The sequence below is a fragment of the Elephas maximus genome, chromosome 15, assembly GCF_024166365.1.
Source record: "Elephas maximus indicus isolate mEleMax1 chromosome 15, mEleMax1 primary haplotype, whole genome shotgun sequence".
Classification (NCBI taxonomy): domain Eukaryota; kingdom Metazoa; phylum Chordata; class Mammalia; order Proboscidea; family Elephantidae; genus Elephas; species Elephas maximus.
In genome coordinates, this window is record NC_064833.1 from 41,803,684 (window position 1) to 41,944,140 (window position 140,457).

At 39.1% G+C, this 140,457-nt stretch overlaps 3 protein-coding genes across 6 annotated transcripts; 1 reads left to right on the top strand and 2 right to left on the bottom strand.

Moving 5' to 3' along the window:
- Nucleotides 1-17,374: 17,374 nt before the first annotated feature.
- SPAG1 (sperm associated antigen 1) lies at nucleotides 17,375-106,161 on the bottom strand. 4 transcript variants are annotated; one of them, XM_049853788.1, is made up of 19 exons: nucleotides 105,832-106,161; nucleotides 93,331-93,472; nucleotides 90,609-90,768; nucleotides 87,534-87,659; nucleotides 82,067-82,131; nucleotides 80,451-80,557; nucleotides 77,390-77,495; nucleotides 74,421-74,551; nucleotides 71,348-71,454; nucleotides 60,831-60,990; nucleotides 46,089-46,475; nucleotides 45,613-45,712; nucleotides 39,976-40,128; nucleotides 35,396-35,562; nucleotides 32,360-32,492; nucleotides 30,092-30,218; nucleotides 20,582-20,746; nucleotides 19,124-19,501; nucleotides 17,375-19,015 (listed from the first exon to the last, which is right to left on the bottom strand). In XM_049853788.1, the coding sequence occupies exons 1-19, from the start codon at nucleotides 105,851-105,853 to the stop codon at nucleotides 18,884-18,886; spliced, it is 2,868 nt and encodes a 955-aa protein (XP_049709745.1). In that variant the 5' UTR covers nucleotides 105,854-106,161; the 3' UTR covers nucleotides 17,375-18,883. The 4 variants fall into 4 exon arrangements, with proteins under 4 accessions (XP_049709745.1, XP_049709746.1, XP_049709748.1 ...); XM_049853789.1 differs by lacking the exon at nucleotides 105,832-106,161 and adding an exon at nucleotides 98,801-98,891; XM_049853790.1 differs by lacking the exon at nucleotides 105,832-106,161 and adding an exon at nucleotides 101,470-102,047 and having other exon boundaries at nucleotides 17,376-19,015.
- Nucleotides 106,162-106,233: 72 nt separating this feature from the next.
- Nucleotides 106,234-108,431, bottom strand: POLR2K (RNA polymerase II, I and III subunit K). Its single transcript, XM_049853792.1, has 4 exons — nucleotides 108,343-108,431; nucleotides 107,506-107,575; nucleotides 107,080-107,172; nucleotides 106,234-106,451 (listed from the first exon to the last, which is right to left on the bottom strand). Exons 2-4 carry the CDS (start codon nucleotides 107,564-107,566, stop codon nucleotides 106,429-106,431), a joined length of 177 nt encoding a protein of 58 aa, XP_049709749.1. The 5' UTR covers nucleotides 107,567-107,575; nucleotides 108,343-108,431; the 3' UTR covers nucleotides 106,234-106,428.
- A 4,735-nt stretch (nucleotides 108,432-113,166) lies between these two features.
- On the top strand, nucleotides 113,167-128,034 carry FBXO43 (F-box protein 43). Its single transcript, XM_049853896.1, is given in 8 exon segments — nucleotides 113,167-113,189; nucleotides 113,462-113,497; nucleotides 113,499-113,530; nucleotides 114,310-114,314; nucleotides 116,956-118,436; nucleotides 123,519-123,621; nucleotides 127,477-127,680; nucleotides 127,786-128,034. Coding segments are annotated over 8 exon segments (2,133 nt in total).
- The last annotated feature ends 12,423 nt before the right edge of the window (nucleotides 128,035-140,457 follow it).

Consider the following 140,457-nt stretch of genomic DNA (forward strand, 5'->3'; position numbering starts at 1 on the left):
CAAAGTCAAAGGCACTGTTCCAGGTGCTGGGGATATAGCAGAGTACCAAATAAACCAGAGACTCTGGCTTCAAGAAGTTTATATTATGGTTGAAGGGAGAGAGACAAAAGTAATGAACATATATACACACAGCTGTAGAATAATGTCAGATGATAACTGCTATGAAAAGTACAGGGGAGATAATGATTGAGAGTGTTGGGAAGTGCTGTTTTATACAGGGCAAACAGGGAGGTTCTCTGATTAGATGATATTTGTGCTAAGATCTAAAGGAAGTGAGGGAGGAACCATGCAGACCTATCTGGTAGGTGAGCATTTCAAAAAGAGATCTCCAAAATTAGTTAATGGATAATTTAGACATCAATTTTAGGATTTGAGGTTAGTATCTAGTAGAGCAAGTATGCAGTCTTGTTTTTCTTTCAAGAGTGTCTTGGCTGTTCTTGGCACTTTATATATTTCCATAGACATTTTAGAATAACCTAGTTGACTGCCACCGATTTTGATTTGGGATTGCATTGACTATAATTATCCCTATAAAGGTCTTTTGCATGTTTTGTTAAATTCATTTCCCAGGTACTTGATATTTTTTATGCTATTATATCTTTTAAAAGTCATTTTCTGTTTGTTGCTAGCAGTATGTAGAAATACAATTGATTTTTGTATCATGATTTTGTATCTGAGGAATTTTACTCTTTAGCTTCAATAGTTAGATTCTTTGGGATTTCTGTGTTGATAATCCTCATCTGTGAATAATTTGTTTTTATTTAACAAAAACTTTTACAGTGCTTTACAGTATCGGACACTTTCTGAGCACTTCTAAAATATTATTTATTCAGAACAACCTTGTGGAGGAGGTACTTTTATTATCCCTCTTTTACAAATGTGGAAACTGAGGCACACAAGTGTTAAGTAACTTGCCCAGCGTTGCATAGCTGGTAAGTAGCAGTGCTGGAATTAAAATTTTGTTTTTTCCTCTTGGATCTTTACACCATTTCTTTCTTTTTCTTGCCCAGATGTACTAGCTAGGACTTCCAGTGTAGAGTGCTAAATAGCAATGGTTATTGTTTATTTGTTAATCTCAAAGAGAAAACTTCCAAAGTTGTACCATTCATTATATTTCCTGCATGTATATTTGTAGATACCCTTTGTCAAGTTTAGGAAACTGCTTTCTAACTCCTAGTTTGCTAAACATTTTTACCTTGGAAGATACGTTGAAGTTTTTTTGGCTGCTTTTGGGGGGGCATCTATCATATGATTTTTCCATTTAATGTGTTAGTATGGTAAATTTGATTTTTCATATGTTTAACTTCCTGGGATAAACTTCAATTATCAGTGTGTGTGAGACTGGAATTATGTTTTCCTTGAATGTTTGGTAGAAATTGCTGTTGAGGCTGTCTGGCCTGAATAAAGCTCTCTCCTTTATAAGAGTTTTCTAATCCTAGAATGTGTAGGCTTTGCTGGCTGTCAGGTGACAACACAATTCTGCTGTTAAAACATCTTTTTTCCTTTTCTTTCTAGCCTTTTGCCTAATAGCATTGGAGTGCCCATTTCTGCTACATTTGCAAAAGGAGATATGACTTAGATATTACAACGTACCATGTGTACCAGGAGCCTCCAGATTGATTCTTAGAAACTGTAGGCTTCTTGAGGGCAGAGACCTTGTCTTTCCCTTTATTTTTCCTATAAGTATATACTTAAATACTTTGTATATGAAGAGGGAATTGAGGATAAGCTTGCTATGATGGGGCAGAAGCATAATTGAGCAAAGGGAATGAGAGTATTTGTGGACTTAGACTTCAGATTTGGTGACTGGAAAATAAGTTGTTTGAAATAATATCCCTCCCATTGCCTTCGAGTTGATTCTGACTCATAGCTACCCTACAGGACAGAGTAGAACTTCCCTCTAGGGTTTCCTGGGCTGTAATCTTCAGGGAATTAGACTGCACATCTTTTTCCCATGGAGCAGTTAGTGGGTTCAAACTGCTAATCTTTTGGCTAGATGAGCGCTAGGGCTCCTTTTAAAATAATTTAGTGGCTGAAAAACCAATCACTTTTAGCAAAGTGTTATACCAAATATGTTAATTTTTAAATATTCTAAGAGATATGACACTCATTAGAATGCAGGTTTTTTTTCTTTTTTAATAATAATTTAATAATTTTTATTGTGCTTTAAGTGAATGTTTACAAGTCAGTCTCCATATACACCTTGCTACACACTCCCAATTACTCTCCCCCTAATGAGACGGCCCGCTCTCCCTCCACTCTCTCTTTTCATGTCCATTTCGCCAGCTTCTAACCTCCTCCACCCTCTCATCTCCCCTCCAGGCAGGAGATGCCAACATAGTCTTAAGTGTCCACCTGATCCAAGAAGCTCACTCCTCACCAGCATCCCTCTCCAACCCATTTGTCCAGTCCAATCCATGTCTGAAGAGTTGGCTTCGGGAATGGTTCCTGTCCTGGGCCAACAGAAGGTCTGGGGCCATGACCACCAGAGTCCTTCTAGTCCCAGACCATTAAGTCTGGTCTCAGGAGAATTTGGGGTCTGGATCCCACTGCTTTCCTGCTCCCTCAGGGGCTCTCTGTTGTGTTCCCTGTCAGGGCAGTCATCGGTTGTAGCCAGGCACCATCTAGTTCTTCTGGTCTCAGGATGATGTAGTCTCTGGTTCATGTGGCCCTTTCTGTCTCTTGGGCTCGTGATCGCCTTGTGTCCTTGGTGTTCTTCTTCTCCTTTGATGCAGGTGGGTTGAGACCAATTGATGCATCTTAGATGGCTGCTTGCTAGCGTTTAAGACCCCAGATGCCACTCTTCAAAGTGGGATGCAGAATGTTTTCTTAATAGATTTTATTATGCCAGTTGACTTAGATGTCCCCTGAAACCATGGTCCCCAGACCCCTGCCCCTGCTACGCTGGCCTTCGAAGCATTCAGTTTATTCAGGAAACTTCTTTGCTTTTGGTTTAGTCCAATTGTGCTGACCTCCCCTGTATTGTGTGCTGTCTTTCCCTTCACCTAAAGTAGTTCTTACCTACTATCTAGTTAGTGAATGCCCCTCTCCCACTCTCCCTCCCTCCCCCATCTCATAACCACGAAAGAATGTTTTCTTCTCAGTTTAAACTGTTTCTCAATTCTTACAATAGTGGTCTTATACAATATTTGACCTTTTGCAGCTGACTAATTTCACTCAGCATAATGCCTTCCAGGTTCCTCCACGTTATGAAATGTTTCACAGATTCCTCACTGTTCTTTATCGATGCGTAGTATTCCATTGTGTGAATATACCATAATTTATCCATTCATCCGTTGATGGGCACCTTGGTTGCTTCCATCTTTTTGTTATTGTAAACAGTACTGCAATGAACATGGTTGTGCATATTTCTGTTCGTGTAAAGGCTCTTATCTCTCTAGGATATATTCCAAGGAATGGGATTGCTGGATCGTATGGTAGTTCTATTTCTAGCTTTTTAAGGAAGCGCCAAATCTATTTCCAAAGTGGTTGTGCCGTTTGACATTCCCACCAGCGGTGTATAAGTGTTCCAGTCTCTCCACAGCCTCTCCAACATTTATTATTTCGTGTTTTTTTGGATGAATGCCAGCCTTGTTGGAGTGAGATGAAATCTCATTGTAGTTTTGATCTGCATTTCTCTAACGGCTAATGATCATGAACGAATTTCCTCATGTATCTGTTGGCTACCTGAATGTCTTCTTTAGTGAAGTGTCTATTCATATCTTTTCCCCATTTTTTAATTGGGTTATTTGTCTTTTTGCAGTTGAGTTTTAGCAGTATCATGTAGATTTTAGAGATCAGGCGCTGATCAGAAATGTCATAGCTAAAAACTTTTTCCCAGTCTGTAGGTAGTCTTTTTACTCTTTTGGTGAAATCTTCGGATGAGCATAGGTGTTTGATTTTTAGGAGCTCCCAGTTATGTAGTTTTTCTTCTACATTCTTTATAATGTTTTGTATACTGTTTTATGCATGTATTAGGGTTCCTAACGTTGTCCCTATTTTTTCTTCCATGGTCTTTATCGTAGAACGCAAGTTTTGAAGGGTGGAATAGCCAGGACATTTTAATTTTGCTTTTTATGTTGTTTTGGGTATTTCTGTTTGTTTAAAGAAAATGTAATACTTTCAGCTAAATAAAGGAAGAAATCATTGTTGCCTTAGAGGTAACTTGTGAACTAAAGTTCAGAGGCAATTACTATCAAAAGTTTAAATAAAATGTGCAAAGAATTTGTTAAATGCACACACCCTTTTTTTCTTTCTTTGCTTTTTACTTAGCTCTGCCTTCCTCTTCTCTGCCCCTTTTCCCTCATAACCAAAGTAAATGACCGAGTATATATAATGCCACAGCTTTCTTCATGTTCACATAGGCACACATAATGTATATACATATGTATTTTCTGTCATTATTTTCTTTATTTTTCAATAATACCTTGTTGCAATCTGTCCAAATAAACAGGCATAGCTCTAATTTCATTCTTTCTAATGAATGTTGTTGTTAGGTGCCGTCAATAAGGGTTCTGACTCACAGTGACCCCATCTACAGCAGAGACACTGCTCGCTCCTGTGCCATCCTCATGATCATTCTAATGAATAGCTGAATAAAACTTTTATGACATAGATGTGCTGTAATTTATTCAGACATTTTCGTATTGATTGACATTTACTCATTTTCATGTCAGGTTTTTGCTTTTTGCTTTTGGTCACTATAAAACGTTGCAAGAAATCACCCTTATACACAAATTCTTATTTTCTCGTACTTTTAATTATGGAACATAGATGCATGGAAATCTGATTGCTAGTTTGAAAAATGTATGTATTTTTTACTTTAGTAAGTTTCCAGATTGCCTTTCAAAAAAAAAAGGCTGTCACGTTTGCAGGTCCACTAACAATACATGAATACCCGTTACCCTGAATTCCACCAACAATAGGTGTTAGAGCTCTTCATAATTTTTGCAAGACTGTTCAGTATGAAGTGATAACCTCTCTATTACCTGATTGTACATTTCCTTGACTGCTAGTGAGCCTAATCATCTTTGTGTGTGTTTTGGGGCTACTTGAATTTACTGTGCTCTAAATTGCCTTTTAAATACTTGGCCATTTCTTGGGGGGGTTGTTTTCCTTGTCAGTTTGAAAGCGATCTTTGTATATTATAGCTATCAATGCCTTGACTTGTGTTATATTTTCTCCAAATCTGTTATTTGACTGTTAATTTTTCTATTTATTTTTTCTTAGTGTGCATTTTAATTCTTAAATAAACTTTTTATTTTGATATTTTGGAATTTACAGAAAAGTTGCCAAGATTGTTCAGAGTTCCTACATAATCTTTGTGTGTTTCGCCATATGAAAGCTACAGAGTTAAATGCGTCTTATTTTAATACTTTTGTTGGTTCTAGTCATGGTTAAGGTCTCCCCTGCTCCTAAATTGTAGTCTCCTTATATTTTTATTTAAATTTTTACATTTGCTTTAATCCATCTTGAATTTATCTCAGCATTTAGTGTAATATAGAGGTTGTTTTATTTTCTTCCAGAGGAAATGCCATTTGTGTTGGCACCGTTTGTTATACAATTTATCCTTTTCCCACCGATTTGAGTACCACCTTTATACTGGAATCCATTTCTAGGTTCTGGGCTCTACATTCTCTATTCTGTTTCACAGATCAATTTAGCTACTCGTGTACCAATTTCATTGTATTATTGTGGCTTTATATTGTGTTCTGATATCTGGTAAGATATTTTCCATCCCCTTACTACTCTTTTTTATACTTGTCTTAGCTATTCTTGGGAATTTATTTTTCCTTCCTCCGATCTTTAAAATTACTTTAACTAATTTTAGAAAGCCCCCTTGAGATGTTAACTGGAACTGTATTAAATGTACATATTTTTATTATATTGTCTTCCCATCACTAAACATGGTATATCTTTCCATTTGTTCAGATTTTGTTGGTAGTCACAATTTTTAACTGCCTTCACTCAAACCCATGTTTCACAAAACATACTGTGTTTTTTGGGATGTTAATAGTTAAAAAAAGTTACTTGGTTAAGTTTGGGAACCACTATCAACGTTAAATAGGTTTCTTCACTGGATTTTTTTTTTTTTTTTTTTCCCCTTTGGCTCTGTAGTACACTAGTATCCACTGATAACCTACTAAAAACTGTGGTGTACTGTGTTCTCCAAACTTCCTTGGCCAGGGAACTGTCTTTGTGGAGCATCAGATGTAACTAGTATTCTAAATGTTACTCAGGAAACACTAACTCTAATAGTTTATAGTTCTGGTTTTGTTTAACTCATTTTCTATAAATAAAATGGACACTAAGAAAACTTACTAACAAGCTGTTTCTTTTTAAGCTAGTAACAATATGATTACTATTTTGAATTAAAGGCACTTTGGTGTGCTAGAGGTTTGTTCCATCTTTAAAAAACATTGAGGACTTACAATGTCCCAGGCAGTGTGCTCAGATTAGGGATAAGGAGATACATTTCTTGAAGGAAAAGGCTGTGTCATCCACTTTGTGTAACTGCTGGCAGAGAGAAGCTTTCCATTCTGAGAGAAAACCTCATTTACTTACTAGCAAGAAGGTTCTTCTACAGATGCATTGTGCCTGGTATTGCTTTGAGTTTCCTACCTCCTCCTTAGTGGACTTTGGTTAGAGCCCTTCTAACATCTAGCTTCTCTGTCTAGTCTTCCAGGTGAAATTAGCAAAACTACATTAGCCCAAGAGCTGGCACATGACCTGTACAGGACTATGGATTGTCAGGGAGGTGCTACAAGCCTTCTCAAGACTGCACAGTCTTAATAGGACACCTGAAATAACAGCTACCCAAAATGGTACATCTTCAGATACATCTTCCAAAACAAAACCCTTTGCCGTTGAGTGGATTCCGACTCATAGCGACATCTTAGGGTCCTGGTATTTGTTGCCTGCGTGTTTATCACCTACTCTTGCCTCCCACCTAGGTACAAACAACCCAAGAACGACTCACTACCACCATTTCCCAAGGAGAATGGAGGGAAAAATTCCTACAGGTCTTAGATCTAAAACTAATTTGGCCCACAGGAGAGCTGCTGTTCGCTTAACCTGAGTTTGAGAAAGAATCTCTTATTTGTATTCTTTAGCTTGTAACAAAAGAACTATTAAATAACACTTAAATTGTCTATTACCTAGCTGAAGTTAGTTGCAGGAGAGATTTGCAGAGCACTAGTGGAAATAGGGTGAAAGGAAGAGTAAATCCTTTGCCCTCCTCCCTTTTTTTAATCTTCTACAGCTTTATTGTATTACTGACAGACAACAAACTGCATACACTAGAAGTGTCCATTTTCATAAGTTTTGACATATGCATATACCCATGAAATCACAAGAAAATGGACATATTCAATGAAAAAATTTATCTGCTTTCTGTTACTATCGTTAACATTTTCAATAATTTTATATTAATGGAACCTTAACAGTACATACTCTTTGACGGTGGGGGTCTGACTTCTTTCACTCAACATAATTACTTTGTTATTCATCCATATTCTATTGATAGTTCATTCCTTTTTATTGCTGAGTAGTATTCCATTGTGTGGATGTACCATAATTTGTATACCTGTTCATCTGTTGATAGACATTTGGGTTGTTTCCAGCATTTGGCTATTAAAAATAAAGCTATTATGAACATACGTGTTAGAAATGTTTGTGTGGGCATATGCTTTCATGTCTCTTTGGTAAATACCTGGGAATGGAAGGAAACTGCCAAACTTCGAAAATGGTTGTACCATTTTACATTCCCACGAGCAGTGTTTGAGAGTCAATATTACATCTTTAGCAGTAGGTGGTATGGTTCAGTCTCTCTAATTTTGGCCACTCTATTTTTAGTTGGTGAGTCGTTGAGTAGTACTCTTTCATTGTGGTTTTAAATTGCATTTTCCTAATGACTAATGATGTTGAGCATCTTTTTTTATTGTGCTTTAGATGAAGGTTCACAGCAAATTAGCTTCTCATTAAACAATACACATGCTGTTTTATGACATTGGTTGCCAACCCCAGCATGTGTCAACACGTATCCCTTCTTGACCTTGGGATCCCCATTACCAGCTTTCCTGTTCCCTCTGCCTTCTCATCCTTGCCCCTGGGCTGGGGTGCCCATTTAGTTTCATTTGTTTTATGGGCCTGTCTAATCTTTGGCTGAAGGGTGAACCTCAGGAGTGACTTCAGTACTAAGTTAAAAGTGTGCCCATATACTCAGCATTTCTCCAGTCTGTCTCAGACCAGTAAGTCTGGTCTTTTTTGTGTGTGTGTGAATTCGAATTTTGTTCTACATTTTTCTCCAGCTCTGCCTGGGACTCTCTGTTGTGTTCCCTGTCAGAGCAGTCGGTGGTGGTGGCCAGGCACCATCTAGTTGTGCTGGACTCAGTTGGGTGGAGGCTGTGGTACTTGTGGTTCATTAGTCCTTTGGACTAATCTTTTCCTTGTGTCTTTGGTTTTCTTCATTCTTCTTTGCTCCAGATGGAGTGGGACGAGTGGAGTATCTTAGATGGCTGCTCACAAGCTTTTAAGACCACAGACGCTACTCGCTAAAGTAGGATGTAGAACATTTTCTTTATAATCCATGTTATGCCAGTGGAGCTAGATGTCCCCCAAGACCATGGTCCCCAGCCCTCAGCCCAGTAATTTGGTCGCTCAGACATGTTGAGCGTGTTTTCGTGTGCTTATTTGTTTTCCATAGTTCTTTGGTGAAGTGTCTGATCAAATTTTTTCTCCATTTTAAAAACTGGTTTCTCTAGGTACAAATCCTTTGAAAATAAATATGTTGCAAGTACCTTTTCATTTTCTTAGCTATTATCTTTTGAAGAACAAAAGTTTCTAATTTTGATGCAGTCCAATTTATTCTTTATAATTTTTGCTTCTTGTGTCATATTTAAGAAATCTTTGCCAGATCCAAAGTCACTAAGATTTTCTCCTGTTTTATTCTAGAAGTTTTGTAGTTTTAGCTCTTATATTTAGGCATATGTTTTGGCTATCTTACAGAAACAGGATGGACCCCCACCCAAAATTTGGTTCATCTTGAGACTAATGATCACACACACATCCCTCAAGAGGGTATGAAAAGTACTCACATGAGGCTTTTTGAGAAAAGCAGAGCAAGGTTCCCAAGCTGGTTCAAGAATGGTTTGAGAAAGCAAGGAAAGGTGACTAGATTGGGTTTTTATTGTCATTAAGGGGTGGGGCAAGGGTGAGTGTTCCTGTGCACAGGGAGGGGCTTGCAAGGTTGGAGCCTCCTGCTGACACCAAAGGAGGAATCACCTAGGCATTTCTATCAGCTGTCCCAGATGTAGAGCACAAGGGGAGAGAGAGAGAGATGAGGCTTAAAAGCTGTCAGTAACCAAACATCAGAAAATGGAGTCAAACTCTATTTTGTATATAGTGCAAGGTATGGATCCAAGTTTATTATTTATTTTTGCATATGGGTATCAAATTGTTCAGCACCATTTGTTGAAAAGTTATCCTTTATCCATTGAATTGGCGGCCACAGCACTTATGTCAAAAATCAATTGCCCATTTTTGTGTGGGTCTGTTTTTGGACTCTATTCTTTCCTATTGATCTATTTGTCTATCTTTACACCAGTGTCATACTGTCTTGATTACTGGAGCCTTATAGTAAGATGTAAAGTCAGATAGACCAAGTCTTTCAGTTTTGTTCTTTTTCAAAGTTATTTTGATAGTCTAGGTCCTTAATGTTTCCATAGAAATTTAGAATCAGTTTGTCAATTTCTATCAAAAAGCCTGCTGGGATTTTTATTAGGATTCTATTGAAGCTATAGATCAATTTGGGGAAAATTAGCATCTTAACAATATTAAGTCTTCTGATCCATGGACATGGTACCTCTTTCCATTTATTCTTTAATTTCAGCAATGTGTTTTAGTTTTGAATATACAGCTATTATACGTCACTGGTCATATTTATCCCTAAAATTTTCATACTTACTCATGCTATGGTAAATTTATATATTTTTCCATTTCTGATTATTTGCTACTAGTATATAGAAATACAGCTGGTTCTGTATATTGATCTTTTAAGTCACTTATTAATTCTAGTAACTTTTTTACAGATTCTATAGGATTTTTTATGTAGACAGTCATGTTGTCTACAAATGAAGACAGTTTTACCTCTTCCTTTCCAATCCAGATGCCTCGTATGTCTTTTTGGGGTTTTTTTGGTCTCATCACACTGGTTCTAGTTCCCAGTAAGCACGATGTTATTTAGAAATAGTAAGGGTGGACATCCTTACTTTGTTTCCAGTCATAACGTGGAGGTCTTTAGTCCTTCACTCACCCTTAGCTTTTCTTCCTCCTAGTAAATTCTCCACTAACTCAAATGGGTGGCCTTTCAGGACTAATGGGAGGGCAACTGGAGTTTGTCTCTAACTTACTCTCTGCATTGGGTGGTTTGCTCTCCCCCCGCCCCTCCATTCATTTATACATTCATTCTATGCCAAGAAATTTGGAAGACAGCTACCTGGCCAACCTACTGGAAGAGATCCACATTTACGCCTATTCCTAAGAAAGGTGATCCCACCGAATGAGGAGATCATCAAACAATATCATTAATATCACATGCAGTAAAATTTTGCTGAAGATAATTCAAATGATATTAATGATATTGTTCGATACTTTCTGTGTTCTATTGGATCACCTTTCTTTGGAGTGGGCACAAATATGGATGTGCATCAAAGCTGTATCCTTTCACCGTACCTATTCAATCTGTATGCTGAGCAAATAATCTGAGAAGCTGGACAATACAAGAACGGGGCATCAGGATAGGAAAAAGACTCATTAATACCCTGCATTATGCTGGTTGACACAACCTTGCTTGCTGAGAGTGAAGAGGACTTGAAGCACTTACTGATGAAGATCAAAGACTACCACGTTCAGTATGGATTACACCTCAATATAAAACAAAAATCTTCACAACTGGACCAATAAGCAACATCATGATAAATGGAGAAAAGATTGAAGTTACCAAGGATTTCATTTTACTTAGATCCACAATCAAAACCCATGGAAGCAGCAGTCAGGAAATCAAAAGACGCATTGTATAGGGCAAATCTGCAAAAGATCTCCTTAAAGTGTTGAAAAGCAAAGATGTCACCTGGAAGACTAAGGTGTGCCTGACCCAAGCCATGGTGTTTTCAGTCACCTCATATGCATGTGAAAGTTGGAGAATGAAAAAGGAAGACCAAAGAAGAACTGACATCTTTGAATCGTGGTGTTGGAGAAGGATCTTTAATATAGCATGGACTGCCAAAAGAACGAACAAATCTGTCTCGGAAGAAATGGGACCAGAAAGCTCCTTAGAAGCAAGGATGGCGAGACTGTGTCTCACATACTTTGGACATGTTGTCAGGAGGGATCAGTCCCTCTAGAAGGATATCATGCTTGGTAGAGAGTCAGTGAAAAAGAGGAAGACCCTCAACGAGATGGATATATACAACGGCTGCAACAATGGGCTTAAATATAACAGCGATCGTGAGGATGGTGCAGGACCTGGCAGTGTTTTGTTCTGTTATACGTAGGGTCGCTAGGAGTCAGAACCAACTCAACGGGACTTAACAACAACGTTCATTTTAAAAATTGAGATAAAGTTTACATATATATATCCAAATACACTTTTTTCCCCCAGTGGTTTTTAGTATGTTCACAGAGTTGCATAATCATCATCACTATCTAATTCCAGAACATTTTCATCACCCCAAAAAGAAACCCTGTACCCATAAGTAGTCACTCCCCATTTCCTCCTCCCACCAGCCCTTGTCAACCACTAATCTTTCTGTCTCTATGGGTTTGCCTAGTCTGGATAGTTCATGTAAATGGATTCGTACAATATGTGGTCTTTTTGTGTCTGGGTTCTTTCACTTAGCATAATCTTTTCAATGTTCATCCATGTTATAACATGCAACAACAATAGCAGCTGTGTGCCTTTGAGTCGATTCTGACTCATAGCGTCCCTATAGGACAGGTTAAGAACTGCCCCATAGGGTTTCCAAGGAGTGGCTGGTGCATTCAAACTGCTGGGCTCTTTGCCACCAGTGTGAAATCTTTGCCCTTGTTTGAACACAAATATGAACTAGGTAGGATGAAAATTGTGTTTGTTGAAAACGATACTGTATGATCCCACTTATATGAAATAATCTAGAATAGGCCAAGGCATAGACACAAAGTTTATCAGTGGTTACTAGAAGCCGGGGGAGGAGCAAATGGGGAGTTACTGCTGAAGGGTATTGAGTTGCTGCTTGGGTTGGCGAAAAACATGTGGAAAAAGTGGCGATGGCAGCACAACATGGTGAATGTGATTACCGTCATTGAATTCTACACTTAAAAATGGTTAAAATGGCAAAAAAAAAAAAAAAAAGCAATTAAAAAATATAGTCTCCCCACCCCACTGTTTAATTATAGCAGCAAGTACTCGGTCCTATCTTATAGGTGGGAAACGGGCATAAAAGAGGTCAAATGGCAGCTAGTCAGTTTAAATTTTTGGCTCTTTTTGGATTTGATTTAGTCCCCATTAAAACCCTTGCCTCGTTTCTGCCCTGCTGCACAGTGAAGCGTGCCTGCCTGCAATGGCAGAGTTTTAGATTGTTTCTAGTGCCTGTGATACTGGAAATTCTACAGTAGAGTAATTCAGTCATACTGAGCTCTTCCTTCTCGTTGACCCGTGTCGGTTTCAAAACCTGGCTTAGATTTACCCTCTTCCTCTGAAAACCTTCATTGACTGTACTTGGCCCTTTGACACTTGTACATTTAATTGATTTTTTTTTAAAACTTTAACTAGGTTTTATTGCTTATTTATTCCAACTTAAGCTTTAAAAAAAAAAAAAAAAACCCTTTGCCGTCGAGTCCATTACTTCCCACTCATAGCGACCCTATAGGACAAAGCAGAACTGCCCCCATAGAGTTTCTCAGGAGCGCCTGCCTGGTGGATTCGAACTGCAGACCTTTTGGTTAGCAGCCACAGCACTTAACCACTACGCCACCAGGCTTTGCAAATTAAGCATAAGCTCTCTAAAATAGGAACTGTCTGTTTTATTTATCGGCCACAGTACTTGGTTGAGACGGTAATAAATACGTTAGTTCACTTACAGTGCCCATGCAACTCAGATGTTAGTGACTGTGCATTCACCTTTTAGACTAGTGGGCCACATACTCCAACGTGCATAAGAACCTTACAGGATGTACTTTTAAAGCCAGATTCTCAATTCCCTGGACTCTAAGATTCCCAGGTGATTCTGATGCAAATATCCCAAGTACCAGTCTTTGAGAAATATTTAAAGTGTCATTCTCAATAACAGGAATTCCTTTAAACTTTGGAAACCAAAGGACCTTTTAGGGCAGTATCCTTTACTTTCATTCATTCAACAAAACATTTACTAAGCACCGACCAGCCTGGACCAGACTCTTTGAACGTTCACCCGTTTGCATGTTGCCACAACCTGTGGAGGCATCTCTTAGCTATTGTAACATGACCAACTCCCAGGAGATGGCACCAGAGATCCAAGGCCAGCCACTTCTCTGGCTATACTATTTCTATTGGAGGGGTCTTAATGAGTATCTCTTATTCAGTAGGTAAAAAATGAAGGTGTCCATAGTATTTAAAGGAACTTTCTTAATCTTTTTTAAACATAGATGAGATAAATGTAATTATGGGAAGAAAGCAATTATACAAATGGGAAGAAAAGGTGTTACATCTTATTAAGTACCACCAGGCATTTTACATGAACTACATAATACAACAACTCTGAATGGTAGGAAGGTATCCCCATTTTGCAGATGAGGAACCTGAAGTCTGCAAGGTCATACAGCTCATAAGTAGAGCTGGGAGTTGATTCCAAGTTTATCTGATGCTCTTAAGCAGTCTCCTAGAGAAAAGGAGAGAAAGGCAGTTGTGCGAGTTTCATACTCTGTCCCTTGCTTGTTTTTCATTGATTTTTCTACCATCAATTAACCTTCAACTATCTCTTTTACATGATTTTTAGCAAAAGGCATCAAAACCTATAAACTTTGATGGAATTCATTGTATTCCCGAGACAGGGGATCTCTGCTAACACTTAGCTATTCCTGTATAGAGAACTCAGAGAAGGCAGGATTCTGTGACTTCACATCATTTTCTAGGCATGCTTCTGGTCAGGGTAGCGCTTGTAAGCTAAAAGGAAAGTAAAACAAATTCCAAAGGAACATCCTTTGCTCCTGCCTGTTCCTAGAAAGCAAAGCCCGTAATGTATTAGAAAAACAAGTATAAGAAAATACATTTGAAATAACGTTAATGTAATGTTCTACACTAACTCCTGATTAATCTCTGCACATAACACAGAATCAACCCTGTCTGCTTCCTCCTGAGAAGATCTCTAGAAAAGTGTAAGAAGTACACTGTTTCTATCAGTGAGGCACCACAAATTGGGAGGATGAAGGGCATTTTCCCCGAGATCCATCAAGAAGAGAAAATGAAAAGGTTAAACCAGCATCGCCATGTCTTTGAAGCTTTCCTGACAGATAATCAAATTTTCAACATATCCATCACTTTACACTGTCAATATGTAGAGCCCTTTGCACTTTGAGATCTTGCTAATGCAACAAGTACTCTCCGAGTTTGTCTAAAGTATATTATGGTGCCTTCTGAGCAGTTCAGAAATACAACGGCCTTTTTGGACTCAATGTTGTACCTGCACATAAGGCTTGCCTCTTCACTTTTCAAATTTCATCTCCTTTGCCCACAAATAAATCTTAGCAAAAGGGGGAAACCAGTATAGTTACAGTTTCTCTGCATTTCAAAATAGGCAGTATTCTCAGTTGTATTCTTATTTAGGCTTTAGTATAAATAAAGGGATTAAATTTAGATAAGATGATCTCTAAAAGAAATGTCTTCAGGCTATAACGTAACCTAATTCTACAACTGAGAAAAAGCTGCTGGATTTGAACATGGTTGTTGAGAACAGTTTAACTAGTGAAGGGAGTCCGAAGCCAAATTTCCTTTTAAAAAGGAGTAAATGGGAAGTGGGGAAAATGGCCAAAGTTATTTTTAAAACATGACTATAGGAAAGGATGGAAGCTTGAGGCTGAAAGGACTTTTCTTTATGTGAAAAGTTGAATAGGTTTGTAGGCTGAGAGGAAGAAGGCAGTGGCAAGAGATTGCGGATGTAAGAAGGCATTACTCTTGGAGGCGAGTCCTGGAAGAAGAGGAGATGGGGTCAAGAGCACAGATGAGGGGTGAGCATTAAAAGGAAGAATACTCTCTGCGGGGGGGGGGGGAAGAATTGGTGAAAAGGGAAGAAAGCTGATTGGAGCAGTCACGTGGGATAGCCTGTTATTTTAGTCAAGGTCCTGAGGCTGAGGGAGACATGGGTAATGGGCCATGGGAACATGTGCTAACAACTACAGAAGCCAATGATGGTCCATAGTTAGGAGACAAAGGAGTCCTGGTGGCACAATGGTTAAGTGTTTGGTTGCTAACCTACCAGCAGCTCCGTGGGAGAAAAGACCTGGCAAATCTGCTCCTGTTAATAAGATTACAGCCTAGGAAACCCTATGGGACAGTTGTACTCTGTCATATAGGGTTGCTGAGTTGGAATTGACGGCACACAACAAGAAGTAGTCAGGAAATGTGGAACTCTAGATTCAAGCTCCATACGGGGTTGGGGGGGACCTTTCGTTCGTCTGTGAACCAGCAATAGTATACCGCTTAGAAAGCATTTTCATACATGAGCTTTGTAACACATGAAATGTCAGCCCAGATAACATTTTACAAAAAAAAGCAGTTATGCCTACAGCAATTGTGATCTGCTCAGGATTAAAAAAAAACCAAACCCACTGCCATCAAGTCAATTCCAACTCACAGTGACCCTATACATACCTAGTAAATAATTTTCATGTCTAGTTTTCACTGAAGAGCCTTTGCCTTTTTCCTTCCTTTTCACCTGTGCCTTGGAACTTTGCTTATAAGGTCTTTGAGGCATGAGTTAAGCTTCTATGATGAATAACGCGCACTCTCTAGACTTACTGTATTTGAGACTTTTCTAACTTCCAGATGCATGATTCACAGCAATTAGAGGTAACGAGTGCTGACATTCCAGTGGAGCACTTTAATGTGTGTGTACCAAGAATAAGGTGATACAGTTAGTAATGCTTCTCATTCATTCAGTGAGGGTGTATTGAGTGTTGTGCCAGGCATCCTGCTGAGCAAGACGGGGGAGCGAATGAATCAGACTTTGCTGTTACAGGCAGGTAAATGCAAAAATACCAATGTGGTAAGTGCTATGACAGTGCACATGATGGCTTAATACAAAGTTTATGTTTTATACCTGCCATGTGTCCTTTGCAAATTGGTGGGACTCTGCTTCAAACCAAGCTGGGAGGTACCATCACCTTGTAACTGCACTGGAACATGAGGCCTTCTTGGTCTCTGTAGCAAGGAGAAGGTCAGCCAGAGGGCTTTGCCAGCTCTTGTATACTTTGGCCCAGGAAGTGACACACATGTCACTTCTACCCACACCCACTGCTAGAATTGGTTACATGATGCAGCCAATCACAAAGAGGCTGAGAAGTATAGTCTTGTGTATACCCAGATGGGGAAGAAAGGTATTGGCTAAGAGTAGTAATGCCTGACCCACAAAGGAACTACTTGTATATTTAAAACTCTGAGACTTCCTGCCATCTTACATGTAGCATACAACTCTCTATTCTATCCAGGTATTACCACCTTCACACAAACCTTATGCTCCATTAATATTAAACTCTCAGTCCCCTGAACATACCAAGGTATTTCACAACTTCCGTTCAAGCTGTTGAGCACCTTGATGTCTTTGCATCTCTGCTCCTCTGCCTGACATGTCCTTGTTTCTCCACCATGTGACAAACTCAGGCTGGTAGATTACTTCCTCCTTGAAACCTTCCCCCCCACCCCCCACAAGCAGGACTGAGTGCTCCTCTTGCTCTGTGTCATCACTATAAATACCTCTATTAGTTTACCAAAATTGGTCGTTTACATATTCCTTGCCTCCACTAAGCTGTAACTCTTGAAGGCCAGGCAGTTTATTCATTATTCCATCATATATTTAATAAATAGTTTTCATCACACAGCACAGTGTTGATGAGTTCAAAAGACAGACTGCCCAGGTTTGAATCTGGGACCTATCACTTTTGTGACCCTTTTGTAACACTTTGGTGTTAATCTATACAACCTTCTCTATACCGTGCTTTCCTCATCTGTAACAGAATTGTTAGGAGGTTAAATTAGATAATGTGGGATAAGCTTTATGAGCAGTGCCTGGCACAAACTAAAGATGAAGAACTATCAGTTATAAATATCGACATGACTGTATTAGGCACTGTGCTAGGTGCTGGATATGTAATTGTCAACAGAAAAGAAAGTTTTCTTTTTATTGTGTCTTTACTATGAAGTTACTCTAAATCTCCTGTTGCTATGTAAAGGAAAAGAGGGGTCCCGTTTCCATAAGTAAACTCCATACACAGGGTACAATCTTAACACAATCCGTCATTTACTATTATAAAAATTTAATAGTATTACAAAGGGCAGGACCAGGTAGTGTTGTGCTCTGTTGTACATTGGGTCGCTATGAGTCCAAACTGACTCAACATCACCTAACAACAACAACAAAAAGGGAAAACCTGTTATATTTGTTTGCATTAAGGTTGGAATTAAGTACCTATTATAGCAGATTTTCATGAATGAACAAAAGAAAGAAAAGGAAAATGGCACACAGTTTGAAAGTTACCGTTTACCCAAGATGATTTTTGATATAGTCTGTAATTATAAAAGATTAAATAGTAAATGGATATGGAAATAATGAACGTGATATTTTATCTTTCATCTTTACTAAGAAAATGAACAAGAAAATTCTCCAGAAAAAGGGAACTGACTACAGACTACAGGAATAAATGACAGTATACTGATAGAGCCCTGAATGCTTTATTACAAGAAATACCTTTACTCTGACCCAGTGAACAATCAGGAGGAGCTTCACTGTGATAAGAGTTCTTGATTTTCCCTTTTACAGTAAGGGAATAAATACGGTCACGTTTAAAGCAGAAAACAAAAAGGGGATGGGGATACATTGAAATGTCTGGGGAAAATGAGGGGATGACAATTCAAATAGAAATACAGGCTTAGTTTGCTTTTATATAGTAGTTCCTTTGGTTTAGGCAATATAAAAGGGAAACTAACTTCTTAAAATCTAATAAAAAGTGTTAGAAATTTTTAGCAAATTTTGGTCTTAAATTATAAGGCAATGTTTCCATATTAGAAAAAATAAGTTCCTCTTATAGCTGTAAATTAATAAACACAATTTATTTAATAATCATATGGTTTTATCATAGCATAGACTTGAATTGGGATTTCATCTTAACTGACTGTATCCATAAGCAGTATAAAATGGGATTTATTTATAGATCTTAACAGGAAATAAAGATAATATAATAATCACTGTTAATGACTTTCTTTTAAAAATAATTGCAAATACATTTCTGCTAAACCGAAGAGGACTCTGTCATAGCCCAAAGAAATGCAATTTAACTCAAATTTTTAACGAGTTATTAAAAGAAAATGTGTAGTATAACTTAAAATGCATTTTGAACAAGTTCCAAATATACTTATTATACTTATTGTTAAATATAAAGACGCTAGGCTCTCTGGTACATAAGAGAATATTTACAACTAGTAAAAGGCAGATTAGAGAATATACATGTTCTGTATATAAAAATAAGTAAAATATATTATGGTCCAGACCAAGGGATCTTTTCTCAGTCGGGCTTTATCCACGTAATTCTGTCCCACCACCACCTCATTAGCATCACTGAACACACACATGCCTGGAAGAGACCTAACAGGAATCTTGACTTAAAGCTCATACTGCCTTTTGAGGGCCTGTAAATCTTCTAAAGTAAACTGGTTGGTTGATGTGTTTAAAAGGTCATCAAATAGCTGTTCGATTTGCTCCTTTTGGCCCTTGCTAATTAGTGTCAACATCATCTGCAAAAAGGAGAAAAATTGTATTAGCATAAATCATTAACATTTTAAAGTTATGGCAATCCTAAAAAAATTATTCAATCTCTATTCATAAAACATTTTGCCACTTACCTTAAACCTTTCCACTTTACTCAGATATAAAAGATGCTGATACACCAAAGAGGGATCTTTATCAATAAGATTATTTTTCAGAGACTGAATGAAGAGGAGAAACATGTCCCCTTCAAGTTTGTTACTCAACAACATTGGCAAGTCTTTCGGTTCAGTGATGGCTAAAAGCTCTGCACAAGCGTCTTTATCTTTCCTAGTATTTATAGCATTTACAACTTGACCAAATTCATAGGCATTATTAGGCTTGCAGATCTGTAGTTTCTCACAGGGTTCTGGTGGCCCATTGCTTTCATTTCCCTTTTCAGAAGCAAGGCTGTCAATGGAGACATCTGGTGAGGTCCTCCCAGTCGTCTCTCCAGTCGTCTCTCTTTCACTCACCTTCACAAGGAAAGGACTAACACTGTGACACAGAGCAACACTCACCGTCCACATCATAAATTATAGTCATCACAGTGGGAATTTAAAACATAAGATACATCGTATTTTAGTCAAGTTCTAAGTGAAAAAGCTATAATTTGTAATTAACTGTAAAATCTATAATTTTTACATAAATTTTATGGTATTATATAAGAATTCAATTCAGAAAAGTATTCTTTTTTAAGGTTTAAAAAAAAAACTTGGATATTAAAAATATGATAAAATTTTACTTTTATAATTTCCAAGAACAAAAGCTATTGTATAAAATAAAAAAGATCTATGCAACTTTATCTCTTTTTCATGATACATTTTACATTTACTTATTTCCTTACCTTTAACAGAGAAGTGAGTTTACATTCTTCAATTCTCTTAAAGCAGTTTGCTTCCCTCTTCAGAGAGAGAAAAAAAAACTTCCTAGCTTTTCTTCACATATTAGCCTTGTACTCTTAGTGGGAATGTCAAACTATAAATGGGATGATACTGGCATTCATGAATATTCATGTATTCATGAGTTGGCATTAAGTGATAGCAAAGTAAAAAGCTACAGCATAAGACATTTGAGTTATCTGAAATCACATAGGTAGGTTTGTTTCTGAGATAGACCACAATCTCTGATGAATCCAGTGTTGTTTCAGAATGCTAAAAAGGTCTGAGTCAATCTGGAAAATGTCATGGGGTATGGCTTATAAGGCCACTGAAACAGACCAGATTCTCCAGGTCTACCCTGACGCAAAGCTCATGGAGTGGAAGCAATACAAGTCACAGGCAAGATGGTGGGTGGGGAGGGTGGGGCACAGATAGGAAGAACTTCAGTAATGAGGAAACTCCCAATACCATTCATGGGCCCAAGTTGAGAAATACATTGGCTAATTACCACTGGGAAGAAGTTCTGTCTTTGTAATTGGTTAAACCTTTCTCGTTGATCATCAGAATAAACACACAAAGTTAAAAAAACTTTTGCAGAACTCATAGGCATATGACCTTAGAATCTAGTATAAGATCCCCAAAAGAGTACTTTCAAAGGTAATCAAATACAAATACCTCTTGAATCTCAATTTTCCTTCTCTCCTTTTCTTTCCTGAATGATGCTGTATTATCCTTAATATTAAGGAATCTGGTTACCTCTTCCAGTTCCATCTTTGCCTCAACAATACTTGGGTCTAATAGGAGAACTTTATTGAGATCATTTAAACTTTTCTGATAATCCTGAAAGTAGACAGAGAAAACAATTAGAAATTAAATGAGACATGGCAGATAACCCCCGTGGGTTCGAAGTGAAGCTAAGCCAAGCAGAGTGGTGTCTTCAGTGGGTCCCCACTATCACCACTAAACACAGGCCTAGGGAGTGAGTGTGGAGCCAAAACATTATAGCCCATAACTCAGCGAACATCCATTCTAGAAGAAAAAGCACAGATTCTGGGGCTAGAAGACTCAAGTTCAATTCTGTATCACCATGGCCTTCACAGTCCCTCACACATAATAGGCACGTGTTAACTGTTTGCTGATTAAATAAGCGAAAGAATGAACATGTTCATATTAGCACTTACTAGGGGTGAAACTTAACCAAGATCTACTTAAACTTTCTCAACTTCAGTTTTCTCATTTTTAAAATAAGGATAATAAAAGCTTCCTATTTTTTTTTTTTATTCTAGCTTTCACAAGGCTATTCCACGAAGTAAATTAATAATAATATGTAAGTGGTTTTAAACCTGTACAGAGCTACACAAATGTTAGTTTTCACTATAGTCCTCTTTTTCCATAAAACCCTCCGAAGTCGCATACTGTTCAAAACAGGATAAATTCAATGTTTATCCTTCCATTTAAGAGTCAGACAAGGCACTAAAGAGGAAAAAGAAGGGGAGTCTAAGACCAACAAGACATGGCTAGTGAATCTGGTGGCAGACAAATGCCACAAAAGCATCGTCCACTGTAATAGGTCTTACTCTAGAACTACAGTTTAGATTTATGTTTTGGTTAAGCCAAAAATGATTTGGTGAGGAGGCAAGGAGTCCTAATGATGTCTAACCTCTCCAAGTATTCCTGACACATCAGTAACACCATGTGCTGGAGACTGGACCACAGATTAAGCTATGCTAGTGGTTATGCGGAAACCTTGGTGGCGTAGTGGTTAAGTGCTACGGCTGCTAACCAAAAGGTCGGCAGTTCGAATCCACCAGGCGCTCCTTGGAAACTCTGTGGGGCAGCTCTACTCTGTTCTATAGGGACTATGAGTTGGCAGTGGATTTTTGGTTTTGTGGTTATGTGACATTCCTGAGGGGCCAGCTGTAACTCCACGCCCCCTCCCCCACCCGAGCAACACACCAGAGTAACATGTTAAAGGGATAATCTTGAACCCATTCTAATGTATAAAAAAAAAAATTATTTACAAATTATAGTTTATTATTTACTATTAGTACCACTTGTGTCACAACAGCACAGTTGGAACCTGGTAGGAAAAAATGACATTTTATTTATGTCTTATGTGTTCTAAGCAAGGAACCACATGTGAAAGACAAGGGAATGGGGCAGTAGGGCACGATGAGGAAGTAACAACAGCTAACCCTTACTGTTCTAAGCATTTTATAAGTAGTATCATTTTATGCTCACAATAACCTAATAAAGACTAACTTTTACTGTCCCCATTTTAAAGTGGGACACTAAGGAAATTGAAAGGTTATCTTTGGGATGATCAAGGTAGCAATGACCAGAAGGTAGATGACAATAGTGTGGAGCTCAAGTGAGAAGACTGCAAGTAGAGGTTTGTGAGCTACAGCCTTGGGCATGGAGGTCTGACACCAAAAGAGAGGATCGATTTCTCCATTCCTTCAGTAGAAGTCCCTGCTACAGAGCAATCTGTCTGGCTGGGGGAGACAGGAGAAAGCTGGTAATACAGTTTGATAAATGTTAAAACAGAGGCAAGTATGAAGAGAGGGGTGGGAAGCAGGAAGGGTGGAGATGGCATCAAGCAAGGAGGCAGGATAAGAGGAGGTGGTCCAGCCTGTCAGACCTCAGAGAGTGGCTGGGTACATTCACTGAACAAATATTCACTGAACACAGCCATGTGCTAGGAGCTGGGAGTGAAATCAAAACCAAACCTGTTGCCATCGAGTCAATTTCAACTCACAGCAAATCTATAGGACAGGGCAGAACTTCCCCATAAGGTTTCCAAAAGCTGTAATCTTTACGGAAGAAGATTGTCACATCTTTCTCCCATGGAGTAGCTGGTGGGTTCAAACTGTTGACCTTTCAGTTAGCAGCTGAGCACTTAACCACTGTGCCACTAGGGCTCCTTGGAACTGGAAATAGCGTGGCAAAAAAGACACAGTCCCTGTCCTCATGGAAGCTTACAACTATTGGGGGAGAGGGTGGAGAGACTATAAAAAGACAAGTAAACAAATGAATAAATCAAATATAGACTGACATTAGAACAATTAAGAAAACCAAGGATTGAGATGGATACTAATGAGGGGGAAAGGTCTCCTTTTGACACAGTTGTCAGAGACACCAAGACCTGAAGGAAAACCAGCCACGCAGAGGCCAAGGAAGAGCAGAGCTACTATATAGAGAAATGTGTGGATCTGGCAAAAAGGAGAACATTGAAAGTTGCTAAGAGCCTCATTAGGCCTTTAAAAAAAAATAGTATAATCACAGACATTTGTGACATTATTTACTATTAATAGATTTGCTTAAACTATAATAGCAACAATTATAAGATACTACTTCTTGATATTTTTTGCCTTGCAGCATCCCCAAATGACCAAGTTCCTTAAGGAAGGCACCATGTCTTATTCACCTCTGTGCTCCCAACGCTAAGCACATAATTATTGTTGTTGGGTGCCACTGAGTAGGTTCTGACTCATAGCAGCCCTATGTACAACAGAACAAAACACTGCCTGGTCTTGCACCATCCTCACAATCGTTACGCTTGAGCCCACTGTTGCAGCCACTGCATCTATCCATCTCCTTGAGGGTCTTCCTCTTTTTTGCTGTCCCTCTACTTTACCAAACATAATGTCCTTCCCCAGAGACTGATCCCTCCTGATAGCACGTCCTAAGTATGTGAGATGAAGTCTCGCCATCCTTGCTTCTAAGAAGCACTCTAGCCACACTTCTTCCAAGACAGATTTATTTGTTCTTTTGGCAGTCTGTAGTATATTCAATATTCTTCACCAGCACCACAATTCAAAGGCATCAATTCTTTGGTCTTCCTTATTCATTGTCCAGCTTTCACACACATATGAAGCGATTGAAAACACCATGGCTTGACTCAGGTGCACCTTAGTAATCCAGGTGACATCTTTGCTTCTTAAAGCTTCTTTAAAGATATCTGTTGCAGTAGATTTGCCCAAACCAATGCATCTTTTGATTTCTTGACTGCTGCTTCCGTGGCTGATGACTGTGATCCAAGTAAAATGAAATCCTTTAGAACTTCAATCTCTTCTCTGTTTATCATGATGTTGCTTCTTGGTCCAGTTGCTATTCATAAGGTTTTCACTGGCTAATTCTTTGGAGAAGTAGACCGCTGGGTTCTTCTTCCTAGTCTGTCTTAGTCTGAAAGCTCAGCTGAAACCGTCCACCATGGGTGACCTTGCTGGTATCTGAGTACCCATGGCATAGCTTCCAGCATCACAGCAACATGCAAGTCCCCACAGTACGACAAACTGACAGATGCATGAGGGACCACATAACTGGCACTTGATAAAAGACATAAATTGTAAATAAAGGCAAATGCTCAGCTGTCTTTTCTTGTGAAGAACAGCTGCATGTTAAGGAAAGCCCCTGTTTTTCAAAACTGGCAAAATAAACTATTAAAGGCATCTAGGAAAAACATAAAACCCTGAGAAAGCAAAGTGTTCCCCTGAGAGCTATGGCAGGTCCACTTCCTCATCATGTTCACTCTTGAAGGACCAAGGCGTGAGTTCTGACGCATTTTAAAAGCAGTGGTAGCCTTTAAAGATCCTGAAATTAAATTCATTTGGCACATAACTCGAACACGTAAATCAAGCTGTTTAAGAAGTCTGACTGGAAAAACAAGCTACCAGACTCATAATCTAGTGGGACCGGATTACTCAAATTTGGGATTATCTTTCTGCCTCATAATACAATTTCTAGAATTCATTTGAAGGAAGTATAAAATTCCAGTCTTTCATTAGGGACAGCTTTTGACTTTTAATCAGGTAAACAGGTTCAAAGAGACAGACAGCCAGGAGTTTGAGCTTATTCTAAACTTATGAGTCACGCAGATCTATGCCTCATTTACCCAAATCCATTAGGCTCAAAAGAAGTTAAGAGTGAATTCCAAAGAAGGCTCCTTTTAAAAAAGTATTCTTGGAGCCACACACCAGCTAGAAGTCTTTACATAAAGTTTACAAATATGTACATTACTAACACAACCCCCCACCCCCAAAAATCACTGCCGTGGAGTCGATTCCAACTCATAGCAACCCTACTGGACAGAATAGAACGGCCCCATTAAGTTTTCGAGGACCGCCTGGTGGATTCAAACTGCCGACCTTTTGGCTAGCGGACGTAGCTCTTAACCACTACACCACCAGGGTGTCCACTAACACATAAGAAGTGGGTAAAGTCACATGCCACCACTGTCAGTTTGTTTGTTGTACTGTGGTAGCTTGAGTGTTGCTGTGATGCTGGAAGCTATGCCACCACTATTTCAAATACCAACTGGGTCACCCATGGTGGAGAGGTTTCAGCTGAGCTTCCAGACTATGACAGACTAGTAAGAAGGACTTGGAGATTTACTTCTGAAAAAAAAAACTGGCTGGTGAAAACATTACAGATAGCAGCTGAACATTGTCTGATAAACTGCCAGAAGACGAGTCCCTCAGATTGGAAGGCACTCAAAATACAACTGGGTAAGAACTGCCTCCTCGAAGTAAAATCAACATTAATGACGTGGATGGAGTCAAGCTTTTGGGACCTTCATTTGCTGATGTGACACAACTCAAAATGAGAAGAAACAGCTTCAAACATCCATTGGTAATGGGAACATGGAATGTATGAAGTATGAATCAAGGAAAATTGGAAGCTATCAAAAACGAAATGGAATGCTTAAAGATCAGTATTCTAGGCATTAGTGAGCTGAAATGGACTGGTACTGGCCGTTTTGTGTCAGACAATCGTATGGTCTGCTATGCTGGGAATGACAAATTGAAGAGGAACAGCAACACATTCATTGCCAAAAAGAACATTTCAAGATCTATCCTGAAGTACAACACTGTCACTGACAGGATAATATCCATATGCCTACAAGGAAGACCAGTTAATACTATTATTCAAATTTATGCACCAACCACTAACACCAAAGTTGAATAAACTGAAGATATTTACCAACTTCTGCAGTCTGAAATTGATCAAACATGCAATTAGGATGCATAGATAACTACTGGTAATTGAAATGTGAATGTCAGAAACGAGGAAGAAAGATCAGTAGTTGGAAAATATGGTTTTGGTGATAGAAATGACACTGGAGACCCCATAATGGAATTTGGCAAAATCAATGACTTACTCATTGGAAATACATTTTTTCAACAAAATAAACAGTGACTATAATCTCACCGGATGGAATACACAAGAATCAAATTGACTACATCTGTTGAAAGAGATGATGGAGAAGCTCAGTATCATCAGAACAAGGCCATATGCAAGTTCAAATTGAAGCTGAAAAAAATTAAAACAAGTCTGTGAGAGTCAAAGTACAACCCTGAATATATCCAACCTGAATTTAGAGACCATCTCAAGAATAGATTTGACCCACTGAACACGAAATGACCGAATGACTGAAGACCAGATGAGTTGTGGGATGACGTCACACATGAAGAAAGCAAAAGCTCATTAAAAAGAAAAAAAGACCCAAATGGATGTCAGAAGAGACTCTGAAACTTGCTGTTGAACAGAGTAGCTAAAGTGAAAGGAAGAAATGACGAAGTAAAAGAGCTGAACCCAGGATTTCAAAGGGTGGCTTGAGAAGACAAGGTAATATGTTACAATGAAATGTGCAAAGACCTGGAGTTAGAAAACCAAAAGGGAAGAACACACTCGGCATTTCTCAGCTGAAAGAACTGAAAAAAAAAATTCAATCCTCGAGTTGCAATTTTGAAGGACTCTATGGGCAAAACATTAAACAATGCGGGAAGCATCAAAAGATGGAGGGAACATACAAAGTCACTGATCCAGAAAGAATCTGTTGATGTTCAATCATTTCAAGAGGTAGCATATGATCAAGAACCAATGGTACTGAAGGAAAAAGTCCAAGCTGCACTGAAGGCACTGGTGAAAAACAAGGCTCCAGGAATTGATGGAATACCAATTGAGACATTTCAACAACCGGATGCAACACTGGAAGCACTCACTTGTCTATGCCAAGAAATTTGGAAGACAGCTACCTGGCCAACTGACTGGAAGAGATCCATATTTGTGCCCACTCCAAAGAAAGGAACGCAGAAATTATTGAATAATATCATTAATAGCACATGTAAGTCAAATTTTGCTGAAGATCATTCAAAAGCGGTTGCAGCAGTACATTGACAGGAAACTGCCAGAAATTCAAGCCAGATTCAGAAGAAGACGCAGAATGAGGGATATCATTGCTGATGTGAGACGGATCTTGGCTGAAAGGCAGAGAATACCAGAAAGATGTTTACCTGTGTTGGACCGACCATGCAAAAGCATTCGACTGTGTGGATCATAACAAATTATGGATAACATTGTGAAGAATGGGAATTCCAGAACAGTTAACTGTACTCATGCACCTGTACATAGACCAAGAAGCAATCATTCAAGCAGAACAAGGGGATACTCCTTGGTTTAAAATCAGGAAAGGTGTGTGTCAGGATTGTATCCTTTCACCATATTTATTCCATCTGTATGCTGAGCAAATAATCCGAGAAGCTGGACTATATGAAGAACGCAGCATCAGGATTAGAGGAAGACTCATTAATAACCTGCAATATGCAGGTGACACAACCTTGCTTGCTGAAAGTGAAGAGGACTTGAAGCACTTGCTGATGAAGATGGATGGATTACACCTCAACATAAAGAAAACAAAAATCCTCACAGCTGGACCAATAAGCAATATCATGATAAAGAAGACAAGACTAAAGTTGTCAAGGATTTCATTTTACTTGGACCCACAATCAATGCCCAGGGAAGCAGCCATCAAGAAATCAAATGACATATTGAATTTGGCAAACCTACTGCAAAAGACCTCTTTAAAGTGCTGAAAAACAAAGATGTCACCTTGAGGGCTAAGGTATGCTTGACCCAAGCCATGGCGTTTTCAATCGCCTCATTCATACACCAAAGCTGGGCAATGAATAAGGAAGTCTGAAGAAGAACTGATGCATTTGAATTATGGTGTTGGTGAAGACCACTGAATATTCTGTAGGTTGCCAGAAGAATGAACAATGTGTCTTGGAAGAAACACAGTCATAATGCTCCTTAGAAGCAAAGCTGGCAAGACTTCGTCTCACTTACTTTGGACATGTTATCAGGAGGGACCAATCCCTGGAATAGGACTTCATTTCTGGTAGAGGGTCAGTGTAAAAGAGGAAGATCCTTAACAAGATGGACTGACACGACAACAGGCTCAAACACAGCAATGACTTTGAGGAAAGTGCAAGACCAGGCAGTGTTTCATTCTGTTGTATATACAGTTGCTATGAGTCAGAACCAACTCAACAGCACCAAATAACAACAAGGTCAGGTGGACACTGTAAACGCAGTGTAGCCATATGACTACAGGGACTATCCGAAGGCATTTGTGTCCTGTTAAGAAGCATGGGTATCACTCAGCTCTCCACGGAGCCTGAGTGGATCTATGGTCTGGAATAGCATGCATAGAGATTGTCCTCACTTGATTTGCCATGCAAAAACATGACTGCTCCCTCCAACAAAACTTAGCTTTACGGTAGAATAAACTTTTAGATGTTTCCCTGTCAGTGACAGGGTGGAATTAAAAGAACCCTGTCAGACTCAATAAGCTAAAAGCTGAACTATCCCCTTCGCTCCTCAAACCTGTCCTTCCTCTTGCACGCCCTCCGTTATTGGCCGCTCCAACCAGAAATTTGGGTGGTAGCCCTGTCCTTCCTTCCCCAACACACATTCTACGGCTCACGATGTCCTATCAACTCTACCTTCAAACAAGTTCACCCCTGAAGGAACAAGTGAATCAATCCCTTCCCTTCTCTCTTCCCTCTGCCAGTACCTTCCCTCAGGCATTTCTCACCTTGGTGGCCTCTCACTTTTCTCCCTACTGCATGCTGGCTCCCCTTCTGATCCACCTTCCATGCTGCCCCAGATCTGATCCGTCATGACACTATTTACCACCCTTCAGGGGCTCCCATCACCTTCAGAATCAAGTGCATGCCCTTCATGACATGACTCTCTCCCCAGCCCCACCCACACCTGGGCTCCGGCTGTGCCGTTTGTGAACAAGTCCATAGAAACACGTGCAAAGGTCAGAGCAGTTTCATTCCTAACAGCCTCAAACTGGAAACAATCCAAATGCCATCCACCACTGAATGTTCAAACAGTGTGGTGTATTCATACAACTCCACAATAAAGGGAACAAATTCCTGACACACACAAAATGTGGATAATCTCACATGGTACGCTGAGCAAAAGAGGTCAAAGAGTATACTGTATATAATTATATTTATGTTAACATCAAGAAGAGGCAAAACTAATCTACAGTGATAGGAATTAGATCACTCATTGCCTGGGATGGGGGTGAAGGGAGGGAGATTGATTGCAAGCGATATAGGGAATTTTCTGGAAAGGTGGAAATGAGCTTTATCTTGACTGGGGGGTGGCTACATGAGGATTTACATTTATCAAAAGTCAATGACCTGCACACTTACAAATGTATGAATTTCATGTATCAGACCTTAATAAAAGTGACAGTTTAAAGATATCATTTGAGGAAATGCCATTTCCCAATATGTTCCTGGTATTTCCTTGTGGTATTATTTTCTACACAGATGAGTATTTGCTCATCAGGATTTTTATGCAGAAGAATCAGCATAAAGAAAAGTGCAATTATAAAATATTATTTTTCTTCTAAACTAATGGTGTGGTTTTCTTAGAGAAGAATGCCTTGCTACAGGCTCACACTGGCTAGCAGCCAGCTGAAGGCCCAGCTTACCACAAACTTCCAAATCTCTCATTTTTCTCTACCAACTTCCACTGGGTGGTCCATTCTAATGCCCCCTCCAACTTGTAACTCCAATCCTTGCTGGAGGAACTTGGTGGCATTTCTGGTAGCCTTCAGTAACTGAATTTTCTGTCCTTTAAAGCGAACCTATTACTTACAAAATTAGAAAATCCTAAATTTTGAGCTGGATGGAACCACGTTATAGTTAGGGCTAAACTCTGAGGCCTATTCCAGGGTTTCAGGACTGGTCAGTATAGAACTAGGATTAAATCCCAGGATAAGCGCATTCCCCCCGCTCTGTGACCCCCAGGCCTATGTTTGTGAAAAGTACTTGATTTGTTCAGAGCTGAAACTTATATGTTAAGATGAAGATCTCTCACCTTGAGTCCTTTATTAGCCAGAGCTCGTCTATAGCAAGCTTTCACGTTCCCATCATCTATCTGAAGCGCCTCATCACAGTCCTGCTTTGCCTCTTCAAACTGGCATAGCTTCAAGTAACAGAGAGCTCTAGCATAATACAACAGAACTCAGGATTATGAAAGGTAAAGATGGCATATCTATAAATTTAGGCAGCTAATAAAAATCAGAAAATAATAACTCGATAAGTCTGCTTTTATACCACAACAGTTCCAACTGAAACGTAATATTTTACTCCAATTATGGCACTTTCTTGCAATACATGAAATTATGGCACTGGGGATACAATTACATATAAAATACACTCCTAGCCATCAAAGAGGAGACAGTATAGTGGAGCAGACAATTAAAACAAGCAAACACAATCAAATCTGTACAGGGTGCTCTGGGAGTCAACAGCTGACAACCTAATCAGATCTGGAGGGATGGACGTGGAGGATGGAGTAGTTATGGAAGCCTTCCTGGAAGAAGTGACAGTTTAAGTTGAATCCAAAAGTATGAAGTAAGAAGTATCCAATGTAATGGCACTGCGTTGAGGGGGTTAAGATGGAGAGATGGAAAGTGGAGGCCAAGGGTATAGCCTGAGCAAACGCCTATGGTGGGAGAGAACATGGTACTCTCGATGAGCTGAGAAACGTTCCACAGCCAAAGTGCAGGAATGAGGCTGCAAGCGTCGCCAGGCCAGATCGTGAAAGGGCCTTGTAAATCATGGCTAGGAGGTTGAGCTTCAGAGATGCACTGAAGGGTTTCTAAATAGGGACTGACATGTTTGCCATGTTTCAGAAAGATCACGTGAGCTGCAATTTGGAGAATGAGACCAGAGGGAACAAGGCTGTTCAGAGTCATTGTAGGGGATGTTGCAGGCATCAGGAAGAGAAAATAGTGGCCCAGAGCCAGGGAGTGATGGTGAAGGTGGGAAGGGTCACACTGAAGAGGTATTTAGAAGGTAGGACCACCGGGGTTTGCTCACTGACAAGAGAAGGGAGATCAGGGAGAGGGAGGCATCAGCCAGGGTGAAAACCAGTAGTGAGTGCAGAAGGCAGGTGAGGGTACAGCCCTGGAGCTCAGAAGAGAGAGATCTGGGAGAGGATGAAATGGTCAGAGAGTATGTAAGCAAGAAAAGAACCCAGACCTTCAGAAAGCTGAGAATACCAGGGAAAGAAAAGCCCGCAGAGGGAGCAGTCTGCCACTGCTGCCGGGGCAGAGGGGGCTCCAGGAAAACCAGGCAGGTAATAATGTCCGGTGCTGCACAGGTTAAACAGAGGCCAAACCAAAAAACCAAACCACTGCCCTCAAGTTAATTCTGAGTCATAGCGACACTATATAGAACAGAGCAGAACTGCTCCATAGGGTTTCCAAGGCTGTAAATCTTTACAGAAGCAGACTGCCCCATCTTTCTCCTGCACAGCAGCTGGGTGGGTTCGAACTGCTGACCTTTCTGTTAGCAGTTGAGCACTTAACCACTGCACCACCAGGAGCAAGAGGAGCAAAAAATATCTGTAGGATTTAGTGACAATAAAAGTTTTTTGGCAAAAAGATTGCCAATTGCCAATGGAGGAGAACATGTACAAAAACAAAGTGGTGAGAGCTTGAGTTAAAAAGCATTTATCTGAAATGGCTAGAAAAACTCATGTTGTGAGTTCCTGTAAGAACTTGTTAACCCATACTCTATCCACTCTCTAAAAACCCCCAAATCACGACATTCTAAATAGGGATCTTTTACCATATATGGTAAACATGGCACCTGAGCAGCATTCTAGAACAATCTGCCCACTCCCACTGCACACTATAAAAGATGCTGGTCCCTGCCCTCAGTGCTTCAGAAGGAAAAGGGCATTGCTCCCTAAGACACTCCTTTGAAAGGGAACCGATTCCTCCTCCCACCACGCTGGGCAATGTCCTGGCCCAGCTAGCTGCAAATGCAGACAAAACACAGAGAAATGCCAAAATACTTGAAATGCCAAGTCAGAGCAGGACCAGGCAAAGCAGCAACACTGACTTGCAGGAAACCGGTAACACACAGAGTACGTCAGAGCTACGGTCCCTCCCTCACCTCATTTTTTCCATCTCTTCAGATTTCCTATGGTCCCACCCCTTTGAAAAACACTCATTTCGGACAATTTGCTATAACATTCCCAGTACCATGAAAAGCAAACTTTGGCAATTAATATTTCTTTTTTTAAAATAAAAATTATTAACATAAGAAATGCATCAAGTTATAAAGAACTTGCCTGTTGGTATATATGGCACATTCCTGGTCGTTAATCTTTAAACATTCACTGTATTTACTAAGGGCAGCTTTATAATTTTTGTCCTTTACACATTGATTTCCTTCTTCCTTAAGGGTTCTAAACAGTTTTTCATCTATGGGGCCAAAATAAAAAAGACAGTTTTCATATAAGCACTTCCACAGAATCTTAACTACATCTCTAAGTAAATCCTCTACTGCAAATTGACTTGAACTACACACCACGCAGAGCTAAAGCCAAGACATTTTACATGAGTTAAAAATATAAACTGGCTATAAGTAAAAATGATTATAAAATTATGACATTATTATTTTCAATTTAGAAAATAAAATGCAAGTAACTTCTATCATTTTAGCCAGACTGGCATGCCTTCTTTTCTCTACTGGGATTCTGGAGGCAGTAACAGAGGTCAGAAAAGGCTCTGAGCTGGGAATCCAGCCAGGCCTGCAGCTATTCTACCTCTGGACTCTTCCACAATAAATGCCAATAAAATGCCCTTATGTGCTTAAGCCATTAAGGGTTGGGTTTTCTGTTATCTGCAACTAAGAGTCCCAACTGTTCGTTTCTAGATCTACGAACTATTCCAGTTACTTTACAGTGAGCCTGGCTGGCTTTCTGCTCAGAATCATATTCCTCTTTCCACGTGTGTGTTCAGGAGAAACTGACCCCTCAGATCAGGAACTCAGGCCTAAGCCAATCAGCACATGGCATTTGTTCATCAAAGGGACGGACTGGCTCAGGAAACTAGCACATGACCCAGTTCAGCCCAATTCAGGCAACAGAATAACAGGACAAAAAAAATTAAGGCTTTTGGGCAGCATACTTCCTCATTCTTAAATTAATGCAACCAAAAACCGTGGTGTCTCTCTCCCTTCGACACTGATATGTATAGCTGTAAAGTTTAGGGCTGCTACAGTTCCATCATTTCTGGCCAGAGCCTGGACTCTGATGAGCCAGGTCTGACTTTAGAGCCTGCCCCTCTTCCAGTTACATGAGCCAGTATCTTCCCTTACAGTTTAAGTCAATGGACTTTCTGTTACTTGCAACCAAAGTTTTCTAACACACATAATATGAAGTATTAAAATTTAAAGTTTTAAACCTAGGCGCTGGCTTTACCCTATGGAGTAACTTGATATGTAATAAAAATCCATAACTTAAAATTTAAAATGAGCCTTTAAATTGTACAATCTAAGAAATCTTCTAACAGATATACTAAATTTATAGTAGTATAAACCTGGAATGGAAATGATAATTTTCTTTCTCCCTCTGTACAAAGTTATGTAAAATGTTACTCAGTTAATTCTTCATCTTTTATTTCAAATCACAGAACATTTCTGCCTCATGTTTCACATTTCAAAAGATTTCACACAATGGTTGTCAAATGACACATCTCTAAGTGTCCTAGTATGTACACCCTAAAATAGAATATCACAGAGGATTTTTCCCAGAATTTGCTGTAAAGCTTTGCTCAAACTTTTCTTCCTCTATTTTTTTTTAAACCTCTGGTATTCACTCAGTAATAATTCGTAAACAAATATGAACAGAAAATTTCAGATACAGCTGATTATACTTGTGCTTATGATTTTTCTATTAGATATCTACAGTATGGATGGTATGTGCATTTTGTTAATAATAAATAGCTACCCTTTATTGTGCAAATACTTTTTGCCAAGCCCCATTATTTAATAATGGACTCTGGAAAACTAGAGATCTCCAAGATGTTCCTAGGAGTGCTGAATTGTCTAAAAGCATTGGAAGATGCTCCTTGCCTCCTTTTTCTAAGGAATGAAGAGGATGAGGGCCTAACATTAGCCATTCAGACAGCATGGTTCAGGAACCTCAGAGGCTCTTCCAAATGAAGCCCAACCTGGGATGCACCTGGAGTTCCTAAGCGGACAAGAGAAATGCGGCCTCAACTGGCTTTAAAGCTCAGAAAACACGAGTTAAGTCACATTTCTTAAACACTTACTATATGTAAAGTAATAAGGTAGGCACTATGGGAATCCAGATAAGTTAACAACTATGCCATAAGGCAGAGAAAAAAAAAACAAAACCCATTGCTGTTGAGTCAATTCCAACTCATAGGGACTCTATATGACAGAGTAGAACTGGTCCATGGGTTTCCAAGGAGCAGCTGGTGGAGTCGAGCTGCCAATCTTTTGGTTAGCAGCTGAGCTCCTAACCACTGCACCACCAGGGCTCCATAAGCCAAAAGGTACCTGCTATATATTTATGTTGTGATGTGTTTTTTTATTCTTATTTTAAGCACATCAATTCTATTACCATATTTTTATGCAAATTAAGGTGCACCTTCTATGTTAGTTTGCCAATAGCACCCTCCCCGCCCCCCGTGAAGTATTTTCTCAAGTACCACTATGCCAGTTTTTTTTTTACATGTTGCTGTTAGCATAGCATGCTTATAAAAATATCTTGTGGGGGCAGGGCATGGTGGGCAAATAAACATGGAAGGTGTGTTATTTGTGTAAAAATATGGTACTGTAGTCTTGCCACATAGCTGGTCTACTAAAGAGTTACATGATGCTTTTTTTTTCTTATTATTAACAACACTGCTAACTTAGGTTGGCGGTTCAAGTCCACCCTGAGGTGCCTCAGAAGAAAGGCCTGGTGCTCTACTTCCAAAAAATCAGCCACTGAAAACCCTATGGAGCACAGTTCTACTCTGACACACGTGGGATTGCCAGGAGTTGGAGCTGATTTGATGGAAACTGGTATGGGAGTCACAAAGTCAGCAAATATGCTAAGTACTTTACATGCTTACCTCCATTTATTCCTGACAACAACCCCATGAGATAGTTATTAACATTCTCTCCCTGTCATATGCGTTAGGCTACTCGAGATGTGAAGCAACTTCTTAAGACTACATACTAAAAGAAGGCAAACGGGGAGTTGAACCCAGGTCTGATGCCAGGCTTCATGCTTTAATCCCCTTGCTTTACTGTGAAAATACACGCACATGCTCAAGAGAACCTCCAGAAGAGAGGAGCGCAGACTCCACACCTGGAATGCCTGGTTGCTGACGGCTGCTGGAATCTCCCGCTTGGGCCGACCTGGTCACTGCTGCAGGATGCCACGCTCGCAGTTGCGCAGAAGTGGGCACAGATGGGACGGGTGACAGCTTCTCCCGCCAGTTTGGTCCATCCAGATCCATTAAAACTCTTGCTATTCTAAAAAATAAGTTTTTGCTATTGATCATGCAGTTTGCTTTTTATATCACTGAAGGTCATATCAAGATAAGATTTACAAATGCTATCCAAATGTGTACTTCCTTATAGAAAACATACAGTCTTGAGCAATTTTCTGTCCACATAAATTAAAATGGCTTCAAAAGAACTTTTAGAAGTTGCCACAAACTATATAACTTTAGGCCATTCTTTAGTTCAAAGAAAAAATACATTTCTCTTTTGTTAAAAGAAAATGTAATGTGCATATCATGTCCCCTCAGTAATTAATGTAAGTATTAAATTGATAATGTGTTACTCTTGAGAATAATCAGAAGTACTTTAGGATTTCTGTATCCAAACTGAAATACTGAAGTGGTTAAAAACAAGACTACAAGACTGATTGCTGTAACTGCAGAGGCTTAGCTGTCACGTGGCACGCTGCTTTTTGTTAAACATTTACAATACGGTGGAGGAGTCTTACCTGATGTTTTTTTCACCTCTAAAATAATCCTATTCTGTTTTCATATAAACAAGGTGAAAGAATGGGATGTTGGAGTCTACTACAAGGGACCCCTGCATTATTGACATTTACTAATGGCCATCATGTGATTCAGAGTAACATCGCTGATTGCAACATTCTCTTTACTTTAAACATAAAATATCATACTTAGATTTAAAAACAAAACTGAATTATGTCTTTGGGATGAATCTGGTGGGGAAAAAAAAAAAAAAAGGTATTTCCCAAGACTGAGAAAGTTCACTGGTAGTTAGTACAATGCATTGAAGTAAGTTACCTTAGGAGTTTCCTATATTCTCTGTGGGAAACATTTTTATATTTATACATGGACTAATACAATACATATACTTTCCTCACAGTTTCTTAGAGTGAAATTTCAATATCTGATCTTTGGTTATGATAGCCAAATCCCAACTGTTTTAGTGTAAAAAGGCAAATCTGAAAATTAATGTATAACCATCCATAGTTGTAGAAGATAAAGAAGCTTTAGGAAGAGAATTTCGAAGCAAAACTTGATTACCAGCAGAGAGGAAGGAAGAAGCTGCTGAAAAGAGATGATGTGTTGCCAGGGAGTAAATAAGTATGTGCAGGGGAATTTAACAAGTAAGATTCCTGGAGAGGAAGAAAGGAACATGGTTAATGGAAGACAGGTACAAAATAAGCACAGATGTTTAAATAAAATAATAATAAGCTGCTGTTTAATTTTCCATAATGAACTAGAATAGATGGAAAAGCAAGCATAAATATGAGACTCACAAAAAGGAATAGTGAACTTTTAAAAGCGGGTATTTTATATAAAAGTATATATGGCAAAACTGGAGTAAGCCTCCGCATCTTCTTATATAATGATATATCGACAAGAACCATTCAGTTAAAAAATGAGTATTAAAAGTCAATTGGTCTAAAAGAGCCAGCTTGTGTAACATATAAAAAGCACAATATAGAAGTTTCAGATGTGAATATTCGTGGTCTTTTAGTTACAATATTTCTCCCTTCAAGCTATCCAGCCTATCACCATTAAGCTACATTTCCTAAAATACCTTTGTATCAGGTCTCCCTATGTCACATATGCTTCAGGTGTCTTCCAACTTTATTTCATGAGAATCTGTGTGTGAAGACCCTACTTTACCCAAATATCCTGGGAACTACCAGGCAGAGAAAGGCGCAAATTAAAAGCAAAACCTCTAAGTATAGGAGGGAACTAAGCTTCAGGACCTTGTTTTTTGTAATGGATTCTTAGATATGACACCAAAAACGTGTGCAATAAATGATAAAATAAAATGGACCGCATCAAAATTAAAAGCTTTTGTGCATCAAAGGACACTATCAAAAAAATGAAAAGGCAACCTAAAGAATGGGAAAAATATTTAGAAACCATATATCTGATAAAGGTTTAATATCTCAAATATGTAAAGAACTCCTACAACTCAACAACAAAAAGACTAACAAGCCAATTAAAAAATGGGCAAAGGACTTGAATAGACATTTCTCCAAAGAATATATACAAATAACCAATAAGCACATGAAAAGGTGATCAACATCACTAACCATTAACCTGTTGCCATTGAGTTGATTCTAGCTCATAGCGACCCTATAGGACAGAGTAGAACTGCCCCATAGGGTTTCCAAGGAGCAGCTGGTGGATTTGAACTGCTGACCTTTTGGTTAGCTGCCCAGCTCTTAACCACTATGGCACCCGGGCTCCTCGCTAGCTGTTAGGGAAATAGAAATCAAAACCACAGTGAGATATTACTTCACACCCACTGAGATGACCACGATCAGAAAAATGGAAAATAACAAATGCAGGATGTTGAGAAATTAGAACCCTCATCCATTGCTGGTGGGAATGCAAAATGGTGGAGCTGATGTGGAAAACACTTTGGCAGTTCCTCAAAAAGTGAAACATAGAATTACCATATCAACCAGCAATCCCACTTCTAGGTGGGTATATACCCAAGAAGCTTGAGAGCTGGTACTCAAACTGGTACTTATACACCAATGTTTATTGCAGCACTATTCACAACAGTCAAATGGTGGGAACAACCCAAGTATCCATCAATAAATGAGAGGATAAACAAAATGTGGTATTACATACTATGTTACTCAGCTATCAGGAGAAATGAAGTTCTGATACATGCTATGACACGGGTAGACCTTGAAAACATTGTTAAGTGAAATAAGCCAGACACAAAAGGACAAATATTATATGCTTTCACTTATATAAAGTATCTAGAATAGGCAAACACAGAGAGACAAAAGTATATTAGGGGCTACCCAAGGCTATGGGGAAGGATGCAGGAAGTTACTGCTTAAGGGGTACTGAGTTTCTGCCTGGGGTGAAACACAGACACATATGATGCCAAACAGATGCACATGTGAGCAAGGAGCAGATCACATGCGGTAACAAGGCTGTGCAGTAGGGCAAATGGCTGGGAGAGCTACCAGCTGAGATGGCCTCCTTTCATAAGCTAGAGAGATCAAGGAAGCTGTGAATGTCTGAGGTTTGATCCAGTCTACGCTGCCACATATAACGAGTATATATCCCTCTCTTCTGGTGAGGCTGGGACTACACAGGTTCCGTGTGACCACAAAGTGAATGCCCCAGGGAATGGCTGTTGCCTCTGTTTTCTCCAAAACAGGCTGGGACCAGTTGAGGAAGTAAGGCATCATTTTAAAAAATGATTCATCCAAAATATGCCAAAATTCTCATTTTCTGTAATTTTGCTCAAGGTCTCCTCATGTTCTCTATCAGTGCCCTTCAAAAGACTATCTCAAGTGCTCTCCATTAAGGCTTCCCAAACAACTATAACCACAAAATATAACACACAGACTTTCCCTACAGTTTCTTAAACTGAGACGTCAATATCCAGTCTTTGGTGATGACAAGTTATAGACAAAGGTGGCCTGATCTCTCTGTAAGCCCCCACCACCCTTATCATCTAACATCTTCTTGCACTTGGGGAAAATTCGTCTTATATTAAGTTTTCCCTCCTAGCTAGATTTTAGTTAGCTTAAAGACAGAGACCATGCCATTTTATCTTTTTGTCTTTTCTGGGGAAAATGCAACACTGTATACTAGACTAGTACCAGCACAGTGTAGCATAGCAATAAATACTGGAGGCTATGCTCTGGGCAAAATAGGATGAGACAGTATTGTACATAACTACAAATGTTATCCAACTAGTACCTTCCAAATTTCACCTGAAAGCAACTTACGAAGTTTGGAAATTCTTACCTTCCCATTCTCACTCAAGGGATAAATGGGTCATTATATAAATCAGACCCAAATTCCTTGCTATTTCACCATTATAAATTAACACTCATCCTAGATGAGCATCTATGTACAAGGGCATACAAAACAAATGTCTAGGAGGCTCATGAAGACATCTGTTCTCCTGAGGAAAAACAACAGATACGCTTCCACTGACAGATGTGGTGCCAGTGAACATCTGCAAAGCCTGTAGGAGGAGAAGATTCAAAATGGCAGTTTTCACTGCATTTTTGGATCCATAATCAATGCTGATTTATGACATCAGTGAAAACACCTTCCTAACCCCACAGATATTTACAAATACTAAAGTTAAATCTGTACATTTTGAGTACCAGACATGAGTTCAACCCATGTTATTAAAAAAACAAAATGAATATGAATGGTAATCAACGGACCAGAGAGCAACAATGTAAAGCAGTGAGAGAACAGCTCAAAATATATTAAGGGATAGTCAGCCATTAAGTGAGAGAGAGAGAACCATTTGGTTTTAACGGAGAAGAAGGCCATCGTTCACATAAATACAGAACTGGCAACACATCTACACTTAGACATCTTTCATGAAGTAGAGGAAAATCTAACTCCGTTACAGAACAAGCAGCCCTTCAGTAGCTACCTCGGGTGAGATTACCTGTTGATACCGTCATTTGCTACCTGGATTCCACAGTCTATTTGCAACACTGTTTTATAATCCACGTAAGCTTTCCGATACTGCTCTAAAGCTTCATAGGCCATTGCTCGTCGCAGAAGAGGTTTGACTGAGAATGGATGAAGTTCCAGGGCTCTAAAGAAAACAAAGATACTGAAAATTATTTATTCTGCAAATTACTCTTTAGTGTATACTTAACCGAATGTATATTGCAGTACTGTCGTTGTTATTTAGTTGCTGTGGAGTCGATTTCGACCCATGGTGACTGCCTGTGTGCAGAGCAGAACTGCTCCACAGGGTGTTCAACCCTGTGACCTTTCAGAAGCAGATTGCCAGGTCTCTCTCCTGAGGTTCCTCTTAATGGGTCTGAACTGCCAACCCTTCCTCCAATAGTCAATGTTTAACCATTTGTGCCACCTAGGGACTCTCAAATATGTACATGTCTGATATTCTATCTCCAGCAGCTGGTACATACCAGAGAGGCAAGCCAGCACTAACACTCTGGAGATTCCTCCTTCCCCACTGAGCTCCCTGGTGGCAGGCAGTGTGCCTCTCACACTCCTCTGTGCCCCAAAAGAGCCCAGCATAGTACCAGGTACAGAGTAGACTTTCAACAGATGCTTGTTATTGACGAATTAAGAAGAAAGTTCTTGTTTGAACCTATGCATTTAATAAAGCACCTTAGCACAGAACCATAAAAATGTGAATTACTTTTTAAAAATAATCTCCCTAAAACTTAATAAAGTTTACTATGATTTACTTGCTGAAAAAGGGCTCACAGGGAAGAAAGGAATTAGACATACAATGGTTTCTTATAAGTCATGGATTTTCACCTTGCATTTTTTTAGTCTATGAAGTGTTTCCAATATCACTGAAGATGTAGTTCAAGGTTATGTTCTTTGGTTTTGTTTGAAGCAACTGTTTAAAACTACTTCCCACTAAATGTACTTCATTATATTCTGAAATAAAGCATACAATCAAAACATTGTATTTATGAAAGAAGCCCACTGTACTCTCGGTTTTAACAAAATTCACTGAAGCTGTGAACAAGTACCCCATCAGAGATCCTATGAAGCATATACTTTCTATATAACCTACTAACCAACATCCACACCAGACTGTTTGCACTGGGGGACTGCGGGTTCACTCTTTTTAACTCTTATGCTACAGGTAGAGACTTGGTGGCACAGTGGTTAAGGTCTCGGCTGCCAACCAAAAGGTCAGCACTTTGAATCCACCAGCAGGAACTTGGAAACTCTATGGGGCAGTTCTACTCTGTCCTACAGGGTTGCTATGGGTTGGAATCAACTAGACGGCAATGGGTTTGGTTTGGTGTGCTACGGGGAATTTATGTGTCAAATATTTAACTTGCTTTGGGGAAAGCAAGAGCAAGTGCTGCTTTGCTTAACTTGTTTTTTCAACAGTCTTAGCAACCCGCTGTCTACTCCAGTCTACAATGATTTGGCAAGGATGAAGACGTGATGGAGTGTCCGCTTATGCTGGTCATTGGAGACTTTCTCATCTAATCTCACAACAAACCTAAAAGATAAACATTACTATGCTCACTTTGCAGGTGAGGAAACTGAGAGACACATAGAGCGATTTACTCACATGTCAGTTCTTCTGAATTAAAGCTTCAATGAAGGCAAGTCTGTCCTGAGTACCGCTATATTCCCAGTGCCTAGATCAACACCTCAGCCATAAGATGCGCTCAGCAAGCCTGTTGAATGAACCTTCAGAGCCTACGTTCTTTCTACCACAACCACACAGATAACACTGCAAATGAAGGAGGTGTGAGTCATTTGCCACTGACTCATTCACTCACAACTCGCTATTTCACACCCGTTAGCCCGTTGCCATCAGTCGACTCTGACTCATAGCAACCCTAAGGATACTCGACTGCACACATGAGTGCGCATCTCAACTCTGTACTGTGGAAGTTATTCTAGAAACGCTGATAAACCTATCAGCATCATTTCTCTGAAAAATAACCACTTTGGCTCTGCCCAGCTGTTAGATTATGAGTGGCTTTAATTATCTTCTTTGTGCTGTACTAGATTTTAAAATTTCTCTATGATGAGTACGTCTTACTTTTATAATCAGTAAAAGTTATTTTAAAAAGTAAAATTAAAATCAAGTAAAAATATTTAAATATCAAAAAATAGATTCCTGAGTGTCAGGATCCATCACCTGTACCTCTGCCTTAAATTCAGCTTAGCCTAATTTTTAGCGGAGAAGTCCTGGTGGTACAATGGTTAAGCACTGGGCTGCTAACCAAAAGTTGGCGATTTGAATCTACCCAATGGCTCCAGGGGAGAAAGACCTGGTGATCTGCTTCCATAACGATTATAGCCTAGGAAGCCCTATGTTCTACTCTGTCACGTGGGGTCACTGTGAGTCGAAAATTGACTCAACAACACGTAACAACAATGTTTAGGAGATATTCACATTAACAGAGATGATAAAGACATGTCCCTCTCACAATCACTTGGCCACCTCTATTTCACAGCAGACTTCCAACACCCAAGGTGCCATTTATCCAATCAAGATGGACCTGAGCCAGTCTTAGAATCTAAATTGAGGAAGATGATGCATTTAATTTTTAGCACCTCCTAGCCAGAAAATGTAAGGCTTTCTTTTTTTTTCTTTATTTAACCACAATCCTGAAAATGATATGAGCTTATGGAAACTCCATTAAGGAAAATGAGTGTCTATTCATAAAGACAAATACAGGACAATTTTAAACCAGGGTTTACAGAGCGGGCTGTCTATTCAAGTTAACATGGTTAAGACTTTAAAAGGTCTTCTAATTTCAAGTCGTCCTGAGTCAAAATCGACTCCATGGCAACTAGCAACAACAACAACAACAATTTCAAGTGTGCCAAAGAATAGCAAAGATAAGCAAAAGCAGACAAATTCTAGGCAACATACAGTTACAGTCTCTCCAAATACTGTCAGTAGAAAGTCACTGAGAAAATTCTGGTGTGGTTTTGATGCCCTAAAAAGGCTCTTCAACAGAATGGGAAAACCAAGTATTTTTTAGCTGGTAAGAATAACGAAAATAAAAAGTAATTTCTAAAATAACGGTTTTCATGCTTATATTTAGGCATCATAACCCTTTTTCATGTTTCATCTGGAAGTTTAAGATAGAAACGTGGAGATGCTGCAGTGAGGAGGGGGACAGGGCCTGGAGCCCCTGGAGCATCTTCCAAGAACATCCTCTACACACTCTACACTCTGAACAGTGATTCTCCAAATGTGAAACACCAGGAAATAGCAATGTGCCTAACGGTGCCTCCCAGGAGTTTATACATTTAAAATCACATAGTAGTTTTCCCCAAATCGCATAAAAAGTTATTTTAATAGGTAAGATTCCACTCCCCCTTACTTTAAGTTTTGCTCTCATGAGTTTTTCCTTTTAGATGTTTGACTCCTGCTATCACTTGCCTGGTAATAAGGGCTCATGGAACACAAAACAACTCTTTAAGGAGCAAACAGAATTAACTAAAAACCTCAAAAAATAAGCTTCCTTTAAAATGTATGCAATCTTTTTGAGATGAAGATATGGTCATATCTTAATAAGTAGAAGACACACAGATGTAGAAAATAGTCATTTCTGCTATTATTCCTAGTTCATGCAGGCTTGAATATATCCAATTTTCAACATGTTCTCAAAAGTACACCATGGCTTCTCTGGCATTAAAACAAGTTTGAGAACCACTACTAGGGAGTAAAATCACCCCTTACTGGCACCAGCTCCATGCCCTTTATACTGGGACTCATATGCCAGGTGTCAAAGAACACATCTAAGTAGGTCGGTCTCTCGGAAGGCCAGCACTGACCAGCAGAGCCAGATTCCTTGGCCCAGAACACAGTTCTTATCTAAGGACACCTTACCTAAATCTCCCCTGCAGGCCCTCTCCCACTCCTCCCCAGGGCAAGCCCCCATTCCGGGCTCCCCGGACATCATGGCTAGTGTCTATCTTGGACTCCCTCCTGGATCTACACTGAAATGTAAGGAATTTTAGCTAGCAAACATCTGCTCCTTAAGAGTTCTCATTTAAGGACCAAGTGAGTCCACTGTTCTACAGCAGCCCTAACTTGAAGGGCCCCAAGTTTTAACTAAAGAGTTCTGAATTCGCTTACTGTAAAAAGGCATAAGACAAAGCTCTAGGGTAATATATTACAGACACTTGAGCCAAAAGGTTCTCAGATACATATCACAAACTGCCTAGTGTCTTGCAAATACACATGGTCTTTTTTTTTTTTGTTGGCTAGTTCTGGGCAGGAGTAAATCTCTAACAACTGTCTCTTCAGGGAAAGAAAAAAGAAAAAAAGCTCAGGCTTCGGTGTTGTCAATCTTCATGGTATTTGTACTCCCACTATTGCCGACTTAAAGCTACCAACTCGACATCCAATGGCTCAAAAAATCCTGAAAATGTGATGAGCTAGTACGAGCTCACACAATGGATGAGGTCGAAAGTTGGTCCAAAGTGAATATAAACATTGTCTATTTTTAATTGGAATATGTAAAACTGGCAAACATCCAAGGGTCTCCCAAGGCCTTTTTATACCATAAGCACAGATGCTAGCAAGATTTCACCCATATCAGTAAACTGATACTGCCAATAGAAAAACGATAAATTGTTCACCTTATAAACAAGGTGTCCACAGAATTTATTGTCCAAACTAGGGCTTCTGAGAGTGAAAGGGGGTGATATTAATAATTATACCACACAACCAGACTAAACCATAACTTTATCAGTCAAATCAGAATATAACTTATTTTTACATGCATTACCAATTGCTTCTTGCCAAAGGGTTCCTATAGCGGACTTATTGTTTAATGGTAAAACAATACTTTTATTCATGTAAACATATTCACCCATTCCAGTGTGTAACTTATTGAGTACCATCAGCAGGTATTGTGTTTTGAGGGGTACAAAGCTATAGAAGACAGGATTTCTGACCTTAAGAAGTTAAAATCCAGTGCAGTGGATGACACAGTACCTGTAAGTGTGACAGAGTGACAGTGCATGCATTAGAGATGTGCACAAGACCGGGACCTTCCTCTGGATAGGGTGGCCAGGGAGGCAAACAGGGTGTGGCAGCTGAGCAGAAATTGCAAAAGCAAAGATGTGCAGAGTACATTCCAGGAAGCAGGACAACATGGGCAAAGGCTTGGAGCCTGGGGCGGGTGAGTGTAAGAAACTGGTACAGTGGACCAAATGGGAGCTTGTTTTGGAGGTAGTGTGGTGACAATTATGCTTATCTGGAAGACAATACTAAATGCCTGTTCGAAATAGGAAAAGTTATTCTGATGCCACGGTGGACTGGAGGAGGCAGAGAAACTAGGCAGAAGGCTTTTCCAGTAGTCTAGGAGTGATGTGTAAACCACATGAGTTAAGGTGGTAACAGCGAAAATGAAAAGAAAAAAAAAAACGCTTTTATAACTGTCTTCATATATGTGAAAGGAGAATCTATGATAGTATGTATTAAGATGACTTAAAACTATATAAGAAATCAGACCCTTGTGCAGAAATTGAGGATATTAAATATTGCATTCATCCTATTGAAATCATAGTAATTTCTTGGCAAACCTGAAAACGTGCAGTTTACCTGTTACAATCTTGAATGCAGCCACTGCAGTTTCCTTCTTTTAGGTAACATGCTGCTCTATTTGAATATAAGATACTTAGATCACCTGCACTTTCATTTCCTGAAATCACATTGAATTAAATACAGTTAAAATCCACTAGCAAAATCACAGTTCCCCAGATTATAAGGTCTCCGACGGCACTGCAGTCCCACAGGCTGTTGACAATGCAGCTCTCCAAGGAGCTGGCTCTATCCCCCCCGCAATCGCCACAGAGAAGGGAAGCCCGTAAGGGACAGGTGCAAACGTGCTTCGCCCGGGCACATGCTACACATTCCAATGTATGGCTCACAATGGATCAGGTCACACAGAGCCCTCGGTCGCGGGAAGGAAATGCAAGCCCCTGTCACTGGGGGCGGCCTGCGCCTCTCCTGGGGTAGCTCTGAGATCCCGTGAACCGCAGCCCGGGGGTCTCGGTAAATCCCAAGGCGCAGCTCACCTGCAGACTCCAGCTGCGCTATCGCCGCCGAGTACTTGAGGGCCGCCTCCGCGAACTGCCCGTTTTTAAACAGCTCGTTGCCCTCGCTCTTCAGGCCCGCTGGGGCGGGCGGCGCGCCGGGCCCCGGGGACGCGTCGGGCGCAGCGGGGTCACCGGCATCCTGCCCGCCGCCCGGGTGCCCGTTGGCGCCGCCCCCCGTCGCCGTCGCCAGGGCCCGCGGCCGGCGCTGCTTGTCGGTGCCCGGTGCCGGCGCCTTTGCCGGCCCCCGCCGCGGCGCGCCCCTCTCCGGCCGCTTGCCGCCTTCGCCTCTGCGGGTGAGCTTCTTCTGGATGTTGCCCATGGCGCGCGGCTCGCCAGCACGGCCGGCTCCCGCCGACTCCGCGGCCTCTGTGGGGAAGTGGATGCGGGAAGTCAGTGTTTGCATCATCAGAAGAAACTACCGCGGAAGCCGCGGGGGTGCCGGGCGCAGAGGCGCGGCCGCGCCGCTCGCAGGGGCAGTTTCGCGGGGGAAGCCGGGCTGGGTGCCGCCCCCTCGGGCGGAGCCCTGCGCTCCCCGGGCCTCCTGGGCGGACGTCCGTAGAGAAGGTTCCACGGCGGAGTCGGTGTCCTCCGGGCCCCTGGCTTCCCGAGGACACAGCTCTTTAGTTACGGACTGACGCCAAGCCCTGATTTAAGTCTTTACACGCTGAACAGCTTGTGACGTGAAAACCGGCATTTCGAAATCATTCCCTAGGGTTCTACCTCGTCATCAAATCTTAACTATCAAGGTAGAGCTAACAAAACTTTTAGATTTAAAATCTAATATGTGCTTTTCCTTCTTCTCACAAGTTATGAATGAATGAATGAATAGCAAAAGGAAAGAAAAGAAAGTCACTAGAACTTGATGAGTACAATAACTGTGCCGAAGATTAGGGTAACCTTTCCTCATTGTAAAGGCTGGGAGAAAGGGATCATTTGAAAGAAAAGTAATGTCGAAGTGACCTTTAAGTCATTTAAAAATGAATATAGCAAAGAAGTCCATCTAAAATAGGCATCTAATTTTTAAGCTTACAGTGAACCTTAAACACGTAGTAAATTTTCCATTTCAATGCCTTATTCAAACCTAAAAACTTCTTTTATCTTGATTGAAGGATTTCAGTATTAACCATGGCTTTAGTAACTGATTATTGTATCTACTGTTTTTAAATATGAAAATTATGTATAAATATTTCATTGATGGGTATCTTAATTTTTACAAGAAGGCAATTAAGCATGTCACTGCACTGTTAAAAGGAACTTAAATACAGAGACTGCCAGACCTACTCTTTTAACAAATTCTAATCTCGTTTCTAACGGATGTATTTTTCCATTGTGTTTCAAGATTGGTAAAGGAAGGATTTGAAGCACGAAGACAAAGGGAATAGAATATCCTAATTGTTTTTTTTTTTAATTATCTAAATGAAAATCAGTGAATCATTAAGACAAGCACCGAGTATAAAAACACACTAATTACTACAGTGTTCTACACAGTAGAATTGCCTCTATGAAACATCTAATTTGGATCACCAACTGTTAGGGACTGAATTGTGTCCTCCCCAAATATGTTTTTATCATACAAAAACAAATTTATTATATATCTCTATTCTCTGGGGTAAATTCTTAGAAATCGAATCACTTAGCTAAATGTTAAGAGCATTTTTAAGTGTAAACTACTGACTTGGATTGGAAAGCTTACTATCATTAATATAGCAATACTCCCCCAAATGATCTATAGACTCAATGTAATCCCAGTTGGCTTTTTCCAGAAACTGACAAACTAATCCTAAAATTCATATGGAAAGGGACCCAGCATAGCCGAAACAATCTTGAAAAAGAAAAACAAAGTTGGAAGAGTAACTCTCAGTTTTAAAACTACGAAGCTATAGTAATCAAGACAACGCGGTACTGGACTAAGGGTAGAGAAGTAGATCAATGGAATACAATTGGGTCTAGAAGGAAACCAGCACATTTATAGGCACCTGATTTTTGATGAGGGTATGAAGACAATTCAATGGTGGAAAGAGCAATCTTTTCAACAAGTGCTGCTCAGAAAACTGGATAGCCACATGCAAAAGAATGATGGTGGGCCCTTATCTAATACCCCTCGCCCCCCAAAAAAACCAAACCCAGAGCCGTCGAGTCAATTCTGACTCGTAACAACCCTATAGGACAGAGTAGAACTGCCCCACAGAGTTTCCAAGGAGCGCCTGGTGGATTCGAACTGCTGACCCTTTGGTTAGAAGCCGTAGCACTTAACCACTATGCCACCAGGATTCCCTTATCTAATACAAAAAAAAATGTATACAAAAATGTACTCAAACCCCCCAAATTGGGATTGCATTGTATTTATCTTTTTGTTGTAGAGGTGTTGGATTTTCCTATAGATTTTAGAGATTAGACCCTTGTGGGACATGTTGCAGCCAAAAATTTTTTCTCAGTGTGTAGGTTCCGTTTTTACTTTTTGGTGAAGTCTTTTTATAAGCATAATTGTTTAATTTTAGGAGCTGCCAGTTATCTAGTTTCTCTTCTGGTGTTTGTACATTGTTAGTTATGGTTTGTATTATATTTATGCCATGTATATTTTTGGTTTATTAGGGCCCCTAGTATTTTCCCTATTTTTTCCTCCATGATCTTTATAGTTTTTGGTTTTATATTTAGGTCTTTGATCCATTTTGAGTTAGTTTTTGTATATGGTGTGAAGTATGGATCCTGTTTCTTTTTTTTTTTTTTTTACAGATGGACATCCAGTTTTGCCAGCACCATTTGTTAAAAAGACTGCCTTTTCTCCATTTAATGGATTTTGGCCCTTTGTCAAAGCTCAGTTGACCATAGGTGGATGGATTTACATCTGGGTTCTCAATTTTGTTCCGTTGGTCTATGTGTCTGTTGTTGTACCAGTACCAGGCTGTTCTGACTACCATGCCTGTATAGTAGGTTCTGAGGTTAGGTAGTGTGAGGCCTCCTACTTTGTTCTTTTTCTTCAATATTGCTTTGCTTATCCAGGGCCTCTTTCCTTTCCATGTAAAGTTGGTGATTAGTTTTTCCATCTCGTTAAAGAATGCTGTTGGTATTTAGATCGGGATTACAATACACCTGTAGATTGCTTTGGGTAGAATTGACATTTTCACAATGTTAAGTCTTCCTATCCACGGGCATGGTATGTTTTTCCATTTATGTAGTTCTCTTTTGGTTTCTTACAGTAGTGTTTTGTACTGTTCTTTTTATAGGTCTTTTACATCCATGGTTAGATTTATTCCTAAGTTTTTTTTTTTTTTAAGGGCTATTATAAATGGTATTCTTTCCTGATTTCCTTTTCAAAGTTCTCTTTGTTAGTGTATAGGAATCCAACTGATTTTTTTAGGTTGACCTTACATACTGCTACTCTGCTGAATCTTTCTGTTAGTTCCAGTAGTTTTCTTGTGGAGTCTTTTAGGTTCTCTTTTTTATGTATAGTATCATATCATCTGTGAATAGGGATAGCTTTATTTCTTCCTTACCAATTTGGATGCCCTTTATTTCTTTTTCTTGCCTTATTGCTCTAGCTAGCCCTTCCAGCACAATGTTAAATAGGAGTGGCGATAAAGGGCATCCTTGTCTTGTTCCTGTTCTCAGTACAAATGTTTTCAGCCTCTCTTCACTGATAATGATGGTGGCTGTTGGTTTTCTATAGAGGCTCTTTATTATTCTGAGGAATTTTTCTTGGGAGTTTTTTATCATGAATTGGTGTTGGACTTTATTGAATGTCTTTCTGTGTCAACTGAGATGATCGAATGATTCTTTTCTTTGTTTTGTTTATGTGGTGGATTACATTGATTGGTTTTCTAATGTTGAACCATCCTTGCATACCTGGCATGAATCCCACTTGGTTGTTATATATATATATTTTTATATGATGCTGAGTTCTATTAGCTAGAATTTTGTTGAGAATTTTTGCACCTATATTCATGAGAGATATTGGTTTGTAATTTTTTTTTGTGGTGTCTTTGCCTAGTTTTGGTATCAGGGTTATGCTGGTTTCATAGAATGAATCTGTTAGTATCCCATCCTTCTCTATACTCTGAAATAGTTTGAGTAGTACTGGTGTAAGCTCTTTTCTGAATGTTTGGTAGAATTCTCCAGTGAAGCCATCTGGCCCAGGACTTTTTTTTGTTGGGAGTTTATTACCTTTTCAACTTCTTCTCTTGTTATGGGTCTGTTCAGATTTTTGACCTCAGTTTGTGTTAGCTCAGGTAGGTAGCGTGTTTATAGACCTTGTCCATTTCCTCTAGGTTTTCAAATTTGTTGGAGTACAATTTTTCATGTTCTCTGTTACTTCAGTTGGGTCAGTTGTAATGTCCCCCATTTCATTTCTTATTTGGGTTATTTGCTTCTTTTCCTGAGTTTCTTTTGTCAGTATCCCCAGTGGTTTGTTGATTCTTTCAAAGAACCAACTTTTGGTTTTGTTGATTTTTTTCTATCGTTTTTCTATTCTCTATTTTATTTATTTCTGCTCTGACCTTTAGTATTTCCTTTCTTCTTGTGGCTGTGGGCTTATTTTGCTGTTCTCTATTTGTTCAAGTTGTATTGCTAATGTTTTGATTTTATCCCTTCTTTTTTGATATGTGCATCTGCTGCTATAAATTGACCTTTGAGCACTGCCTTTGCTGTGTCCCAAAGGTTTTGGTACTATGTGTTTTCATTCTTGTTTGATTCTAGGAATTTTTTATTCCATCTTTGATTTCTTCTATTTCCCAGTGGTTTTTAAGCAAGGCGTTGTTCAGTTTCCATGTATCTGATTTTTTTCCCCTTGCTCTTCTTGTTATTAATTTCTACTTTTATGGCATTCTGATCAGAGAAGATGATTTGTATTATCTCAGTCTTTTGGATTTTGTTGAGGGTTGCTTTGTGGCCTAAGATGTGGTCTATTTTGGAGAATGTTCCATATGTGTTGGAAAAGAATATATACTTTGTTGCTGTTGGGTAGAGTATTCTCTATGTCTGTGAGATCAAGTTGGTTGATTGTGGCCTTTAGATCTTTTGTATCTTTGTTGAGTTTCTTTCTAGATGTTCTGTATTTTACTGAAAGTGGTGTGTTGAAGTCTCCTATTATTATTGTGAAACTGTCAATTTCTCTTTTCAGTGCTGTTAGAGTTTCTTCTATGTATTTTGGAAGCCTGTCTTCATGATGGATTGTCCCTTTAATCATTATACAATGTTCTCCCTTGTCTTTTATGGTGAATTTTGTTTTAAAGTCTATTTTATCTGAGATCAGTATTGCCACTCCTCTTTTTTGGTAGCTGTTTGCTTGATATATTTTTTTGCATCCTTGGATTTTTAATATATTTATATCTTTGTTTCTAAGGTGTGCCTCTTGTAGACAGTATATTGATGGGTCCTTTTTTTTTTTTTTTTTAATCCATTCTGTCACTCTTTGTCTCTTTATGGGTGCACTTAAGCCATTTACCTTCAGTGTGATTATTGATAGGCGTGAGTTTATTGTTTTCATTTTGTCGAGATTTGTTTGTTTTTTGTGGTACTGATGTTTTCTTTGTTCTTCTTGCTTTCCTGTGCTGAATTCCTTTAGTTTGTGCATTTTCATTTCTTTTGTTTTTGAAGATTTTGCATTTACTGAGACTTTATGTTTTTCTTCTTTATTTTGATGAGTAGGTTTGTTAACTTTCTATGTGGTTACCTTGAAATTTACCCCCATCTTCCTAAGTTTGAACCAGTCTTTTATTACTTGATATCACCGTGACTTCCTCTCCATTTTAAAGTTCTATACCTACACCATTTATTGTTGTTTTATTGTTCTGATGTTGCCATTTACAGATTGACGTCTCTGGTTCCCTGTTGTAGGTGTTTTAGTTTTGTTTTATCCTTGAGAGTTCATTACCTATGTTGGTATCTGGCTGATACTGTCCTGTGTCCTAAATTCAGGTTGCTATCTGATGTTGTTTGTTCTCTAACAGAACAACTCTTTTTAATAATTCTTGTAAGTCTGGTTTGGTTTTTACATAGTCCCTAAATTTCTGTTTATCTGGAAATGTTCTAATTTCTCAGTCATATCTGAGCGAGTATTTTCCAGGATATATTATTCTTGGTTGGCAATTCCTGTCTTTCAAGGTTTTATACATATCATCCCATTGCTGTCATTCCTGCATGGTTTCTGCCAAGTAATCAGAGCTTAGTCTTATCGTTCCCTGTTTGTATGTGACTTTTCTTTTTTTCTCAGGCTGTTCTCAGGATTCTTTCTTTGTTTTTGGTTTTGGCGAGTATGATTATGATATGTCTTGGTGATTTTCTTTTGGGGTCTATCCTATATGGGGTTTGATGAACTTCTTGGATGGTTAGCTTTTCATCTTTGATGATATTAAGGAAGTTTGCTGTCAGCAAATCTTCAATGATCCTCTCTGTTTTTTCCATTTTTCTCTCCTTGTTCAGGAACTCCGATCATGCACAAATTTTTCTCTTGTTTGTATCCCACACAATTTTCAGGTTCTCTTCATTCTTTTCTCTGATTTTTCCTCAAGCAAAATGGTATTAAAGGACTTGTCATCAATTGTTTCAGATTTGCTTCTAAAACCTCTTGCATTGTCCATTTCTGAAATCTTGTTCATCTTTTGGATTTCTAATTGCTGTTTTTGTATGATTTCTAATTGTTTATTTATTTTTACATTTTGTTCTCTTATTATTTTCCTGAATTCTTCCATTGCTTTGTCTGTGTTTTCCCTGATTTTATCTGTATTTTCCATGATTTTGTCTATTTTTTTCCTTAGTTTTGTCTGTTTTCCTTCATCTCTTTCCTAACCTCTTGGACAGCCCTGAATATTAGACTTTTGATTTCCCTAACAGGTAGTTCCAGTGCCTTTTCTTCTACTGGAAGATGATTTGGTGTTTTACTTTGGTCACTTACTGGAGCCATCCTGTGCTGTTTTTTGTTTTTGTTTTTTTCCTATGTTTTTATATTTTCTGTTCACTCCGGGACATTCAGGAATTATTTTCTTCGTTCATTGATTGTAAGTTTGTTTGTTGTGTCCTGATTTTTTGTTTCATTTGGTTATGTCTGGGCAAGTGGGCTGGGTGTGTTTTGTTGCTTGCTTGTTGGAGCACAATACTGCTCACTACCTTGTAAAGGTGGACTGGGTCTGTTGTTCAACTATGGTGGAGCAGGGCAGGTCCAGTGGTAGGGGAGGGATGGGTCGTTGTGGCATGAACTGGGGCCGGCAGGGCAGGACCAAGGGGCAGTGCAGAGTGGGGTCCAGTGGGTCTCGCTGTTGCCGTTCAGGGGTTTGTCATTCAGCGCATGGTGGAGATACAGCAGGGAAGGGAGAGTATATGATGTGTGGATTTAAGTGGAAAAGAGGAAGAAGAGAGAAACAAAAACAAAAAAAATAAGGGAAAAAACTAAATAAAATGGCAGTATGGTGGGAGTTGGCAGGTGGGGTGGGGCAGACCTGGAGAGGCAGTGTGCCAGTGGCTCTCTAGTGAAGTGGTGCAGCTCAGCTTGTCAAGAAAGGGCGTGGGTGGTGCATGGGGCTAGATAGGTGAGAGAAAGGAAAGATGGGAAAGAGAAAGAAGAAAAAAACAACAAAAATATGGTGTTGAAGGAACCAGCCATTGGTGTCAGGTGGAACCGGGGTGGTGGCAAGCTGGTGTCTCTCTCACCAGGCAGTGCAGTACCACTCATCAGGAAGGAGCCAAGGCAGTGCAGGAACTAGGTAGGAGGGAGAAGGAAAGGGAAAAAAGGGAAAGATAAAGGAAAATAAAAAAAATATGGCACTGAGGGACTAGGCCTGTAGGGGCAGCACCAACCCAGGGAGCCTGTGTGCCAGTCGCACTCTAGCCGAGCAGTGCAGCATGGCCCGTTGAGAAGTGACAGGGGTGGGGCACAGAGCTAGGTGGGCAGAAGGAAGGAAAGGAGAGAGAGAAGAACAAAACAAACAAAAAAAAAATGGCACTGAGAGAGCTGACCAGTGGGGGCAGCGCAGACCCAAGGAGGCCATGTGTTTGTGGCTCTCTAGCCAAGCGGTATAGCATGGCCTGTCAAGAAGGGGCGGAGATGGTGCACAGGGCTAGGTGGGAAGGAGAAAGGAAAGGAAGAGAGAGAGAGGGAAGAAACAAACAAACAAAATATGGCACTGAGGCAGCTGGCTGGTGAGAGCGGTGCAGACCTGGGGAGACCATGTGCCAGTGGCTCTCTAACCAAGCGGGGTGGCATGGGCTGTCGAGAAGGGGCAGGTATAGTGCATGGGGTTAGGTGGGCAGGAGAAAGGAAAGGAGAAAGAAAAAAAAACAAGAACAACAACAACAAAAACGGCACTGAGGGAGCCAGCCGGTTGGGGCAACATGGACCTGAAGAGGCCGTGTGCCAGTGGCTCTCTAGCTGAGCGGTGTGGCACAGCCTGTTGAAAAGGGGCAAGGATGGTGCATGAGGCTAGGTGGGCAAGACAAAGGAAAGGAGAGAGAGAAGAAACAAACAAAAGTAAATAAACAAACAGTCAAATGGCACTGAGGGAGCTGGCTGGTAGGGGTGGCATGGAACTGGGGAAGCCACGTGCCAGGGTAGCTAGTAAGCCATTGTCTCTCCAGCTGAGCAACCATGGCCCACTGGAAAGCAGTGGAGGCAGCATATACGTCAGAAAGGTGGGGGGTGGAAAAGTGTATATCCCTAGTTACCAGGTGCTCTGTATCCTGCTGGGAGCTCCATGAAGTTGCTTTCCCATACTCCCTGTCTTGAGTCCTTGGTGGCTGTGGTGCAAGATGGAGAATCCATGCTACATTAGCTGGCAGGGGACTGCCACCTCGTAGCGCTCCTTATTTTCTGTTCTCTGTCAGTTTCTTCTTCTATTTGGTGCTTGATCAAGTTCTTTATTCCTTCATTTCATGCTTAGGATTCCAGGATTGATGTTTGTATTTTTTTACTTAGTTTTTCAGGTCTTTGCTACAGAGGGACAGCATGGTGCTTCTATCTATAGTGCCATGTTGGCTCCACCTCTCTTTTCTTCATGACTTTGCCTATTGTTTAACTTTTAGAAATAGCCATCCTTCCACCCCCTAAACTTGCCAATTCTAGGACAATATAAATATTTATCTGTATTTAATTTTTCTTTCTGTGGGTGACTTTAATTTTCTTATATTTCAAGTTGAGAAATAAGCGATAGCACTATAAGGAAAACTAGATGCTTACTTCCCTCTGATTCTTACAAATTCTATAAGGAGATAGATGGAATAAATACCAAAGTCTCTGATGGCTACAGTTGTGTGATGAATGCCACTTCTAAGTGATCACTACTCAGACAAGAAACACAAATAGGTAGGGAGCTTCTAAGAGAAGGCATCAACTCAAACCCCAGATCTAATCATCCTGGCACATATGCAGGTATTTCTTAACACTAGTCCTTAGAAGGACAGGTGACGAAAGCCTATGAATTATCTTATCTCAGTACTTGACACAGAGGAGGCGCTCAATCATTGTCAGTCATTATATTAAATCCATTGGTTATATTATACCTTAGTCTGGATGAACTGGGCCTGGCCAACCCAGGTGGAGCTGGAAGAGGGGCAGCATATAAGCTGAAGTCACAAAACACTAATTGCTAAATTTTTCCATGATTCTTTCTTGGAATGGGGTGGAAGGGAGAATCAAATGCAAGGATTCCAACTTAATAACCTCCTTCTGGGCTTTAACATTATTTTCCCCAAAATAACTAGGGTTCTTCTCATGAGTCCACAGCTCCAGGACCTCTTTTTACACATCTCATAACAACATAACTTAGTAGAAGTGAGTATAAGCTAGTTAAACGGATTTCAGTTAATCTTAAATGGACAGCTTCCGAGTTTCCAGCTATTTATCCTGCCTTATCTTGATTTGCTTTCCTGATAAAACAGTCTTAACATTTATATTCTCCCTATTTGTTTTCTGAATCTTACATATTTTATATATTCCCTAACTACAAAATATTGGGAGTCTAAGTGGCCACCTCAACAGCAGCTAACAACAACAACAAAGTGACAGGATCAGAAGTGGTTCAGTTAAAGCTCTGGCTGCTTGGAGATCTGAATGGGAATACTGCTTCTTTATGGAACTCACCTTAGGGATAGTCACCTGAGGCAGAAACACTTTTTAATCAGTCTGTTAAATGATATTAGGAGCCCTGGAAGCACAGTGGTTAAGAGCTACGGCTGCTAACCAAAAGGTGGGCAATTCAGATCTACCAGGTGCTCCTTGAAAACCGTACAGGGCAGTTCTACTCTGTCCTATAGAGTCACTATGAGTCAGAGTCGACTTGATGGCAATGGGTTTGGTTTTGATTCTTAAGAGAGAGAATTTGGAGTTACACAGATGGCCATATCTCACCCATGTGACTTGCAACCTGAGAAAATGTGGCAAATAACTGAAGTTTTCTAGGTCTCCATTACTTAATTTATAAAAGCGTGGATAGTTATAGTTTCCTTGAGGATTAAACAAAATAATCTATCTAAAGTACTTCCATAGTTCTTCAAATGTGCTAACATTAAAAAAAAAAAATTAGTGAGATGGCACTCCATCCTGTCTCTCCCACTGAATATAACTAAAAACCTGGGACATAATTTATGGGGACAGCTATATGAGGACATTAAAAAGCAAATGGTACTAGGCAGACTGGGGAAGGAGACCAGAAATTAAAATACTACCAAACTACTGGTGAGTTTCCTGTTTTCATTCCTCTTAGATCTCCTACCCAGAACTCAAAGGCAGCCCAAAACCTGGAACTGTGTATCAGATGCAGATAGAATGAGTCTCAAGAGAAGTCATCTATTATTTGCCAAAACAGAGAAAGCAGACCCCTACAGGACAGAGAAAATGGGTGAAATTCCCTGGTTTTTTATTTTGTTTTATTCCCTATCTATGCAATTCTGCAGCAGTTGCAGTGGCAGCCATGTAGGCATCTAAGACTCTGAAGGATGGGAACTCTTCTCTCTGGCAAAAGGAGCTGTTATCCCAAGAATATTGGGGGTTTTCTCTTTTTTCGTTCCTTGTTCTCTTGCTGCTTGGTTCTGGAGGCAGACCCAGTTGCTGGAAGTCCACAATAGAATGGAGAAAGTAAAGGCCTGGCTTTCTAGCCAGAGGAACAGGAAGAAAAAACTCTGGGAACCAAAAGTGTTGAGAAGATTACAGAGGAGGGAGCTCAAGAAAACAATTGCATAAAATTATGTGTGAGCTCCTGGGCTTACCCTCGAGGTGATCCACATGCATGTATCTGTCAATAAATGGCATACTAAAGGCTTTGAGAACTAAATTACAGGGGAAGACCATGGCCTAGACTAGACACTAGGTAGTGCACAAGTGGGACAGATCCGAAAAGCACTGCAAAGTCTTTAAAAACTGAACTGACATTGGAACCACAGTTCATAGAAGTCAAGTACTAGGAAATTATTACTGAACCTAACCATATCGATTGCCTGCTTTAAAAAAAAAAAAAAAAAATTTCAACATTCTCCATAGGATTTAAACAACATAATATTCAAAATGGCCAAAATACAATCCAAAATTACATGACATATGAGGAACTAAGATAAGAAAATATAAACATTCCTCAAGGGAAAAGACAATAAAAAAGCTGGGCTCCATCACAATAAAAAACCTTTTCTCTGCAAAAGACAAGAAAATGAATGAAAAAACAAGCTACATATTGAAAGAAAATATTTTCAAATCCCATGTGTAACAAAGGACTTGTACTGAAAATATATAAAGAACTCTTAAAACTCACCAGTAAGCAAACAACCCAATTAAAAAAAAAAAAAAAAAAGGTGTAAGATTTGAGCAGATATGTCACCAAAAACATTAGAGATGACAAATAAGCACATAAAAGGTGTTCATAATCAGAATGTAAATTACAACCACAATGAAAAACCACCATACACCTATTAGAATGGCTAAATAAACACACACACACACACATACACACACACACACACAGACAATACCAAATGCTCACATGGATGTAATGCAACTAGAACTCTCTACATTGCTAGTGGGAATGCAAAATGGTACAGTCACACTGGAAAAGAGTCTGAGAATTTCTGGTAAAGTTAAACATATACATGCATATGACCCAGCAATCCCACTAGTGGGTGTTACCCTAAGGAAATGAAAACATGTCGACACAAAAACTTGCACATGATTGTTTACAGCAGCCCTACTGAAATTTGCCAAATGCTGGAAACAACCCAAATGTTCTTAAACAGGTAGATGGACAGACAAACTGTGCTACATCCATACAATGGAATACCACTGAGCAAAAAAAAGGAATGAAATATTGATACATGAACGAATCTCAAAGACATTATGCCATATAAAGGAAACTAGTCTCCAAAAGTTGCATACTTTCTTGTGAACATATAACATTCTGGCGAAGGCAAAACTATAGGGACAAAGAACAGATCAGTGGTTGCCAGGGCTTGGGGTAAGGGAAGGATTTAGCTAAAAGGGGCAGCAAGAAGGAGTTTTTTGGGGTGTTAGAAGGATTCTGTATCCTGAATGGATGGTGGTTAAATGAAATTATAAATGTGTTCAAACTGTAAACTAAAAAGAAGAGTCAATTTTACTGTATGTAAATTTTTAAAGAATAATTTTAAAGTAGTAGAAATAATACAATTTATATTTCATGAACACTTAATTTTGCCCATGAGGAACTTGTACATAGACCAAAAGGCAGTCATTTGAACAGAACAAGGGGATACTGCATGGTTTAAAGTCAGAAAAGGTGTGCGTCAGGGTTGTATCCTTTCACCATAGCTATTCAATCTCTATGCTGAGCAAATAATTTGAGAAGCTGCACTATATGAAAAAGAATGGGGCATCAGGATTGGAGGAAGACTCGTTAACAACCTGCGTTATGCAGATGACACAGCCTTGCTTGCTGAAAGTGAAGAAGACTTAAGCACTTACTGATGAAGATCAAAGACTACAGCCCTCAGTATGGATTATACCTCAACATAAAGAAAACAAATATCCTCACAACTGGATCAATAAGAAACATCATGATAAGCGGAGAAAAGATTGAAGTTGTCAAGGATTTTATGTGAATCCACAATCAACACCCATGGAAGCAGTAGTCAAGAAATCAAACAACGCATTGCATTGAGCAAATCTGCTGCAAAAGACCTCTTTAAAGTGTTAAAAAGCAAAACATCACTTTAAGGACTAAAATGTGCCTGACCAAAGCCATGATGTTTTCAGCTGCCTCATGCATGTGGAAGCTGGATAAGGAAGACCAAAAAAGAATTGATGCATTTGAATTATGGTGTTGGTGAAGAATAACAAATATACCATGGACTGCCAGAAGAATGAACAAATCTGTCTTGGAGGAAGTACAGCCAGAATGCTCCTTAAGAGCAGGGATGGGGAGACTTCATCTCACTTACTTTGGACATGTTATCAGGAGGGACCAGTCCCTGGAGAAGGACATCATCCTTAGTAAAATAGAGGGTCAGCATAAAAAAGGAAGACCTCAAATGAGATGGACTGACACAGTAGCTGCAACCATAACAGGCTCAGTCATAACAAGGATTATGAGGATGGCAAAGGACGGGGCAGTGTTTCATTCTATTGTACATAGGGTCGCTATGAGTTGGAACCAACTTGATGGCACTTAACAACAACATACTTCATCTTGTTCCAGGTAAGATTTAAAATTATTTCCTTTGACTCTAAGATACTTGGTTAACTATCTTAATCTGAATATAAACCCCAAGAAAGAATATTTGACGCCACAACTTATTTAAAATCTGGCTGAAAAACTCTTTACCTTAATGTCTCTCTTTTTCATCCTTTTGACGCCCTCTTGTCCTTTCCCTGCTCTCTCTCACACTAGTGTATACTGATGTTCTGTCTCCTCCTTTTTCTTTCCCTCTGCCTCTTTTTCTTTCCTTTTGCCTTTCTCCTATCTTAACTGTTCATATTTTGATCTGAATATTTAACATTCTATAAAAAATAAAACCTTGTTCTTTTTCCTCTTTATTTTTAAAATTGAGTGAATTGAATATATTTCTCTCTCAAATGAAACTATTCTGTTAAATTACCTAGCAGCTGATTTTTATTTCTGAAAGATTTTCAAAATTGATATTTTCCCTTGATTGCTCCAGGGCTTTCAAGAGGAGGTTTCTCCCTTCTGGTCAAGCAAGGAGGCAAGAATTGCCCCTCGGAGCTGATGGAACTATCATTGCTTTACATTATGAAAAAGAACCTTTATCTAGTCTAGATTTTTTTTTTTAAGTATTATTTCAGAAGTGAAATTATACTTATTTCTTCTGCATATTTAAAACATTTTTTGAAAAGCACAAATTGCAATTTTCCAACAAGGCATTAATTTTAGGCATATAAATGGCTACCCATACCCCCTTTTAAGCCAGTTTGTTTGCAACCAAATAGATATATACAAAATTATCATCTAAGAGAGATATTTAAGGTTAACTTGCAAATGACTGGTGTCACCAAGACATAACCATTTATATTTAAAGGTGATAATCAGGAATTAAAGTGAGCACTAGGAAGAGGTACCAGGTTAAGATGAAGAATGAGGTTGGGGTGTGTTCCAAAGAAAGCTGTATTAAGAAGAAGATGAGCCAAAATTCCTGGTGGATTTACCAGTAAAGGTAGAAAAAGTTTGATAAACTAAGAATTTCTGTACAAACAAAAATTGAGCCAGTTCATCATATAAAAAGGTAATTTTGGGCATAACCAGAATAGAAAAGATGTTTTACTCTTATCTCCACTGCCTTCTTCATGTTTTCTTCCACTATCCTTTCCATCTTCATCTTCGGAGTTCTCTACTTCCTGAATAACCATCCTTTTTCCTTTGGTTTGAGTCTTACATGCAGGTTCAGCATTTTTCAGATCTTGTTGAACCTCTGACAAGATTTTCTGTAACAAAATCACCACCATATTAAAGAAAATATTTTCCTTTAATTAAAAAAAAAAAAAAACTATTAGGCAAGAATATAAAGATATTAAAAAGTGAATAAAAGTTACTGAGAAGGCTTTTTTCGTGGTGATCTTATTTTTCTTTTCAAAATGAAGACAACTTCATTGCTGTCTGATTATAATTATACATGTCCACTGTAAAAAAATTTAAAGCACAACAAATATAAAAAAAAGGAAGAACAAAGCTAAAGACCAATACTACCTGACTTCAAGACCTACTATAAAGCTAAAGTAATCAAAACAGCAAAACCCAAAATCAAACCCATGGCTATCGAATTGATTCCAATTCACAGCGATCCTATATGACAGAGTAGAACTGCCCCATAGGTTTTCCAAGGCTGTAAATCTTTACGAAAGCAGACTGCCACATCTTTTTCCTACAGAGCCGCTGGTGGGTTCCAACCACCGACCTTTTGGTTAGCAGCTGAGTGCCTTAACCACTGTGCCATCAGTATTAGCCCAGGCATTAGCTAAGGCATAGAGAAACAGGTCAATGGAACAGAATAGAGTGTAGAAATAGACTCACACACATATAATCAAATGATCTTCGGCCAAAAAAAAAAGGCTATTTCTCTAAGGAGACTCTTCAGATGGAATAAAAAAAAATTCCTAGAATCAAGTAAGAATGAAAACACATCTCACCAAACCTTTGGGACACAGTGAAAGCAGCACTCAGAGGGCAATTTATAGCCATAAATGCACACATCAAAAAAGAAGAATGGGCCAAAACCAAAACATTAACCCCACAATTCAGACAAAAGCAAGAGAGCAGCAAAAGAAGCCCACAGTCATGATAAGAAAGGAAATAATACAAAGCAGAAATATATGAAATAGCTGAAAAACAATAAAAGAATCAACAATACCAGAAGTTGGTTCTTGGAAAGGATCAACAAAATTAAAAACTATTAGCCAAACTGACAAAAGAATAGCAGGAGAGGAAGCAAATAACACGAATAAGAAATGAGATGGGTGACATTACAACAGAATCAACTGAAATAAAAAGGATCAAAACAAAATGCTGTGAAAAATTGTACTCCAACAAATTCGAAAACCTAGAGGAAACTGACAAATTCTAGGAACACACTACCTACCTAAACTAACACAAACTGAGGTCAAAAATCTGAACAGACCCATAACAAGAGAAAAGATTGAAAAGGTAATAAACTCCCCCCTCCCAAAAAAGTCCTGGCCCAGATGGCTTCACTGAAGAATTCTATCAAACATTCAGAGAACAGCTCACACCAATACTGCTCAAGCTATTTCAGGGTATACAAAAGGAAGGAATACTCCCAAATTCACTCTACAAAGCCAGTATAACCCTAATAACAAAGCCAGGCAAACACACCACAAAAAAAGAAAATAACAGACCAATCATGTCTCATGAATACAGACACAAAAATTCTCAACAAATTCTAGCCAACTAAACAGCATATCAAATAAAAGAATACATCACGACCAAGTGGGATTCACACCAAGTATGCAAGGATGGTTCAACATTAGAAATTCAATCAACATACTCCACCACATAAACAGAACAAAAGCATCACATGATCATCTCAATTGATGCAAAAGATCATTTGATAAAGTGCAACACCCGTTCCTGGTAAAAATTCTCAATAAGATAGGAGTAGAAGGGAAATTCCTCAACATAGTAAAGAGCGTTTATATAAAAATTGACAGTCAATATTATTCTCTATGGAGAGACTTCAAGCATTCCTCTTGAGAATGGGAACCAGACAAGGATGTCCTTTATCACTGCCCTTATTCAACATTGTGCTGGAAGTCCTAGAAAGTGCAATAAGGCAAGAAAAAGAAATAAAGTGCATTCAGATTGGTAACAAAAAAGTAAAACTATCCTTACAGACAATATGATCACATACATAGAAAACCTCAAAGTTTTCACAAGAAAGCCACTGGAACTAATAGAAGAATTCAGCAAAGTAGCAGGATACAAGATCACCTTACAAAAATAAGTTGAATTCCTATACACCAACAAAGAGAACCTCAAAAAGGCAATTAGGAAAACAGCATTTACTATAGATCCCCAAAGGATAAAACACTTAGGAATAAATCTAACTAGGGATTTAAAAGACCTATACAAAGAACAGAGAACAGTACAAAGAACAGTACAAAACACTACTGCAGGAAACCGAAAGAGAACTACGTAAATGGAAAAACATACCATGTTCATGGATAGGAAGACTCAACACTGTGAAAATAGTACTACCCAAAGTGATCTACAGATATAATGCAATCCCAATCCAAATTTTAACAACATTCTTTAATGAGATGGAAAAACTAAGCACCAACTTTATATGGAAGGGAAAGAGGCCCTGCATAAGTAAAGCATTACTGAAGAAGAATAAAATAGGAGGTCTCATACTACCTGATCTCAGAACCTACTATACAGCCATTGTAGTCAAAACAACCTGGTACTGATAGGACAGACACACAGACCAATGGAACAAAATCAAGAATCCAGACATAAATCTAACCACCTATGGTCAGCCAATCTTTGACAAAGAGCCAAAATCCATTAAATGGGGGAAAATACAGTTTCTTTAACAAACAGTGCTGGCAAAACTGGATGTCCATTTGTAAAAAAATGAAACAGGACCATACCTCACACCAAACACAGAAAACTAACTCAAAATGGATCAACGTCCTAAATATAAAACCTAAAACTATAAAGATCATGGAAGAAAAATAGGGACAGTGCTAGAGACCCTAATATAGGGCATAAATAGAATACCAAACATAACTAAAAATGCACAAACCACAGAAGATGAACTAGATAAATAGGACTTCTTAAAATGAAACACTTATACTTATCAAAAGACTTCTCCAAAGGAGTAAAAAAGAGAACCTACAGACTGGGAAAAAATTTTTGGCTATGACATATCTGAAAAGTGTCTAATCTCTAAAATTTATAGAAAACTTCAACACCTCAACAACAAAAAGACAAACAATCCAATTTAAAAATGTGCTAAGGATATGGATAGACATTTCACCAAAGAAGACATTCAGATGGCTAACAAACACATGAAGAAATGCTCACAATCACTAGCCATTAAAAAAAAAAAAAAATTAGAGAGATACAAATCAAAACTACAATGAGATACCATCTCATTCCAACATTACTGGCACTAATCCAAACAACAGAAAATAACAAATGTTGGCGAGGTTGCGGGGAGATTGGTACTCTTATACACTGCTAGTGGGAATGCTAAATGGTACAGCCACTAAGGAAAACAGTATGGTGCTTTCTTAAAAAGCTAGAAATAGAAATACCATATGACCCAGCAATCCCACTCCTTGGTATATGCCCTAAAGAAATAAGAGCCATGACACAAATAGATGTATGCACACCTATCTTCATTGCAGCATTATTCACAACAGCAAAAAGATGGAAACAACATAACTGTCCATGAACAGATGAATGAATTAACAAACTGTGGTTCATACACACAGTGAAATATAACACAGTGATATAATGATAAATCCGTGAAACATCTCACAACATGGATAAATTTGGAGGACATTATATTGAGTGAACTAAGTCAATCACAAAATAACAAGTACTGTATAAGACCACTATTATAAAGAAACAAGAAAAGGTTTACACACAAAAAAATATTCTTCGATGGTTACCAGGGATGGTTAGGGGAAAGGAGGGAAAATTACCAGACAGATAGAAGACACATATTAACATTGGTGAAGGAAAAAAAATACACAATATGGGAGAAGTCAGGGAAACATGACAAAGTCATGCGGGGACACTGGGAGGTACGAAAGAACAAATGGCAACATCAGTAATTACTAAAGCATAGATAATCTTGCAACAATAGTATTAACAAACACTAATTTACGGATAGATACATAAGTAAGATAGGTATGCCAAGAGGTGTGGGAAGGTGAAAAGGAACACATTCACCTGCAGATATAGGTTTGGTGTGGATATTTCTACCTACATAACTGTGGTTGCTGCTTATATCTTAATACAGACAGGAGAGCACACAAGGGCCACTGTCAGGGCAACTTCTTAAACAAGAAGGACACCTCGCAGGATGAAGTTCCTAGGCTTGAAGGTGAAGGACCATAGACTCACAGGACATCTACATCAGTTGGCACAACATAGGTCATAAAGACAAACTTCTGCATCCTGCTTCAGTGAGTATCGTTTGGGATCTTAAAAGCTTGTGAGTGGGCATCTAAGATACAACTATTGACATCTTCTCATCTGGAACAAAGGAGAGTGAAGAAAACCAAAGACTCAAGGGAGCAATTAGTCCAAAGGACAAATTGCCCACATGAACCACAGCCTACATGACCCTGAGACCAGACTGAAATGGTGCCCAACTACAACTACCGACTGCTCTGACTGATCGCAACAGAGGGTCCTGGACAGAGTGGGAGCAAAATTTAGAACAAAACATTAAATTCACAAAAAAGAACAGACTTACTGATCTGACAGAGACTGGAACCCCTGAGACTATAGCCCTAAGGCACTCTTCTCAACTGGAAATAAAGCCATTTCTGGATACCACCTTTCAGCCAGACCATAGACAAGCTTATAAAATAAACAATAACACCCATGTGTCTATCAGTTTGTTGTATTGTGGGGGCTTGTGTGTTGCTGTGATGCTGGAAGCTATGCCACCAGTATTCAAATACCAGCAGGGTCACCCATGATAGACAGGTTTCAGCTGAGCTTCCAGACTAAGAAGAAGGACCCAGTGGTCTACTTCTGAAAAGAATTAGCCAGTGAAAACCTTATGAATAGCAGCAAATCATTGTCTGATATAGTGCCAGAAGATGAGCTCCCCAGGTTGGAAGGCACTCAAAAGATGACTGGGAAAGAGCTGCCTCCTCGTAGAGTTGACCTTAATGATGTGGATGGTGTCAAGCTTTCAGGACCTTCATTTGCTGATATAGCACAACTCAAAATGAGAAGAAACAGCTGCAAACATCCATTAATAATTAGAACATGAAATATACGAAGTATGAATCTAGGAAATTGGAAATCGTCAAAAATGAAGTGGAAGGCAAAAAGATCTATTTCCTAGGCATAGTGAACTGAAATGGACTGGTATGACCATTGTGAATCAGACAGTCATATGGTCTGCTATGCAGGGAATGGTAACTTGAAGAGGAATGGTGTTGCATTCATCGTCAAAAAGAATATTTCAAGATCTATCCTGAAGTACCGCACTGTAAGTGATAAGGTAATATCCATAGGCCTACAAGGAAGACTGGTTAATACCACTGTTATTAAAATGTATGCAGCAACCACTAGGGCCAAAGATGAAGAAATTGAAGATTTTTACAAACTTCCACAGTCTGAAATTGATCAAACATGCAATCAGGATGCGTTGGTAACTACTGGTGATTGGGATGCAAAAGCTGGAAACGAAGAAAGGTCCAAAACCAAACCAAACCCGTTGCCATTGAGTCAATTCCGATTCATAGCAACCCTATAGGACAGAGTAGAACTGCCCCATAGAGTTTCCAAGGAGTGCCTGGTGGATTCAAACTGCTGACCTTTTGGTTAGCAGCCATAGCTCTTAACCACTACGACACCAGGGTTTCCAAAAAAGGATCGGTAGTTGGAAAATATTGCCTTGGTGATAGAAACGATGCCAGAGATCACATGATAGAATTCTGCAAGACCAATGACTTCATTGCAAATACCTTTTTCAACAACATAAACAGTGACTACACACATTATACATGTGGACCTCACCAGATGAAATACACCAGGAATCAAATCAACTACATCTGTGGAAAGAGACAGTGGAAAAGCTCAATATCATCAGTCAGAACAAGTCCAGGGGCTGACCGTGGAACAGACTATCAATTGCTCATATGGAAGTTCAAGTTGAAGCTGAAAAAAACTGGAACAAGTCCACGAGAGCCAAAGTATGATCTTGAGTATATCCCACCTGAATTTAGAGACCATTTCAAGAATTGATTTGACACGTTGAACACTAATGACCAAAGACCAGATGAGCTGTGGAATGACATCAAAGACATTACATAATGAAGAAGGTAAGACGTCATTAAAAAGACAGGAGAGAAAGAGAAGACTGAAATGGATGTTAGAAGAGACTCTCAAACTTGTTCTTGAATGTCAAGTAGCAAAAGGAAGAAATGATAAAGTAAAATTGCTGAGCGGAAGATTTCAAAGGGTGGCTCGGGAAGACAAACTAAAGTATTATAATGACATGTGCAAAGAGCCGGAAATAGAAAACCAAAAGGGATGAATACTCTTGGCATTTCTCAAGCTGAAAGAACTGAAGAAAAAAATTCAAGCCATGAGTTGCAATACTGAAGGATTCTATGGGGAAAATATTAAATGGTGCAGGAAACATCAAAAGAAGATGGAAGGAATACACAGAGTCACTATATCAAAAAGATTTGGTTGACATTCAGCCATTTCAGGAGGTAGCATATGATCAGGAATTGATGGTCCTGAAGGAAGAAATCCAAGGTGCACTGGAGGCACTGGAGAAAAACATGGCTTCAGGAATGGATGGAATACTAATTGAGATGTTTCAACAAATGCATGCAGCACTGGAAGTGCTCACTCATATATGCCAAGAAATTTGGAAGACAGCTACCTGACCAACTGACTGGAAGAGATCCATATTTATGCCTATTCCAAAAAAAGTTGATCCAACCAAATGCAGAAATTATCAGACAATATCATTAATATCACACGAAAGTAAAATTTTGCTGAAGATCATTCAAAAGCACCTGCAGCAGTATATCGACAGGGAACTGTCATAAATTCAAGCCAGATTCAGAAGAGGCCATGGAACACGGCAGGTCATTGCTGATGTCAGATGGATTCTGGCTGAAAGCAGAGAATACCAGAAGGATGTTTACATATGCTTTATTGGCTATGCAAAGGCATTTGACTGTGTGGATCATAACAAATTATGGGTAACATTGCAAAGAATGGGAATTCCAGAACACTTAATTGTGCTATGGAGGAACCTGTACATAGATCAAGAGGGGATGCTGTATGGAGAGGTCACCACACTTATTCAATCTGTATGCTGGGCAAATAACTTGAGAAGCTGGACTATATGAAGAAAATTGCAGTATTCGGATTGGAGGAAGACTCATTAACAACCTACGTTATGCAGATGTCACAACCTCGCTTGCTGAAAGTGAAAAGGACTTGAAGCACTTACTGATGAGGGTCAAAGACCACAGCCTTCAGTATGGATTATTCCTCAACATAAAGAAAACAAAAATCCTCACAACTGGACCAATAAGCAACATCATGATAAGCAGAAAAGACTGAAGTTGTCAAGAATTTCATTTTACTTGGATCCATCAACAGCCGTGGAAGCAGCAGTCAAGAAGTAAAAAGATGATTGCACTGGGCAAATCTGCTGCAAAAGACCTGCAAATCTGCTGCAAAAGTGTTAAAAAGCAAAGATGTTACCTTGAAGACTAAGGTGTGCCTGACCTGAGCCATGGTGTTTTCAATCACCTCATACGCATGTGAAAGCTGAACAATGAATAAGGAAGACTGAAAAAGAATTGACACCTTTGAATTGTGGTGCTGGTGAAGAATACTGAACATACCATGGACTGTAAAAAGAATGAACAAATCTGTCTTGGAAAAAATGCAACAAGAATGCACCTTAGAAGCAAAAATGGTGAGACTACAACTCACATACTCTGGTCATGTTATCAGGAGGTACCAATCCCTGGAGAAGGACATCATGCTTGGCAAAATAGAGGGTCAGCGAAAAAAAGGAAAACCCTCAACGAGATAACTGACACAGTGGCTACAACAATGGGCTCAAGCATAATGATTGTGAGCATGGCGCAGGACCGGACAGTGTTTCATTCTGTTGTAGGATCACTATGAGTTGGATCTGACTCCATGGCACCTAACGACAACAACAAACTGAGATAAATGTGCTCCTTAGACAATCAATTATAAAAGATCAAAAGGGAAACATGCACAAAAGTAAAGATGAGAGGGTAGGAAGGGGTAGAAAATCAGGACGAAAGTAAATGGGGAACGTAGGTCAGAAATGGGGAGAGTGAATGAAACCTATGTCATGGAACACTGTATGTACAAACTATTGAATGGGAAACTAATTTGCTCTGTAAACTTTCACGTAGTGTACAAAAAAATTTTTTTAAAAAGAAAAGGAGAGTCTTCAATGAACATTGCTAGAACAACTAGATATCCACGTGTAAAAAAATGAATGTAGACACAGACCTTACACTTTTCACAAAAATTAGCTAAAAATGGATCATAGACTTAAATGTAAAACACTTCACAAACTGTAGTTCTCAAAGTTATAAAACTTCTAGAACATAACATAGAAAACCTAGGTGAGCCTGGGTTTGGCAACGACTTTTTAGACACAATACCAAAAGTACGATTTATGAAAGAAAAAATTTATAAGTTAACCTTCATTAAAATGAAAAACTCTTCTGTAAAAGACACCTTTAAGGAAATGAAAAGACAAGCCACAGACTGGAATAAAATATTTGCAAAACATGCATCTGATAAAGAATTTGTATCCAAAATATACAAAGAATTCTTGAATCTCAACAAGAAAACAAACAACCCAATTCAAAAATGTGCAAAAGATCTGAACAGATACCTCATCAAAGAAGACATACGGATGGTAAATAACCAGATGAAAGAAAAGGTGATCAATATCATATGTCACTAGAAAACTGTAAATTAAAACAACAGTGAAATACCACTATACACAGAATGGCTAAAATGCAAAACATTTACACCACCAAATGCTGGCAATATGTGAAACAACAGGAACTCTCATTCATTGCTGACGGAAATATAAAATGGACAGCCATTTTAGGAGACAGTGTGGCAATTTCTCACAAAGCTAAACAAAATCTTACTGCACTCCCTAGTAGTTATCCAAGTGAGTTGGAAACTTACGCCCACACAATAACCTCTACATGAATATTTATAGCAGTTTCATTCATCATTGCTAAAAATTGGAAGCAACAAGGTGTCCTTCAACAGATGAATAGAAAACAAACTGGGACATTCATGTAATGGAATATTATTCATGATAAAAAGATATGAGCTATCAAGTGACAAAAAACGTGGAGCAATCTTAAGTACACATGGCTAAATGAAAGAAGCCAGTCTGAAAAGACTACATACTGTATGATCCATACTATATGAAATTCTGGAAAAGGTAAAAGCATAGGGATAGTAAAAAGATAGTGTTTGCTAGGGGAGAGGAAGACAAAGAGAAATAACCCAATAGGTATCTATGGAAACTTAGTGACTACTAATTGTTGGGAGACTATTCTCCACAGGTCTCTCATATTTATGAACACACTGAGAGCAGAGACACAGGCAGTCTTTGTCCTGGACTATCTTTTCAAGGATGTTTGTACAGAAAGCAGCTTTGGAAAATAGAGATAGTATCACCTTTCAGAAGAGAGGGCAGTTTTGTTTTTCTCCAGTGTAATAAAGATAATGTCTTCCCCTAGAGCAGAGGTTGGATAGGTTTGCTTGTAGCCCATTATAAAAGATGGGGTTTCCTAAACTTGGGGTTCGTCAGCTGTGACACAAACCCACTGACTATGCAGCATCCACCTGGGCCACTGTTTGTCACCTTCATAAGACTAGGCAGCAAAGGGAACTGACACAAACATGAAGCTTATCTGCTTGCTACGCTGTGTGTAATAAAGTCTTTTGTCTCTATCCCAGGAGTCTTATATCTTCTACCAGGCTAGCTAGTTAATTTGCAAGTAGGGTAAAATCTCAGACCCTTCACAGTTCTTGACACTTATCTCTACCATTTAGATCTTAATACATAACCCCCCAAGTACTTATCTGAGTGAGTCTGCTCAGTCAGTAGTAAGTGCTGCCAACAATGCTATGCTTACCATGCAAGTCAGTGTTAGAGAGACACACACTCTTCTATGGCCATGGAGCTCCTGCCTAATCCTAGCTTCACTCTGCATAGTAAATCACGATTAGCTCAGAGAATAGCACTGCCTACAATTAATGACTGGGAAGGGAAAAATTAAATATTTGTCTTTTGAACATAGGTTTATAGTTCTGGACAATTATTTTAAGAGCCTGTTTTCTTCCACTTCAAATAAATGTTAACATTTTGGGGTGCCTGGGCTATGCCTACTTTTTAAAGCTGTTACCTAATCCTCAATATAAATTATTCAGCGAGATTGAAATCAGCAATTATTGTATCATTTCAACATAAATACAAAAACAGCAAACTATAGAATTAGGTGAGAAATTACGTTCTGTACTTACCTTAGCCAAATCATTATCAGGTTCAACATCCAGTACTTTACTCAAATCTTCTACAGCCTCCTGGAGTTTGTTTTGATGTTTATATGTAGTGGCACGGCGCAGAAGAGCTGAAAATTACCCAAAATAAAATTTATGGATTTTAAGATTTGGCATTATAGTTATAACTTATTTTGCAAATGGAAGAATATAAGTAGCAGAGAAAAGTTTAGGATGTTATTATACAAAGGCTTAGCTACACCCATTTTCATATTGTACACAGAGAAAATGATACTGAAGTAAACAGAAGAGGCTACATCAGGCAACCATGCCCTCTAACACCTCCCCCGCTCTGGCAGTCCCTGGCCCTGCCAGCTGCCCCCAGAGCTGAGAAACTCCACAGCTCAAAACGTTGGTAATCCTTCAGAGGCACCACATCCTGCTGCAGCACTGGGAAGCTTTTCACTGAACAACGTTCTCCTTCTTATAGTCATCACTGGCATTATTTTATTACTTTACCACTTTATAAAAACCTTAGCAAATTCTTTATTTAATGTATTGATGACTAGCAGCTATCTCAGAATATCAGCTCATTAGCAAAATCTGTAGGGCACGCTCTAAAATAATTAGAAGGAGTTATTTTGCACAGGTAACTGTGAGAAAATCCTAATGATTAAGTCAGCTAGGTTCAGAAATTGAGTACTTCAACAATTTGCATCAGCTTTTTGGATAGGTTTCAGTGTATAACTTGATAGTTATCTAATACTAAAGATGAATGCCTTTCTAGCAGGGCTTCAAACCTGTTCGTTCCAGTTCCAACCCCTGCTAAGAATTTCCAGGTGATGCTAATACTGCTGGTTAGGGACCAATTCTGAGAAGCATTAGTAGAGCAGTAGTTCTCAAAATTTATTATACATAAGAATCACCTGGGGATCTTGTTAAACTGTACATTCTGATTCAGTATATCTGGGTGGAAATGCAAATTCTCAGCAGGGGTTCTAACAGGAACAAACCAGTTTGAAGCCCTTCTTTCTACTCCCATCATTATCCATTATCATATAGTAAGAGAGCTTTGTATTAAGTCATTTTGAAAAGAATCAGGCTTGGTAATTCTGAAAAGCAAGAATTTATATCTGATATACTTTATTATGCCATTTTAAAACTTAATTATAAATTTGACCAATTTTATTTTAGTCTTAGAATGAGCCATGAAAAATGAAAGTGTAAGTCATTTTGTCATAAATTTAATCAAAATTGTAGCACTGTGCTTTAAGCTGGAAACCCTGGTGGCGTAGTGGTTAAGTGCTACGGCTGCTAACCAAAGGGTCGGCAGTTCTAATCCTCCAGGCGCTCCTTGGAAACTCTATGGGGCAGCTCTACTCTGTCCTATAGGGTCGCTATGAGTCGGAATCGACTCAACGGCACTGGGTTGTTTTTTTTTTTTTTTTTTTTGGTGCTTTAAGTACAGTTTAGCTATTGCTCTTCAGGAATTTTTATGAAGAAATATTGATATAAAAATTATCTGTTTTTCTTACTTTTATTTTGAATAATTTTAGATTCACAGAAAAGTTACAAAGATAGTACTGAAAGTTCCCATATACCTTCAGCTACTTCCCCTAATGCTAACATCTTATACAGCCATTGCCAAAATTAAGAAATTAACATGGGTATACTACTATTAACCATAGACTTTATTCAGATTTCACCAGTTTTTCTACTAATGTCCTTTTTCTGTTCTAGGATTGCATCCAACCTACCACATTGTGTTTAGAACAATTATTTTTTTTGAGTTAAAAATAAAGTTTTGAAGAGGAAGTTATTTACTCACTTAAGCAAACATAAGATTTCTTAGTGTTTTATGGCCATGTTCATTACTAGTTTGTCTTTTCCAAATTTGTTTTTTAGTAGTGAAGATTCTGGTGTGTAAGAAATTACTCAAACAAGGAAGAATTAAAACATAAGGGCATCCTAGTGGCAGAAGAGTAGCATAGTGGTTGAATGTGGGCTCTGGCGTCTGTCATGTGGCTTTGAGTCCTGGCTCTGCCATTGGCTAGCTCTGTGATCTTGGGTGAGTCACTTAATCTCTCTGCACCTCAGTTACTTCCTTTGTAAAATCAGTGTTTTAATAATAGTATCTGTACCACTCAGGCAGTTGTGAAAATTACTGGAGTTAATATATGTAAAGCTCTTGGCAAAGGATCTGGCACAGAGGTGGTACAGGCCCAACAGGAGAACACAAAACTTTCACGGGGTGCCTGATTAAAGCTGGGAGCCTACCCAAACTCTGTGATGAAGACCAGCTAGCACAAAATGCAGGCACAAGAGGATTTTACTGAGGGCAATACATGACAATGATAGTTGGGATTGATGCACCAGGTTCTCCTCAGCACATCTATGGCTTATGCCCATCCATGTTTGCAGGCACAAAGGGGTACATTCCATGTGAAAAAAATATAAGTATTTATATTTATATGAAGTCCACAGATGTTTAAAGAAATATATTGTATCTATTATAATTTGTGTTACTCCTTCTTGGAATGAGTCCTTTTTGATAGCAGAAAAGGAAGGGAACCAAGTCTGAGTTGCATATTTCAGGCTTGGGCTATGGTAGAGAAGAATAGTCACTGAAGTGGGAAACACAAGACAGAGTGCAGGTTTTGGTGGAACGATATACTCAGTTTGGGACACATTTAATTTAAAATGTGTATGGACATCTAGGTGGTAGATGGTAGAAGGTTTTAGAGCTCCAGTATGGGCTTTTTATTTTATTCTACCAGAAAGAGTATAGTATCAGAAAAAATGTCCATATTAAAATAGACTTAATTTTTTTTTGACTAAGTGACATATTTTGAATCAAGCTTGAGATATTTCTTAAAATATACATTTTATTCAATCTTCTGGGATTATTAGCTACTTCAATACAAATAACCAGGGGTTTACATTCCAAACTGAACTTAAAAGTAATTTTATGAAGGTGGTGACTCACAAGAACAAATTTTTTATTTTAAATACTTTTAGTGTAAATGTATGAGTGTCTAAAAATGGTCTTTAATATATCCTTCTGTAAATTTTTAAATATTCTACAAATTTTTATTACCTTTTAAGTTTCCAGGTTCTAACTCCAAGACCTTTTCACAATCCTGAAAAGCACTATTCCAATTCTGTAATTTGATTTTTGCTTGAGCTCGGTTGTTATACGCAGCTACGGTAGGAAGCACTGATATACTCCTATAAAAGAAACACTTGCTGGTACCAAGCAGACTTAAGGTAAACATAAGAATATAGAAAAACTCAGCTAAAGTTATAAATGAAACGATTATAGCCTAGATCATCCAAAGTAATAAAATAATTTCTATGAATACACATAAAGGCAATATTTACATAATGCTTAAATATCCAGTTAAAAGTTTCACTCATGCTTTAATGGCAACGTGAGAATTTAAATATTCATGTTGTTGTGTACCATCAAGTTGATTCCAACTCATATCAACCCTGTTTGACAGAGTAGAAATGCCTCACAGGGTTTCCTAGGCAGTAATAAAGATTATAGGAGCAGATCACCAGGTGTTTTCTTCCTTAGAATAACTGGTGAGTTCACACTACAGACCTTCTGGTTAGCAGCTAAGCACTTAACCATTATGTCACTGGGGTTCCTAGTAAATACCTATAGATCTCCTAAAACACTGGCTTAGTTAACCTCAAATATCAAACAAATTTTTTTGACTTCTTGGGGCAATTTCCTAGTACAAAAAAAAGTAGAACAATCAACCACAACTTTATTGAGCTGTTAGTGTGTTATTAGACACAAATCAGTTTGTAATCTAAAAAGTAGACGTAACTTTAAGAAAATAATCATAAAGTAACTTCATTAAAGGAAACAAGAAGCCAGTAGTCAATGGGATGAGGAATACAGACCTTAAGAGAGCAAATTTTACTAGAAGTGTGAATGCAAAAGAATTAATGAAAAGAAAAACTTAGCATCTACTGGGCTGTTGCTCAAGAATTTGATTTGGAATACTGTGAAATAATGTATACCCAGATACAGGAAAGGTAAGGATATTGGTACATTCAATTTACTAAATCCAGAAAAGAAGTAGAAGATGAAAATGGAAGAGTCACAGAAAGTGTCGATTTCCAAGATCATTACCAAACCAAAACCAAACTGTTGTCATCGAGTTGATTCTGATTCTTGGTGACCCCTTGTATTACAGAATAGAACTGCTCTGGAGGGTTTTCTTGGTGGCAATCTTTACAGAAGCAGATAACCAAGTCTTTCTTCTGCAGTGCTGCTGGTGGGTTTGAACCGCCAACCTTTAGGTTAGTAGGTGAGTGTAAACCATTTGCACCACCCAGCAACCTACTAAGATCATTAAAGATGAATACAAAGAAACTGCCTGGTTGGGTAGAGACCAGACACGGAAAACACACATGAATAATAACAAGAGTATCTTACGCTGAGTACACAGGCCGGACCAAGCAGAACTGCCCCCACAGGGTTTTCCAGGTTGCAGTCTTTACGGGAGCAGATTACCAGGACTTTCTCCCGCGGAGCCGCTGGGTGGGTTTGAACCACCAACTTTTTGGTTAGCAGCCAAGTACTTAACAGTTACACCACCAGGGCTCCTGAGGTAGACACTATCATATCCTCATCACGGTGAAAAAACTGAGGCAAGAGAGGTGAAGAACCTGCCCCAGGTCAGAAAGTGGTAGTCTGAGTTTCCTTAACCAAGGTGCTACGCTGCTTTAATCCATCAGTGGTATGAGTCCTCAAGAGAACGTAAAAGTTTTGCTCCCCTAATATACAAGACAATCACTAGAGAGACTCTTCACTGGTGGAGATGTACAAGAAGAGAAAGACCAACATCAGAGCTGGAGAGGTCTGACAACAACTTGCTTGAATAGGGAAGGCTGCACTGAGTGAATAATCCATCAAATATCCTCTTTACTTTGTGTGTTCACTTAAACAGTCTAAGGAGACAACCTTCTCCAGAGACACAAACAACTTTAAGAAACAAAACAAAGTAAAACCAACCATCTTCATTCTGAGGGTTGAAGGAAGATTTTACAGCGTTTTGTTTTAAGGTAACACTAGTGATTTGGTAAGCACCATTTGTCTGTAACACTATTTCAGTCTACTTTTCATAGACTATAAGAGCTTCAAAAGTTCATACAACAAATATTTGTTCAACATCTGCTACAAACCAGGTACTTGGCTGGACATTAGGGATAAAATGGTGTAAAAAACTGACAGTTGGGCTCTGCCCTCACAGAGCTTAAAGTCCAGTTGACATCTGACAAGTGATACAAAGGAGAAATAAGATTGTTACAAGTGCCTATAACTTGGGGAGTAGGGTGGGGCTGCGATTTAACCCAGTGTGTGGGAGGTCAGGAAAGACTTCCCTGAGGAAGTGAGGCACTGGCTGTTACCTGAAATATAAAGAATGTAAATAATGAGAAGAAGGAAGAACATTCCAGACAGAAGACTCAACACGTAGAAAGGCCCTGGGAGGGAGATCTACAAGTACTAGGATTAGATCCAGGCAATCTGACTCCAGAAGCCAAACTCTTGACCTCTATGCTATATGAAAGGAACCTGGTGGTACAGTGAGTAAGCTCTCAGCGGCTAACCAGAGGGTCCATGGTTCAAACCCACCAGACACTCCACAGAAGAAAGATGTCGTAGTCTTGCTTCCATAAAGATTACAGCCTTAGAAACCCTATGGGGCAGTTCTACTCTGTCCTACAGGGTAACTATGAGTCAGAATCAACTTGATGGCAACAGATAAGCTGTATGAACTTTCTATCAAGTTCCTTTCTGATAGCTTCTATTTTCTCTGAAAAGTAGGAAAGTTAAGTCATCTGCCAAAAGTGGGGGTGGGGTAGGAGGACTGAAGTTTAAGAAAAGTATTGAAAAAACAAGGCAAACATAAGTGAATTTATGACAAATCACAAGTACAATTTCTTGAATGATTCTGGCATAGACTACTGACTTACATCAATTCGACAATTAAATTTAAGCATTATCATTTTTAAAAGGGCAAGTTTGGACAACAAAAATAGGCTCACCTTGTATAATACATCACAGCTTCTTCATAATCCCCTGAGTTGAAAGCTTCATTTCCTTTTTCCTTTTCATGAGTAGCAAAAAAATCCTTTTCCCTATCAGTTAGTCCTAGAGATAAATCTATCTGTTACACGTGAAAATATACTTAAGTGTAATTTAAAAAAATTTAAATTTAAGAATGCTTATTTTTAAAACTTTGAATTAACAGAAGTTGTGTGATAGATACATTGACAACAACAACAACAAAAAAAAAAGAGTAGCTGCTAAGGCTGCTTATGTATAACCAAACACCTCATGGGGTTTTGTTTCTTGGTTTGGAGGTTTAGGGTCATAGTTTCACGGGACATCCCAGCTAATTGGCCTAATAACATGTTCAGTGCTTCTGTTCTACCTCCTGAAACTAGTGCCGTGAGATAAGCGTTAAACCTTAAGCCAAAAATATCCCCTGAATTCTTCTTTAAACCAAACAATAATTTAGCTTAACTAGTAAAGAATGTCTGCCTTGTGCTCTGTTAAGATCTATCTATATGGGATCAAAGTGACAACAGCAACTGAAAAGATCAGATAGGAACCTTAGGGGGCAGTACATTTATGTAATTGGGGAAGGAACAACTCAGAAAATGAGGGTGAGAATGGTTGCACAACTCGAAGAATGTAATCAGTGTCACTAACTGGTACATGTAGAAATTGTTGAATTGGTATATGTTCTGCTGTGTATATTCTCAACAACGAAAATAAAGTAAATTATTTTTTAAAAAATTATGGTACCAAAAAAATTGTGTATGGTTACAGAAAAAAAAAAAAAAGGATGCTTATTTAAACAATAGAAATAGAAAATCATAAAATAAACAAAAGAAAACCAAGGATTGATTCCTAAGTTTATAGATATTTCTTTTCAGAGTAGTCTTGGAGGCAACAGCCTCAACTGCTCCTTTCCTTGTACAACGAAATAAAGGCGTCTTTCTGATCTCCCATCTCGGCCTCTTGTTTATTGGCTGTAACAAGTCACATTGAGCAAAATATGGGGTTTTCACCTGACATTTCTGTTTTTTTTTTTTTTTTTTCTGGTGAGCCAGCCAGAAGTCATCACTGGGTTCCTGAGACAGACCGTGCCGGGGACCCTGCCACATGGAGAGTTCTCCAGGAGGGGATGGGGGGAATCCTGAAGGCTGATCTGCCTTGGGCCCAAGAGTGAATCCATGGGAGACACGAAATGTGCCTGAGGTTATTGGGTATGAGCACCTAGAGATCCCACCTAAGCCAAAAGTACCCCTACACTTGTTCCAGCCTGGTGAATAAAACCAAACCCATTACGGTCAAGTCAATTACAACTCATAACGATCCTATAGGGAAGAGAAGAACTGCCCCATAGAGTTTCCAAGGAGTACCTGGTGGATTTGAACTGCTGACCTTTTGGTTAGCAGCCATAGCGCTTAACCACTACACCACCAGGTTTTCCGCCTAGTGATTAGGTCTCCCTAAAAGCCTAACAGTCAGAGCCTCTCCAAAAAAAGCAGACCAGTCTTTTCGAGGTATTACTAACAACCCCAACCTCTATGAGGCCCAGCAGTCTCAAAGCTTAGATCCACCACACCCAAGAAAAACAAACTGTTCCACCAGAGGTGGAGGGACAAACTCCTCGGAACAGTGAGAAATGGACTTACAAACCTATTAAAGACCCAAGTATTTGTTTATAAAACACCCTCCTGCATAGATCCAATCCCAAACTAACTTTTTAATCTTGTTCATTGTATTACATACACTGTTTGCCTTTTTGTTTCTTTATGCTGTGTTTAAACAAGTGAAATTTATAAGAGGCTGACAGCCTTCTAGCCAACATTAGTTGCTAACCTTCTGCAAGAAATTTGTGTAGCCAAAGCTAAGTGAGAAAACAATCCATTCATCCAATTCCGTTTCCCAGAGAGAAAATGTGAAGAGTTGTTACATCTGCCAACCGTTCCCCACCTCCTCTGCTGATTTAAAAGTTCCTTAGAGAAGCCCTATCCCCTTATAAGACACACCAGACTTGGTTCACAATTGTCCAATAGTTTAAAATGGGCATTGGTCATGAGTGACCAACACCCAAAGAAAAGGAGGGAATGAGGCAGGCACCTCAGAGCCCAACACTTCTGAGAGACGCCCGCTCTGGCTTATCCTCCTACGCCAAGTAGAATAGGCCGCCCATTCTTCTAAAATTGCCCTTGACAAGATAACCACAGAATGGGCAACAGATGGCCTCGACCCGCCTCTAGGTGGAGACTTCGCCTCCTAATGAGAGAAAATCAACCTCTTCCTCCATCCTGGGAGATCAAACCCTTGTCTAAAGAAAATGCATAGTCATTTCCAAACTCTGAGCGCCTATGTAAAGGTCAGTCCTGACTATTTGTGATAAATTTGCATTTTCTTGTCTGCTCTCTGTCAAGGCCCACCTCCCCAAGCTGCCTGCCCGCAGTCTTGAGGCAACAGTCCCGATTGCTCCTTTCCTTGTACAACGAAATAAAGGCACCTTTCTGATCATCCCCTCACCCCCCAAAAAAGATATTTCTTTTTTTATCACTTAAAATTTTTGAGGGTATAGATATTTTATGATTGGTTTGTATTAATCTAAAGATGCTATTTGGAAACCCAGGTGGTATAGTGGTTAAGTGCTACAGCTGCTAACCAAAAGGCAGGCAGTTTGGATCCACCAGGCGCCCCTTGGAAACCCTGTGGGGCCGCTCTACTCTGTCCTGTAGGGTCGCTATGAATCAGAATTGACTCAACGGCAATAGGTTTTGTTTTTTGTTTTTAATTCATTTACAAGCTTCAAATGAAAACAAAGTTCTCTATCACTCAAAAAATGAATTATGGTAAGAAAAATAGGCTTATATTTTTGGAGTTTTACTAAATTCAAGTATTGCAACTATTATCTTACAAAATTATTTAAAATATAGAATTGAATTTGTTAGTGGTGGTTAACTCCAGTGGAAAATCTATAAATTTTTTAATAAAATTCTGCAACATTTAAGGAGGATGTCTTCTAGGTTGACAGTTTTCATTACTGTTCCCCCATCCCCAAATTACCTGCTGTATCTATCCTTGTCTCAATTTTAGATAAATGTGACTTGTTTATGACAGTGTTTTCTTTGTAATCTTCATCAATTTTTGAACATTCCTTCTCCACATCAAATCTTAAATGAAAGAATAATATAATACAAATAAGAAAATACAATTTATTATTTATATTCTTGTATTTATACCCCTGTGCCTTTGAACACATATTAAAAAATGCATACTAGGTTTGTATTACAAATCATTCACATTTCCCTTCAGAAAACATGCAATATAAGTGAGGACATAAAAATTAATTAGATCTACAAAGATTCTCTGGAAGAATTCTGATCAAAAGGGAGAAATGAAAAACAGAGTTTTAAACTCTCACGGAATCGAGACTTTCTAGAGCCACTCAGGCTGGATGAACTCCTGAAAATATTGCCCTGAGATATGTGTTAAACCTTAAACCAAAAATATCCCCTGAAGTCTTCTTTAAACCAAACAATAGTTTAGCTTAATTAGTAAAGGATGTCTGCCTTGAGCACTGTGCTCTTTTAAGAGCTACCTGTATGGCAACATGAAAGATTAAACAGGAAACTTAGCAGACAGTTAGTTTATGTTAATGGAGGAGTGTCATGGATTGAATTGGGTCCCCCCAAAATATGTGTAACTTGACTTGGCGGTGATTCCCAGTATTGTGTGGTTGTCCTCCATTTTGTGATTTGATGTAATTTTCCTACATGTTGGAAATCCTAATCTCTGCCTGTGGTGAATGATGCAAGATGAGGCTGTGTTAAAGAGGATTAGGGTGGGATGCAACACCCTTATTCAGGTCACAGCCCTGATCTGATATGAGGGGAGTTTCCCTGTGGTGTGGCCTGTATCGCCTTTTATCTTACAAGAGATAAAAGGAAGAGGAGTGAGCAGAAAGACAGGGACCTCCTACCACCAAGAAAGAAGAGCCGGGATAGGAGAAGCTCCTAGACCAGGGGAAGACTAATGACAAGGACCTTCCTTTCCCCAGAGCTGACAGAGACAGAAAGCCTTCCCTTGGAGCTGGAGCTCTGAATTCTGACTTGTAGCCTCCTAAACTGTGAAAGAATAAATTTCTGTTTGTTGAAGCCATCCACTTGAGGTATTTCTATTACAGTAACATTAGACAACTGAGACAGGGAGAAACAATTTGAAAAAGGAGGGTGAGGATAGTAGCTCAACTCAAAGAATGTAATCAGTGTCACTGAATTGGACATGTAGAAATTGTTGGATTTGTGTATGTTCTACGTATATTCTCAACAAACAACAAAAAAAGAAAAATCATTAAAAAAATTAATGAGATCTCTCTGTTCAGAACTTTATAGGTATAATTATGACCAATCTCCCTGTTTTTAATGTTTTATTCTTTTTTATTTTAGGTGGGTATAAGAATTATGTATTTTTAGTTGATCTTATAAACAAAAGGATGCAGTAGCTTCTTCTTTAATAACAAAATCCAAAGTGCTTAGGTTAGGTGTTTTTAGTATTCTACTGAAATAATGAGTATTGTTGACATATTCAGTTTTATAATAATTATTTAAGAAGTTATTACACTAATTTATGGTAGAAAAATCTTCAGTGACAAATTTTATATAAAGAAATGCAAAACATACTTATCCCATTCTGCATAATCCCTTGGAATTTTCTTTTTAGCTGGCTTACTTTTAGAATACTTTTCCTGAAATAAAAAAAAAAAATCATATTTTATGAGATACATTCTATCTAAGATTGGCAGGTTAATATAATGCAGTGCAAAGCATTACATTGAGATATAAAAATTGAATGGATATAAAAACAGGTCCCTTTGAAGTTATAACAACTCCAATATTATAGTTATCAACAAAATAATGTACAGCAGGTAAGAGAAAGGATTTTAAATTTGTAGTTGATCCTGAGAAAAAAACTACATACCTTCAAGTACATAAACAGGATTTTTACTAATTCATTATTTAAGATATATAAAATAAAATAGCTCACATGGGTGAAATGTGTGATTATTACTGATTTTCTTATCACCTTAAAAAGGTACTAAAGTATCATTCATTGTTTTACAACCTTGGCATTGGAGAAATAACAGAAAAAAGAATAACCACTTTGCCATATTGTTTGCAATGGCAGACACCTAACTAGGACTAATTCTATTAAAAAAGAATAAATGATTGGTTTATGTAGACAAACTGATGAAGAGGCAGGGGTATTGCCAGATGAGGAGATCCACAGCCTTTGTCCCTGCCTTTCCTCCTCTCCCAGGCTCTCCTTCTCTTTCCCCCGTCCTTAAGACTCTGCTTCTCTCTGCCTGCTGGTTTTATTTTTCCCGAAGGCTTTCTCTATGTACGGTAAAACCTGCGACAGCCAGAAACTGTGTAAGGCAGAAATCTGTAAGAGAAGGAAAACTCAAATATTTTCCACTAATAAAGTGTGACCAAAAAAAGCGGTAACACTGTACCCTGTCAAAGGTGGAAAACTTTTGAGATCTGGAAAAACAAGGCAGTCCCATCGAGTTGCGGTTCTCCTAAGTTTCACTGTAGTAGGAATCATGGCTATAAGTAGTTCTGGAATTATAACTTCACAGGCCTCCCATCAGAAAGGAAAAAGAAGAGCCACTCTTCTCTCCAGCTTCAGTTTGAGAAATCTCGGGAAAGGCCTCTGATTGGCTAGTTTAGGTCATGCGCCCATCCCTGACTAGGCACTAAGCCAAAAAGCCAAACCCCTTGCTGTCAAATTGTTTCCAACTTATAGCAACCCTATAGGACAGAGTAGAACTGCCCCACAGGGTTTCCAAGGAGCGGCTGGTTGATTCAAACTGCTGACCTCTTGGTTAGCAGCCAAACTCTTAACCACTGCGTCACCAGGGCTCCAGCAACCAAGCACTAGCATGGTGCTATAAAGTGTTCCAAATTAAGTCATATGCCTGCTGCTGAGAACCGGGAGCAGGTTCTGCAACAGAAGGGAATAGGAGGGAAGGTGTGCTGGACAGTAAACAGTAGCCATTATTCTCACATTAATCTCCCAGAGCAAGTAAAATTTTATGCTAGATAAGTGATAAAGACTAAGGAATGTTAATTTTACAAAAATATCTATATAGTCTGAAAAAAGGGAAATATAGTAGTACTTATAATAATAAAGTAGGTACTGATTTTATAAGCCATTAAAGTCTTCACTATTAGATTTGTGATGGCTAAGAGATAAATTAGCATACTAGAACTATAAACTGCATGGGGTACCATGTAGTCCTTACAGGCTCAGTAAATATCATCAGGCGCTTGAACTTATTTTTCCGCTCATAAAGACAATGTTCTCAACACTAAGGTGGTGTTTGTCATTGTTGTTAGGTAGCATAGTTTTAAAAGGGCACTAATTAGAAACCAGGGGTACTTAACACTCACAGTGGCTCTCAAATACCTGACTGTGATGAAAAAAAAAAATCCTCGGATCAGAAAATGAACATGGCTCAATAAGAGATTCAAGACATGGACCCAGGTGCATGAGATAAAATATAATGTGTGATCTTATATTTTATGTTATAAAAGAAGGCAACGTCTTCTAACTGCAGAAGATTGGGATAGGCACCACTTCTACATAATCCCGTAGTATTTCATACTTAGTCTCTTATAATCCATGACATACTCCATAGTGGGAATCAAACTTTTTGGTATCAGGATCTTTTTACACTCTTGAAAATTATTGAGGACGCCAATGAGCTTTTGTTTAGGTAGGCTATATCTACTGATATGTACAATATTAGAAATTAAAACTGAGAAAGTGTTCAATTATTTATTCATTAATTTAAATATAACAGTGATAAGCCCATTGCATGTTAGCATAAAGAGCATATTTTTTATGAAAATAACTAAATTAAAAAAAAATAGAAGAATGGCATTGTTCTACATTTTTGCAAATTTCTTTTTTTCTATTTTTTTATTGTGCTTTAGATGAAGGTTTACAGAGCAAATGCGTTTCCCATTAGACAATTTACATATTGTTTCGTGACATTGGTTGCCAACCCCACGGTGTCCCAACACTCTCCCCTTCTTGATCTTGGGTTCCCCATTATCAGCTTTCCTGTCCCCTCCTGCCTTCTCATTCTTGCCCCTGGGTTGGTTTGCCCATTTAGTCTCAATTTGTTTTATGGGCCTGTATAATCTTTGGCTGAAGGGTAAACCTCAGGAGTGACTTCAATATTGAGTTAAAAGGGTGTCCGGGAGCCATAATCTCGGGGTTTCTCCAGTCTCTGTCAGACCAGTAAGTCTGGTTTTTCTTTTGTGAGTTTCAATTTTGTTCTATATTTTTCTTCAGCTCTGCCCAGGACCCTCTATTGTGATCCCTGTCAGAGCAGTTGGTGGTGATAGCTGGGCACCATCTAACTGGGCTGGACTCAGCCTGGTGGAGGCTGTGGTAGTTGTGGTTCATTAGTCCTTTGGACTAACCTTTCCCTCGTGTCTTTGGTTTTCTTCATTCTTCCTTGCTCCAAATGGGGTGGGACCATTAGAGCATCTTAGGTGGCCACTCACAAGCTTTTAAGACCCCAGACGCTGCTCCCCAAAGTAGGATGTAGAAAGTTTTCTTTATAAATTATGTTATGCCAATTGAGCTAAATGTCCCCTGAGACCTGGTCCCCAGCCCTACCCAACCCTCAGCCCAGTAATTCGGTCCCTCAGGGAGTTTGGATGCAAATTTCTTTCATGTGTGGTTTAAAACAGCTGGGTTCTCATATCTTCTTTGGCATTCATTCTGTTGTGCCATGCTCTTTTGAGGAAGTATATGCTATGCCTCACACAGATATGTGGTTACAAAAGTATTCTATTAGGTTTTTTGGATAATTATTTCTGCTTTGAAATTATATCTAAACTCAACGAGTGGTAATTTCTTAAAGATTAGTTATAATGTAGAAATATAGACTCTGAAACCATATCAATAAACTTTTTGTACATTAAAATCCACCCATCTATTTTGTATTTTGAATGGGTGTTTTACACATGTACAATTTTGTAAAATCAAGAATTGGTCATTCTGAGTTACCCAGATCTTCCAAATGCTGACACATTTCATTGTATGACATTAAAAAAAAAATCACATTTTCCCAAGAGTATGGCCCCTGGACACCCTTTTAACTCAGTACGGAAGTCACTCCTAAGGCTCACCCTTCAGCCAAAGATTAGACAGGCCCATAAAACAAAATGAAACTAAATGGACACACCAGCCGAGGGGAAAGGACAAGAAGGCAGGAGTGGACAAGAAAGCTGGATGAATGGAAATGGGGAACCCAAGGTAGAGAAGGGGAGAGTGTTGACATGTCACCGGGCTGGCAACCAATGTCACAAAACAATATGTGTATTAATTGTCTAAAGAGAAACTAATTTGCTCTGTAATCCTTCATCTAAAGCACAATAAAGAAATAAATAAGCAAATAATCTCATTTGTTAATATCCCTACCAAAAAAATAAAATAAACCCATTGCCGTCGAGTTGATTCCGACTCATAGCAACCCTATAAGACAGAGTAGAACTACCTCATAGGTTCCCAAGGAGCAGCTGGTGGATTTGAACTGCCAGCCTTTTCGTTAGCAGCCAAATGCTTAACCACTGTGCACTAGGGCTCCAATATCCCTACAGAGTTCATAAAAAAGTCTTTAAGTATTCTTCTTAAATGGGATATTTTTTGCACAAACAGGTATTCCGAGAGTCACATATCAAATACCCTAATTTGCATTTGAAAGCTTAGATTTTATCACTAGCAACAAATACTGTCAATTCTTTTCCCTGAAGTGACAGGCCACATTAATCATTTTCGAGGAAATGTCTGCCAAAAACCCATGTCTGAATAACCATAGTTTGTCAGTCACTCTTTCTAGTAAAAACAATGTCCTAGGAAAAAAAACAGCTACTTTAGCTCGCAACTCAATCACACAATACCTTTTCTTAAGATATCTATGATATTTTCTACCACTATGCAGTATCGTGGTTTCTGTGAACTTCTCATTTTGTCACACAGAATATTAAAATGATGTGTTTTTGAGGTTCAAGTTTGAATACAATGAATAAATTTTACTTGTTTCATCAAGGACATTCTAAACTGAAACTGGATTTTTTTTTTTTTTTTTTTTACTGTGGTGTGTAGCAGTGGAGAAAACAATGACTACTAGTAGTACCGATACCTGGATTTGTGCTAAGGCACCAGCAGTTTTGCCCACTATTGCTTTTGCACCCTCAGCACAAATGTCGACATAGTGAAAAAGACAAAGTATTACTATGATTAAAATAGCTTTGACTTTCTGAACAGGTTCTTGGGGATCTAGGGATGCACAGACCATACTCTAAGAACTGTTATACTACTGATCTGCCTATCCCACTAGACTATAAACCCCTTGAGGGTAGAAACCAAGTCTTAGTCATTGTTCTGTCTCCAGGACACAGACTCGGCACATAGTGGATGTTCAATAAATATGACTTTATTGATTACAGACAGTGGCGTCCTTACCATACTACTGTGAACCTCAGTTACCTGAATAATTCCTAATGGAAAAGATCAAGAAGGTAAATTATCAGAGAGCAGAGTCACGAAGGACTGTGGGTTTTTAAAAATAAAATTGGGGATTCAAAGAAGAGAACAGAATAACAAGAATGAGTCCATTAGGAAGGAAGAAAATTAGGTAACTATCCTATCAAAAATAAGAGGAATAAAAGAAAAAAAGTAGGGCAGAGGGATTGGAATGAGAGAGCCAAGTGAAAGCCCAGAGACCCTCAACGCCGAGGAGACATGGACTAGGTTCTGTAATACCACCCAGAAAAAAACCAGTGCCCAGTGAGGGTAAAAGAGACAGGACAGGAAAAAAAAAAAAATGACGAAAGGCAGTAAACCCAAGATGCAAATCTTCAAAGGAGAAAGGTACTTCATTTTGATCTGCAAGCCAGGAGATATACTCTGCTCGAGAAGGTAACTATACGTGGCCAGCTGAAAACAATCCCAACTCCTGGAGGGCATCACACTTTGGCTACTCCAATTAAACTGAGAGAGCTCTCTTTAAAAAACCACCACCACCTTCTCCACCTACCACCCACACCTCCCCCCAGAAAGGCCTACCTTGCCAACAGGAAGACAGCTGTTTGAACCACGAACTGGAGGCAAATTATTGTTCATGGCTGGAAATGTTTCAGTTTCAGGGAAGTGTATTTTATTTTCTTCTTTTTTAATTTCTGATACCCAACTCTAAGAACAAGGGAGAAAGAGGTAAATATACAGTTTGAAATAATTAATCAGGCATGAGAAAGGACTATACATCATCATAGTTTCCTCTGGGTCAATATTTTAGATGGCAATTTGATCATCCCATTCTATCTGGAATGTTTTTCCTACTTTTATTTATCTTGCTAGATCTTATTTATCATCTCTTCCAACAAGCTTTCCCTGAACCTCCTGGATGGGCTAAAAGTGCTCGTCCTGTATGCATGACCATAAAGATTTTAAATCATCTATTTATTATTTGTCTCTCTCAATGTACTGTGAGCTCCTTGAGGGTGGGGCCTATGTCTTAATCTCATATTTGTGATTCAAGAACCTAGCACAATGTCTGGCACACAATAGGTTTTCGATAATTTTTGCTGAACTGAATTATCATAGGTGCCAGGAAAAATTGAGTGGATGCTGTAAATAAAAGAGATTTCTTTATTATCTGTAAAATTCTATTATTTATTCAGCAAATACATATTGAAGGTCTAATGTTTATCAGATACCCTTATACAGGCACTAGGGTGCAATAATAACTATATTATCTGTCCCATCCATACAGGACACAGGGAGGATGGAAGGGGGCATGAAACGAAAAAGAAAAACAAGGGAAGAGAGGTACAAAGAAGGGGAGAATTTTTTTTTTGTAATTCCTAGTAATTTTTTTAAACTGTACTTTAGATGACGGTTTACAGAACAAACTAGCTTCTCATTAAACAGTTTGTACACAATTGTTTTATGACATCAATTAACAACCTCACAACATGTCGACACTCTCCCTTCTCTACCTTGGGTTCCCTATTACCAGCTTTCTTGTCCCCTCCTGCCTTCGGGCTAGTGTGTCCCTTTAGTGGAAAGAGGAAAAATTTTAGAAGGAGTAAGGGAGAATGGGGAATGAGGAAGAAGTGGCAAAGAAAGTGTGGAAAAAAAGGGAAGTGAGAAGGGAACAAACTCAAGAAGTGACAAAATGGAAAGGACACACAATGGGGGAGAAAGCAGGCTCTGCAACTAAGCCTAATCTGTTTATATGTTAAAGATAACACCAAAGAATTGTGGGTACAAAGTGTCTTTTGTTGCTGAATTAGTCCATTCCTAATGGTTGTTGCTGTTAGTCGCTGTGGAGTCCATTCTGACTCATGGCTACCCCGTGTGTGCAGAGCAGAACTGCTCCACAGGGTTTTCAACTTTTGCGGAAGCAGATCCGGAGGCCTTTCTTCCAAGGCCTCTGAGTGCATTTGGACCACCAGCCTTTCAGCCAGTGCTTAAGCATTTTAGCCAACCAGCTGCTGTGAAGTGTTGTTCTTGACTTGTTAATAGATTACCAGATTTTCAAACTCAATTCAATGAAATGGTAAAACGAGAAAGCTTAAAGTCTTAAAAATTTAGCTTTCTGAGTTAGAGAATACATATACTTCAAAATTGTTTTTAAATGTATTAACCATTCCCAGAAATATATGCTAAATAAAATAAATAAAAGGAAAGCAAAAAACCTGTCTTTCCAGAGTCAGTTTTAAAAAAATACTCTACCCATCACCAGCAGAATGCACATTATTTTCCAGTGCGTACAGAACATTCAGGAAGACAGAACACTTACTGGGCCATAAGACAAGTCTCAATAAATTTAAAAGGACTGAAATGATACAAACTATCTTCTCTGACTACAATGGAATTAAACTAGAAATCAACAATAAAAAGATACCTGAAAAACCCCAAAACCTTTGGATATCTAATAATATATTTCTAAATAATCCAAAAAAGAAATCACAAGGGAAATTAGAAAATATTTTTAACTAAATGTAAATGAAAGCACAACACACCAAATTTGTGAGACATAACTACAAAGGCCTCAAATCAATACATATGCTTCCATCCTAAAAAAAAAAAAAAAAAAACCCAAAAAAGATGAGCAAATTAAGTTCAAACTGAACAGAAGTAAAGAAATTAAAAAAAAAAAAAAAAAAAGAGCAGAAATCAGTGAAGTAGAAAACAGGAAAGCAGTAGAGAAAACTGATGAAAATGAAGGCTTTCTCTGAAAAGACCAATAAAATTGATAAACCTCTAGCCAGACTGATAAGGAAAATAAGAGATAGAATAAAAATGACCAACATCAGGAATGAAAGAGGGTCGTCATTACAGATGCTACTGGTGGGAGAGTACAAAGGTACAACTTTTCTGGAGAACATGGAAATAGGTTTCAAATCCTATCTGAAAATTTCAAAAAATATTCAAACTCTTTGATTAAGAAATTTGAATTCTAATAATTCTTTCTGAGGAAATAACTAGGGTAGTACAAAAAAAATTTTGGACAAACACGATTTATAGAGGGGCACAGTGGTTGGGAGCTTGGCTGCTAATCAAAAGGTTGGCAGTTCAGATTCACTAGCCACTCCCTGGACACTCTGTGGGGCAGTTCTACTCTGTCCTATAGGGTCACTGTGAGTCAGCAGTGACTCGAAGGCAACAGGTTTGTTTGCTTGTTTGTTGTTTTGATTAAACTATGATTTTTCAAAGGATGGAATATTAGTCATTTAAAACACGCACACAACGCACACACACACAGGTGGGCATTCATAATATTCTCCTGGGTGCAAAAAGCAACCGATACTACCTAAGTAATTACCACTAAAGGCAGCCCAGATGGCGCAAGGGTTAAGCACTCAGCTGCTAACCAACGGTGGGTGGTTTGAACCCACCAGCCCCTCCGTGGGAGAAAGATGTGGCAGTCTGCTTCTGTAAAGATTTACAGTTTGGGAACCACATGGGGCTCTTCTGTTCTATGGGGTCGCTATGAGTCAGAGTTGACTCTATGGCAACAGGTTTAATTACCACCAAGAGCCTTTTACTGACAGACAAGAAGCCTTCAGGATGTCAGATAAGTGAAGCAGATGCATATACAATGTCACTACGATATTTATCACATATTGGTGTTACCTTTATATCGCCATCGATTTTTTCCCATTCTTCTGCCGTAAAACTGGATGCTGTTGCCGCAGGCTTATCTTTCCTCAAGGCTCTACTTTGAGGAGCTAAGCTTTTAAGGCGCTTTTCACAAAATTCTGTAAGTTCAGGATAATATCCTTCCTCACCAGACCTTAAAAAAAAAAAAATTCTTAGAGAGTTAAAGCCGTATCTAGAGATCATCTAGGCAGACTGTTTACTATTTGGGTTCCACGGAGTCAAGGGGCTCTTGGGAGATCTCAAGGGCTGTCCCTGCACAAGGCCAAAGGCTGGGCTGCTCTGCTGGCTTCCCTCCCACCCTCCCCTACGAGCGCAACCTCTATTTTCATCTGTTAATCGATGAAGTAATGAAACAAAGGGGAAAAAACAAACAAACAAAAAACTCCAAAGGAACCAATTTCCATCATACACACTTTAAAAATGGAATAAATAACATTTTCTCTCCTCTTTAATACACATATGGTTACTTTTATGCATAAGGTAATTTAAACTTCTAAGTCGAAATTCAATATTGGAGACAGGGACAGAGCGAGAATTTGGACTTCTTTCCAATGAGGAGTTTCTGTTTGTAATCCAATTTTTTTTTCAAAGGCACAGGAATAAATGATAGAGACTGATTAGACAAAAAGTCTCTAAATTTAACCAGTCAAGGAATAGTTTCTTCCTTAGAGAGTTAAACTGAGACATCAGTTTTTTGTTTGTTTTTAAGGAAAATCAATCTTTTCTACTTCTCTTGTAGTTCTGTTTACTCTTAATTTTTTTAAGAAAAATAGAAGTCGATCCGTTTTCAAATGAAATATTAAAAATAATTCCAACTCAACACAATATAATTTAACCAGGCCAGTCATAGGATTTCTTGGAATCAACATTATAACAAAAACCTATTGCCGTAGAGCTGATTTCGACACACAGAGATCCTACAGGACAGAGTAGAACTATTCCATAGGGTTTCCACAGCTGTGATCTTTTCGGAAGGAGACTGCCACATCTTTCTCCCAAGGAGCAGCTGGTAGGCTTGAACCACCAACCTTTCTGTTAGCAGCTGAGCACTTAAACACTGTACCACCAGGGTGCCTTTAACACTATTACAGTGGTTTTCAAACTCTTTCATCCCATAAACTTGTCATGTTCTCCATGAATCCTTGACCAAATATGAATGAAAATACTCTTACACTGCTGAGGAAAACAATGATATGATTCTTCACCTTCTATTTCAGAAATAATGAGATTATTACATCAACTCTGGCTGGGGACAAGCAGTGTTTAGGGAGGACAAGAGGATAGGGTGATGACAGAGAAAAAGAAAGAACACAGTGATAATGAAGGAAAGCAGTCAGAAGAATGAAGAGAGAACCACTGCCAAGCATTAGGAATACTGGACTACTGATGCCACAGGAAGGAGTATTTGCACTCCATAACCACCTTCTGCAATAGAATTCTGGCCTCCAAATGAACACACACCAAGAAATCCTGAATCAGTGTCAAAGGTTGCTACTGCAAGGGGCAGTGTTTCTCAAAGTGGGCTCCTTTGTCCACCTGTACAACAATCAGCTTCCCACCCTCTGCACTTGTTAAAAACACATGGTCCTGGGACCTACACCACATTTCCTGAAGTGGCATCTCTGGAAATGGGGCCCTCAATTTTGCATTTTTAACAAGAACATTTGATGCACATAACAGTTTGGCAATCAGGCTCTTACCCTGAGAAGGCCCGGATTCCTTCTCGTCTGATGCCATCTTCAGTCCTCCCCACCACCCTCCCTCTGATCAGCTTCCTGTAAGCCAGCCACCTATGCTGGCAGATGGTATGGAGAGTGCCAAAGAACTCTGTTGGTGTCGGCTGGGGCAGTAGCCTTACCTCCTAACAGCCACTTCCACAGCTACTTTATGTTTTCCTGGAAAAATGTGGAGGAAGCAAGAAAAATACCCCCTTATATGCTAACTGCTGGGGCCCTGGTGGTGCAGTGGTTATGAGCTATGGCTGCTAACCAAAAGGATGGTAGTTCAAATCCAGCAGCCACTCCTTGGAAACCCTATGGGGCAGTTCTACTCTGTCCTATAGGGTTGCCATGAGTTGGAATCGACTCAATGGCAACAGGCTTTTTGGTATACTGATTATTAATGCTGGAAGTAGAGCTAGTCAGAACCCTCAAAACTAACCAAAGAAGGTGGAGTTTTTCCTAGGGGACACTGGGTTCACATCAATGGTGGTAGAATAGTTAGAAAAAAGATAGGGATAAGAGTTGTGCAACATGAAGAGTATAAACAATGTTACTGAGTTGTACATGCAGAAACTGATGAATTGGCAAATGTTTTGTTTGGTATATTTGCACTATGTAAAAAAAAAATCCAGTATTGCAAAGTCAGCCCTTAAAGACCAACTAGCATTGGCACTTGTTTCTCTGCACTATTCAGTTATTTTCTTGAAACTCTGCAGGCAAATTAAAGTACAGAAACTAACTGAACCCTAAGGATGATATTAAAATATTTATGTTAATCAGATGGGGGGGGGACCTAACCATAGAAGCAAAACCACTATTCTGAAACCTAACATGGACAAGACCAACAAACAGCCTCAATGTTTGAAATTGTCTCCAATATTTTTAATGTAACTTTTAATTTTTAGAAGGCAGGAACAATATAATTAAAATCAACAGACTATTACTGAAACATGAAACAATTTTTAAATGCTTACCTGAGCACACAAAAAATTTTTTCCAAGTGTTTAATATCTGAACATTTTTCAATATATTTGAAATCCAAATGTTCAACAGGAATTTTAAATGTTTTTGTTGTTCCAAAGCCCCACAATGATGGACAGTCTTTGGCAGTCATGCCTGAAATATTCAACAGTACAGGACAACAGTTAACAATATATACAGTAATAGTCCGTTTGGACAGCAGTAAGCATCTAGGTACTTCTGTGATATCTATTTTTCATTTCTATAGAAAAGGGGGAGATGGAGAGCTTTCTTCCAGGGAGAAAGAAGGTACTTATTTTAAACACTCTCACCCTGATAATAACAGTTAACATTTCTGGAGCTAAATTAGTGATGGGCCACGTATGGCTTATCTCGCTCAATCTTCACTCATGCAAAGCTGGAATACAATGACAAAGTAGGTTTTGGCGCTCAACTGCTTTTTTAAGATATCTTTTAATATTGATTTTAAATGATCTTCTTCCACCTTGAACCAGTTGCCGTTGAGTCAATTCAGACTCATAGCGACCCTACAGGACAGAGTAGAACTGCCCCACAGGGTTTCCGAGCTATGATCTTTACGGAAGCAGACTGCCTTATTTTTCTCCCTTGGAGAGGCTGGTGAGTTCGAACCACCGACATTTCAGTTAGCAGCCAAGTGCTTAACCACTGTACCACCAGGGCTCCTTTGTCCACCTTAGCTGTTTATTAAACTCCCAATCATCCTTTGCGATTCAGAACAAACATAGGTAGCATCTTTTTAAGTTTGCCTAACATCACTCTCTTCCCGTTCTTTGCCTCCTTACATTCCCTGCCACTCACTCCCATCAATCAACAACTTCCAGATACGTGTTCTAAAACACTTTGTACATACCTTGTTTATAGCACGTGGCACATATTTTAATTTTATTTCTCTGTCTTCCCTTCTAGATTGTGAGAGATCCTACTTTTATCCATCTTCATAACTTCAGGACTAGCATAAGTAGTGTCTCATGCCAAAATCAAACCCGTTGCCATGGAGTCAGTTCTGACTCTTGGCGCCTCCATGTGTTTGCAGAGTAGAACTGTGTTCCACAGGGCTTTCATGGCTGTAAGCTTTCAGAAGCAGATCATCAGGCCTTTCTTCCAAGATGACGCTGGGTCAGTTCCTACTGCCAACCTTTTGGTTAGTAGCCACGTGCTTAACCATTTGCGCCACCCAGGGACTCTTCGTCCCGTCATAAACACTTGCTGAATTGAACTTAATTGGGAATAAGAAGGCCTTGGACAGCTTCACCATAGTGATCCTGCTGCTAATAATGATGGTAATAATAACAGCAAGAAATACTTATACAGTTCTTAATGTGTGCAGGGCACCATTCTAAGCACTTTATATGTATTACTTCATTTAATCCTTCAAGTACTATAGCAGGTAGATATTAAGTAGAGAATGATAATAATAAAAACAGTTAACATTTATGAAGCTAAATACTAAGTCCCATATATGATCTTACTTAATTTTCTAATTTCTCCCATGAAATATAACAATTACTAACGTTTTACGTGAGTTTAAGTTCCCAGTAAGTAAACTGCTTAAGGCCATATAGCTTAGTAGTGAAAAAAGGATTTGAATCTCAATAGGCTAACTACAGATCTCACTTGGTTAACAATTGAACCAGTGCTTTTCAAACTGCAGGTGCCAACCCATGAAATCAGTTTAGAGAGCTGAAAGGAGCATTCTTTTAAAATGAGATAAAATGTCGTTGTTAGGTGCCACTGAGATGGTTCCGACTCACAGCAACTCTATGTATAACAGAAAGAAAGCACCGCCGGATCCTATGCCATCCTCACAGTCATTGTTATGCTTGAGCCCACTGCTGCAGCCACTATGTCAATTCATCTCCTTGAGGGTCTTCCTCTTTTTTGCTGACCTTCTACTTTACCAAGCATGATGTCCTTCTCCAGGGACTAATCCCTCCTGATAACATGTCCAAAACAGGTGAGACAAAGTCTCACCATCCTTACTTCTAAGGAGCATTCTGGCTGTGCTTCTTCCAAGACAGATTTGTTCATTCTTTCAGCAGTCCATAATATATTCAATATTCTTCACCAACACCATAACTCAAAGGCATCAATTCTTCAGTCTTCCTTATTCATTGTCCAGCTTTCGCATGTGTATGAGGCGACTGAAATATCATGACTTGGGTCAGGTTCACCTTAGTCCTCAAAGTGACATCTTTGCTTTCTAACACTTTGAAGAGGTCTTTTGCAGCAGATATGCCCAATCCCATACGTCATTTCATTTCCTGACTGCAGCTTCCATAAATGATGATTGTGGATGCAAGTAAAATGAAATCCTTGACAATATCATGATGTTGCTTACTGGTCCAGTTGTGAGGATTTTTGTTTTCTTTATGTTAAGGTGTAATCCATCCAGAAGGCTGTAGTCTGATCTTCATCAGTAAGTGCTTGAAGTTCTCTTTGCTTTCGGCAAGCAAGGTTGTGCCATCTGCATATCTCAGGTTGTTAATGAGTCTTCCACCGATCCTGATGCCACATTCCTCTTCATATAGTCCAGATTCCCAGATTATTTGCTCAGCATACAGATTGAATAAGTACGGTGAAAGGATACAATCCTGACACACACCTTTCTTGATTTTAAACCATGCAGTATTCCCTTGCTCTGTTGGCATGACTGCCTCTTGGCCTATGTACAGGTTTCACATGAGCACAGCTAAGTGTTCTGGAATTCCCATTCTTCGAAATGTTATCTGTAATTTGTTATGATTCACATAGTCGAATGCCTTTGCATAGTCAATAAAACAGAGGTAAACATGTTTCTGGTATTTTCTCCTTTCAGCCATAATCTGACATCAGCAATGATATCTCTCAGTCCACATCCTCTTCCAAATCCAGCTTGAATTTCTGGCAGTTCCCTGTCGATGTACTGCTGTAACAGTTTTTTTTAATTATCTTCAGCAAAACTTACTTGCCTGCGATATTAATGATATTGTTCGATAATTTCTGTTGGATCACCTTTCTTTGGAATGGGCACAAATATGGATCTCTTCCAGTTGATTGACCAGGCAGCTGTCTTCCAAATTTCTTGGCATAGATGAGTGAGCACTTCCAGCGCTGCATCCATTTGATGAAACTTTTCAACTGGTATTCCATCAATTCCTGGAGTCTTGTTTTTTGCTAGTGCCTTCAGTGCAGCTTGGACTTCTTCCCTCAGTACCATCGGTTCTTGATCATATGCTACCTCCTGAAATGCTTGAATGTCAACCAATTTTTTTTAGTACAGTGACTCTGTATATTCCTTCCATTTGTTTCTGATGCTTCCTGCATCATTATTTTGCCCATAGAATTCCTCAAAATTGCAATTCACGGCTTGAATTTTTTCTTCAGCTCTTCCAGCTTGAGAAATACCAAGCGTATTCTTCCCCTTTGGTTTTCTATCTCCAGGTCTTTGCACATTTCATTATAATACTTCATTTTGTTTTCTTGAGCTGCTCTTTGAAATCTTCTGTTTAGCTGTTTTACTTCATATTTCTTCCATTCATTTTAGCTACTCTACGCTCAAGAGCAAGTTTCAGAGTCTCATCTGACGTCCATTTTGGTCTTTTCTTTCTTTCTTTTTAATGACCTTTTTTTTTTTTTTTTTATGTATAACGTCCTTGATGTCTTCCCACAACTCGCCTGGTCTTCGATCATTAGTGTTCAATTCATCAAATCTATTCTTGATATGGTCTCCATATACTCAAGGGGGATATACTCAAGGTCGCATTTTGGCTCTTGTGGACTTGTTTTAATTTTCTTCAGCTTCAACTTGAACTTGCATATGAGCAATTGATATTCTGTTCCACAGTCCACCCCTGACCTTATTCTGATTGATGATACTCGGCCTTTCCATCATCTCTTTCCACAGATAGTTGATTTGATTCCTGTGTTTTCCATCCAGTGAGGTCCACATGTATAGTCGCTGTTTATGTTGCCTGAAGAAAGGTACTTGCAATGAAGAAGTCATTGGTCTTGCAAAATTCTATCATGTGCACTCTGACATCGTTTCTATCACCAAGGCCATGTTTTCCAACTATAGATCCTTCGTTTCCAATTTTTGCATTCCAATCACCAATAATTATCCACACATTTTGACTGCATATTTGACCAATCTCGGAGTGCAAAAGTTGGTAAAAATCTTCAGTTTCCTCATCTTTGGCATTAGCGTTTGGTACATAAATTTGAATAATAGTTGTATTAACTGGTCTTCCTTGTAGGCATATGGATATTATCCTATCACTGACAGTGCTGTACTTCAGGATTGATCTTGAAATATCCTTTTTGATGATGAATGTGACACCATTACTTTTCGATTTGTCATTCCCCACATAGTAGAACATACAGTTGCCTGATTCAAAATGGCCAATACCAGTCCATTTCAGCTCACTAATGCTTAGGATGTCTATGTTTATATGTCCCATTTCATTTTTGACCACTTCCAATTTTCCTAGATTCATACTTCGTACATTCCATTTCCTATTATTAATGGATGTTTACAGCTGTTTCTTCTCATTTTGAGTCATGCCACATCAGCAACTGAAGGTCCCAAAAGCTTGACTCCAACCACATAATTAAGGTAAACTCTACTTTGAAGGTAGCCCTGGTAGTGCAGTAGTTAAGCATTTGGCTGTAAACCAAGAGGTTGGCAGTTCAAATCCACCTGCCGCTCCTTGGAAACCCTATAGGGCAGTTCTGTTCTGTCCTATAGGGTTGCTATGAGTTGGAATCAGCTCTACGGCAAGGATTTTTTTTTTTTTTTCTCTTCTACTTTGAGGCAGCAACTCTTCCCCAGTCATATTTTGAGTGCCTTCCAATCTGAGGGGATCATCTTCCAATATCAACGTTCTGCTGCTATTCATAAGGTTTTCACTGGCCAATTTTTTCACAGGTAGACTGCCAGGTCCTTCTTTTTAGTCTATCTTAGTCTGGAAGCTCTGCTGAAACCTGTCCACCAAGGGTGACTCTGCTGGTATTTGAAATACTGGTGGCAAAGCTCCAGTATCACAGCAACACACAAGCCATCAGGGGACGACAAGCTGATGTAAATAGAATAGAATAGCACAGAATAGCACAGCATAGCACAGCACTGCACAGCACAGCACAGCATAGCACAGCATAGAATAAAGAAATATCACATTGTCTGGCACATAACATTAAAGTAAATACTGTTTCGTAAAAAGTTTTCTTATCTATGTAAACAGAAATTATATGTACATGTGTGTATAAATGCACATGGATGCAAATTAAAATCTATTTCTTGCTATGGGTCACTGTCAAAGTTTTTTATAAACCACTCACTAAACCATATGGAAAACCTGGTGGCATAGTGGTTAAGAGTTTGGCTGCTACTGTTCACAACAGCAAAAAGATGGAAACAACCTAGATGCCCATCAATAGATGAATGGATAAACGAACTGTGGTACATACACATGATGGAGTATTATGCAACGATAAAGAACAACGATGAATCTGTGAAGCATCTCATAACATGGATGAATCTGGAGGGCATTATGCTGAGTGAAATAAGTCAATCAAAAAAAAAAAAGTCAATCACAAAAGAACAAATATTGTAGGAGACCACTACTGTAAAAACTCATGAAAAGGTTTACATGCAAAAAGAAACAATCTTTGATGGTTATGAGGGAGTGGAGGGGTGGGGTTGGAAAAACACTAAACAGACAATAGATAAGTGGTAATTTTGGTGAAGGGTAAGACGGTACACAATACTGGGGAAGGCAGCACAACTTGTGCAAGGCAAGGTCATGGAAGCTAAATAGATACCTCCAAACTCTCTGAGGGACCAAATTGGTGGGTGAGGGCTATGGGGACCATGGTCTTGGGGAACATCTAACTCAACTGGCATAACACAGTTTATAAAGAAAATGTTTTATATTCTACTTTGGTGAGTAGCATCTGGGGTCTTAAAAGCCTGTAAGTGACCATCTACGATAGTGCACTGGTCTCACCCCTTCTGCAGCAAGGAAGAATGAAGAAAACTAAAGATACAAGAGAAAGATTAGTCCAAAGGACTAATGGACCACATCTACCACAGCCTCCACCAGACTGAGTCCAGTATAACCAGATGGTGCCTGGCTACCACCATTGACTGCTCTGACAGGGATCACAATAGAGGGTACTGGAGAGGGGTGGAGAAAAATGTAGAACAAAATAATAACTCACAAAAAAACACCAGACTTGGTGGCCTAACAGAGACTGGAGAAACCCTGATAGTATGGCCCCTGGACACCCTATCAGCTCAGTATTGAAGTCACTCCTAAGGTTCACCCTTTGTCCAAAAATCAGACAGGCCCATAAAACAAAACAAGACTAAAGGGGCACAGCAGCCCTGGGGGAAGGACTAGAAGGCAGGAGGGGACAGGAAAGCTGGTAATAGGGAATCTAAGGTTTAGAAGGGAAAGTGTTGACAGTGTTGTGGGGTGGTTAATCAATGTCATAAAACAATATATGTACTAACTGTTTAATGAGAAACTAGTTCTGTAAACCTTCATCTAAAGTACAATAAAAATTAAAAAAAAAAAAAAAAGAGTTTGGCTGCTTATCAAAAGGTCGGCAGTTTGAATCCACCTGCGCTCCTAGGGAACCCTATGGGGCAGTTCTGCTCTGTCCTGTAGGGTTGCTGTGAGCCAGAATCGACTCAGCGGCAACGGGCTTGGTTTTTCACATTTCTAAAAAAAAAAAAAAAAAAAAATTGGGTGGTGGTTTTAAAAGCAAAAAAGAAACAGTAGCAGTGCGTCTAATTCACTAAGAGGTTTTCCTTCAGCAAGATGCCCTCTGGGAGTCTGTCACATATCAGACCTCTGCAGAAAAATAGGATGCTCTGTCAGCCTCTCCTCCATGTACCTGCTGGCTTTGACTTAGGTATAGAATATAGATGACAGTTCAGCTTTTGGATGAGACCCAGCTGAGAAATTAGATTGTGGCTTTCACACCACACCTGCAGGGCCCACCATGATGAATGTCTCCCATCACAAGGATAGCCTTAAGGATGGATGTTTCAGGAAAGCAAGATGAAGAACTTTTTAATTATTGGTGCTGCCCAGAATAAAACGGGTTGCCTTTGGGGAATTTGTCCAAAGAGGCTGGAGGATCTTTGATGGGAGAGATTTAAGCATCTAGCTGGGATTGAAATGGATTACATAGAATTTAAGGTACCTTGCAATTTTATGATTTGAATAAAATATAATAAAAAAAAATTTGACAGGATAGGGCCACCTCTTAAGACACAACCTATGTCATTCTGAAAACTGTTTTTAACATTTCTCTGAGAATTTTTTGAAAATTCCCACTTCTCCCCCCTCCCCCCCCCCCTTTTTTGGTGGGACATACATTCTCAAGACTACAAATATTAATTCTCAGGTTCCAAAAAGTAATCTGTACAGTTTATATGCTCTCTTTAAAATTCTTCCACATCTGTTTGCAGTTCTTGTCTGATTAGGGAAATCTTCCGTTTTATGTATGTACCTGGATTTAATTTCTTCTCCATCATCCTGAGGCACATCCATTTCCCATATTTCCTAATCAGTTTATCAATAATACCTCTAGTGCAAACTGATATGAATTCACTGGCTTCACAGAAACCTGGCCATCTCCCACGAACGCACGTTCTGTCCAGCACCCACAGGGCCGAGCGCCCCCTGCAGCCGGAAACGGAACGGAAACGGCATCCTTCAGCCGTAGCAACGGTTTCTATGTACCGCGCAGCCGGTCAGAGCGGCGAGTTCAGGGCCTGGCCCCGACGCCGGAGCTATATAGACAATATGTAACGGTCAGGAAGCACCTTAAAGCCCTTCTTTTGAAATCGCTTCCCACCCCCTGGCCCTGGAAACCAGGATTTATCGCCGCAGGCAGTTCCCGGGAACTCCAGGGCGGCGACCCTGCCCCAGCGACCCCCGTCCCAACTTCGACTCCGGCCCCAGCGGCCTGGAAGGCCCCTAGTGTGCTTCCTCAGACCGGGAAGGATGTCCATTCCAGGACGCGCTCCCCCGTCTCCGACTCTCGCCCCCGCTCGGGGAGGGAAGGATTGCGCCGGGGAGCTGTAGTTCACTCCTGTCCCGCAGACACACACAAGCATTCACCTGGTTCTCAGACCCCGCGCGGTGAGGAGGACACAGCCGCTAGCAACGCACTAAAGGCGCCGCAAGTGCAGAGGGAAGGACGCGTCGCCCCGCCCCGGGACCCCAAGACGAACGGCTGACGGCCAGGAGGCGGGGACTAGGCCCCCCTGCAGAGTGATTGGCCAGTCCCCGCCCTGCCACCCCGTCGATTGGCCTTACAAGTCCCAGCTTCGCTTCATCTTCGCTGGGTCAAGGGAACATTTCGGGGGAGGTAACATTTTTTAAGATGAGTGGGGAGCCCTGGTGGCGCAGTGGGTAAGGGCTGGACTGCTAACTGAACTATGGTTGGAACCCACCAGCCGTTCCGAGGGAGAAAAGACCTGGCCATCTGCTCCCATAAAGATTACGGCCTTGTAAAACCTATGGGGCAGTTGTCCTCTGTCACACAGGATCACTATGAGACGGAATTGACTCTTCGGCATGTAATAAGAGTGGTAGGGTGAGAGCTCCCCTCCCTCTCCTTTGATACATTTCACATTCAGTTAAAACATTGTTACTTGTCCTGTTATCCTGGATTGTTGTAGTACCTGACCAAAAAAAAAAAAAAAAAAAAACCAAACTCATTGCTGTGGAGTTGATTCCGACTCATAGCGACCCTACAGGACAGAGTAGAACAGCCCCAGAGATTCCAAGGAGCACCTGATGGATTTGAACTGCTGACCTTTTGGTTAGCAGCTGTAGCACTTAACCACTAGCCACCCTACTTAGCTATAGAAACATAATTAAAATTTCATAAACTCCATTGCAAGCTAGATGCATGTTCCCCCCCTGAACAAGAGTAAATGACTTTTGTACTCTTCTTGTAGTTATTCAAGATTTCCTCTTCCTTTTCATGCAGTCAACATTTTTAGAGTGCTGATTATGAGCCAGGCACTGTACTTGTTGTTAGGTGCCGTCGAGTCGGTTCCGACTCATAGTGACCCTGTGCACAACTGAGCAAACACTGGCCTGTCCTGCACCATCCTCACAACCATTGTTACGCTTGAACTCATTGTTGCAGCCACTATGTCAAGCCACCTTGTTCAGGCTCTTCCCCTTTTCCGCTGATCCTGTACTTTGCCACTGTACTAGGTGCTGGGACATAAAGGTGAACGAGACATAACGCAATTCAGATGAATAAAACAGTAGAGATCACTTGTGGAGAACTGTACTCCAGTTTTGTAATTTCACACTAGTTAAAATAGATGAACACAAAAAACCTAGTACAGTACCTGGCACATAGTAGGAGTTCAATATACTTATCCATTTTTGTATTTCTATCAAAGACCTTACGGTCTATCAGCAGGTGCTGGTGATGGTAAAAATTCTAATGCTCAAAATATAATTTACTATATTTATGTTGTCATTTCCGTTGTCAGTGTTGGAGAATGGATTCAAGCTCTAGAATAATCCTTAGGTCACTTTACTAAATTCTTCATGATGGCCAACAGCATCACACTCACCAGCCCCTCAAAGTCACTTCACACCTCATTCCAGCCAGCAAACTTGGTTTAAAATTACATCCTAAATTGACAGCACTAAGCCTACCAAGATGTCACATGATTTTACTTTCAGCATAGGAAGGAACAGTTTAAGTATTCGGGAGAGTAGTTGTAATTCCACATGTCCTGCAATTCTTTTCTCACTAATACTTAATGTTTTCTTTTGGTTATAATTACGTATATACTTATGCTGAATAAACAAGCAGAATAAAAAGCAATTTGAAGACAACAGATTACATAGGCAAATGAAAATTATAGTCTTTATAGAAATAAGATATTGCATCCAAGAAACAAGAACAGAAATATGCATATGTATATGTAAAGGGGGAACAAAGAAAAATAACTAAGCTCATGGAAATTAAAAATATACCAGAAACAAAAAGCCCAATAGAAGGATTAGAAGATAAAGAACTCTCTCACAGAGTAAAGGAAAAAAAGGGTGGAAAACAAGAAAAGACCAAAAAAAAAAAAAAAATAGGTCAAAGAAGTCTAATATTTGATTTAAAAAAAAAAAAGTATTTCTAGAAAGAGAAAATTGAGGGTAGGAAGTTATTTTTTACTAAAAATTTCCCCAAATTGAAGACCTTTGAGTTTCCTGATTGAAAGTGCCACTAAGTGACCAAAGCAATGGAAAAAACAGACGCATGCCAAGGCACATACAGTAAAAATTCAGAACACTGACAAAATTCTGTTTCCAGAGAGAAAATGGCTCACATTCAAAGGATTAGAAGTACTTCTAACTGGGTTCCCTGCTGCCACTCCTGTCTCTACACAGTTCATTCTCACCTAACAGCCAAGTGATCTTTTAAATCTCAAACCATGTTACTCTCCTGTTTACTCCCCCAGTGGCTTCCTACCACGAGGCCTTAAGTGAGCTGAGCCGTCTACCTCTACAACCTCATCTCCTCCCACTCTCCTCCTTCACGAAGTTCCAGTCACGTGGGCTTAATTCTGAAGTGATAACAAGACAAGCTCACCTTCTACCCCTGAACCCTTTCAGTTTCCTCTATTTCAGAAATGCTCATTCCCCTTGCTCTCCTATGGCTGGATGGATCCTTCAGCCCTATTCTCCTTGACTAATTTTCAACATAAACATTATTCTATGAAGGGTAGAGATGTACGTGTATATGTGTATGTGAAAAGGAGGCAACTTGTTTTTCTATCTCCTCAGCCATCTCTATTTTATTCTTCCTTAGGGCTCATTCATCATTTCTGATTTAATCTGCTATATTTGAATTTTTCATAATTTCAGTCTCTGAAGATTGTCTCAAAGGACTGTTAATGCCACATACTGACCATACTTCCTCTACTGTGACAATGAAACCAAAGTTAGAAAAAAAAACGTGAATTGCTCAGTTATTGAGTAGGTAAGTGGCAAGACTAGATCTGAACCACTCTCATTCAGTACTTTTTCTAATCAGTGTGTCCAGAGTCATGTGTAAGCAATGTATTAGGGGTCAAGTTATGTGCTAATTTTAAGTTCAAATTTCTGATTTCTGACTTTTATATTTATAGAGCACTAGTCAAAAGAGGAACCCTGGTGGCACAGTGGTTAAGAGCTTGACTGCTAACCCAAAGGTCGGCAGTTCAAATCCACTGGCCGCTCCTTGGAAACCCTATGAGGCAGTTCTACTCTGTCCTATTGGGTCACAATGAGCCGAAGAACCCTTTTAAAGGAATTTTACATCTGTTTTCTTCTTAAAAATATGTAAAATTACTTCAATTTTATAGATGAAGGGGGTATGAAAAGGCTATGTAATGCTTTTCCCATTAAACCATTCTGTCCTGTCAACAAATAACAATATTCAAGTAAACTATTAATACACAAGGGACCTATGATGAAGTTATAACAGTTAAGGTAAGTGCAACTACATTATCCAATGAGTTGGTGTTTATTTGTTCAATAGGCTGCCATAAGGAGACATCTTATGTGTACATCAGGACTCCCTTTCCTGAAAAGGATAAGGTCAAGAAGGCCAGTGTCAAGAACATACTTGGATAATAAAATTATGAAAGCTATAAAAAAAAAAAAAAAAAAAATTTTTTTCTTATGGATAAAGCAAAGTCCTGACCAAAGCCAGCACTCTAAAAATCTGAGCATGGTAGTACTTCACATAAAAAAAAACCCAAACCCATTGCCATCAAGTCAATTCCAACTCATAGTGACCCTGTAGGACAGAGCAGAACTGCCCAATAGGGTTTCCAAGGAGCAAGCTGGTGGATTTGAACCGCCGACCTTATGGTTAGGAGCCAAGCTCTTAACCACTGCACCACCAGGGCTTCAGTATTTCACACAGCAGGTAATAAATTTTTAGAAGATGTTAGTGGAAATACACTTATATCAAAAATGGTATAGGTAATTTTTTGAATGTCAGAGACAGACATAGCTATTAGTAAAATGAGATATATCTAATCTTTAAAATCGATATTAGGGAGGCCAACATAACAATCCATAATGATGGAGTAATAGGTGTGACCATCAATTCCAGCTCCCTCAGATCAAGGCAAGGGCCCTGGTGGTGCAGTGGTTAAAGCACTCAGCTGTTAACTGAAAGGTTTCAGTTTAAACCCACCAGCCACTCTGCAGGAGAAAGATTTGGCAATCTTATTTTCGTGAAGATTTACAGCCTTGGAAACCCTATGGGGCAGTTCTACGCTGTCTTATAGGGTTGCTATAAGTTGGAATTGACTTGATGGCAGTGGATTTGGTTTTTGGTTTGGAAAATCAAGGCAAGTTTTAAACATTTATCCAATAAATCAGTGTAAACTAATCCCCATTCTTTTTGTATCCTGAAAGCAGGAGTTTTGACCTGAATGAATGATTGTATCTGGGAAACTATACCTGACTTAATAGTCTTCTTCATCCACTTTACTTGGGGTTGATTTTGCCTTACAGGGAACAACCATTAAGGTTTCTTTCTGTTAAGATTTTTAAAAGTCAAGAATTATGCAGAGACACAGAAAGGCGTATGTCAAGTAACGAATGAAAAACAGAACTCAGGATGATGTATGCATACAAGTATACTGGTACACTCTGTACCAAGTGACACTACAGAGTTTATGAACAGCTGGTGATACATCAGTGGTTTCCAAGGAACATGCTTAGTCAGAGCTCATGAGGCCCTAGAAACCTGCATTTTTAACAAGGTCCCAGATAATTCTAGGTTGTGATTAAAAGTTTGTGGAAGCAATTTTAACCTTCATTGTATGTCAGATTAAAGGTACAATAAAATTTTATGTCATGTAATTCAACAAAAGTAATTTATTTGCACAAAATATTAACAGATACCCAAATACAGTATGGCTTTAAAAACTAAATAAAATGAAATCAAGTATAGAGGTGGATTCATAAAGGTAAGTATACTATCCCAAAAGCTATACAATATGAAACATTAGTGGCAAATCCAAATACAAGTGGAGATGTTCCTCTGAGTTCGTTTCATCGAGCGTCAAAAACCACCACTATTAAACTCAGTTAAGGACAAAAAAAATATTTAAAAATTATATGAAACTTCCAAGTCACTTTCTCTTGGTAATAGTTTGTTATAATTAATTTGAAATGCACAAAAGAATAGAATTCATTATTTACTGTTAGAATTGGAGATGAACTAAAAAAAATTTCAATTTTAATTAGCCCTTCTTCCAGGATAAAAAGGCTGATGCATCGAAAAACACTGAAGCAATGCTAAAGGTGATAACTTGTTGATTTCTAAAAAATTATTAGTTACCACAAAACAATTTACCCTCAGTCTTTGGGCTAACTTGTAGGCTGTACTTTTTCCATTAGGTAGTACACACAACACTTGTTATTTCACGTTGTATAATCTACTTTGTCCATAAACCCAAGATCAAGAATATAAAAGAGAATTCCAGAAAAATAAACTTATGTGAACCAAAATCAACCAGTACTTAGAATATTAACAGCCTATACACTGACATATTGGTCCACGGGAATACTAACCATGCCTTTTTTTAAGTATTCTTCCAAGTTATTACCATATTTACGAGGAAACAGTCTTTGATTATCAACCCAAGCACTAGTCTTCATTTCCTCCTACTTCATACTTAGAAAGCATAGTTAAAAGGATACATCTTTTAGTCCTTTTCTTGTACATTATTCTGTATCCACATTCTCTGCATCTGATTGGATCCCTGGATTTTATTTCATTTTCTGTGTGACATTCTGGAAAAGAAAACATATTTATTCAATATCTAAAAAAGAAAACACTACAGACAAGAAAATTATCTTAACCACATTTTTCAACCAAAGCACTAAAATATACTAAATCTCAGGGGTATTTTGATATTACCAAATACATGAAGGGGGAAAGAAAAAACTTGTGGGCAATGCACTTTTTTCCAGAAGAGAAAATGAAATAAATCTTAACGAGATTTTTGTATGGTTGCAATAATGTTTTACTTTATAACATTAAAGATCAGTGACTCATTTATGCAAAGGATAAATATAATCCCTTTCAAAAAAGTTAAAATACTTTTATGTAAATGCTACTCTTACCTCCGCAGATATATATCATTGGCTGCTGTTTTGGGGGTTGCACGTCCTTCTGGATGTCCATTGTTAGTTCCTGAAATCACAGACTCAAATACTGAATATCTCAAGGCTTCTCACAAATCCACCCAGGCCCCATTTTTTCTCAAGAAAATCTAAAATGGTCCCAACTCCTAATCTGTACTTTCCCCAACACTAAAAGCAGGTCTAAAGGACAAAAAAAAAAAAAAAAGTACGGAGCATTACCCCAAACGCGACATAGTAATAAATACCCTATACATGTCATTTCGTTATAATCTTCACAACAGTCCTAGGGATTATCACTCTTATTTAACAGATAAAGAAACCAAGGGTTAGAGAAGTTTGCCCAGGGTTACTTAGCTAGTAAGAAGCAGAGGAATTCAGGTTTACCTTCAAAGCTCGCGTTCTCATTTAACTCAAACACAAGCTCTATTTTTCCATAGCTTAGAAAAATATGGCCTAAAAGTTATATACGTCAACAGGGGAACATGATATCCGAAGATAAAGGAAGACAAATAAGTAACTCCCCAATAGCCGTGGTGTCAATTCCTGCTCATATCGACCCTACAGGACAGAGTAGAACTGCTCCACAGGGATTCCAACGAGCGTCTGGTGGATCGGAACTGCCGACCTTCGGTTAGCAGCCGAGCTCTTAACCACTGCACCACCAGGGCTCCCCTAAACAGCTAGACTAAAACAGGCAAAGGACTGACCCCTGCCTCTCTCAACCCTAGCTCCACACCCGGACCTTTTTAGTCCCCAGTGTGTTCCCAGTTTTGACCTAAATATCCACCCCCAAAGTCTAACTCTTCGTTTTCCTACCTGTGAAGTATGAAGGCCTTACTCTGTGCTACAAAACAGCAACCAGTCCGTAGTTGAGTCGTTGTTAACTTCCGGCGCTTGAATGTGACGCAGGAGGTGGCGTAGCCGCCCTTTCCTTCCGGGGCGTGGCTGAGCGAGCAACCAGGACTGAGGATAGGCAGTGAAGCCAGGGTTTTTGTGTTTTAAGACTCTGTGGAGTTAAGTGTCTATTTCGCCCCCCACCTCAGCTAGTTTCATTTGCAAAACAAAGGAGGTTTTTTTTTTTTTTTTTTTTCTGACTAATGAAGTCATTTCAAAATGATAAGTTTTTCAGGAGGGGTCCCTGGTGGCCGCAGTAGTTAAGAGCTTGGCTGCTAACGAAAGGTCAGCAGTTAGAATCCACCTGGCGCTCCTTGGAAACCCTATGGGCCAGTTCTGCTCTGTCCTACACTCCATGGCAAGGATTTTTTAGAGGGTTAGAAAATCAGATGACAGAAGATCCGTGGAATCCTAGGCTAGCCATTACTCGGGCGAACATAGAAGGAATTGCCTCCACCACTTCAAATAGAAAAACACTTTCCAGATTATGTTTTTCAAATCTTGCATGTTTAATACCTGTTTTGGGACAGCGGGGCAGCTGCCTCCGCTCCTTTGCACTATTTTGTTTTGGCTTTTCCACCCATTTTCTCTTCTGCTTGGTCATCAAGTGGATTCTGACTCATTGTGACTCCCGGAAGTAGATCGCCAGGCCTTTCTCAGGTGCCTTTGGTTGGACTCAAACCTCCAACCTTTCAGTTAGTGGCCAAGCACTGAAAGGTTGCACCACCCAGGAATTCCACTATGATTTAAATCTATAAGTAGTGTCAGATTCTCATGTACACATAAACATGAAAATTGACATTATTTATTTCTATTGTACAAATAAAGAACTAGAGCTAGGCTCGGAGAAGTTAAAAACTTGCCAATGGGTCCCACAGCTTCCCAAACCATGGGCAAGTTTTTAAACAGGTCTTTTTTTGTATATAGGGTCGCTATGAGTCAAAATCGACACGACTCGACGCCAACGAGCTTGGTTTTTGGTTTGTGTATTTTAATTGCATATCCTTTATCGGAAGCATGTTTGTCAAAGATCAGTTGACTATATTTGTGTGGTTCTATTCCCGGCTCTCTATTCTGTCCCATTGATCTATTCGTCTATTCTTTCACAGATATAGTGAGTCCTGAAGTAGGGTAGTGTCAGTAGGGTATTGTCAGTCCTCTTCGTTTTTTATTTCTTCAGAATTCTGTTGACTATTCTAGATCTATTGCCTTTGCATATAAACTTTAGAGTCAGTTTGTGTATATCCACAAAATCATTTTCTGGAATTTAGCTGGGATTGTGTTGCATTTGTAGATCAAGTTTTTCACTCCACTTCACTTAAGTATAGCTGTATAGCTTGAATGTCATGGTGATTGAAAAAGTCTTCCATTATGTTTTACTGGATGAACCCTAAAAGAGGCACTAGATCTTGTGAAAAGCGAGTGAGTTTTAGAATTCTGAGGTCAATGATGAGATAATATTCAACCCAAAGAAAGGAAGCAAACAATCAAATAATGAGGTGTGTAAAGAATGTGAAAATCTAGCTCAGTGGCTTAAATCTGGGTTATATAAAACTCAGGGCAAGTTACATGTCTTTTGCCTTTTTTTTTTTTTTTTGGAGGGGGAGGGAAATGAAAATAATTCTTCCTTGAAAGATAGAAGGGAGTTATATGTTTCTTTCACTCCTTAACAGTAATATCTATAGAAAAATTAATTAACTGGGGAAAGACAAAAACAGCTATATTTAAATAGTGGGTGCATTTGTATGGGTTTTATTTAACCACAGGCTAAATGCCCTGCCCTACTCACATTGGCAAGGATGAAGGTGGGGAGCAGACATTAAACCAAATAAGTAAATTACATGGAGAAAAATACAGCAGAGAAGGAGGGCAAATGCTGAGGTAGGGTGGGGAATGCCTGTAGTAGAGATTTGTTTGAAGAACCAGGAAGGGCACTGACTACCTGGGAATACCTCTGGAGGGGAGGGGGCTTCAGAGAGTTGCTAAGTCTTGAAGATTGTGTAGTTCACCAACCTCATACCTTCAACTGCTTTCCTTAAGTTCCATAGGTATCACAAATTTAACAACCCCACACTAGATTTATCTTGTTTTCTCCCAAACTGGTAGTCTTCACCCCCTCATCCTCTGCTCCATGCAGTTAATGCTGTCCACTGATTATGTCAATCCTAGTTTTTCTTCCCCACCACTATCTTTTGGAGTAACACAGTAGCCTCCTAACTCATCTTCTTGCAGCCACCCTCACCTTCCTTCATTCTGTCCTCCATTCTGAAGCCATTTGAGAAAGAGTGAGTGGTCTTCCTAAGGAAACCCTGGTGGCATAGTAGTTAAGTGCTATGGCTGCTAACCAAAAGGTCAGCAGTTTGAATCCACCAGGCACTCCTTGGAAATTCTATGGGGCAGTTCTACTCTGTCCTATAGGGTCACTATGAGTCGGAGTCAACGCAACGGGTAGTCTTTCTAAAATGCTCTGAATTGCCCAGAGGATGAGATTTAGACTTTTAGCATATATCCAAAACCCTCCATGACTTGGCCTCTTCTGCTTCTCAAATTTTTTTCTTGCCACTTCTTAAAACAAGCCTTATTTTCTGGCTATAACAAATTATTTATAGTCTCCCTAATGTGTTTAGGTGCCCTGCTCTTGCACATATATATATATTTTTTAAGTTTGGAGTTTTTTATTATCTACCTGAAGTTAGCTCTGCCCCCTCTTCCCCAGTAGAGATAGTCAGTCCTTCCTTCCTTTGTGCCACTACTATACCTCTTTACAGCACTTATACCAATGAGCCTCTTTAGAAAGCAGTAGATATGCCTTCCTTATCTTTGTATGCACAGTACCTAACCCGGAATCCTCTCAAAGGCAATGGGTTTGGTTTTTTTAACCCAATACTTGACACATACTAACCAGTTGCATTCTAGCTGGCTCTGACTCATGGCGACCCCATGTGTGTCAGAGTAGAACTGTGCTCCATAGGTTTTCAATGGCTGATTTTCCAGAAGTAGGTCACCAGGCCTTGCTTTCCAGGTGCCTCTGGGTGGACTCAAACATCCAACCTTTGGATTAGCAGGGAGCTCTTAACCCAGGGACTCCATAATACAGGACACCAGAGTTCAAATTTAAATATGACTAGGCAACAGTTTAACCATCTAGTCACTTACCTGTGTTAATTACTGGTGGATCTCCAGTTCTTAATGCAGTGCCTGGCATATAATAACCAAACCAAAAAACCAAACCTCTTGCCCTAGAGTGGATTCTGACTCATAGCGACCCTCCTTGGAGAGAGTAGAGCTGCCCTGTAGGGCTTCCGAGGAGGGCTGGTGGATTCAAACTGCCGACCTTTCGGTTAGCAGCCGAGCTTTTAACTACTGCACCACCGGGAGCCCCATAAATACTTCTTGGATGAAAATTAGTTGTTTTTTTTTTTAATGAACTATTTGGCATGAGGAAACCCTGGTGGCGTAGTGGTTAAGTGCTAACTCTGCTAACCAAACGGTCGGCAGTTCCAATCTGCCAGGCGCTCCTCGGAAACTCTGTCTATGAGGCAGTTCTAATCTGTCCTATAGGGTCGCTGTGAGTCAGAATCGACTCATTGGCAGTGGGTTTGGTTTTTGGGTTATTTGGCACGAGGGTATTTGGGCGTTTGACATGCCCAAAGTGATGTTTGTAAACAGTGAGTGCGTTTCACTTCATTTTTATTAGTAACTTTTTCCTTATTACAAAATCAATATATATTCATTGAAGAAAGATAAGAAAATATAGATAAAAAGACAAAACTGAAAAACAAAGATAATCCTGCTCCGAGATGCTATACCTGCGTTACTCAAACCTTTCAAACATTATCCTGTGTATAGCCATAATTTTAACTTAAAAGGAGTTGTTTGGTTTTGTAACCGTATTTTTACACTTAATATTTCAGGAAACATTTTCAAATAAATATTCTTCTAAATTATTTTTAATGTAGGGCACACTTGCCTTTCTAAATATGCATTCCAAAGTTTATGGTTTAGGGGAATTGGGAGGAGGAAGAGCCTTTCAAATTAGGAAGCCCTCAACTGGACGGCTATGGGTTTGGGTTTGGTTTTGAGCTGTGTTTAGGTCGTCGTTGTGTGTGCTGGGGCGGGGGGCGGTGCAGCGGGAGAAGAAGAGCCAGAGAGAGGGAGAGGCCTCCTCCCGCAGAGGCGGCGGCTGGGGCCTGCTGGTCGCGGGGCGGCCGGCAGGGGCGCCGCGGAGCAGGAGGAAGAGGCGGTGCGGGCGGGCGGGGCGTAGCGGTTGCCCAGGGCGGGCAGTTCAAACCGTAGGAGGGAGACGCTGCGGCCCCACGCGAGCCTGGCGTGGGGGTTGCCATAGCCCACATCCCTAGGGGCGGGGCGGTGGCTCCTCCCCAGCGCACCCAGCAGCTGCTGCCGCTCTCTCCCTTCCCTCCTCAGCGCCCCCCTGGGCGCCTCCAGTCTCCAGGTGGGGAGGAGCGGCGGACCCCAGGTGGGGGCGCCCACTAGCGGGCCTTTGGGCCTCCCACGGCCCCGCGCCCCGTTTTCTTTTTCAGGTGCTGGGACTGGAGAGGCTCCCTGAAGCCGTTCATTTCTTAGCTCCCTCCGTTTCAGGTGACTCCGACCCATCCTCTGCCTCTCCGCGCCTTAGCCCTGCCTGCTCCAGCCTGGCCTGGGGAAGGTCCGGGAAGGGACGAGCAATTGACGCCCTGGTGAGACCGTTAGCGGCCTCACCCCACAGATAGCACCACAGGAGAGTAAATGACAGCGCTGCACCTCACACTGTATGGTCAGAAATCCGAATTTGGGAAGCTTATTCGTTTTCAAGACTAGCCGGAGAAAACAAGGATATTAAAATTACTGTTGTGTGAAGGCTGAAGGCAATTCACAATGATTTAGGCCTTTTCAAGTGTTAAAAATAATCTGGGAAGCATGCATGTAGTTTATGTACCCTTCATATTTTAGCATTCGATGTGCTGTCGCTGCACGTTTCAATTAATTGTTCAAACTAAAGTTTTTCTCTTTAAGTGGTACTACTTTGGCATGAATTTTAAAGCCAGAATGACAGATTTTCTTGTTTGGACGCCTACCTAGCTGACATCTAAGAGCTCGACATTTACTGATGGTAAGATTTTCCACTTTAACAGATTAAGGAAATTTGGTTTTAATATGGTTAAATAATAAGTATTTCAGTCTCTGATAAGTGCTTTGCTTTTTGTTGTTGTTGTTAAAGAGCACTGTAGAGATGTGTTCTCTACACTTTTATCAAGAGCTTGCTCTTAAAAAGTGAATATCCAAGAGGCTTGTTTGATCCATCAGTGAGTTGTTGAATCAGCAAAATTAAGTAAGTGGGGATGCATTCCGGAGCGTGAATAATTTTAAAATTAGGCTTTGAACAAGATTGATGGGTGGTTGGGACGAATGTCCTGGGGTAGTAGAAAAAAGAAAGTGATGACAAAAGCACGCTGAAGGCACCTTCAAATGTGCAGATGAACAGAAAGAAATTAGAAAGTTTTCGTCTGTCTGTAACAAGCCTTGGCCTTAGTGGCCTGTGGTTTTTCAGTTAGGCCGCATCTACACCCGCACAACTTTGTGTTAACAGTTTGCCTCTTGTTTCCCAAATGCTAGTAAGGTGAGACACCTAGTGGTCAAGTAGCAGAATAGTTAAATCTTTAAAAACTTTTTACAAGGGCTGTTTAACCTAATTTTCTCTGATTTCTTGAGTGAAAACTGTTACTTGATAGAATGATTCTCATAGATGGAGAAAGCAATCCATAAGTTGTTGTTGTTGTTAGGTGCCGTCGAGTCGGTTCCGACTCATAGCGACCCTATGCACAACAGAACGAAACACTGCCCAGTCCTGCGCCATCCTTACAATCATTATGCTTGAGCTCATTGTTGCAGCCACTGTCAGTACACCTCCTTGAGAGTCTTCATAAGTGGAGGTTTAATTTGAACACACATTCTATCTTAATATAATATTCTGAAAACATGAACATTGTTTTAAAATTTTATATATGCATTTATAATTTTATAATACAAATTATAGAAAACAAAGTTGAATAATCTTGGCAAGATAGTGATTCTCAAAGTCTAGATGTAGATCAGAAAGGGGCATGTGTGAGATTTATCAAAAAGATATATAGGTTTAAAGGATTGAAAAACACTGACTTAAATACTTTGCCCAGTAAAAACGATCTTCTAATGATCATGCCATAAAGAATTATTTTTATTTTACAATTAGAGTAGCAATTGTTACCAAAAAAAAAGAAGGGGTATGCTCTCATATATTTAATCGATGTAATTTAGGGATAAATAAATTATTTTCCCAGAACTGTCCACTACAGTGTATTTTCCCAGGATCTTTGAATAGAAAAAAAATCATCAAGTGTTTGGCCTGGAGAAAACTTTGAAAGAATGACAGTTTCTTACATTTTTCACAATGTGTCAGCATTCTCATTATTTCCATTCTGGTTGTTCCATTCCATTAATCTAATTTCCCTGTCCCTCTCCTTTACCTTCTAATCTTTGTTTTAGGGTAAATGTTGACGGTTGAATCTCATATAGATGATTTTTTCAAGGAACTCAGTACTCACTGGTGATATTGTTTATTTTATGAGCCAATCTATTATTTAGCTGAAAGGTAACCTTTGGGAATGGTTTCAGATACAAGTTTAAAGGGCATACCAGGGTGACAGTCTAAGGGGTTCCTCTGGTCTCTACCAGTCCAGTAGGTCTGGCCTTTTCAAAGAATTTGAATCTTGTTCTACATTTTCCTCCCATTCTATCTAGGACCATCTATTATGTCCCTGGTCAGAATGGTTGGTAGTGGTAGCAGGACACCATCTAGTTCTTCTGGTCTCAGGATAAATGAGGACGTGGTTCATGTGGGCTGTTAGTCCTGTAGAGTACTTTCTTCTTTGAACTTTGGTTTCCTTCTTTCTCTTTGCTACAGAAGAGTAGAAACCAATAGCTGTGTCTTAGATGGCCGCTCCCAGCTTTTAAGATCCCAGGCACTACTCACCAAACTAGGATGTAGAACATAAACTTTATGAACTATGTTGTGTCAATTTACTGAGTTGTCCCACGAGACTATGGCCCTAAGCCTTCAAATCCGCTAAACCAATCCTGCGAGGTATTTGGTTATGTCTAGGAAGTATCCTGTAACCATGCCCCCTATGTGCTTTATTATATATATGAATATATATGCAACATACACAAACATGTATGTACATATGTCTACAGATACACCTATACATACACACACATATACTCACATATGCCTTCCTATACACATATATATATACATATCTACCTATATAACCACACACATATTTTTGTTGTTATTGCTATTGTTGAAAAATTGTTGTATATGTTATGTTATAGAATTTTATAGCATTTACTAAAAACATCTCTTATTCTTGTGTACTTCTTCGTGTCATCATTTACCTTGGTCAGGTTGTGCTTAGTGCACCTGCACTCAGTATTGCCTTTCCCGTCACCAGAAATAACAAATGCCTGCTGTTTAGAAAGTGATTTCTCTTCCCTCCCACTCCGTGGTAAGCACCAAAGAATGTTGCTTTCTGTATGTATACTTATTCTTGTCTTTTCCCAAAAGTGAGATCATACAATATTTGTCCTTTTGTGATTGACTTCTTTCACTCAGAATAATGTCCTCCAGATTCATCTATGTTATGTTTTGAAAACTCATCATTATTCTTTATAGCTGCGTAGTATTCCATTGTATGAATGTATGATTTGTTTATCCATCCATCTGTTGATGGGCACTTAAGCTATTTCTGTCTTTTTGCTGTTAATCACAATGCTGCAATCAACATAGATGTGCATATGTCTATTCATGTCACTCCTGTTAGATCTCTAGGGTGTATACCTAGGAGTGGGATTGCTGGATCCTAAGGTATCTCTCTTTCTAGCTTTTTGAGGAAGTGCCATACCTTTTTTCCATAGTGGTTGTACCATTTAGCTTTTTTTTTTTTTTAAAGTAGTTTTGTTTACATCTCAGAACCTTGAAAGGAAATGTCCAACTGACTAATTTAGGCCAGCACAAATAAACTAGAATATAAAACTAAAAATATGTACTTTAGTGTTGTTAAAAATCACAAGGAAAGAGCTCAGTTGCTAACCAAATGGTCGGCAGTTTGAATCCACCAGCAGCTCCTTTGAACCCTATGGGACAGTTCTACTCTGTCCTATAGGGTCGCTATGAGTCGGCATCAACTGACCCAGCAATGGTTTGTTTTTTTTTTTTAACCCAAAAATGATGCTGCCAGATTTTTTCTCTTCAAATATAGCTCAAGAAAATATTTGTGTATGATTCTTAGACAATGGTTAGACAAATAATCTATGAATCTTTATAACCTGAAAGTTTTAGTTTTTATGATGCCATGAATTTATGTAGTATAAATCCAGTATATTATGGAGTAAAATTTTCTGCTATTATCTGTATACTTATGCCAAATAATGTATTGTGGTGTAACCTGTCTGCTCACTCCTTCCAAAGGAAGAATAAAACTTGTTTTCACTTTGCAGAAATTGATTTCGAAGATGGAAAGGCACTCAGTTCAAGCTAGCACGGGAGCAGGAAGTGAGGTGGACTCTCCCACTGTTGATTTGAAGTCCTCCAGCTTTAAAGACTTTTGTCCCACATCTTCACTTCAAGATAGTGGCTACAGTGAGTTATTAAAATCTTGCAGATTTGATAATGCAGATAAAGAATTTTTTGGAAAGAAAGAAGAAGGCCCAGCATTAATCCATGAACACCCTGAAACTTCAAATCTGGGCTTAATACATCCTTTAAAGTATCCCACTCAAGAAAAGAGATTTATCTTCCCTTGGAAGGAAAAGGAGAAAACCCCAGAACTTTGTGAAACTCCTAAAGTCAGTGGAAAAAAATTTTTACCACGCAGAAGGTTGAATCTATCTTTTGCTCTTCTACAGGGGGAATTTGAATCACAAAATCGTTCTCTAGAAAGTAGTGTAAGCCAAGTTCTCCGTGAAGAAAAAAATATTCCAAGCAGCATTTCAGGGTTCCCAAGGCAAAATAATTTTAGTCCTTTAGTTACCAGCACTTTAAAAACAGAAGAAGCTACTTCCAGCAGTCAAAAATTGAGACTTAATTTTTCACAGCAGAAGACTTCCACAATAGATGATTCCAAAGGTGAATGTAGCCTGTTTGAAGTTGAATGTATATCTCCAATTCAGGGCAATAGTTTTAAAGACTCTGTCACACATGACTTCAGTGATAGCAGCTTAAGTGTTAATGATGAGAATACATATCCTGAACTTCTGGGCTCTGTTAGTGGAAGAACTTGTGGAACAGATGAAGACATATTTGTGACTCCAGTAAGTAATCTTGTTGCAAACATTAAATTTAGTGCAAGTAAAACACTTTCTCCTTCAACTCAAGTGAGAGACAATGCTTCAACACCTGAAGACAGTGGTTTTAATTCACTCAGCTTGGATAAATCAGAAGATTCCCTCTCTGATCAGGAGGGTTCTTTTCAAGAGCTACTTCAGAGACATAAGGGAACCCTCAAAGTGGGGGACACCATAGGAAAGTCAAGGCATCTTGGAAGGTTGAGAAGACTGTCCACCCTTCGGGAGCAAGGCTCACAGTCAGAGACAGAAGAAGAAAAGCAGATCAACCACTCTGACTCTAAAACCGAATCAGCAGCTGCTTCAGAAATCTCCGAGAGTCAGCTGAGCTGTGACAGTAAGACTGGGGACTTGATTTTAAGCTTTGAGAATTTATCAAATACCCCAGCTCTGCAGTTAGTACATGAGCTCTTTGTGAACAGCAAAAGGAAAAGATTCCAGCAACATGGTACACATGAATTCCTGGGAGAAATGGATGGGGGGAAAATAGCTGTACTGCAGTGTGTGCTTGCAGGACTGATTGGCAAGAAAATGGGTATAGAAAAACTGGACATCTTAACAGAATTAAAATACAGAAACTTAAAGCATATTCTTGCTATGGTTTTAGAGTCCTTGACTGCAGAAAGCCTATGCAGGTAAGAAATAAAATGTCTTTATGAAGTAAAACTTCCTTTTATCATTTTTTAAGTTAGGAAGTTTTTCTAGGAAGTAGGAAGTTTTTCTATGAGTTGTTTTTTCGATCCTTGGTTGTCCTACACTTTATCAAAGGCAGCTTAGGTGAACTAGAACTTGCTGATATAGTTCTTCTGTTTAAAAATCTGACTTAGAAGCAACAATATAGTCTTTTCTGCATAGTTAAAATTCATAATACTGTGATCATTTGGAAGTTCCTAAAAATTGAACTTTTATAATGGTAAGCCTTTATCCATGGAAGTTGCTTAATGACATTTAATTGTTCACATTCTATTGTCAGATTGCAAACATATTAAAGGTATGACACTTGGTCAGTAATAAGTAATGTAAAGCATTATGGTGACTGAGAAATGGCAGCCTAGAGAGGATACCATTGAGTTATTTAATCTAAATTGTAGAATCCAAGGACGGGGATTAGTTTTCATGTTAGGGCTTAGCCTTTTGAGAGACCAAGGAAATATAGATTATCTCATTGACAGCATAGCAGTGGAAGTTAATTAATTAGGAGAATTTCAAGAAATTAGAAACTGAAGAATTTGCTATTTTAAAGGAACTACAGTATATTGTAGAATTAAAGAGAAACTAAGCCAGACTTTGAGGAGTATTGAAGGTGGGAACCAGGGTTGCAAAGTGAAGTGAGACTGTGTTCATACTGGTGATTTTGAGGAGTTGCAGGACTATCAGAAGACAAGACCCTTAGGAATGCCATGACTAGGAAAGAGGGAAACCATGTGGAATGGGATTTCTGCAAGGTGATGTTTTGAGGAGAACATGAGGGAGAGTTAGTGAACCTCTTTCTTGACAGGTATATGTTAAGAGCGTTTCCTCGAGTCCTTGCTATATTTATGGCCACTAGTTCTGTTGTTAACACATTTCTTCACTTCCATAAATTAATTGTAGGCTATAGAAGAGAACTGTAGAATTTCACAGCCAAAATCTTCTGAGGTATCTAGTCCAATCACAAATTTTGCAGACGAGGAAACTAAGCCCAAGAGAAGTTAAGTGCCCTGCCGAACGTCCCTGAAGAAGATAGGAATGGTTCCAGGTCTACAACCTAGCTCTCTGATTTCTAATCCAGTATTTTTCCCACTAGCTCTTGTAAGGTTTGAGGCCCTTCAGAGTAGACTTGATGGGAAATGTGTTTCGTGTACACCAAGCAGGATTAATAAACAGATTAGTGCACCCATGCTTTCTAAAAATGTTCAAATGAGATAAAAAATTTTTTTTTTAATTAAGGAAATGGCTAAGGTATAGAAATGTTATTTTTATATGCTGTAGTACTTGGATACACACCATTTAAAAATAAAAAATTGGATGACACTTTTGTGTGCTCCCTTGTGTGAGCAGTTGATGTTCAATCATATTTCAACAATTATCTTTCCTGCTCATCCCTCCAAATTGATAGTATTTGTATTGCCTAATGTATGTATAGAAACCCTGGTGGTGTAGTGGTTAAGTGCTATGGCTGCTAACTAAAGGGTCGGCAGTTCGAATCCACCAGGTGCCCCTTGGAAACTCTATGGGGCAGTTCTACTCTGGCCTATAGGGTCGCTGTGAGTCGGAATTGACTCGACGGCACTGGGTTTGGTTTGGTTTTTAATGTATGTATAATGTCAGCAGTGCTTATTCTTTGTGTGTATATGTGTGTGTTTTAAAGCATTCTCATATAGTTATTTAGTTTTATTTAATTGTGCTTTGAGTGAAAGTTTACAACTCAAGTTAGTTTCTCATACGACAATTTATACACACATTGTTATGTGACCCTAGTTGCGCTCACTATAATGCACACTCCTTTCTACCCTGGATTTCCCGCGTCTATTCAACCAGCTCCTGCCCCTTCTTTTTGTCTTCTTAACTCTCCTCCAAACAGGAGCTGCCCATTTAGTCTCATATATCTACTTGAACTGAGAAGCGCGCTCTTCACGAGTATAATTTTATGTCTTATAGTCCAGTCTAATCTTTGTTTGAAGAGCTGGCTTTGGGAATGGTTTTAGTTCTGGGTTAACAGAGCATCTAGGGGCCATGTCTTCCAGGGTTCCTCCAGTCTCAGACCCTTAAGTCTAGTCTTTTTTACTAGGATTTGAGTTCTGTACCCCACTTTTCTCCTGCTGTATCAGGGACTCTGTCGTGTTGCCTTCAGGGCGGTCACTGGTGGTAGCCAGGCACCATCTAGATCTTCTGGTCTCAGGCTGATGGAATCTCTAGTTTATGTGGCCCTTTCTGTCTCTGGGGCTAACATTTTCCTTGACTCTTTGATGTTCTTCCTTCTCCATTGCTCTAGGTAGGTTGGGGCCAGTTGATGCATCTTAGATGAGCAGTGCTTATTCTTGGTAAGGTGAGAAATGATAGTTGAAATTAGCTATGGCAAACACCCAATTATATAGCTCATTTCTTCCCCATCAGTGGATGACATTCTGCCTATTCTTCTCCTTCTGTTTAATTATAAGGCACATTTATTGATTAGAGATAGGCGATAGCAACTGAAACAGTTATGGAGCTGGAAGAATAGTAGTGTTGACAACTCAGCCATCACCTGGGACCCTCCACAAAAAGTGACTTTTCCCCCCCAACTTTCTCTTGACCTTCTTATTCCCTTTGAGTGATTTGTTAAGTTAGAGTAATACAAAAAAAGATCAGACTAACAGATGGGGCAGTTGAAGAGTCACTTTTTCTTTAATAATGTAACCAATGTTACTTGTAAAAAAGCAATCACTAGACCTAAGTTGTGTTTTTCTTTAGTTGCTTCATTCTCATAAATGCTGACTTATAAAATAGAAAATTTTTGGTGCTGCCCATAGTAATATTTATTATTTGACACCTAATACTTCCAATGAAGAATTCATTGTTCTTATATTTACCTATGTAATCAAAATGACACCAAAACAAAACCCATTGCCATCGAGTCAATTCTGACTCATAGCAACCCTATAGGACAGAGTAGAACTGCCCCATATGGTTTCCAAGGAGCGCCTGGTGTATTCAAACTGCCAACCTTTTGGTTGGCAGCCATAGCTCTTAACCACTACGCCACCAGGGTTTTCCCACTCACAGTACCAAATTCTGTCTCAGTTATCTAGTGCTGCTATAAAAGGAATACAACAAGTGGATGGCTTTAACAAAGAGAGTTTATTCTCTCACAGTCCAGGAGGCTAGAAGTCCGAATTCAGGGTGCCAGCTCCAGAGGAAGACTCTGTCGGCTCTGGAGGAAGGTCCTTGTCATCAGCGTTCCCTTGGTCTGGGGGCATCTCAGCTCAGGAACCTCCAGTTCAAAGGACACGCTCTGCTCCTGGCACTGCTTTCTTGGTGGTATGAGGCTCCCCGCTCTCTGCTGCTTCCCTTTCTTTTAATCTCCTGAGAGATAAAAGGTGGTGCAGGCCATTCCCCAGGGAAACTCCCTTTTCATTGGATCAGGAATGTGACCTGGGTAAGGGTGTTACAATCCTACCCGAATCTCTTTAATATAAAATTACCATCACAAAATGGAGGACAACCACACAATACTGGAAATCATGGCCTAGCCAAATTAATACACACATTTTTGGGGGGACATAATTCAATCCATAACATTCCACCCTTTGGCCCCCCAAAAATCACATCCTTGCAACATGCAAAACATATTCACCCCATCATATAATAAAAAAGTCTTAGCTCCAAGTACAAAATCCAAAAATTCCTCTTCATCTGGGAAATCTAGAATACAAGTTATCAGCTTTCAAAGGAATAACAGCAGAATACACACAAGCTAGACATTTCCATTGCAAATGGGAGAAGCTGAAGGAAAAGAAGGGATAACAGGCACCAAGCAAGTCAGCAGAACACATTACATTAGTTTGAAAATAGTTCTCTGAGACCATTTACACAATGGCCCTGCCCTCCGGAGTCTAGATATTGGCCATACCCTCTGGATTCTGAGTGAAGGCCCCTCAGCCCTGGCCTTCAGCTCCGCCTTCCAGGCCCACTGGGACAGCAACTCTGCTCCCTCAGCTTTAGGTGCGCCATTCTCCTAGTCCACTGAGTGGCGACTCCACCTTTAGAAACACCAGAGGCTGTCGCTCCACTCTTTGAGACCCCTGAGGTCATGGCCATACCTTTTGAGACAGAGGCAGCTCAGCTTCTTGTGTTCCTTGTCTCTTTAGCTTCTGTTTCCTGGTTTCTTGGCTTCTCAGCTCTGGGGCCTCACGCCTGCATCTGCACTGCTGGGGCAAGTGTTGCAAAGCTCAGTAGCTCCACCGATAAGTGCCCGGAGGCACCCCACTCCACCAGGAAGCCTCCTGCACACCAGCACTCAGCTCTCTGGCTCCATGGGTCTATAAGCCTAGCTCCACCAATAAGCACCAGAAGGCACCCAACTCCGCCAGGAAGCCTCCTGCACACAGGCACTCAGCTCTCTTACTCTGTAAGTCGGCTCCAGTGCTGTCTCTCACTGGTCTCGGTTCTGCTGCCGCCAGTTCTCTGCTGCTGCCTCTTCTCTGCCGCTGCATGTTCTCTGCTGTGCTGGTCCTCTGCTGCTGTGGCTTCTTTATCCATTCAGTTTCAAAACCACTTCCACATTTTAGGTGTCTGTTAGAGCAGCACCTCACTCTCCCAGTTCCAAAATGATAGAGATTTTAAAAATACAATAATAGGAGAAATTGATAAAACTTCTTGTGCTACAAATGATAATCATTTGCAGCATACCATGTTCCAAGTTTTTAAACTTAGTGCCACTTATGAAGTTAATTTCTCTTAAGCAGCCTCCCTTGGACACATATTGGCATTCTATGAAACTATTTTTCCCTCAACCATTTCTAAGGTAGTCATCTATCAACATAATGCCTGCTTATTTTTAATATTTTAATAGGAATTCTTTCATATGGCAAATCAAAATACAAAAGAATATTGGCCAAGTCCTATTTTAAATGTAAAATTAGGTTTAAATGTACTGTCCTAAATCTTTAAACCAAATTTTTCCTATTAATTACCATGCACAAAACATGTTCATCTTGTGAATATATACAGTATAAGGACTGATCTTTTTGTTCTAGTGTTTGGAGAGTAAGCAGAAATTGGCGTGAAATTGTTATTCAAGATAAAAAAGCAAATCGGAGGAGAAAATTTTATATCACACAATTGAAAACAGATTCTGAGGTAATGTGTATAATACTTTTCTAAAATGGTTTGTATAAAAACTTAATAATACAATATTGCTGAACAACCTGATTTGGTTTTCCTGCTATCTTTTTTACATTTTCCAATTAGCAAGCATTCACTCATAAACTCTTTTCCAAAATTTCATTTCCACTCAGTCCTTATAGTAGAATAGACTACCTAGCATCAAGAACATCCTGTTTTTTGTGTGTGTTAATTTGGATCCTATTCATAATTAGATATTCTTATGGCATTTTTTGCTAGTCTTTTGAGTGGATATTATGTGCCAGTAACTGTGCTAGTTGCCCAGATTACAATGGCGATCATTTCTGACACAGTCACTGCTCTCTTGGAGCTCATAGAATCGTGGGTAAGAACAAGTAAACAGGTAATTACAATGCAGCAGTGCCCTGGGTTCTACAGGAACACTTAAAAGGGGTGTGTCACTGATACTTGGGAATCCAGAGATGGCTTCTGAGAAAAAAGTGCCATCTAAGGTGAGACCTGAACAACGCATTACGAGTTAGCCAGGTGAAGAGGACAGAGCAGGGAGCTTCAGAAGAGGGAATAGCATATATGCTGCCTAGAGGTGAGTGTGAACATGGCAGATTGTACTTGCGAATCGTCATAAACTTGTAGTTCTTTCAAAGATTTGAGGTGCAGCTTTGCAACTACAAGAAAAGTCCTGTAGAAGCTGATGACGGTAATTCTTCCTAAGGACGGAAGTTGATGTAGCAGGCATCTGATGAGCTGTGGCACCTATATTTGATTGTAAATTCAACATTTATATCTTTCTTAGGCATTGGTGCCAAAAGAAACTCTGAGACTTAACTCTTTTATTTTTGTTTTAGTAGAAAGTATTTCATAACATACTAAAAATAAATTTCTAATTTGACTAAATATAGTAATTAAAAGGAGCATAGGATAAATATGAACACCTAGGTATAGATTGGTGAGTTCTCATTACAATGAACTATCAGAGACTCTTGTTTACTAAAATTTTGGTTTTCCTTTCTACTTTAAAGAAAAATTTTACCCTCTCATCTGTGGTGTGACCTTAGAGCTATTGTGAGCTCCTGCCTACTTACCGCTGCAGCTGCTGGCTCTGGGGGCTTATGATAGGATGTTCACTGGCCTTAGGAACATGTTTTTTAGACTGCTGCCCTGCATGCTAGGGACAAACTTACAAAACCATTTTCTTTTAAGCAAGCACCTGTTCATTTTAAACTCTTAGCTGCATACACTCCTTACCTCTTACAGTGAAGAGATTATTCTGATTATTCTAGATAAAATATTGTATCCTCACATTCTGGCCACCACTTTTATTTTTTTAATTTGGTTTCTTAAAGGACTATAATTTTTTCCTTACTTGAATTAAAAAAAAATGTTTGCTTTTTGTTTTAATTATCTTCCAAGTAATACAAGTGATTGTTTGAAAAGTCAAATTGCACTGGAACGTTATAATGAAACCCACCACTCTCCTACCTCATCCCTTCCTGCTCTCGATTCTTGTTCCATCAAGGCAGTCATTGTCAACTCTAGTTGTTTCTTCTGGAATTTACCTCCATATGTCTAAATAGCATACTTATACTGCTATTTCTTGATATTTTTTCTACAGATGGATTAGGTTAGTTCTCTAACCTGGCCCTACCACGACCTACCTACTTCCTCTCTGAGTTCCTTTTTCCTTTTGTCTTAAGAATGTAATTATAGACCATTTGGTGCTAAATCAGAATTAGGTCTGACATTAAAATTGGGTTGAGATAGTTTTTCACAGATATAAGATGTAGTACATTAGGGTTATACTTTCTTATATAACTTTTTTTCCCCCAGAGTTGATAATTGCCCAGTTTTTTTCTCTTTCTTTCTGTTTGGTGTTTCTCTCTACAGATCCCTGATTCATCCCCTGTAAGTCCAAACAAATTAAGTATTCTATCAATTCCTTCTTTTCCTCAAAGACATCCTTTCTGGTGCTCTCTGCCCTCCTATTCTGAAACGGACTGATTGCCTTATACTGAACTATCCAAATGCATCATTAATCAAAACAGAAAAATTACAAAACAAAGTTGTTTCATGGTTTTCCTCATCCTTCTATAGTGTAACCGGAAGTGCCTTATACGTGAAAATTAGAAGGCATAAATCAGATTTGTGTAAAAGGATTTCATTTTTATCTGTTTGCTTTGGAACGAGGAGAATGTGGTATCAGAATTGAAATACCACACCCTATCCACTTGATTTCTTAATTTACTGTATTCGTCACCCTTTTTTCGTATTCATGGAAATAAACAGTTTCAGGGTGATTCTACTTTCACGTTTCAGTATTTTGTGGTTCTGTGATGATGCATATGTTTTGAAAAATTTTGGCACTCAGGAACATGTACTTTGGTTGATTGTTTTGCCTCTCATTGTTCAGAAATAGTAGCACATGTTTTTAAGCAATGTGAGGGCAGGGGTTAGAATGTTTTATTTACCTGGCACCTATTAGATGTTCTATAAATATTTGTCGAATGAATGAATGTTTCTTCCGTGGCTAAAATTTGCTTCAACAACATATGTTTGTTCATTTTTTTTTTTTTTGGTGCATACACAATCGCCATATTTACCAACTGCATTGAAATCCAGTGGCCATTTTCCTTTTAGTGTGCTGTTGTGTCGTGCACTTGTGGCCTAGGCCAAAAATCATTTCATACACATGGAATTTCAGAAAGATATACTGAGTCCTTGAACAAATTCAATGCGTTCACCTGTATTTGTTCTAATTTTTGAAAACCAATATGCATCCATTACACTTGCACATATATTTTTAAACTGTAAATCGCATACAATTTTGGGACCAGCTAATCTCATTTCCTGTACTTATCATACTGTAATTTCTCATGTTTTAGCTCTTTCACAGTCAGGAGTCAGTTATGGCAAAGGGAAACTATCAAGGGGGAGGAAGCACAATTACAGCTGGACACATGAGGAAATCCACCTGTAGTACATTTTACTTTGTTAATTCATTAAGGATGCCAGTTTGTTAAAAAATTTTAACTTTTTACCATTTTTTTCCCATTACAATCCTTAACAAAATAGAAGGCTTATAAGGATAGCTCCTTGAAAGTATTTCTTACCTGAATATTTGAATAATGTGGGAATCTAGCTCCAATGAGAGAGGCTTTGTTTTTTTTTTTTTTCTTCTCCTTTTAAGATATCAAAGCTGTGTAAAACTTAACTATAAAGATGAATCAGTACCAGGTATTTGTAAAAACCAGCCGAAGAAATTGGGATTTATGGTCAAACCAGGCCTGTTGTTTTTCTGACATGTAAGGTAAGAAACCTTCAAAGATTTCTGTGATATCCCATAGCAAACTGTAAAAAGGTTTATCTCTTTTTTAAACCTTATCTTAAAACAGAGTTTGGTTAACAAGTTTGTGGGTCAAATCCAGTACATTGCCTGTGTTTTAAAATAAAGTTTTATTAGAACATAGGCATGGTCTCTTATTTACATATTATCTATGGGTGTTTTTGCTACGACAGCAGGGTTGAGTAGCTGTGACGATGTAGCCCACAAAGCCTAAGATATTTACTATCTGGCCCTTTTTGGAAAAGTTGGCCAACATGAGGCTTAAATTAAATGGAAAAATGACCAATCATACAAACCTGAAGCTAGCATTTATTTTATTTTTTTTCTTTTTATACTTCTTTGACTTTGAAGTGTTAAGTGAAAGAAAAAATTTTTTTTTTTTTCCTAAAAAGCAATGGTTAGGGAGATAATTGTAGCAGGGTGAAACCATTTAAGTCCATGTGCATCAGAAAGTTATCCTGGAACTTTTCCGATATTGTACTATTGACCCGTCTCATCTTTTACCACAGGGGGCTCTATTAAATGTTGAGGATGCTGCAACTCGGGTCCATCTTATAAATCGATCAGCTTTAAGATCTGTGCAAGCGCAGGCTAGGACACCAGGTTCTCAGAGAGAACAAGTTCCAACGTTATCTCCTTGGGGAGAAGTTTTGACACCTATAGCAAGTTCTTCTGTTACTCCCCTAAGTAGTAAGCAGGAAGAATATGTTAAGGTGGGTATTTCTCATACGTTATTAGAAATAAATATTTACAGAATTTAAAATAGAGTGATGCTGTCTATGAAACTGGAAGATTCAGTGCGTATGCTTTTACTGCAGGTTGCCAAAACACTTTTTATCGATGAAGCATTAAAACCTTGCCCAAGGTGCCAATCCCCTGCTAAGTACCAGCCATATAAGAAAAGGGGACTGTGTAGCCGCACAGCCTGTGGCTTTGAGTTTTGTGTGTTATGTTTGTGTGCTTATCATGGGTCTGAAGAATGTAGTAGAGGAGCAGCAAAGCCAAGGAATAGAAAAGATACTCTTCCAGGAAGTGCCCAGAGTAAGCGGAATTTAAAACGCCTCTAAAGAGACTTTCAGTATAAAGAAGCACTCCCCTTACGCAGTGTTTTATTTGCCTGACGTAAAATTATGAGTATTTTGAAAACATGCAAATCTTCCCATTAATAACAGATGATGATTTATTTCCTATATTGTATATATTATAATCTATGTCATTGTATGTTCTCTTTAATGAGTTTTGGAGATTTTTTATTTTATTGTCATTTTTATCCATTTTAATAACTTGGTTTTTTTGAATAAAGAATTTTCGATGTTGTGACGTTTATGTATTTTACTGTTTCATGTAACATTTTAAAAATTTGTACATTTCAGCACTATGTGTTGAAATGTTTCTCAGTCATTTTTTAAAAATAGTTTTCCAAATAATATTTAAAAATTTGAACTTGAGACCATGAGCTTATAGATTTGGGAAATTACTTGACTCAAATGAGATATAAATAAAATTCAGTTTTCAGAAGTTCTATTGAATTTACTCTATAATTTCAATCTTTCTCTTAATGAGTGGCATATTTGGGTAGACTTCTGGTTAAATAAAATTTACTTAATATTGATAACTAAGAAGACATAAAAAGTAAGTTATGGGAAGTATGTGGTTAGTGACAATGGAAGCCTTAGTTCATAAACTCCTATAAGTCACATGTTTCAAATAAATATTTTGTAAAACTCTAGAACTGTAGTTAGAGATTTCATTTATTTAATACAGCCTGGGTATTAATATTTTGACAAATTTGGACTGGTTGAGAAAGATGGTTTATATATACAGCTTTATATTTAGTATATTAAGAAAATATACTGAAGTTATGTATAATGTACTCCTTTCCAAAAATGATTTGAAGTTGCACATTCCATTTACAGAACAGCAACAAGGAAGGGATAAGTTCTGTTGTTGAACAAATCAAAGTGGAAAGTTTGAAAATAGTTTAATAATTTTTTTTTGTGTTTAAGTAAGTGATGTGTACATATGTCTGTGTACATACTATCTACCCAGATTTCAAATGTAGCTCTTCTCGTACACTATTTTAATAAAACATTTAAGTGTGAATTCATATAGATATATTTTGAAAAACCTGCCTAAAATTTTAACTTGTTCCTTAACTAGCTATCAAATTTTGATTTGATTACTAAATGTTAAATTTATAGCCTTCCTAATTCCACAAGGAGTCCTGATGGCGCAGTGGTCAAGAGCCACGGAGAGCTATGGCTGCTAACCAAAAGGTGGGCAGTCTGAATCCTTGAAAACACTATGAGGCAGTTCTACTCTGTTCTACAGGGCCACTGTGGGTTGGAATCGACTAGACTGCAATGAGCTTAATTCCAAAAAGAATTTTTGGAGGCTAAATGTAAATAAGAGTAAACATTAGTTGTATTTAATAAAGGTTCACAATCCCTAAGTTTTCCATCATATTTTTCTGATTTGATTCTAAACAATTTTAGTTCTTAATGTCTTTAATTTCCTGAGATATCTTCCACATCAGAATCAATTTATTTATTAATGTTGTTCACTTAAAGTGTAACTTTCTTCCTCAATCTGAGACGTTTCTTTGTTTTTCAGAAACTTATTCCCAGCCTTCTCTTAATTTATTTAATCCAAATTACTTGTCTTTGGCCTCTCTTTCTGTGGCTCAGATCAAATCACATCTTCTCTGTAGTGTGAACTTCATTGCTATTTTATGCTCTTGACTTCTGCCTGACCTAATTGCCATTTCAGAAATGACTTTTTAGGTCTTAAAAATCACAGCTCCAGTTCCATAATAATTTTTTAAAAAATGAAATGCAATATTGTCTATTCTACATCATCTTAAATGCTGATATTTCCCAATAACTTCTGAATTTTTATTTGATTACACAAAAATGGAAAAGGAAAGATAACCATTTCTTTCACCACTTTACACATGAAATTGTTGTGTGTATAGGAATCTGGAATCTTATTTGGAGAAAACCAATAAATGCTTTATTTTTTTTTTACTAATTTAGGGTAAGAACTCCTCACTCTTTCTTCCCTGTGGTCTGCCCCTTGACAAACTTGCTAGGTAATGGGAAGGAATTGTTTCTTTTTAACTTCTACTTGACTCCAGGAAGGACAGGTGTTTCCTCTTTCAGACCTCCTATTTGGGGAGGGAAGAAAAAAAAAAAAAAAGGCCAGGAACTTGTGGCAAATATCGTGAAGAGAAATAACACTTTAGGAACTATCTGATCGTTTTATACTAGCATTTCTATGGGCACAAATATGGATTTTTTAATTTACTCTAACCATTTAAAGATTTAATAAAGTCTTATTATGGACTGCTTTAAATCGTTTCTCTTAAAAACATTATAGCATATATAGAAAATAAATGTTTTAAAAGGTGAAAATGCCTGTTGTTTTTGTGTGGAGGGTAAATTTGTCAAAGGTCACACTAAACGTTCCACAAGGGGGCACCAAAGACTCATTTATGGTGATTTTGGCTCTGCGTCAATAGAGTAAATTTAGCTTTTCTGTGTTTGACATTGATGTGCTGTCACATAGCCAAATAGTGAAAATGTTCCTTTGCTTAATTTTTAAAGTGTTTACAGAATAAATTTTGGTAATAATTACTACTCAGAGTTGGTAATTAAAATATTTTAGCTGGCTTGCAAGAGTGTTCTGTTTTCGGGGTGACTTCTAACAGAACACCTTCTTGGCTGCCCCTGGTGTGCTGCCTTGGCTATCTGTGTTATCTTGCCCGACGGTTCTGCACTCCTGGCTCCCTCTTCATGGACTGTGGGGCCAGGAGACTGGAAGGAGCAGCAGAAACCTGGCAGGTGAATGCTGGTTATGAATGGTGGTGGTGTGCTACCAGCAATTTCCCTCTGGCATTCTCATTGCTGCAGAAAGGTAGATCCTTTCTGGTTCAGATCCTAATCACATCTTGTCTAGATTACTGTAATTGCCTCCTAACAGGTCTCTTTGCTTCCAGTTTCTCCTCATTTGAGTCTGTCCTCAATGTCCATTGCCAGGTTATTTGTACTAAAATGTGGCTCCAATCATGTTACTTCCTATTAAAAGTGTAGCAGAATTTAGGATCTCTATAACATGATCCTAACTTTCTAGCAATCTCTCCCACCATTGCCACTCTGAACCCTTTGTTCTGGTCAAACCAGGCTCTTTGCTGTTTTCTACACTTCCCCTGTGCTTTCTCCCAACTTCCTCCCTCCGTTGCCATGTTAAATCCCATGATAATCCTACTAATTTTTAGTTTCTGTCCTTGAATCATTTTCTGATCTCTCCAACAAAATGGATTTTTACCTTTTAAAAACCTAGTGTTTATCTGTGCCTTCCTTATACTTCTGCCATGTCCTGCTTGTGTTAAATTTTTTTACATCTCTTCCACCATTGGCAAGTTCCTTAAGGCCAGGAACAGTTCTTACCCACCTGTTTCCCTCAGCCTACTGTCTTGTGCATGGTAGAAGATGCAGCAAGTATTAATTAAGAGGTTGAATTAGTAATGATCATGTGTCAGACATGATATGATCAGTTTTATCCAATCTCAATTTTCTCTTTTTTTTAGCTGCTATCACAGTTAACTTCAAATATAGTTATTTGCTTTTGAGAGAGCTGAAACTGTGTCTGTTTTAAATGTGTTGGCAGAACATTTAGCTGTCCAGAGAACATGTGAAATCTAGGAAAGGTAGTTACTCTAAGGAGCCCTGATGGTGCAGTGGTTAAGAGCGTGACTGCTAAACAAAAGGCCAGCAGCTTGAACTCACCAGCCTCTCCTTGGAAGCCCTATGGCGGCAGTTCTACTCTGTTCTAAAAGGTCAGTATGAGTCAGAATCGACTTGACGGAGCAACAGTTTGGTTTTCGGTGACACAGCCGTTAAGTGCTTGGCTGCTAACTGAAGGGTCAATGGTTTGGACACCCCACCCCGGCTACTCCACAGGAAAAAGATGTGGCAGTCTGCTTCTGTAAAGATTACAAACTTGAAAACCCTGTGGGACAGTTCTACTCTGTCCTATAGGGTTGCTATGAGCCAGAATCGACTCAATGGCAACAGAGTAATTACTCTATTTAGCACTCTCTCAAAAAAAAAAAATTTTTTTTTTCTTTGTTTGCTCCAACCCTCCAACTGTTTGGAGTTTTGCCCTAGGTTCCATTTCCCAATCCCTCCTGGCCCTTGCGAATGCTCAAATTGTCATTCTCCCCCTTCTTCCTGTGGCTCCCTCCTACCTGTCTTTTTGTCTTCTAAGACTACCGATAAGATGTCCCCTGCGCTGATCGTTCCCCTCCCCTTCTGCCCGGTTTGGTTGTATCACTGTCCTCCTCAGCATATCCAGAACTCCTATGTATCCTTGTTATCACAACATTCATCATAACTTTTATGTTTTGTTAGACAGCAAATTCCTCTGCCCTGTGTCTCTGTTTTCCCAGCCCTTTATCTAGTGCCTAAGCACTGAACATAATGACAAAGGGTGCTATGGGAGCAAACAGAACAAGTAAAACCCATTGCCAGCAAGCCCATTCCAATTCATGGCGACCCCATGTGTTACAGAGTGGAACTGCTCCATGGGGTTTTTGTGGCTACAATCTTTATGGAAGCAGATCACCGGACTTTTCTTCCACAGTACCGCCGGATGGGTTTAAATTGCCAAGCTTTAGGTTAGTAATCTTGCACAAACTATTTGCACCAGGAACAAAGAGAAGGAACTTCTAATTCAAACAATTCTGTTATTATTAAAATGAGGAAGAGGTGTTAGGCTGCTGATATGAAAGGCCTCCTTGTTTCTTGTCTGTGTTGCTGGGGTGCCTCGGCCTCCCTCCTTAAGTACTGATATGAATTATAATTTGCAGTCATTTTCAAGTTTACTTCGTAAATACTGTTGGATTGTTTGAGGAGCAGTTTCTGTAACCCTTCCTTTAGCATCCACTGCTGTAAGCATCCAGAGACACAGCAATGTTGACAGAAAGGGCTGTAGAATCCTGAGACAGTGACTCTGATTTAAAACATTTATTTATCTTTACTGTTGGTGGCAAATTTTTGATTCGGCAAGGCGGTGAACTATTGCCTTGTAGACATTATCTCACCATATTAAGAGCAGTCCTGTGAGTACGATACCATTATTACATGCATTAAGTCTTAGAGGGGCTTAAAAATGTGTTTGGCCCAAAAACCTGTTTTTATTGAGCTAATACCTAGTCATGGTGACCCCACATGTTACAGAGTAGAACTGCTCAATAGGGTTTTCTTGGTTATAATCTTTGCAAAAGCAGATCACCAGGCCTTTCTTTCACAGTGCCCCTGAGTGGGTTTAAACCTCCTTTAGGTTATTTATTTATTTTTTTTAGGTTAGTAGTTGGATGCAAATTATTTGTGCCACCCGGGAACCTTAAACCTGTTACCATTGAATCAATTCTGACTCATGGCGACCCCCTGTGTTTCAGAGTAGAACTGCACTCCGTAGGGTTTTTAATGGGTATAATCTTATGGAAGTATATCACCAGGACTATCTTCTGAGGCATGGCTGGGTAGATTCAAACTGCCAACCTTCTGGTTAGGAACTGAAAACTAACCATTTGCACCCCCCGGCTGGATTTAAAATGGTGGCTGTTTGACTCAAAATATTTAGTCTTATGCTCTCTGCCTGCTCCTATTGGCCTGAATAGATTTTCCCCACCTCAGCAGTACAGCTTGGGCTCTTATATTCCCTGCTTTCTTAGAAAACCACTTGCTGTTGGTTTGGATTCAGGTAAAGAGATCAGAAATTTAAGCAGTTGGATTTTTTTTTTTTTTCCTGAACACTGATAACTTGATTTCCAGATTAGAAACTAAGATCTTTTATTTTGAACTTTCTAATGTTCTTTCATAAATTTTAATAATACCATATTTATTTCTTCATTAAATATGGTTTATTCATTTAACACATTTATTGTGCGTTTATTGAATCACGCCATGCTTTGTTCTAGGTGCTGGGGGTATAGGAGAGAAAAAACATGTCAAAAAATCCCTTAGAGCTTAAATCCATAAAACAGGAGGAGAAGAGAAAAATGAAATTTTTTTTACTTGAAAAATCACAACATCCTAGAGTAATATTACAGTTTTTGAAAGTTTAACTACACAAGGGTTAAAAATTGAATTATCTCATCAGTTTGTGCAAGAAACAAAGTAATGTAATGGAATATATTGACAATTAGACTAAATCTAAACCAGCAGGTCCAGATGGCAGTTATCTTGGATAAGTTAAGAAATTGCCTAATGAATGTATTAAACTAATTATGTTCCTTCTTCAAAAAATTATGAACTGTTAAGAAAGAGAAAAAAAAATGTTTTCCAGTTAAATGTGATATGGATGGGCATAATTGTTATCCAATGTGGGTAATACAAGATACAAAATTTTTAAAAAAGGAAAGATAATAAATGATTTTGAAAAATGTGGAAATAAACAATATATGAATTTTATAACCCGTGTTTCTGATTTCTCTGCCACACCTGCAGTTACTTTAGGAATTGGAGTGGGGGATGGTATCATCCATCATTAGTTGTTGAGTTGCCATCCTGCTCCCAGGGAAAACACTCTACAGCACCGTCCTGTCATTCCAATTCATTTATGTGTAAAAATTAGAAATACTCTTTAGCCGTGAAAAAATAGATGAGGACAACCCAAATGATAACAAACAGACCCTTTATTCAGAGCTTTCTATAGCAAGGGAGTCAGCACCATCACTTGTGTTTGGCAGAGACTCAAATGCAGACAGGGGAGTGAGAAAGCTGCACGGTAGAAAAAGGGAAGGCTTCAGGTGTGCCCTGATCCATGGTGGTTGGCTGGGGAAGCTGCAGCAGGTGGACTAGAAGTGGGCCATCAGGTGTGTTAGTTAGGAGAGCAGGTTTGCCTTTCTGTGGTTGCTCCTGAGTTGGAAGTAGAGGCAAAAATTGACCAAGTCCTGACCTTTCTGGGTCTATTGCTGCAGAGGTTGTGGTTTGGCTTTCTGGGTTGGATGCTGGCAGAGGTTGTGTGCGTCGATTTCTATTTCATATATGGTCTGGCCATTGTCCATTTTGTATATTCCAACTCCCAGCCATATAAAACATTCCCCAAATATCCCATTACCCTCCAAAGTTAAAATAACAATGATAATTAATACGAATTTCAGCCTTTGGTGCTATTCCTGCTCATACTCACACAGGTTTAGAATAAGGCATAAGTTGGACCCTACCACACTAATCCCAAGGAAGGACTGGTACTTTTCTTTAAATCATCAAACAGGTAGGATGCCTGAAAATATGCCATTGATTGTCAAGGAGATATATACACATACACATACTAGCCAATCTCTCCAGCAGTACTTGGGAGAGTCATAAATCCTTGCAGTTTCTCACTCTGAGCACATTATGTACAGTAGCCCTAATGCATATTAATCCTTGCAATTCAGAAGGCCAGCTCTTGTGACATTTGGTTTGGGGCTTATATCTGAAACCACTGATCATTTTTCTCTGTCCACAGTGGTTTCACATAATGTCACTTCTGTCCTATTCCATGGATATTTTGACTTCTCCTTGTATCACTGTTGTAGCTGCTTAAGGGAAGACTGCCTGAGACGTTCTTCAAGGCTCCCCAAATTAAGTCTTGAAGAATGAGAAAGTTTGGCCTGGCAAAGAAAAGCGAGAAGGGTTTCCCTGTTTGTGGAAACAGCACTAGCAAATGCTTGAAAACCCCATTTATATGCTGACTCTCAAGTTTATATCTCCCAAATTCCAGGCTTCAAGACACAGTTGGGTGTCACCTTCTCCAGAATACCTTCCCATAAACTCCCTTCATTGGCCTCCCCTCTTGCTCCTGCACATTTTGAGCGAATCCATATTTTAAAACCATATTCATATTAAAATCATCTGTACAGGGAGCTGCATCCTCTACTGCCATGCTACCCACCCAGACTACAAACTCCTGGGGGTTGAAGGAGCTATGTCTTATTTAATGCCCCAGCACCCACTACGGTGCCTACCACTTAGTAAATATTTGTTGAAATAAACTTACGGAGGTTGTCTCCACTGCAATCCTTCTGTACTGCCCTCTGCTCACAGATAAGATTTGCTAATTTCTGTTTTACATAGCCATACTGATAAAAAAAAAAAAAAAAGAAGTCAGTAATTTGTTTTAACATTAATAGCAGCTAACACTTATTGTACATTTACTATGGGGGTCTAACAATAACCCTAAATGATTGATATTATTCTCAATTTACAATTTAGGAAACCCTGGTGACGTAGTGGTTAAGAGCTATGGCTGCTAACCAAAAGGTAGTCAGTTTGAATCCACCAGGTGCTTCTTGGAAACCATATGGGACAGTTCTACTCTGTCCTTTAGGGACGCTACGAGTCAGAACTGACTCGGTGGCAACAGGTTTGGTTTTGGTTTATATCAACTGCAAACTCAACATTTTCACTTGGATGACTAGTAAACTTCTTAAACTCTTCCACAACATGCTCCACACACAGCCTTCCCTATCTCCATTGATGGCAACTCCATCCTTCTGGTCGCTCAGGCCAAAAACCTTGGAGTCATTGTCAACTACTTTTTTGTTCATCCACTGATCTGATTTGTCAGGAAATCATCTTGGACCTGCCTTTATAATATATGTAAAATCTAAGTCTTTCTCAAACCTATATTACTATGACCTTGATGAGAGCCACATCCGCTCTTGCCTGCTTCTATTCTTGTCCATCTAGGGTCCATTATATATATAGTACCCAGAGTGATCCTTTTCAAATAAAAGTAAAACTATACTTCTCCATTCAGAACTCTCCTATGGTTTCCATTTCACTTGGAATGAAAGGCCTACAAAGCCCTTTGTGACCTGTCTCCCCAAACCTCTTACCTCTCTGTTCTCCTTTTCTACTATGCTCCCTTGACTTCCTTTAGCCCTCTGATTGATTTTATTTGGCCATGTGATTTTTTCTTTTTTTTAAGTTCTGTTTTGTTTTTGCCTGTGTAATATCAAAAGGCAATAAATATAACTAGCAGGTGTTATGCTTCCTTGTAATACATGGAAGTCTTTGCTTGCTTAAAGCATTTATATACCGGCAGGTCCTTGGCTGGCCTTGGAGTGTCCCCTGCACTGTAGGAGGCAAACATAGAGCCACTGAAGGTTTTAAGTAGGTCAGATTTGCATTTAGATAGATTTCATTTTCAGCCTGGAGAATGGATCTGAGGGGAACTCTACTGCCAACAAAGACTTGAAGAAAGACAAGTTAGAAAGTCCAGATGGGAGCCTATATTAAGGTTTTGGTTGCTAGTGAGAGTGGAGAGAAGATTACAGAATCAGAAATACTTTAGAAGGTAAATTACCGGTACCTATGTTTGTTTTGTTGTTTAGTGTTTGACTGAAGGAAACCTGGTGGCACAATGATTAAGTGCTTGGCTGCTAACTGAAAGGTTGGTAGTTCAAACACACCCAGTGGCTCTATGGGAGAAAGACCTGGAGATCTGCTTTCATAAAGATTATAGCCAAGAAAACTCTATGGGATACTTCTCTGTCACTTGGGGTCCTCACATGGGGTCACTCTGAGTTGGATTCAACTCAATGGCACCCAACAACAGCAACAACACAGTGATCAACTGAATATGAGTTGGGGGGGGTGGTTTTTAGGGTGACTCCCAGGTTTCTGGCTTGAATCGCTTGGTACCATTTACTGAACACAGGATTTATGTAAAAAGATGAAATTTGAAGATGTGAGTTTCATATTGGACAAATTTTGACTTGGAAGCCTCCAAGGAACAGTCATGTCACTGGTGGAGAAAGCAATTGAATTTAGGATTCTTAGGCTCAGGGGAGAGGTCTGGGCTGGAAATTTAGTTACTCACAACTTTACTAAAAATATTAATTCTTTTCTCTTGAGAATTTTTTTTTTTCACTTTTGTACTTAAACTCTTCAATCATAACTTTTTCCTGAACGCATACACACATTAGGGACAGCCTCAATTTTATTGTCTTCAACAGCCTCCCTGGGTAACTTTCAAAGCTAAATATCTTGAAAATGCAACAGTCTTAACTGACCGGAGCAGTGTGGGGAAGATCTGGTCCCTAAAGCACATGAATATTTAATTAAAAAAAATTGTACTGAAATATACGGGCATACTTTGTTTTATTGCGCTTTGCAGATATCGCGTTTTTTACAAATGGAAGGTTTGTGGCAACCCTGCGTCGAGCAAGTCTATCAATGCCATTTTTCCAACAGCATGAGCTAACTTCGTATCTCTATGTCACATTTTGGTAATTCTTGCAATATTTCAAACTTTTTCATCTTTATTATATGTTATGGTAATCTATGATCAGTGATCTTTGATGTTTCTATTGTACTTGTTTTGGGGTACCATGAACCACTCCCATATAAGATGTTGAACTGAATCATTAAATGTGTGTTCTGACTGCTCCACTGACCAGCTGCTCCCCAGTCTCTCTCCCTCTCCTCATACCTCCCTCTATTCCCTGAGATAGAACAGTATTGAAATTAGGCCAGTTAATAGCCCTACAATGACCTCTAAGTATTCAAATGAAAGGAAGAGTCACACATCTCTGACTTTAAATCAAAAGCTAGAAATGATTAAGCTTAGTGAGGAAGGCATGTTGAAAGCCCAGATAGGCTGAAAGCTAGGCCTCTTGCGCCAAACAGTTAGCCAAGCTGTGAATGCAAAGGAGAAGTTTTTGAAGGAAATTAAAAGTGCTACTCCAGTAAACATGCAAAAGATATGAAAGCAAAACAGGCTTATTGCTGATACGGAGAAAGTTTTAGTGGTCTGGAGAGAAGATCAAACCAGCCACAACATTCCCTTAAGTCGAAACCTAATCCAGAGCAAGGTCCTTAACTCTCTTCAATTTTATGAAGGCTTAGAGGTGAGGAAGCTGCATAAGAAGAGTTTGAAGCAAAGACAGGTTGGTTTATGAGTTTAAGAAGCCATCTCCATAACATAAAAGTGCAAGGTTATAGAAGCTGCAGCAAATTATCCAAAAGATCTAGCTGAGATAATTGATAAAGGTGGCTACACTGTACAGCAGATTTTCAATGTAGAGGAAACAGCCTTATATTGGAAGAAGATGCCATCTAGGACTTTCAGAGCTAGAGAGGAGAAGTCAATGCCTGGCTTCAAACCTTCAAAGGACTGGCTGACTCTCTTGTTAGGGGCTAATACAGCTGACAACTTTAAGTTGAAGCCAACGCTCATTTACCATTCTGAAAATCCTAGGGCCCTTAAAAATTATGCTAAATCTACTCTGGGTGTGCTGCTGTATAAATGGAACAATAAAGTGTAGATGACAGCACGGCTGTTTACAACATGGTTTACTGAATATTTTAAGCCCACTGTTGAGACCTACTGCTCAGAAAAAGATTCCTTTCAAAATATTACTGCTCATTGACAATGCACCTAGTCACGCAAGAACTCTGATTGAGATGTGTAAGGAGATTAATGTTATTTTCATGCCTACCAACACAACATCCATTCTGCAGCCCATGGATAAAGGAGTAATTTTGACTTTCAAGTCTTACTATTTAAGAAATACATTTCATAAGGCTATAGGTGGTACACATAATGATTCCTGTGATGCATCTGGGCAAAGTAAATTGAAAACCTTCTGGAAAGGATTCACCATTTTAGATGCCATTAAGAACATTTGTGATTCATGGGAGGAGGTAAAAATAGCAACATTTACAGGAGTTTGGAAGAAATTGATTCCAACCCTCATGGATGACTTTGAGGGATTCAAGACTTCAGTGGAGGAAGTAACAGCAGATGTGGTGAAAATAGCAAGAGAACTGGAATTAGAAGTGGAGCCTGCGGATGTGACTGAATTGCTGCATGATAAAACTTTAACAGATGAGGAGTTACTTCTTATGGATGCGCAAAGAAAGTGGTTCCTTGAGATGGAATCTTCTCCTAGTGAAGATGCTGTGAACATTGCTGAAATCACAAGGGATTTAGAATATTACATAAACTTAGTTGATTCTGAAAGAAGTTCTACTGTGGGTAAAATGCTATCTAACAGCATTGCATGCTACACAGAAATCTCTCGTGAAAGGAAGTCAACTAATGCAGCGAACTTCCTTGTTGTCTTACGTTAAGAAATTGCCACAGCCATCCCAACTTTCAGCTATCACCACCCTGATCAGTCAGCAGCCATCAACATTGTACGCTCCACCACCAAAAAGATCATGACCTGCTAAAGGCTCAGGTAATGGTTAGCAGTTTTTAGCAATAAAGTATTTTTTAATTTAGGTTTTTTTTTTTAGACATAATGCTATTGCACACTTAATTGACTGCCAAAAAACCAAAACCAAACCCACTGCCGTTGAGTCAATTTCAACTCATAGCGACCCTATAGCACAGAGTAGAACTGCCCCACAGGGTTTCCAACAAGCAGCTGGTGGATTCAAAATGCTGACCTCTTGGTTAGCAGCTGAGCTCTTAACCACTTATGCACT

Bases quoted from the DNA above. Each gene is read 5' to 3' on its own strand.
- SPAG1 (XM_049853788.1), bottom strand. From the start codon at position 105,853: ATGAAGAAGACTATTAAGTCAG. The intron at 60,991-71,347 runs GTAAGTACAGAA...ATTTTGTTACAG, and splicing joins CTGATAATGATTTGGCTAAG to AAAATCTTGTCAGAGGTTCA. The intron at 32,493-35,395 runs GTGTGGAGTCTG...TTGGCCCCATAG, and splicing joins TCAGCAACCAGGCATTCCAG to ATGAAAAACTGTTTAGAACC.
- POLR2K (XM_049853792.1), bottom strand. From the start codon at position 107,566: ATGGACATCCAGAAGGACGTGCAACCCCCAAAACAGCAGCCAATGATA. The intron at 107,173-107,505 runs GTAAGAGTAGCA...TTTCTTTTCCAG, and splicing joins AATGATATATATCTGCGGAG to AATGTCACACAGAAAATGAA. The intron at 106,452-107,079 runs GTATCCTTTTAA...TGAGTTTAATAG, and splicing joins CAAGAAAAGGACTAAAAGAT to TGGTGGTTTTTGACGCTCGA.